The 141642-nt window shown below is 42.9% G+C and overlaps 4 protein-coding genes across 8 annotated transcripts; 2 read left to right on the top strand and 2 right to left on the bottom strand.

Annotated features, from left to right (window-relative positions):
* The first annotated feature begins 16265 nt into the window (after window positions 1-16265).
* On the top strand, window positions 16266-32551 carry ANGEL2 (angel homolog 2). 3 transcript variants are annotated; one of them, XM_061185590.1, is made up of 9 exons: window positions 16266-16517; window positions 18696-19021; window positions 23555-23811; window positions 25018-25087; window positions 26292-26713; window positions 27610-27736; window positions 28150-28207; window positions 30313-30476; window positions 32214-32551. In XM_061185590.1, the coding sequence occupies exons 1-9, from the start codon at window positions 16459-16461 to the stop codon at window positions 32363-32365; spliced, it is 1635 nt and encodes a 544-aa protein (XP_061041573.1). In that variant the 5' UTR covers window positions 16266-16458; the 3' UTR covers window positions 32366-32551. The 3 variants fall into 3 exon arrangements, with proteins under 3 accessions (XP_061041573.1, XP_061041574.1, XP_061041575.1); XM_061185591.1 differs by lacking the exon at window positions 16266-16517 and adding an exon at window positions 16631-16790; XM_061185592.1 differs by lacking the exon at window positions 16266-16517 and adding an exon at window positions 16633-16683.
* A 4178-nt stretch (window positions 32552-36729) lies between these two features.
* VASH2 (vasohibin 2) lies at window positions 36730-72622 on the bottom strand. 3 transcript variants are annotated; one of them, XM_061185589.1, is made up of 9 exons: window positions 72463-72622; window positions 72015-72057; window positions 71392-71821; window positions 63747-63835; window positions 59785-59841; window positions 59197-59271; window positions 52419-52800; window positions 51081-51196; window positions 36730-38282 (listed from the first exon to the last, which is right to left on the bottom strand). In XM_061185589.1, exons 3-9 carry the CDS (start codon window positions 71665-71667, stop codon window positions 38210-38212), a joined length of 1068 nt encoding a protein of 355 aa, XP_061041572.1. In that variant the 5' UTR covers window positions 71668-71821; window positions 72015-72057; window positions 72463-72622; the 3' UTR covers window positions 36730-38209. The 3 variants fall into 3 exon arrangements, with proteins under 3 accessions (XP_061041572.1, XP_061041570.1, XP_061041571.1); XM_061185587.1 differs by lacking the exon at window positions 36730-38282 and adding an exon at window positions 46967-47101; XM_061185588.1 differs by lacking the exons at window positions 36730-38282; window positions 72015-72057 and adding an exon at window positions 46967-47101.
* A 24825-nt stretch (window positions 72623-97447) lies between these two features.
* Window positions 97448-97819, top strand: LOC133086980 (zinc finger protein 552-like). Its single transcript, XM_061183750.1, has one exon. It carries the CDS (start codon window positions 97448-97450, stop codon window positions 97817-97819), a length of 372 nt encoding a protein of 123 aa, XP_061039733.1.
* Window positions 97820-105731: 7912 nt separating this feature from the next.
* On the bottom strand, window positions 105732-140105 carry FLVCR1 (FLVCR choline and heme transporter 1). The gene is made up of 11 exons (XM_061185586.1): window positions 139312-140105; window positions 134074-134218; window positions 127666-127806; window positions 115024-115091; window positions 113781-113884; window positions 112073-112183; window positions 111371-111476; window positions 111038-111149; window positions 106446-106513; window positions 106204-106279; window positions 105732-105780 (listed from the first exon to the last, which is right to left on the bottom strand). The coding sequence occupies exons 1-10, from the start codon at window positions 140047-140049 to the stop codon at window positions 106205-106207; spliced, it is 1668 nt and encodes a 555-aa protein (XP_061041569.1). The 5' UTR covers window positions 140050-140105; the 3' UTR covers window positions 105732-105780; window position 106204.
* Window positions 140106-141642: the final 1537 nt, after the last annotated feature.

Below are 141642 nucleotides of genomic sequence, written 5' to 3'. Positions count from 1 at the left end.
AACAATGATCCCAAGACCATTCAATGGCTGAGAAGGGTGGAGGAGGGTGGGGAGGGGTAGTAGATAGTCTTTTCAACAAGTGGTGCAGGAAAAACTAGATATCCACATGCAAGAGAATGAATTTGGATCCCTACCTTACACCATATACTAAAGATTTTTAAAAATTAACTCCTGCTACATGCATCAAAAAGGATAAATCTGGGAATTCCCCGGTGGTCCAGTGGTTAAGACTCCATGTTCCTAATGCAGGGGGCCCAGGTTCGATCCCTGGCCAAGGAGCTAGATCCCACATACCACAATTAAGAGCCCGCATGCCACAGCTAAAGATCACACATGCTGCAACTAAAAAGATCCTGCGTGCCACAACGAAGATCTCACACACAGCAGTGAAGATCCCGCATGCCACAGCTAAGACACTGCACAGCCAAATAAATAAATAAATAAATTTTTTTAAGAGTTATTCTCTTAAAAAAAAAAAGGATGAGTCTTATGCACATAATGTTCAGCATAGAAGCCAGACATAAGATAATGTACATACTCTATGATTCCATTGATATAAAGTTCAAAAACAGTTAAAGCTAATCTATAGTGATAGAAGTCAGAATAGTGGCTATCCAAAGACGATGGGGATGGGAGGTGCAAGGTACAATGGGTATTGCCTGAGAACCACGTGAGAAACTCTTCTGGGATGCTGGAAAGGGCCATGATCTGGTGGTTAGTAGCTATATAAGTGTATACATATGAAAACACCAAACTAAACATTTACAATTTATTCACTTTACTGTATGTATGTTGTACCCTAATCAATAAGTTAAAAAAAAATTTACGGAAGTAAAAGTCCCCTGGTCGCCCTAGTCCCTTCCAATCCACCTTTCATATTCCCATTAAAATCATCCATTTTAAAAGCTATGGCATTATGTCACTTCTCTGTAAAATTCTTCAGTGGGTCTTACTGTCATAATTTCTCTGTCATAGATTTTTAGGATCCATCATGTCTGGTCCCTGCTCACCTGTCAGTTTCATTTCTCTGGGTTTCAACCAAATCCTTTGCAATTTTACACCTCCAGATCTTCAAACCATTTGTTTCTCTTGAAATCCCCACCACTCCCAACCAGCCTTCAGGAATCAGCTCACTCAAGGACTAATGACTTTCTGAGGCCCTCTTTCACAGTAACTATCTTCCCTTTCAAGGAATAGTAGGTGCTCCTTCTTCTTTGCTACCACATCTCTATTCTTCATCTGTACTACACACCTATTGCAGGGTAGAGATATGTTGTGTGGGTTAATTTAGGGCTGACATGTTTTTATCCCACTACACTGTGAACTCCTTAAAGGCAGTCTTCTTTACATTTCCTATTACTGACTGACTTCTAGCTTTAAGGAACAATCTCTATATTCTTGATCCTTGCAGGGTTCTTTATGTAGGAGTAGAATTAGAATCATGCGGAGTACCATTGCTAAATTTTGAGTAGCATAAGAGCTGTTTCATGTTCTTAAATCTCCTTTATACTTTTTTTTTTTCAATTCTCTGGGATCTGTCAGGCTTGGATAACCTTATGGCCAGCTACAAACTTGCTAACGGATTTCCTAGTTAAACTCTGTGTTGCTTATTAATTTTCATCTAGAATAAGAACTTCTGTTCAGGATTGGAAAATTCTCTTGTAGAATTCCATTGAGTCTTTAGTTAAAGGAGACACAGATATGAAAGAACCATTAGCAGTGTTTTTTGGTTGTTTCATCATGCTAAGTTTATAAAATTCTCATAATGTAATATAGATTTCTCAACAATATTAAATGAACGGTAATTCTTGCCTGTATTCTTTCCATGAATATAGAAAGAAAAAGGTATGCTTTTATTTTTAAAAGACAGTGTTGCCTTATGACTTTATGTTGTTTATATTGAGACATAATTTATATACAGCAAAATTCACCAATTTTAAGTGTATAGTTTGTTTAGTTTTGACAAATGTCTATAATTGTGTAACCACCACCACAGACATCACTGCAGGAGTTCCCTCATGCTCCTTAAAGGCAGGGGCTGTTCCTCCTTTGTATTGTATTTGTACCCGGGTATTTGTTGCAGTGGCTAGAAGATAAGAGCTTCAGAGTTAAGCTAGAAGATAAGAGCTTCTGAGTGCTTTAACTCCCGGGCTCTAAAGACTTTTTCCTGCCAATCCAATTAAATATATTAAGTTATAATTACTTATCTTCTTGCCAAAATCATCGACTTATACTGATCTGAGCATCTGACCAGAATGTAATAAGAAATGTACCCGGGCTTCCCTGGTGGCGCAGTGGTTGAGAATCTGCCTGCTAATGCAGGGGACACGGGTTCGAGCCCTAGTCTGGGAGGATCCCACATGCCGCGGAGCAACTAAGCCCGTGAGCCACGACTACTGAGCCTGCGCGTCTGGAGCCTGTGCTCCCAACAAGAGAGGCCGCGATAATGAGAGGCCCGCGCACCGCGATGAAGAGTGGCCCCCGCTTGCCACAACTAGAGAAAGCCCTCGCACAGAAATGAAGACCCAACACAGCCAAAAATAAATAAATAAAAATAAATTTAAAAAATAAAAAAACACAGTTCAAGTACTTTCTTTAAAAAAAAAAAAAAGTTAAATCATCAGTGATCTGGATAATACATTGTTTAAACGTTAAAAAAAAAAAAAAAAAAAAGAAATGTACCCATAGGAGCAACTCAATACATAAGGCAAATGCTAACAGCCGTGAAAGGAGAAATCGAAAGTAACACAATAATAGTAGGGGACTTTAACACCCCACTTACACCAATGAACAGATCATCCAAACAGAAAATAAATAAGGAAACACAAGCTTTAAATGACACAATAGACCAGATAGATTTAATTGAGATTTATAGAACATTCCACCCAAAAGTGGCAGAATACACTTTCTTCTCAAGTGCACACGGAACATTCTCTAGGATAGATCACATCTTGGGTCACAAATCAAGCCTCGGAAAATTTAAGAAAATTGAAATCATATCAAGCATCTTTTCTGACCAGAACGCTATGAGATTGGAAATCAATTACAGGAAAAAAAACTGTAAAAAACGCAAATACATGGAGGCTAAACAGTGCACTACTAAATAACCAAGAGATCACTGAAGAAATCAAAGAAATAAAAAATTACATAGAAACAAATGACTATGAGAACACAATGACCCAAAACCTATGGTACGCAGCAAAAGGAGTTCTAAGAGGGAGGTTTATAGCAATTCAATCTCACCTCAAGAAACAAGAAAAATCTCAAATAAACAATCTAACCCTACACTTAAAACAACCAGAGAGGGCTTCCCTGGTGGCACAGTGGTTAAGAATCTTCCTGCCAATGCAGGGGACATGGGTTCAAGCCCTGGTCCAGGAAGATCCCACACGCCACAGAGCAACTAAGCCCGTGTGCCACAACTACTGAGCCTGCGCTCTAGAGCCCACATGCCACAACTACTGAACCTTGCGTGCCTAGAGCCCGTGTTCCACAACAAGAGAAGCCACCGCAATGAGAAGCCGGCACACTGCAAGGAAGAGTAGCCCCCGCTCACCAAAACTAGAGAAAGCCCGCATGCAGCAACGAATACCCAATGCAGCCAAAAATAAATAAATTAAATAAATAAATTTTTTAAAAAAGAAAAAACAACTAGAGAAAGAAGAACAAAGAAAACCCGAAGTCAGTAGAAGGAAAGAACTCATAAAGATCAGAGCAGAAATAAATGAAATAGAAACAAAGAAAACAGTAGCAAAGACCAATAAAACTAAAAGCTGGTTCTTTGAGAAGATAAACAAATTGATAAATCATTAGCCAGACTCATCAAGAAAAAAAGGGAGAGGATGCAAAACAATAAAATTAGAAATGAAAAAGCAGAAATCACAACTGACACTGCAGAAATACAAAGGATTATAAGAGACTACTATGAAAAACTATATGCTAATAAAATGGACAACCACGAAGAAATGGACAAATTCTTGGAAAGGTACAATTTTCCAAGCATGAACCAGGAAGAAGTAGAAAATATAAACAGACCAATCACAAGCAATGAAGTTGAAACTGTGATTAAAAATCTTCCAACAAACAAAAGCCCAGGACCAGATGGCTTCACAGGCGAATTCTGTCAAACATTTAGAGAAGAGCTAACACTTATCCTTCTCAAACTCTTCCAAAAAATTGCAGAGGGAGAAACACTCCCAAATTCGTTCTACGAAGCCACCATCACCCTGATACCAAAACCAGAAATGGATATCACAAAAAAAGAAAATGACAGACCAATATCACTGATGAACATAGACGCAAAAACCCTGAACAAAATACTAGCAAACAGAATCCAACAGCACATTAAAAGGCTCATACACCATGATCAAGTGGGATTCATACCAGGGATGCAAGGATTCCTCAATATATGCAAATCAATCAATGTGAGACACCACATAAACAAATTAAGGAATAAAAACCATATGATCATCTCAATAGATGCAGAAAAAGCTTTTGACAAAATTCAACACCCATTTTTGATAAAAACTCTCCACAAAGCGGTCATAGAGGGAAACTACCTCAACATAATAAAGGCCATATATGACAAACCCACAGCAAGCATCATACTCAATGGTGAAAAACTGAAAGCATTTCCACTAAGATCAGGAAAAACACAAGGATGTCCACTCTTGCCACTCTTATTCAACATAGTTTTGGAAGTCCTAGCCATGGTAATCAGAGAAGAAAAAGAAATAAAAGGAATACAAATTGGAAAAGAAGAAGTCAAACTGTCACTGTTTGCAGATGACATGATACTATACATAGAAAATCCTAAAGATGCCACCAGAAAACTACTAGAACTAATCAATGAATTTGGTAAGTTTGCAGGATACAAAATTAATGCACAGAAATCTCTGGCATTCTTATACACCAACAACGAAAAATCAGAAAGAGAAATTAAGGAAACACTCTCATTTACCACTGCAACAAAAAGAATAAAATACCTAGGAATAAACCTACCTAAGGAGACAAAAGACCTGTATGCAGAAAACTATAAGACACTGATGAAAGAAATTAAAGATGATACCAACAGATGAAGAGACATACCATGTTCTTGGATTGAAAGAATCAACATTGTGAAAATGAGTATACTACCCAAAGCAATCTACAGATTCAGTGCAATCCCTATCAAATTACCAATGGCATTTTTCACAGAACTAGAACAAAAAAATTTACAATTTGTATGGAAACACAAAAGACCCCGAATAACCAAAGAAATCTTCAGAAAGAAAAACGGAGTTAGAGGAATCAGTCTCCCCGACTTCAAACTATACCACAAAGCTACAGTAATCAAGGCAGTATGGTACTGGCACAAAAACAGAAATATAGCTCAATGGTACCGGATAGAATGCCCAGAGATAAATCCACACATTTATGGGCACCTAATTTACGACAAAGGAGGTAAGAACATACAATGGAGAAAAGACAGCCTCTTCTATAAGTGGTGCTGGGAAAACTGGACAGCTACACGTAAAGGAATGAAATTAGAACACTCCCTAACACCATACACAAAAATAAACTCAAAATGGACTAAAGACTTAAATGTAAGACCAGACACTATAAAACTCTTAGAGGAAAACATAGGAGAAACACTCTTTGACATAAACCACAGCAAGATCTTTTTTGACCCACCTCCTAGAGTAACAGAAATAAAAACAAAAACAAATGGGACCTAATGAAATTTAAAAGATTTTGCACAGCAAAGGAAACCACAAACAAGACAAAAAGACAACCCTCAGAATCGGAGAAAATATTTGCAAATGAAACAACAAACAAAGGATTAATCTCCAAAATATACAAACAGCTCATGGAGCTCAATATTAAAAAAAAAAAAAATCCAGTTAAAAAATGGGCAGAAGACCTAAATAAACATTTCACCAAGGAAGACATACAGATGGCCAAGAGGTACATGGAAAGATGCTCAACATCACTAATTATTAGAGAAATGCAAATCAAAACTACAATGAGGTATCACCTCACGCCAGTCAGAATGGCCATTATCAAAAAATCTAGAAGCAATAAATGCTGGAAAGGGTGTAGTGAAAAGGGAACCCTCCTGCACTGTTGGTGGAAATGTAAATTGATACAACCACTATGGAAAACAGTATGGAGGTTCCTTAAAAAACTAAAAATAGAACTACCATATGACCCAGGAATCCCACTACTGGGCTTATACTCTGAGAAAACCATAATTCAAAAAGAGACATGTACCACAATGTTCATTGCAGCACTATTTACAATAACCAGGACATGGAACCAACCTAAATGGCCATTGACAGATGAATGGATAAAGAAGATGTGGCACATATATACAATGGAATATTACTCAGCCATAAAAAGAAACGAAACTGAGTTATTTGTAGTGAGGTGGATGGACCTAGAGTCTGTCATACAGAGTGAAGTAAGTCAGAAAGAGAAAAACAAATACCATATGCTAACGCATATATATGGAATCTAAAAAAAAAAAAAAATGGTACTGATGAACCTAGTTGCAGGGCAGGAATAAAGACGTAGACAGAGAGAATGGACTTGAGGACACGGCGGGGGAGGGAGAAGCTGGGGCGAAGTGAGAGTAGCATCGACATATATACTCTACCGAATGTAAAAAAGATAGCTAGTGGGAAGCAACAGCATAGCACAGGGAGATCACCCCGGTGCTTTGCGATGACATAGAGGGGTGGGATAGGGAGGATTGGAGGGAGGCTCAAGAGGGAGGGGATATGGGGACTTGTGTATGCATATGGCTGATTCAGTTTTTTGTACAGCAGAAACTAACACTAACACTAAAAGAAACTTGACATTTTGTCAAAGCTTTGCTACCTTGTTGTAGACTTTTCTTCAGTTTCTATTAGATTTTTCAAAATATTGTAATAATTCAAAGATTCTCTTAAATATTTTTGACCTCTAGGATCCCAAACCTCCCAAGTTTAGATAACTATTTATGAACTAAAGATTAATTAAAGAGAATAATGTGAAACAACTTACACCTTGACATTAGCCTTCATTAAAGGCACATACTGCTTTCAGCTAAATATCTAGTTTCGGCATGGCAGAGTCAAAATACTTGGCAAAATACCATAAAATATCCATGTATTTACTCATTATTTAGACAAACAAAAGACACGGTTTCTGTCCTCAAATGGGTATCAGACAACCACAAAGAGCATTTTTGCTTTTTCTTACATGTAGCTTCCTCATGCTCTCCTCTGCTGTTCCATTTCTCAGCCTCTTCCTTCTTCTCTGTGTCCAAGGAACCCCTGCTGAGATCCATCCTTGCTCTTTCATAGTTTCCCAGAGAGATAGCTGTAGGAGCCTAAAAACAGACCAAGCCAGGCAGCAAGGTCATCTGTCAGAGCTGAGTTCAGTTCCATAACATACACAAGTATCTGCACTACAGGGACTCACACACCTGCAAAGGCCTCATTCTGGGACTGAGGGATCAGAATAGGAAAGGGTTTGGGGGTCGAGGGAGAAGATGAGCTAACATGAGTTTTATATCCTGACTACCAAATTTCTATCATTGTACCTCTGTTTTGAAAGCCTGAACATCAAGAGTTCTTAATTTAATCCTCCCATTTACAGGTTAGGAAAGAAATGAGAAGTTCTAGCAAGGGCTGAATGCTGTAAAGTTTTCATCAAGGACCACTGCAGAACATATCGTTACGGAGAATTCCATCAGCTTTCCAGTCCAACTTACTGGATATTGTGAGACCATTTGTGAAATCTGGCCTGCTCCAAATTAAATCTTTAATAAGCCACCACTCTGGCAGGTCAGATATAACTTAGGCTGGAAAAAATTAGAAACAGCATGAAAAAAAAGAAAGGTAAGATTTCATAACCATAAAGAGTTAGGAAGCCACTGTACCAGACAACCAGGTTCTGCAGGGGAGAGAATTATGTCACCATGACAACACGAGATATTTTTATTAAGAGAGTTGGTAGGCTATACTGAAACATGTTCCAGAATTTGGAGGTTGAGAGTGAAGTATAAGAACATGTGTGGGAGTTGAAAGACAAATTTCAACTTTATTTGGATTTTCATCTTTATTTTTTAGCTTTTCCTTGCAATCCACATATTGCCAAATCTTGTTTTTTAAGCGCAAAAGGGCAAAAATAATTTTTATACCCCATATTAATATATAAATGTTATGTACATGTATATATGACTATGTAACTTCACGAATTGGGAGGGGTTTTTTTTAACAAAGGATACAAGGTTTATTGAAGAATTGGACACATTTATATCATCAGTAGTTCAAAATAGGTTATTATAAAAAAATTTTTATAATTAATTTTTTTTATTATTTATTTATTTATTTTTGGCTGTGTTGGGTCTTCATTGCTGTGCGCGGGCTTTCTCTAGTTGTGGAGAGTAGGGGCTACCCTTCGTTGTGGTGCGAGGGCTTCTCGTTGCAGTGGCTTCTCTTGTTGCAGAGCTCGGGCTCTAGGTGCGCGGGCTTCAGTAGTTGTGGCATGCTGGCTCAGTAGTTGTGGCACGTGGGCTCAGTAGTTGTGGCTCACAGGCTCTAGAGCCCTGGCTCAGTAGTTGTGGTGCACGGGCTTGGTTGCTCCATGGCATGTGGGATCTTCCCGGACCAGGGGTCGAACCCGTGTCCCCTGCATTGGCAGGCGGATTCTTAACCACTGGACCACCAGGGAAGTCCCAAAATAGGTTATTATACATTAGTATACCCATCCTTGTCTTAAAAAACCTGAGCGTATCAGGTGGATACCTTATGTATTGAATTTATACTATATTACTTTTCATTTGATTTTATAACATTTTAATTCTTCTGTGTTTAATTTCCTCTGTACTGTTTCCCAAACTGTCTGCATAAAGCTCTGTTATATGTGTATTATCTACTCTGTATATGTAGTTTATTTAACCAAGTTTATGTTCCAGTTTGTTTTGCATACAAAGTTGATGCAAAATAAACATTTCTGCCTGTGTCTTACAACACATACTTCATAGCTATCATTTTATTTAATCCTCACAGTATTTCATAAGTATTATTATCCCCTTTTAGAGATGAGCTAACTGTAATCAAAGAGGTGATATATTTGCCCCACGCCACATCTGGAAGTGTCAGGTCTGTTAAATCCCAGGTTTATTTGACACTTACAAGTCTTTCCATTTCCTGTGCTACACTGATTACCAATGTCCTCATGATTCTGGAGGCATATACTTTGAGCTTATAAAGAAATTGTTTCTGATATTACATAAAACAATATGTTTGTACTTCCAGCTAAGATATAAGTTCTTGCATTGAAATGTCCTCTGCTCCAACACATAGCAATGAGAGATAAAATATAAAAACAGAAATTAACAAACAAAACAAAGCCAAGAAACAAACAAACAAACTACCATGCTTGGAACCAACATAAACCTCTCTGAGGCCCAGAAACACCAGAGTTGAGGCCTGCAGCGTTCTCCATCTAAGAATTTTGCTCCTGCTTGTTAACATGGACCCAAAGTCCTCCCATGAAAGACAAGAGATGGATGCAGTCTCACTGCTGAAACTAGGGGCTTCTGCACCTATGAGAAAAACATTGAAAAGCGCTGCAATGACTGCTTCCAGAGCCGTGACAGTGCCTAGGAGGTAGGCAGGAGAAAGGTGACTGTTTCATATCCCAGACCTGGTCAAGTGGTCCACTAGCTCAAAACCTGGATCTGCAGTGTTTCTTAATAGCATAGCTAGATAAGCTTAAACCACCAATATAAGACCTGATTCTGGTCTGGGATTACTTGGGGGGAAATGGAGGCAAATAAAACACAGTTTGGTAACTAAGTGTCACTCACAGAGAAACCAAAATTGAAGATATTATCAGTGACACAAAAACAAAAAGATTTTATCACCCACAGACATTTGCTAAAAAGAGAAACAATGTTTAAAAAAAGACACAACGGGCCCAAAATGGATTGGCTTGTGTTAAGCCCCACATCAGCAAATCAAGACTTAATACCTAACCTAATTGCAGTTTCAGCCTCTCCCAGGAATGTAAACTTTAACCAGTCAATCTGAAATTACCTGGTCAGCACTAGCAAGGTAGTCTGCTCAATAGAACCCTTCTGTCCCCCAAAGGCAGGTGACCTTGCCTGAAACAACCCACTTTTTGCCAGAAACTTCCTTTTCTCATCCCTTTCTGCCTCCAAAAGGCTTCCATTTCGTACAGCTCCTCAGAGCTCCTTTCTGTCTGTTCGATGGGATGCTGTCTGATTCATGAATCCTCGAATAAAGCCAGTTAGATCTTCAAATTTCCTCAGTTGAATTTTGATTTTGAACAATAACAAAGAGGCAAAGAAGTTTTTATAAATATGTTGGTGTTACTATTAAAAAACTAGTGTTGAGGGAACAAAAAAAAAATCAAGAAATATGGGCAGCAATGTTTAATGAAAAAGTCTGCTAAAGTTCTTGTCTTAATCGTGAAAAGGATAGAGATAACAAAATTCTTACTAGAAATTTTGTTAGGAATACAAATGAAATTAGTATTTGGAGCAATAGAAATTTTTATACATGCCAAGTGAAAGTACAACCACTTTGGAGAGCAATTTGTCAATATGTAGTGAAGATGAGGATGTATTTCCTACCATCAGCACAATTCCACCCCGGGAACATGTAAAGAAACATCACAGATGTGAACAGGGAGACATATAAGAACATTTATTAGTAATTATAGCATTAGTAATAATAGCAAAAACAGTAAACAACATAAATGTATATCAACAGAATAAAAGATTAATAAATTGTGACTTGTAGTTGGAATAATGTACAGTATTGAAAAATGAATGAACCAGAATTAGAGGGATAAACATGGGTAAATCTTAAAATATAATGTTGAGTTTTAAAAGCAAGTTGCAGAAAGATACAGAGTGTGCCATTTAAATATAGTTTTAAAATATGTTACATAAAATGTTATATAATGTTTGGAATACTTATTATACAGAAAAATATAACAGCATATATGGGAATGGAAATCAGGACAGTAGTTATATCTGGGGAGATGAAGGACTTGTGGGTGAAGTGCCAAGAGGCTTCAACCACATTTTTAATGCTTTATTTCTTAAGCTGGGTGTTGGGATAAATGAAAAAACGAAAGAGTGAATGAACTTTAACTGCAAATGTCATTGGAGTCCACCTGGTATAGGGATATAACAATAATAATATCTGGAAAGATTATTTAAATTGGAACTTAAACTACAAGTGCTACACTCTTGTTATGGCATGAACTTGAGGTATGATTGACAAATAAAAATTGTACATATTAAGGTGTGCAACATGTTTTGATATATATAAACATTTTGAAACGATTATCACAAGTTAATTAACATATCCTATCCATCTCCTCACTTAGTTACCATTTTGTGTGTGTGTAGGGTGAGAATACTTATCTTAGCAAATTTCAGGTATACCTTTTTATTAACTATAGTCACTCTGCTATACTTTAGGCCTCAGAATTTATTCATCTTATAACCGAAAGTTTGTGCCTTTTGACCAATATGGTATAAATTTCTGATTCCTCCTGTCCTCTAGAAACTAGTGAAGGTCTTCTCCAGATGTGTAATGTTTCTCTTTCAGTCTGTTCTGGATTTTTCTTCTCTCATAATCCTGGCTCTGCCTTGTTTGCTGATCCAGTCTGGACATCCCAGACTAGACAGCTGAAATGGTCAAGCCCCTGCTCAGGGATTTGAAAACAATTTTCAGATAATTCTAAGTCTCTTTGCTATTGTTCAAAACTCATATTTTTTAAAACATTTTTATTAGCATATAGTTGATTTATAATGTGTTAGTTTCTGTACAGCAAAGTGAATCAGTTATATATATATCTCCACTCTTTTTCAGATTCTTTTCCCATACAGGTCATTACAGAGTATTGAATAGAGTTCCCTGTGCTATACAATAGGGCCTTATTGGTTATCAATTTTATATATAGTAGTGTGTATATATCAATCCCAATCTCCCAATTTATCCCCTCGCCCCTGGTAACCATAAGATTGTTTTCTACAGCTGTGACTCTGTTTCTGTTTTGTAAATAAGTTCATTTGTACCATTTTTTTAGATTCCACATATAAGTGATATCATATGATATTTGTCTTTGCCTGACTTACTTCACTTAGTATGACAATCTCTAGGTCCATCCATATTGCTGCAAATGGCATTATAAAATTCATATTTTTGAGTATTTTATCTTCTGCCACATTTCCATAGCTCTAGTCATCTCTATGTCTAGTTGTAGAGCCCTTAATTCCTTAATGAGGTTCTCTGTACCTCTGTCACACTCTGAAAAGTGCCTCCACTAGTGACTTATTCCTTGAGAGGAGAGACAGTCTCTGACTTCATGCCACTGCACCTCTCCATCCTCCTCTCTGCTCCATAATCAGCCCTGGCAGTTCTGTGGAAGGGAGAGGGAGTCTTACCTACTTTAGTTTTTGGCAGCAAGAACAACTTCCATGGTTCAAGAGTAAACACAGAAACACAGAAACTCACCCGTCCAGTTATTAAAGAGCTGTTCTTCCGAGTGGGCAATGAATTCTTGAGAGTCCTCATATCATAGAATGTGGACTCTGAAGCACTTCCCTTTTCTTTCAAACATCAGAGCCTCTGGGAGAGGTTTAACTCACACTTATTGCCGTATTATCTACTCACACCTCCGCCCGACTGATTCAAGTTCCTAAGCTTTTAAGCAGTCCCCTTAGCAGCAGATGAATCTCTGTATGCTTGCCTGAAATATTCGGTTTCCCTTTAGTAGAGACCTTGAACGCTGAGGCATTCCTGACCATTCTTCTTCACTGCCTCAGCCCCTGGCTATCTATGCAATTATGATGGAATGGTATTTTGAGATATCAATCAGTGTCTCACCCCACCCATTTCTTATTACCATTAAACTATTTCAAAAAAGAAATCACCTGTTCACTAGAGATTGACCTTAATTATTTGAACTTGGATTCTTAAAACATTTCTGTGTTAGTTTCTGTAAGACTAATATATTTTTCTTTTAAGCATATCACATTAAAGTATTTCTATGTCTTTGTTTTCAGATAATTTTAGAAGTTAAATTTATGTGTTTATTTACCTTTATAAACCAATCAGAACAGAGCTCCTTTAATAAACTTTATAATTTATTAGTACCATCCAGATGTAAGACATCTCATACTCACAAAATAAGAGGTAAAGTCCTTTGGAAATAACAGACACATAGACACACAGGCATATGGAGAGTTTATGGCTTTGATTTTACAATTTCAGCCATGGGTCAAGAGTAAACATAGAAACGTAAAACATAAAAATTCACTAGTCTAGATATCAAAGAGTTATTCTTCCCAGTAGACACAGAGTTCTTGAACTGAAAATGGACAAATAGAAAAACAAACAAAACCAACAAACCAGATTCTCTGTTGTCTCTCACTCAACAGAAAATAGATCTCTATAAATCATTAATTCTTTTACAGAGCCCACCAATGGTCAGACCATACAACCAAATTCCTGATCCTTGCTGCCATGAAGGGGAAATAATTTATTGGCCACATATAAGCCCCCAAAAATCAGTGGAGGAGAAAATTTACGTGAGGAAAACAGAGACCTAAAGAATTCTATTGTGCTTCAGATTCACCTCTGGGAGCAAGAAAAGAAAAGAAGTACCTGGATTTAGCAATCCATGAGGTGTACTTCTCTGGTGGTGAAGTTCAACTGTTTGTCAGATGAATACATTGAGCATCTCAGTGGGAACTACAAAACTGTTATAGGATAATTCTCAAAAAAAAAATAAAATCATACTGTTACCCACCAGGGTTCTTGGCCTCCCTAATCAATAGAAATTGATGAGGCCAGACAAGAAATTCAAGGCAAGGCTTTATTGGGGCTCCTGCTGCAGCACGAGGGAAAAACAAGCAAAACAAGCAAAAACAAGTAACAGGTTCCCTTGCTTGTTCCCTGAGTAGGGGGGCAAGCTGGTTCCTTATACAGGGTAAGGGTAGGGGTGGGTCCAGGGCTCGGGCCGGAGGGGTGGCTTAGGTGGTCTGTCCACCCCCTTAGTGGTGGACAATCATTTGTCCACCATCAATATTTGCAGTGCTTTTGCAGTCATTCATGGACATGTGCAGAGTGGCAAAAAATTTGGTTGCCTAACGTGCATGTTCCCAGGAGAGGTCTAGGGAAGCAAAGTGCTGCCTTCTTGTTTCAGCTCTCACATCATAAACAAGTGTCCTCTTCACGGTCTATTTAGTGCCACACTTTTAACATTTTTGTGCCTTTTTTCTTAGTGATTTTCTTGTTTAAAATGGCCCCCAGGTAATTCCCTGGCGGTACAGTAGTTAGGACTCCACATTTTCACTGCCAGGGCCTGGGTTCAATCCCTGGTTCAGGAACTAAGATCCCACAGCTGTGGGGTGCAGCCAAGAAAATGAAATGAAATGAAATAAAATAAAATATTTTTAAAATGGCCCCCAAAGGTAGTGCTGAAATGCTGTCTATTGTTCCTAGAGTCCTTGATGTGCCTTATGGAGAAAATACATGCATTATATATACTTCACTCAGGTATGAATTAGTGCTATTGGTCATGAATTCAATGTTACTGAATCAAAAATATATAGTAAATAAAGTGCCTTTAAACAAACACATATAAAACAAGGTTATGTATTGATTCAGTGACTAAAATGTGACCAGTGGCTTGAGGGAACCTAACTGTATTTACCTTAGGAGCAATGGTTCAGTAGTTATTAATTCAGTGTTGGCAGTAACTTTGAGACAGGCTGGGACCTGGGACACTTTGCTGCCGTGCTTGCACCTGGACAAACATCTCCTTGAGCAACAAAATACAAAGAAACTCTAAAGGACTACTAATAACTGCGTGCGTGCTTGAGCAGTTGGGGCAAATTATGGACATGATACAAAAAGACCGAAAAAACCCAACTACCACTTCTGAAGAACGGGGAGCAAAAAAGGTGTACTGCACATGCATGCTGCACTCAACACCACCAAAGGGGTGGGCAAACAACCTAAGCCCCTCCAGCCCGACCACTGCACAGACTCCTACCCTCACCCCACAAAAGGAACCAGGTCACCACGGACCTTGGGGAACAAACAAGGGAAACTGTTACTTGTTTTCGCTGCCCCCTACTGCAGCAGGGGCCCCAATAAAGCCTTGCCTGAATTCCTTATCTGGCCTCTTATCAATTTCTATTGATTGGGGGAAGGCCAAGAACCCTGGCTGGTATCAACCTTATAGAACATAAGTACCACAAATAACGGAAATCAACTATATGTATACTGAGGGGAAAAGTGTTTTTCAAATGCATCTGATTTTCTTATTAACACAAGTGGGGAAAAAAAAAAAAGCCTTCCCAAGAAATCGCTCCACTACTCTCCCAAACAGCCTGTAAAAGCTGTCATCAGGGGCTTCCCTGGTGGCGCAGTGGTTGAGAATCTGCCTGCCAATGCAGGGGACACGGGTTCGAGCCCTGGTCTGGGAAGATCCCACATGCCGCGGAGCAACTGGGCCTGTGAGCCACAACTACTGAGCCTGTGTGTCTGGAGCCCGTGCTCCGCAACAAGAGAGGCCGTGACAGTGAGAGGCCCGCGCACCGCGATGAAGAGTGGCCCCCGCTTGCCGCAACTAGAGAAAGCCCTCGCACGGAAACGAAGACCCAACACAGCCAAAAATAAATAAATAAATAAAAACCCAGGTGTCATCTGTAATATTAAAAAAAAAAAAAAAAAATCTGTCATCAGGCTTTCCACTATTCCTTTCCCCCCTCCACTTTATTCTTCCTCAGTTCTCTCTCTCTGTGTGTCTCTTGAAGGGGCTCTCCACTTAAGTAATGTTTTCCAAGAATCTAGAGTCCTATACTAAATTTGATAGCGATGGACACAGACGACGCACACGTACGTTCAAAAGTGAGCTCTGCGGCCGTGTTCCCACAAAATTAATAGAAAAAAACCCGTGGTACCACAGTTCTATCAGAACTCAGAGAAGGGCATTTCCCCACTTTGGGCATCCACCTTTGGAAATTCCCAAGGACATTATATAAATACACTAAATTTTTTTTTTCTTTTTAACAGTAACTGCAGTGAACCCTCCCACAAGCCCTTATAAAGCTGCTCTGCTCTTAGTTTATTTCCTCTGTTTCTTTAAGACGTAAGTCGGGTGTTTTGCCCTGTTCAGAAATGGCTGCCCCTGCTTCACACGCTCTGCGCATGCTTCTTGCACAGAATTTGGTGTAGAGGCAACTCAGTGACTTACGCGGCGCAAGATGGGGACTTGGCGGCGGGGAAGACTGAACCTCCCAGCATGCTTTGCAGCCCGGCCGAGAGGCCCGACGTCTAGTGATGGGGAACCTTTGGTGCTCTACGCCGCCAAATCGGCTGTAGCTGTTGAGGTTGAGCCCGGGGCCTGGGAATTGGACGCTCGCAGAGGGGGAAAATGGAAGCGTGGCGCTGTGTGAGGAGGGGCTACGGCCGCTGTGCGGTGGGGAGAGGCAGGTCAGTAGGGCTGGGTGGCGGGAGGGAGGAGGGAGGGGCGGGCGGCCTGGGGGCGGGCGGCCAGGGTTAACCGGGGCGGGGCGGGGTGGGGAGTGGGGGTTGGACGAGGAAGAGGGTCCGGGACGCGGTACCGTCAGGACGGACCTCTGGAGACCCTGAGGGATAGGTAAACCCGGCGCGCAGCCGGAGGGCGCTCGGCCCACGGGGTCCGGGGTCCGGGGCCCGGGCGCGGAGCGCGTCGGCCATGGGCCGGGTTCGTGCTTTCCGGACCAGGTTGGCCTCAGAGTCCCCGCCCTTTTCCCCCAACCCAAACCTCCGAGCCAGCCTGAGCCTCCGGGTCCCCGGCCTCCTTCCCAAACCCTGCAGCCCCTTCCGGGAGCTGCCGGTCTGCAGGAAGGGGTTGGTTTGTTGCTGTGTTGGTGCCTCTCGAACTTTAGTCACTGGGATCCCAACCTTTACGATTATTACCAAATTCTCGTCCCACATCTGTATTACTTACTGGATATTTTTCTTGAAATTGACTCACTTTTTAAAAAAGCACTCCAATCGGTGCTGCACACGTTACCGTCTCCCTAAGCAGTATCCGTGAGATCTTGGGTTTGGTATACTGATTTTTTTTCCTAATACATTTTGAAATGGATACTTAGATATAAAATTTTTTTTAAGTTTAAATGTGTACCACGCGAAACCGACTGGTGTACCACACGTGGGAAACACAGCACTCTGTTAGTTTTTACATAAGTTGTGGGGATCTGGTTTTAACTCCTGTAGTCTTGGGACTTGACAGTTCAGTTCAACAGTGTTTCCTGAGTACCAGCTGTGTGTCAGGCACTGTGCTAGGCACTTGGGAAGAGACCCAGATTAAAATGAATAAGAAGGCTCTGGCCGTGAAGGAGCTCATCATTTTAAAAGAAAACAAAAGTCTGTATAAGTAACTACAGATACAGAGAATGTTTTGTAGTACAAGTATTATATTTCAATACGGTAGCTTATTGGGATAGAAAATGTACGGGCAAGCCCCAAATCTCTATGACTTTCAGAGTTGTCACAAAGCAGGATACACTACCCTTGTCATGCCTTTAAAGATTTACAATTACATTGAGTTTAGAGAACAGTTTGAAAATGTGTAAACTGCTCGATAAATTTATGTAACAGTTAAGAATTTAAATGCTGTTAAAATGAAACAAATGTAACATATAAAAGTCAAATAACAGTTAAATACAATTTAAGCAAAATTCTTTTGGTGATAAAAGTGGACATTATTGACACTATCTTGGAAATGTACCTTTAATGAATTCTGGAGGAAACGATAGAAGTTTTTCTCAGAATCTTAGCATTTTGCCAGAATAGTGTAGTAGAAAGAAGGTGGTGCTTGAGTTGCATTGTTTCTTAAGAGAGCCTGAGAGCGATATATCTATTCAAAATAATAATAACACTACTTTGGAGACATTTTTCATGGTATAACCTATCATATAATTGGTATCAGATAATTGATGCTGTTGGGTTTGGAGTGTTGCTGAATTTCTAGTAAGTAATTCTCTTTCATTTCCCTCAAGGAGAAGCATGCTTTAAATTAAAAGAAAAAAAAAAAGGGAGTAGCATGGAACAATAAATTATCTACCTACTGATTAGCAAGAGAGGTACTTTTATGAGGTAGTGATAGGCTTTTGTTTTGTTAGCTATAAAGATGTTTGGAAAATATAACCTTGGTATAAAAAACATGTTCAAAAACATGTTTTTACTCCAAACCCAGGTTGGAGAGATTCACTTTAATTGTAGTCACCTTATGTGTTCTATATTTGATTTAAGTATTATGTTTGCTGTGGACTTTATTTGTCCATTGAGTTTTATTAGTTGCTAGAAAGCTACTCTGAATACAGTTTGGTGATTGATTCAACACAGTTGAATTGTGTGGACTTTTAGAAGTGCATCTGGTGTTTCGGGAGGTAGGTGGATTCTATGTTAAGTGTTTAGAATACCATTCATAGTTGTTTAGGGAGAGTATTGAGATATTGCCACTAGTAGTTAAGTAATGGCTGCTTTTTCCCCCATCCTTCACAGATTTAGAAGTCAGATTTTAAATATTAGACATTACCTTCCCTTGAGGAAACATTTAGATTTTGTGTGCTACAGCTGAACAAAAAGTGGTGCCTGAAGGAGTTTATTTATTTCTTTTAGATACCCCATGTTACCCCATCACCAGAAGAGTCTGGGCAGAGACTGGACTGCACCGTGGGAGAATCTGCAAAGGTGTTGCTGGAACAGACATATTTCTAGTTGTATGAGGTGGCCTGGACATTATTCTCGTGCTCCTTACCCATACTTCAGTAGTAGGCATTTTTCACTAAATTGGAGACCACCTTGTTTGTTTGAGTCTAGAACTCAGTTTCAGTACTGGAACTGGAGACCTGACAACCTGAGCCAGACATCTTTGATTCATCTCTCTAGTTACATCATGAACTCTGAGGGAGATGAGCCTTCATCAAAACGAAGAAAACACCAAGGTAAAGGTGACATTTATCTTGGTGCAGAAATAGACATAAGCCACAGAGTAATTGAAACTTTCATATTTAATCCTTAAGAAAACCTGCAGGTTTTAGAGGTGTTGATGTTTATTTTTAGCCAGTAGTTTTCTGTTACGAAAAAGGAAATTCTTTTTTAAAATTAAGACTTTTAAAAAGAAATCTTCAATTAATTGTGTATTTCTGGCAGTAAAAATAGAAGTGACTCTACATATAGACTAAAGTTGGAAAACAATGGAGGACTAGATTAAAACATTAAGTTTAATTTAAGAATAATTTTTAAATTCAGTGTTTTTGAAACAAAGGTCCTTAGACTTCTTAGAAATTGGTGGATGTATGCTTGGGAGTCCACAGAGCTATTAAAAAAAACCATGTTTTCATTTTAATGTTAGCTTTATTATATAAGACAAAATAATTTCCCTAAATAGAAACAATCATAAATGAAAGCTATTTTCTTACAGAATCAGATTTTAGCTTATTAAATTTATATTTCTCATACTGGGATCTGTAGACATCTCGAGAGTCTGTGGGAAGTTTTATCTTTTAACCACATCTTATTCAACTTTGAGACAATTTTTTCTAGATATCTTGATTATTTCTATTTTTCTCATATTCTTTTTACTCTAAACAATTCACTAGGCTCTCTGTGCTGCCAGCCCAGCCCTACCTCCAAAGTATACATGAGTTGTCTAAGTAAATTTGGAATTGTCTTTCTTACTGAGCTGTGGTTTTCAGTGCAGATCATTCCTCTGAAGATATGAAAATAGGCTGTGTGAGTGTTACTGTGTAGGAAGCTGACCTAAGTTTGTCAAAGGATGGCATTCACAGTGTCTCACCTGGAAGTCAGAGCTAGATTAGTTAGTGCTCTTTCAAGTCGAACTTCTACTACACATTTAAGTAGAAATTCTAAGCACTCAAAAGTGAAAATCTATTTGTATAGCACTTAACCACCACATGTGTTTATAAACAAAGCTTTGTTTGAATGATTAAAAAGTGTATTTAGAGACATTAAAATTAGGTTCCTAAGGACAACGCATACTTTATAAATCTAGGGCTGTATGATGACATGAGATAGCTTCTCATTCACGCATTCATTGTTCATCAGGACGGCACACTCCTCTTCTGTTTAGCCTTTTGTGATACATCAGGTGTGCTCTCAGATGGAGCGGTGGTGTAGTGACACAAGCATGGGCTTAGGAGCCGCTCCCTGCTCTCATTCTGCGCCACCACTAGTTGTGTGGGTTTGGACAGGTCACTGAACCTCTCTGCTCCTTGGTTTCCTAGTGTAAAATAATGCCTACTTTGAAAGCCTGTGGAGGCATGAAGTGAGATATGTCAAAGTGCCTAACACACTGTTGGCTTCATAGTAGGTACTCAGAAAATCCTGGTTGTTGTTGTTTTCCCTTTAATGGATGGGGAATTACATTTACAGACTGATAAACTTTGATTGCAACCTGACTCTCTATATGTCCGTTCTTCCTAGGTATTGTGACTAAGGAAAATGCTCTTCGTTAAGCCATATTTGTGACTTCTGATATTTCACTAATACTACTTTTCAATCAAGAGAACAGCATTGCTAACTTGCCTATCACTTTAAAGTGGTATTTGAAGGATTTGTGTGACACAATTATGACCTTTTAATTAGGCACCCTAAAAACCCGATCGGGCCTATTGCTTACTTTCTTTGATTCATCTGTCTTCTCTGCTGTGATCACCTTGTTGCTCCTGACATGGAAGGTATATAAGCTTTTGTAGTGTGAATTTATGTTGTGAAGTATGTGAAGGCCAAAGACTATCCACTCTCTCAGTAGTTTTCAGATTGTCTTCCAGGGTGCCCTAGCATTCAAACACATTTCTGTATGTTTATTAAAAGCAAATGTGGTCAGGATAAAATGTGTTTACCCCATCATCCCAGCTCCTGTCCCAACGTAGCAGGGACTGATGGTCATGACATGAAAAGTAATGCCAAAGGGTTATACAAGCTGTAGAAGTCTGAAAGCCACTGTATTAATTTGATAATCTGATGGTCTCAGTTATTTAAAAAATGGAATTGCAAAAAGACTTGGTTACAAACTCTTAATTGCCAGGACTATACAAATCTTAATGCTTTTATATGCCTTTATATATACATATTCTACAAGAAAGTACGAATGATTTTTTTAGACTTTCATCTTTCATATTTTAATGCAGTGGTGCCATCAGGGTAGTGCTGTAAGTTTGTGATGGTAGCTTACATTTTGTTTGTATGACTAGAGCCCTTTCCATCTCGTATACATATAAAGACTTAATGATTTGTGGCTAAAACCATAGACAGTCCCAAGTTGATAAATGAATTGTGTTCTAGATAATCAGTTCTTAAGAATCAGTTCTGTTTTCCTCATAGAAGCTATGTTATAAATCTCAGAGTAGTTGTGTGGAGTCAGTGTAATTTGCTCTGTTTCTGGCCTTTAGGGGTAGGATTCTCCATTTTCAGTGAAGGATAAGGAAGGGGATAGTTTCCTTCTCTTTCCTGGGCATAGGACAAGCTCTAGGCTAAATTATGTAATAGTTGAACGCTTTTGTTTAGTTTGGTTTTCTTTCCTTCCACCATTTTTTCTTAAGCTTTCTCCTCAGGCTCCTAGTACCTTCATGGTATCATAATTCCAACTCCCCTGTTCCACCCAGACCTCGCTATTCATAAAAATTACCTTCCTCTTCTGTCCTCTGGTCAAAATTCCTATTCCCTCAGTGCAGCAGATATCAGCATTTAGATTTTGAGGGAAGAAACCTGATTAAAGTCAATTTACCAGAGTATATTTTAAAATTTTTACTTCATTGGCATTTTTATAGAGTGTACTGACACTTTTTTCTTCCAGTTTTATTGAGATATAATTGACATACCAGCCCTGTATAAGCTTAAGGTGTATAGCATAATGATTTGACTTACATACATCATGAAGTGATTATCACAATAAGTTTTGTGAACATCCGTCATTCCACAGAGACACAAAAGTAAAGAAATATTCTTCCCTGTGATGAGGACGCTTAGGATTTACTCTCTTAACAGTTTTCCTATAGAACACACTGCAGTGCTCATACATTGATCATGTTGTACATCACATCCCTAGTATTTATTCATCTTATAACTGGAGGCTTGTACCTTTTGACTGCCCTCAACCAGTTCCCCCTCCCCACTAGAGTGTGTTGATATTCTGACTGTAAATATACCGTCATTGTAGAAGATTTGGAAGAATCTACCACAGTCCTTCCTCTCAGAGACAATTACTCTTAAAAACAGTGGTATGTTTCCCTTTAGTCTTTTTTCCCCCATATATAAAATATTTTTCTTCAATTTAATTTTTAATTGGTGAAATTTTAGGGATTGTCATCCAGTGAAGTGAAAACCTTTTTGCAGGAAAAGGGAGATATTCTAGGGCTCAGATTTTTTTCATATCATCCAATCATGCTCAAAAGTCCATCTTCAAATCTTTTTGTTTCCCAAGTTCATCCCATTTCTTGTTTTCCCCTTCTTTTGAGCTTATAGATTCTCTAAAATGTTCCACTTTTTTTTTTTCATGGCTTCCATGGCAGTAAGAGTATCCTCTTTAATGGTGGGGTGAGGAAGACAAGATCAAAGGGGGTGTGTGTGTGTCTGTGTATATATACATATATATAAACATATATACTTAGTGGTGTGTGTCTGTATCTATAGTGATACACATATATATAAATTTATTTTTAGTCGTCATTTCTAAGTCAAAGACTGCCTATAATTGCAAAATCTCATGCTATTTGATCCTCTTCTCATCACTTTATCAGGGTACATGGTGTCTTTGCAGAATATAAACTATCACACATTCGTGGTTGCTGCATGCTAGGTTTGTCAGTCAGGCATTATCATTTACTAGCATTCTGTAGCTGTGTTACATTTAACTTTTGCTTTGGTGTGCATTAAAAATATTTCTTTTGCTTATTTTGTTTGCATTCTTCCAGTAATACTGCTTCCATTTATTGTCATTATATACCCTTCATTCATGTCTAAACCAGATTTCTCAGGTGAATTGTTTCTGGAACTTAGTTAAGCATTTGATGATCTTATCATACTAATAGGTGATAAAATACAATGTGAAATCACCTTATTGAAAGGCCAGCTGTGACATATAAATATATTATCATGGTTATGAAGTTGCTGAGCATGTCTGTGGCAGAGCCACTTCGTAACCATGGGGAAGTGAGAAACCGTGACCCCAATATAGTCAGTTTTATTAACACACACTCTCAGCCTCCAAAATGACTTGCTAGACCCTTTTAAACTGTTTTGTACCTCTTGGTCAGTCAATGTATCATTTTACTGCCTTTGTAATCAATTTGATGACAACTTCTAGTTATTAAGTACTACACTGCCATTGCCTAGGGAAAAACATTCTGTTCATTGCCTATAGGAATGTTTAAAAGGCAAGAAAATACTTATATACAGGAAAAATATGATCCCGTTTTTTATTAATTCTTTGTATTTTATCTAATATATTTTAACAGGCACAATAAAACGGCATTGGGAAGATGTATGTAACCATAACAAAGAAGAAACGAAGATCCTAGGAGACAAAAATGATGACCCCATATGTGAAGACAGTGAGAACAAGTTTGACTTTTCAGTGATGTCCTATAATATACTTTCTCAAGATTTATTGGAAGACAATTCACACCTTTATAAACACTGCCGGCGGCCAGTATTACACTGGAGTTTTAGGTTTCCCAATATTCTGAAAGAAATTAAACACTTTGATGCAGACGTAAGTACAAAATATCATCAAAATTCTTCACATAAGGAAGAGTTGGATTCATTTCTGAACTAAATGGTTTTATCCCTTTTGTTTGTAGGGTAAGAAGGGAAGACATTAAATATAGTGATGAGGGAATTCCCTGGCGGTCCAGTGGTTAGGACTCTGCACTTTCACTGCCGAGCGCCTGGTCGGGGAACTAAGATCCCACAAGCCACAGCGTGGCCCAAAAATAAATAAATAATAAATAAATAAATATAGTGATGGAACAGTTTTTAACAAGGTATCATAACTTTGGAGGAATAACTTGCTAATGATTGTTGATCTAAATAATTATATAATGTTTCAAATAAGATCCAAAAAGTTTTAAGTGTCGATCAGTTTTGAGACAGGGACTGGCACCATATTAAGTATTCAGTAAATATTTCCTTTGATTCAAAATTTAAATAATTCGTGCAAAAATTTATTTAGATGATAGCATTCGAAAAATTATCTCCTAAGAAAGTCCTAGGGGCTTCCCTGGTGGCGAATCTGCCTGCCAGTGGATTAAGAATCCGCCTGCCAATGCAGGAGACACGGGTTCAAGCCCTGGCCTGGGAAGATCCCACATGCCGCGGAACAACTAAGCCCGTGGCCACAACTACTGAGCCTGCACTCTAGAGCCCGCGAGCCACAACTACTGAGCCCACATGCCACAACTACTGAGCCCATTTGCCACAACTACTGAAGCCTGCGCACCTAGAGCCCATGCTCCACAACAAAAGAAGCCACAGCAATAAGCCCGTGCACCACAACGAAGAGTAGCCCCTGCTCGCCGCAATTAGAGAAAAGCCTGCGTGCAGCAATGAAGACCCAGTGCAGCCAAAAATAAATTAAATAAAATAAATTTAAAAAAAAAAAGGACTAGAAGGATTTAGTACTAATGAACATGTAAATTCAGGAAAAATATTCCAACATATAAATATAAATATTTCCTTTGGTAAATACCAGTTTTGGATAATAAGAGGGCTTCATGTGATTAAAGGTCAGGGTTTTGGGGACTGATCAAATTTGGAGACATTAATTTGATAGATCTATACATTACAAGAAAAAAATTTTTTTATTTCAGCTTTCATCAGGTTTTTAGAATTTTAGAAACCTATTTTTAAAGACAAAAGCACCAGAAAATTCATATTTGCATTTTTTTGTTTTAATTCAAGCCATGTTTTTTCTTTTAAGGTACTTTGTTTGCAAGAAGTGCAAGAAGATCATTATGGAACAGAGATCAGGCCAAGTTTGGAATCATTGGGTACAGTGTAACTTTTACTTTAGCCAGATTTACTTAATAGGTTGTTAAAGTATAACTTGCTAATAACAAAGATGTGTGGTGTATTTGGACCAAAAATCTTAATTTTGAAGAAACTTAATATGCATTTCAAAAGGTCAGGAAAAGATTGAGGTATATCAAATGGGACCTTTTGTGTTAATACATAATTTTAATTCGGATGGAAAGGTATGCAAGAATCTCTTAATAGCTTCCTTTCCAGGAGTTGCTTTGCCTACTCCCAGAGCCCTAAGATTCTGAGTTCCGTGAGATCAGGGACCATCGTGTCTAGTTCATCATCATATAATACCAGTGTCCACCGTGTGTAATGGATAGAAGCTGAAAATCTGTTTGGTGAGTGAATACCTCTAGAAACAGGTTGTCAGTTTGAGAAATGCTGCCTACTTTGCATTCATTCATGCAGCAAATATTGATATTTTTTGAGTGCCTACTATACACCATGCACTGTTCTAGGCAGTGGGGATACAGCAGTGAGCAAAACAGGCAACAGTGTCTGCCCTTGGGGAGCATACATTCTAGTGGAGAAAGGCCAAGAATAAACTAAACAAACAAGTAAATAGTGCCTTAGGTAATGGTAGTTTTCTGGAGAAAAGCAAATGGGTCAGGTTTCAGTTTTAAACAAAATGATCAGAGAAGGTAACATTTGAGTAAAGATGAAGGAGGTGAAGTAACAAGCCATGGCTAGAGCTTTCCAGGTAGTGGAGATAGCAAAGGAAAGGCGCTGAGGTTGGAGTGCCTTAAGGCAAGTGAAGCTGCTGTGTGTGGAGTGGAGCAAGCGGGGAAGAATTAGAGGCAAAAAGGTGAGAGATATGGGGTTGGGGGGTGAGGGGGCAGATTACTATAAGGCCTCACTGTCTTTGTCATGACTCTGACTTTTGTTAGGATGGAAATGAGAATGTGATAATGTACACGTATGTCACCCTGAAGTCTGCCAGTAAAAAAATCTATTTGACCCAGTCTCAGACTTTTTTGATTCTAACACTTATTAACATCCTACATTACTAATGTTTTGCAGAATACACTTTGGTAAACATTGTTCAAAAAATTAGGAGAACTGTGTTTTGCCATACAGATAATTTTTTGTGTGTGTGGCAAAACACAGTTCTTCTAATACTTATATATATAAAAAACCAGCCATCTTCGTTTAAAATTTTTTTCTTTCCTCTAGGTTATCACTGTGAATACAAGATGCGGACAGGAAGGAAACCTGATGGCTGTGCCATTTGCTTCAAACATTCCAAATTTTCCCTCTTATCAGTGAACCCAGTGGAATTCTACCGCCGTGATGTTCCTCTATTGGACAGAGACAATGTTGGATTAGTGTTACTCTTGCAGCCCAAAATCCCAAGTGCTGCCTCCCCTGCGATCTGTGTGGCTAACACACATCTGTTGTATAACCCAAGGCGAGGTGATATTAAACTGACCCAATTGGCAATGCTTCTGGCAGAGATTTCCAGTGTTGCCCATCAGAAAGATGGCAGCTTCTGCCCCATTGTTATGTGTGGTGACTTTAATTCTGTTCCTGGTTCTCCACTCTATAGTTTTATAAAGGAAGGGAAATTGAATTATGAAGGACTTGCCATAGGAAAGGTACGTGCTCGCTTCCTCATTATTAGGAGGTGGACTTAGTCTCTCTCTTCATTGTAAAGTGAGGATAGTCATCATAGGGCTGTTTGAAAACCTTGATGAGTCAGTACCCTCACTTTACCAACCTGTGATGATGATTTACAGCTACTGATAAGTAATTATATTTACTTGATTGAATTTCACCTTTTCCATCTATTTGTGGCAACATTCTGCTTGGAGGAATTGACAGGCAGTAAAAAATTCAGAATAGGGGAGGAGAAGAAAAATAAAAGCATTGACAGACATGAGTACTGCGTAAATAAGGAACTACTTACAAGGTGGCAGAATAGAATTTTGAATGCTGGATGTGGGCAATATAGTTGGCAAAACAGTAATTTAGTATTTATTTATTATATAAGTTTCCCTTTACACAATGATAAATATTTTAATTCTTTAGCTGAGTGTAATTTAGCCTATGTTTTTATTTTCATTGTACTTTCTTTTGCTTACTTTAGATCATTTCATCTTCGGTATATTTAACCAAAATAAACTCTCCACCACTGAGTTTTGAATGATAGTTTAAAATTTTATAAGAGTTGATCTCTCTTAGTATTTTATGTAACAGGAAATATATTGCAGGTAGTAAAAAAGGAGGAGCAGTATTAGTCCAAAACTATAGATCGTTTAGATTTCCAAATTAGACAAAAACATGCATAGGAAAAGATTGCCATTTACATGTAAATAATAAGTGCTTTCTGAACTGTATTTGAACAAGATTTTATAAGCACAGATAATCAATGTAATGAATAAAGGGTAATATTTACCATTCTTGGATTCCCTTTTATCTAAGAAATAAACTTTTCAGTACACAAACTATTTAAAATCTATTCACCTAAGATACCTGTTGAAATTTTGTTTAGGTATCTGGCCAGGAACAGTCTTCACGGGGACAAAGAATTTTATCTATTCCAATTTGGCCCCCAAACCTAGGTATCTCACAGAACTGTGTGTATGAGGTACAGCAGGTACCAAAAGTAGAAAAGACAGGTAAGTGTTTGCAATACATTTTGGCAGTCTTGATAATAGTGTTCCATTTGAAGACATAAAACTAAATTTTTAAAGGGATAACATCTCAGGGATGAATATTCATATATAAAAGCATATAGTTGTTTGCTTATTCCTTTTTTTTTAAGAGCTCTAAATTTACCTTTTTAAAATTCAGCTTCCAAAATTATCTTTGCATGAATTACTTGCATGTTGCTTTGGAAATGTTTGTGTTTTATTTTTGCTAATTCTGGAGATTATCAAAACATAGATACCAGAATGAACCATTTAACTAGGCATCTATCTAAATTAGATATGTCTTAAATATTGTTCCTAGAGTAAAAGGACTATACTAAGGCAAGCTAGAACAAAACAATACATTGATAGTATTAATATATTTCTCTTTGTTCTTACAGACAGTGATCTGACACAAACACAGCTGGACAAAACAGAGGTCCTAGTAACAGCTGAAAAGTGAGTTTTGGAAAGCAACAATAGACAGTTGCTGACTTTAGTTGAGTAAAGAAATCATGTCTCAAAAATCACTTGGATGAAAAATGAAGTTGATGATATTTTATGCTGGTGAAGAATGCTGGCTCTTAAGTCAAATAGACCTGAGTTCCAGCCTTGACTTTGCTACTTTTTAGCTGTGTGATTTTTGAGCAAGAAATTTAACATCTCTAAGGTTCAGTTTCTTTATCTATAATTTGGGTTGTTGTGAAGATTAGATGAGACAAAGCATGTAAAACTCAGTGTTTGACATATAGTAAGTGCTTAAGCAGTGCTGTTTATAGAAGCAGCTTGTCCATGGACCTGAACAGGCTAGTAAATTTATTATCTTTGAAATTTATTGCTATTATATATTTAAACAAAGGTCAAGATCACAGAAAAATATCTTTCAGATTTCAAGAGGACCTTTAGCCTCCTTTGACTTACTGGATCTTGAAACAAATCTATAGGAGAATTGATCCAAAAAAAGAATATGTCTGTAGAAAAGACAATTATTTATACGTAACTCTTAAACTACAGGAAAAGGTCATCAAAGGTAGCTGGGTGAAGATGCCTGGATTTCTTTTTATTAAAGAATCATGAATGTTTAGGGCTGTGGTTGAGAAACAGATGTATATTAATACAACAGGATGGAGACTTAACTCTTGTCTCTTGGGAGATTCTTGAAATGTCTTGATTGTTTCATATTGTGGCTCTTTTATAGCTTTGACTTTTGTTTAACATTTAAATTTAGGGACCACCTCTCATTCTTTTTATCTGCTTTCTCCTCAGTCTTATTTTATTTTGTATATCTTGTTTTGGGAAAATATCTCATATGTAAGAATTAGTAAGAAACAAAGCAATTTATTTGAATTTTTGAAACAGAATATATAAAAATCTGTGATTAAAACTTTCAAAGTAAAAACTTCCCTGAGTAAGATTAATAAAAAGGCTACTCTTACTAACAAATACTTAGTTTTGAGTAATTCTAAAATCTTTTTATAACAAAATGGGGTATAAGAAAAGATACTTTTAAGTATATAAATACAGTGTGTTTATACGCATAGCTTATATCTGTAAACTGAAATGTTGGTAGTAAGATAACAGTTTGCAGGAGACCTATTTTACATTTAAAAATATTGTAAATATAAGTCCTTAGACATAAAAAGTTGCTAAAACTTGGAAGTAGAGCATCTTGAAGCAATTACCTTTGCTTATTGACATATGAGCTCTTTAAAAGCAGAGCAACATCTTTATTTGTGTATTCTCAGCACATAAGATGAGATAGTGCCTGGGACTTAGTACATGCTTGGTAAATGTTTGTTGGGTGAATAAAAAAAAAGGTTTTTTTAAATTTTGTTTTCTTTTGTGACATAAAAGATCCTTAAAATTCATGATGTGTTAATAGGAAATGATTTTTAAACCTTTTACCCATAACATTATGTGTATTTGTAGTGTGGGGTAAATGTAAACCATTATAGAAGCTGTTTTAAGATACAGTATGAGGAAATTCCCTGGCGGTCCAATGGTTAGGACTCCACGCTCTCAGAGGGCCCAGGTTCAATCCCTGGTCAGGGAACTAAGATCCCGCAAGCCGTGCAGTGCAGCCAAAAAAAAAAAAAAAAGATGCAGTACAAAATTATCTCATATACCATACCAAGAACAGTCATGGTAAAATATAACCCCTCTGACATCAGAAGTCTGTTAGTTCTAAATAGCATTCCTAAAGGCCACTTTAATTTTCCTTCTTAAAAACAACAAAAAAACTTATAAATTGTTTAAGAATATGTGTTCATTCGCAAGTGAAGGCTCTCAAATATGTTATAATTAATTTTAAAAGTCACATTAGTCGGTTAAGTATTGAGCTCCCCACTCCCACCCCACCCCATGTATCACAGCTCTGTTAATGGGTTTTGGATATCACTACATGAATAAAGGAATGCAAAATTGTGATATGGTCTATTTAAATAAAGGTTGTCCTATTGTCTGGTTTTGTCTGGAAATTAAGTGAAAAAGTGGTTTAAATAGGAGGAATTATAAAAATCATGAAGAACTTGATGGATGCGAAATACTTTTTCTTTTCAATTTAGATTATCTTCAAAGTTACAGCACCATTTCAGCTTGTCATCTGTTTATTCACATTATTTTCCTGACACTGGAATTCCAGAAGTGACCACCTGTCATTCCCGAAGTGCCATAACTGTGGATTATATTTTCTATTCTGCTGAAAAGGAAGGTGTTGCTGGGCAGCCAGGTAAAGAATGCACGTAATCTTAAATTCTGCTTGAGAACACAGTAACTAAAACTTCAGGGCTAAAGTTGAGAAAGCTAGCTAAACATCTAGATGTTTAGATTTAGAAATTAAAAATATTTTTTTTTAAAACATGGGAATTCTTATTAATTTTTTTAAAGTATTTGTTTATTTATTTATTTATGGCTGTGTCGGGTCTTCGTTTCTGTGCGAGGGCTTTCTCCAGTTGTGGCAAGCGGGGGCCACTCTTCATCGCGGTGCGCGGGCCTCTCACTATCGCGGCCTCTCTTGCTGCGGAGCACAGGCTCCAGACGCGCAGGCTCAGTAATTGTGGCTCACGGGCCCAGCTGCTCCGCGGCATGTGGGATCTTCCCAGACCAGGGCTCGAACCCATGTCCCCTGCATTGGCAGGCAGATTCTCAACCACTGCGCCACCAGGGAAGCCCTAAAAATATTTTTAAATTGGTAATATATTTGGCAGATTGGTGATATATTTGAGTAAATCAGTTTATCACCTGCAGAAGTTGGAGGCAGTGGAACACCTCAAAGCAAATTGCTACCCAAGAATTACATCCTCAGCTCTACGCTCCAGTCCCAGTCAGCTTCTGAGGTAGAGCACAGATCTTTCATAGTGCCCTTTGGTTTTACTCTCCATACATTTATGTTTTTCTTGTGACAGCAACATCATACAGTTTTGTACTTAAATTTTACTGAAGTATGCTGCCTTCATTTTAGGGCCTTGCTTGTACTGCCAACAATTGACAGTTGTGTCATGTTGAGCCTGGAATATTGGTTCTTCCTGGAAAGAGAAGTCTATAATACATGTGTTTTCAAAAAGCAAAGGTGATAACACACTCTTCCTTGTATGATTCAATGAAAACAAGATTTTAAATACTAATCAAAGGACTTAACATGGAGAAGAAAGTGCCATTTAAAGTAACTGGAAGTCAAAAATATATTCAGAAAACTGAAAATCCTAAATGTGGGCAGCTATTTTGTTTTTCCTGATTTTCCCCTTTTTTCTTTTCCTTTTTCTTTTTTCAGTGCTACTTTTCTTTTCCCATCTGTTTGTTTGTTTGTTTTCTCCTTCACAAGGATAACCTTACTAGTAACATTCAGGAGGTGGTTTACTCCTCTCTGCTAGATCAACTCTGCAAAATAAGCTTGCTTTGAATTTGTAGTGTTCTGGTAGTTGTCATACTGAAGAACACTCACTAGGTGGCGGAAGTGTGCCATGGACCAGCATCGCTAATGTTAGCATTAAGAGCGCATCCTCTTTTACTCTACTTCCATGGGTACTGAGTCTCTGGGACCAAACTATACTAATTTATTCTGCAGTCACCTCATAAACGTCCTATTCAGATGTGGCTTGGTCTGTCTGATTTTATACAACTACAGAAAGGTTGATGGGTGAATTTCTTAGGTAGTTGTCAATCTCAAATTATTCTTAACATCTTATGTGTTGCATTGATATTTTCTTCTAAAGATTATTTGCAGAAGTTGAAATAGAAAAAAAAATCTGAAATAGAAAAAAACAAGGATCTGAAACTTGTTTGTTAGAGAATTATAATTAGGTTATATCACAATAAAAATTTAACCATATTCTAAAAACTGTTTCATATTAGACTTCCAGAAGGGTGTCAAGCTATATATCATTGTTGTTTTAAAAGAAAAAAAAGATTTGTATGATTTACAGTAACCTGTTGTTTCACTAAATATGTATATGTTTCTTTAATGTAGGAGCCGAAGTTGCTTTGGTTGGTGGCTTGAAACTTCTAGCTAGACTGTCACTTCTTACAGAACAAGACTTATGGACTGTTAATGGACTTCCAAATGAAAATAACTCTTCGGATCATCTGCCTTTATTGGCTAAATTCAGACTTGAGCTCTGACTCTTCTTTGATTACATATATACTGTGCTTATGTTCTTATATTTATGTTCTTTTTCAAAGAATATAAAGTTGTACTTAAGAGTTTGCATGTTACTTATTTTTACGCTATGGAATTTCTGAAGAGGTTATGTTAAATGCTTGAAACAGGTAGCAGAAGAAACAAGTTTACAACAATTTTCTTTTTTTGATAATGAAAAAATATTTTCCTGACAAGTGAGATCTAAACGCTCTTTATTGTAAAAGAGTTGTAAATATTTATTCTAAATTCCAGTAAAACTGACAGTGATTTTTAAATATAGTGCAGTTTCTTTAGTCCTCTTAGTAAAGAATTTCATGTTTTTGGCAAGCTTTACAGTGGATCCAAAATATCTTTGAGTTCTTACAAACCACAACTCATTTCCCTTGCAGAGGCCCGATTTCATCATGAGGATCATGTTTGTTGAGTCCTAAGTAGTTCATCTCAGAAATCATTGGGTTCACAAGTGTCCAACCAACAACCCTTGTAGTTTGTTTTTGAGGGGGCTCAGAAAGGCTTTTTAAAATTGTACAAATTGCTTAATCCATCTTATTACTATCCTGAGCCATGTAATATGCCTGCATTTTATTGGGGAAATATAGGGCACCATAACTAGTAGGATGAAGTGCTTTACACAAGCCCACTTTCCATCCTGTCATAGACCATTGCAGGATACCTAGGAGAGGCAGAGATTGGGGTTATGCCTTGTGTTTCCCTAGTAATTTTTTTTTTTTCTATTCAGTTTCAAGAAAAGATCCCTGGATTGGGAAAGATATTTTATTTTACTTAACTAATCCTGTAGAAATTTATTTTATTAGGAAACTTATATTTGGAACAAAGTGGCAGCTATAAGGTTATTTTTATTTTGCCTTAGAAATAAGAGGAAGCCAGCAAAACTCTAGAGAGATATCAACTTGGAGACCTAATGCTCGTAAGTAGTAACTTGAACTGTTTTGTTTTGTTGTGGTTTAACTGTTGGGGTTTTGTTTCTAAAATGTTTTATCATGATGCAGCAGTGTGAGATGATGCTGATTTTTTTTATAAAGTGGTGAAGAGCAGGCCTAAAAAATCCTGTAGTTGGCTCTGTGTGTTTGAATCAAAAATTTTTAAACGTAAGTGAAAATTTCCTCTTTTTTAGACATTGGGATCAAAGAATTATGTACATTTTTACTAAGTAGTAGTTTTATATTGAATTATACTGAATTATACAAGTTTTTACAGTGGGTTTTCTTAATAGAATACTTCATCTTAAATTAGAAAGCAGCAGCTACTTTATAGTCTTGGACTTTAAAAGTTTTTCTACCAAAGTATTTACTACAATTTTAAAAAAATAAACCAGATAAATACCCCCAAAAGGCATGTGGGTTACAAGGATTTGCCTAGTAAAAATTATAGCGATAAGCAAGTACTTTTAACTGTTTAATGTCTCACTTTCTCTTACAGTATTAACTATAGTTCTAGGATTTTTCATTTCGTAGTAACAGTTTTCAGAAAATTGTATGTTCTAATTAGCAGATATTGTCATCATTAAATAATAACAGCACATAGTATATTTATCCCCTTTTAGTATTGGGGAAAGAAAAATGAAGATTCATTGATTACTACATTGTGTTGTGTGAATTTATTAACTAACTTTATATATAGGTATTGTTGATAAACATCCCTGAAAACCTCTATGAAAACTTAATTTGTTGTATCCTGATTAATATATTGTGATTTTAGGCCCTTTTCATGCACTTCACTTCAATAGAGTTAATCCATAAAATTGCTTTCTACTTTTGCTTATAGAATGAAGTATTATTTTGTGTACAGGAGGCCAAAGGGTCCATGTAACATCATAGCTTTTTAAAGCTCCACTAGGGGCTTCTCTGGTAGTGCAGTGGTTAAGAATCCACCTGCTCAATGCAGAGGACATGGGTTCAGTCCCTGGTCCGGGAAGATCCCACATGCCGCGGAGCACCTAAGCCCGTGTGCCACAACTACTGAGCGTGCAAGCCACAACTACTGAAGCCTGTGCGCCTAGAGCCCGTGCTCCACAACAAGAGAAGCCACTGCAATGAGAAGCCTGCACACTGCAACGAAGAGTAGCCCCCACTTGCTGCAACTAGAGAAAGCCTGTGCACAGCAACGAAGACCCAGTGCAGCCAAAAATAAATTAAATTTATAAATTAAAAAAAAAAAAGCTCCACTAAAATTAACGTCCATTTGTCTTTACTTTTTTTGGTCAGAAGAGTTAATAACTCTGTTGGATCCTTGTATTTATCTGCCAAAATTAAATTAATTTAAATTTGGTTAACTGCTGAAACCAAATCTCCCAGTCTCAAGCGCTATGCTGTCCAAGTGTGTGTGTGTGTGTGTGTGTGTGTGTGTGTGTGTGTGGCTTTTTGTTTTTGTTTTTTTTAGTTCCCTGACCAGGGATTGAACCCTGACCAGGGATTGAACCTGGGCCATGGCAGTGAAAGCACTGAGGAGTCCTAATCCCTGGACCTCCAGGGAATTCCCTATGCTACTTAAGTTTTAAATAGAAAGGGATATTTTGTGGAGTAATGAAATTTTGGCTTTACTGTAGCTTTTGCTATCAGTATGTGTGTTTGAAATCATCTTTTTTGGAATTTAGCAGCTGTCTGCTTTTAACCCTTTGCTTTCATAAAAAAACTAAGATCCAGAGAGTTCAAGGGGTTGGAGAAACATTCACGTCAAGTCATTTGCACTTTTTCCCTGCAAGTTACCTAATAAATTATTGTACTAGTACATCTGTGCCTGAAGATTTTGTGGTAGATGTACTAAGCTGTGTACTGACTTGTTGCCTCTTCTAAGCTGTTTCATTACCCTTTTCAGCCTTTATTACTTAGGGTGATACCAAAATATAAGTGAATTAAGATACACCAAAATAGAGTGATGTTTAACACAAGAGTCTGAAAATTGTGGACGACAACAAGGGTGAGAGAGTGATAAATTAGTTTACTAGGACAAGTATGTAATAAGAGGAATAAGAAAAAAAGATCACACCATTTATATTTTTAGAAGGAAAACAATCCTTGAGTTTCCAGGATGGTTTTATTAAAGTCCCATGCTGTGTATAAACATACAAGTGATGAGAAAAACATTAACTTGAAACATGCACTTATCTGGCATTCTCTAAAATACCATTATACAAGTTTTCATTTACTTAGAAAAATACCCACTAAAACAATCACAGTTTTTCTTAAAAGATTTAAAAAAAATGTGTGGGCCAGAACAAAGTCCAAAGAATAAACAAGATTCTGAATTGCATGTCAAAAAATCTGTACAAGGTTGTACATAAAACTATAGCTTACAAAAGCCTCGGGTATAGTAAGAATACTGAATTAAGATTTCCAAAGTTCTATTTACCAATATCTATTAATAAAATCCTTGTGAAATAATTGACTTAGAAAAAGTGAAATGCTCATGATTTCAGAGTGTATAGAAAATACTAAATATCACTTTCTGAAATAAAGTGTACTCAAAACAGCACAACATGTAGTCTAGAATCAAAATTTCTGTCATTCATTTAAACTTTGCATGTATTGCCATAATGGCTTAAGCATAAAATTTCTCTTGCATTAATAACTTTAAAAACTAGATTTCAGATCACTTCATAGTTTTGTTTTTTATCTTTTGAATTATAGCCAGTTTTAAAATCAGTTCTAGGGGGTAAATCATGTCTTTTTTTTTTTCTTGCCTTATCAATTAAATTACTTCACTAGAATGTAGGAGTTTGGTGCCTTTCTCATATCTTTTAGAAATTAACATACTCTATAGGCAATAAAAATAGAATAACAACCAAGAACATTTTAATTTTCATGTTTCTGTGACTAACTCTTGCTTTGGGGAAATGAATCTTAAAATCAAAAAATGAGTGTGGAATAAATCAGGTTACTAATTGAATCATCAAGCCAGTTGGCAGTTTTAAGGCTTATACATCAGCATATTAGAAACAGGTTGTATTCCTATTCCTTTCCCCTTTTCTGTGGGGAACAAGAGGCTATGCAACTACTGGCATTCCATATTTTAGATTGGACAGTACTTAATACTTGGAAAATCCTATTCCAAGCTCTTAGAATGATTGCAATGTTGTAAGTAGTCTACTTATTGGATATAATATTTTCAGATTGATAAACAGATGATGGTATTTCATCTAGAGAGCGAGCTAGGTCAGTATTGTTTTAGAATGAGAATGAATGATTCACTGGCGACTGCAAACATCTAAATACATGTGGCCATGAGGCTGCAAATGGGTTCATCTTGTGAAGATTAAAGATAACTCATTTTAAACTCTGCTAACTGATAGTACTATTCTTGAGGAAAGTGGTTATGTTCCGAATTTTTAACTTATGCTGTATTTTAATCTAATTGAGATGTACACTTCAGTCAAAGAAAACCAGAGGGGGAAGCACTGAGACTGAAATAACACTTTTGTTGACTAGCAGACTTCACTTAAATATGCCTTTTGGTTTCATGAGTTGGCATGGTTGCTAAGATCAAACAAATGAAACGGAAGCTGTACTCTTGATAACATAGAGACTTGGTATGCTGTTAGAGTTATTCTGTGTGGTCTGCAGCCAGAAGTTACACTGTAACTACCATATGCAGGCTGGATATTCATACTGTGCTCTGTGGACTAAATCACACTGTAAGGTGTAACACTGTACCTGAAGACTTTTCCATTAAAAAAAGGTTCTGCTTCTCTAATTCATTGTATTGTCCAATACCAGTTCCTAAGCATCATGAAGTGGTACCTAAAAGCAACGTACTGGAAAATAATCACATCGTGTTGTATTTGGTCTTAATATAAGACATCAGAACACATCTCTAACAACAGTGAGTCCTTCAGAATCGAGGCCTGACTTAGAGTTTCGAAATCAGGTGAAATGGGATCAGCAAGGTTAGCTGGTTCTCAAGACCTACTGATCTACTCCTGGCCTGTGCCTTTCTGAGTGTGTTACTGTCAGAGGTAATTGCAATACTGCTAAATTTGTGTAACAGTTCATGACCCTGTGTGCTTTTTGCTGGACTCTGCAAAGTTTAAATGTTAGTGACAGAACATAGACTAGCTTCTGAACGTGCTTTTCTTGTTTTGTTTTGAAAGAACAAAAACTGCTGTCAGTGAATGCTTTAAGAAAGATTTAAGAAAGAAGTAACTCCAAGGTCCTGAAAGTGGTTTCCCGTATTGCCAGAAGAATTTCAGTGCTTTTTTAGTAAAACACTTGCATATAATACCTTAAATTTCATCGCATGTGTGCACCAGGAAAAAAATTCCAAACCTTGTGGAGATCCCCATGGAAAATATTGGGGAAACAATACAAATAGAATATAAAAAAACAAAACACCATTAAATTTGCATATCTGATGTCAAGATGCTGAGGTAATATTGACTGCTTAAAAAAAAACTCCACCAATCTTTGCCGCTGTTATTGCTGAAAAAGATACTAATACTGATTGAGTTACCTTACTATATCAAAAGTGGGAGGGAGGGTTTCATGAACATTTACTACTGCTGTTTAAAACAAGTAAAAGAATGTAGGTAAATGGAAAAATATAAAACTACAGTTATGGTCTTATCCTTTCTATCTGGAGTGAGGGAGACAGTCTGACCCCAGTGGGGTTTATTACTTAGCCTTTTCATGGTTGTCCCTTCGTGAATTTTTTTAAAGTTTTGTTACCACCCACTCAGAGTCTATTCCAAGTGAACCCTTACAAATAAAATTCACAAGTTCTTAATAAATAGTTGCAGTTCCTCCTGAAGATGCTGGGTAAAGTGCAGACAGAAGCACCATAGAAGCCCTGTTGCCGGCTGTATGGCTGGCCTAAATTCGGATTTGATAGCCCACTTCATTCAGAGTGCTGAGATCAGCCACCTTCTTTTCAGGCAGTGCAGGCCTAAGGGTAAAAGAAAGACGGTAGGCGAGAGGGGAAGGGATACAGAAAGATCATTTAGTATTGTCAGGGACCTCTACCCTTTTGGTATTTGCGCCCCCCCCATACACACACACCAGCCTTAGCTCCCAACTCCACCTCTTGTTTCTGAAGTCCACCTTTATAGGTTTTAAGGAACCTTTTAATAGGCTTTCAATGTAGAGTTCAAAAAAAATTTACAGGTTGCTGAATGAGTTTGTTCAACTTTAAGCCTGAATTTGGTCACACTGTAACTTCTGAAACCTAGTTTCTGTAAACCCTGCAAGGGTCTAAAAAAGTTTGACTACAGTAGAACTGAACATCTGAACCCAATTCTCCTAGAAACCTTGGCCGCCTCGTGTCGGTGCCCTGGGGAAGCCCAGCACCTACAAGATGTCTCAGGTGACTCAGCTTCTGGTGGAGATTCTCAGTCACTATTCCAGGCTTGAGGGTATAAAATCAGGATGAATCTTTTAGAATTCATCTGTAAAAGCAGGTCAATGTGGAAAATCATTCAGTGGCAAATCACCTCTCTTCCCTAAATACATTTTCTCAAGCACTTTCCAATATGACAGTACACCCAAGCATTTATAGGAAGTCGTAAGAAAGTACTTCAAGGTGGGGAAAGAAATCATTCAGTAGCACATAATCTGTCTTCATTAAAGATACTTCCTAGGTGACTTCCCAGTATAAAATCATACCTAAGTGTTCTCATGATTTATCTCACAATTTTTTCCATTTTTAAAATGAGCCTCCTCCTCACCTTCTCTGGTAAGACATAACCCAGATTGTCAACCAGTATGTCTGAGTTCTAATTGAAAAGTTTCACGTTTTTACAAGAAGATCAAAGACATTTTTAGGTTACACTTGAACCTTGTCTTAAGTGTTAAAAAAAGAAGAGAGAGACCAAAATGAAAATATAATTGTTTAAAAGTTTCTTGGTTTATACCTTTGAAAGATTTCCTAGCAGTAAATTTCTTTTTCCCCTGGCATGAATGTGGTCCAACTCATTCAGTGTTGCTAGAACGAGATATCAACAGCTAGCTTCTACATAGGGTGCTGCTCGATAAAGGACACCAGGCTTAGTTTCAGCAGCAAATTCTACCACCCCTCACATTCTCATTCTCATTCTCTCTCTCCTTGGCCCTCCTTCTCCCCTCTTCCTCCCTCTCTCCCTTCCTTTCTTGTTTTCAGAGATGTCCCATTTCTGAATAGTCATTAACAGTCTATGATCATCCCCTCTGAAACTAGATTATCCAAAGTGGTCCAGAAACCTTCCCTGACCTGCTACTTGGCACTACTAAAATAACTTGTAACCTTTCTTGTCTCCGTTGCACGGGGCTTACTTCTCAGCTGGACCACGTGCCCTGCTTTATTGGTCAGGAATCATGCCTCTCATTCCTTTGTGTATCTTCTCATGGTGCCCAGGATACACAGATGATGCTGATAAATATGGTCGACTGTGGGTAGAAATCCCAATACTTCCTTGCCTACACCCCTCATTGTATCAAAGAGCCTAAAGCTTCTGACCTTCAGGGCAATGGTGTCCTCCAGCGCATACATGCCCTAGAGATTAGCCATTCCCTATAAACAGAGCCACTGCCTCAGGCCTGGTAGAGGACCTGGTAGAGGACCCAGGGACCACTGCAAGAGCCATTCTTGAGTTGACGGCTAAAGGGAGCACGCTTTTGCTTGAGGATTCAAACTTAAATTTACATTTCTGCCCTAGTCCTTGGCCAACTAATGTGGGGAGAACTAGGGTTTTTGCAGACAAGCCAGGTTCACAGTCCATATGTATCAATATCTTGTTCATTTTGTCATAAAGCCTGAAAGAAGTTTGTTTTGTCTCCTTGCCTGGCGTGGTGCTGTCTTTACAAATAGCTAATATGGGACTTTCTCCCTCAAGTGGACTCCCCTTAAGTTAGCATCAGCCTAAGGTAAATGTGGTTAGAAAGGTAAATTACTCCCCCCTCCGCAGTGTGCCCCACTTTTAGAAAATTCAGTAGTCAGAAATCCACTGGCCGGGCTTCCCTGGTGGCGCAGTGGTTAAGAATCCGCCTGCGAATGCGGGGGACCATGGGTTCGAGCCCTGGTCCGGGAAGATCCCATATGCTGCGGAGCAGCTAAGCCCATGCGCCACAACTGCTGAGCCTGCGCTCTAGAGCCCACGAGCCACAACTACTGAGCCCACGTGCTGCAACTACTGAAGCCCGCACACCTAGAGCCCGTGCTCTGCAACAAGAGAAGCCAGTGCAGTGAGAAGCCTGCGCACTGCAATGAAGAGTAGCCCCCGCTCGCCGCAGCTAAAGCCCACGCGCAGCAACAAAGACCCAATGCAGCCAAAAATAAATAAATTTATTAAAAAAAAAAATCCAGGGCTTCCCTGGTGGCGCAGTGGTTGAGAGTCTGCCTGCCAGTGCAGGGGACGCGGGTTCGAGCCCTGGTCTGGGAGGATTCCGCGTGCCGCGGAGCGGCTCGGCCCGTGAGCCACAATTACTGAGCCTGCGCGTCTGGAGCCTGTGCTCGGCAACGAGAGGCCGCGATAGTGAGAGGCCCGCGCACGGCGATGAGGAGTGGCCCCCGCTTGCCACAACTAGAGAAAGCCCTTGCACAGAAACGAAGACCCAACACAGCCATACATACATACATTAAAAAAAAAAGAATGTAAGCAGACAAGAATAGCATTAAAAAAAAAAAAAAAAATTAAAAAAAAAAAAAATCCACTAGCCAAAGGATAAGCTTGAAGTACCCATGTGCATTCCTTGCTTTAGAAAAGGATTCAATAGGGATCATTTCCTATAGCAATTGAAATAATTTTCCACCATGGCAGCTCTTTAGACCTCCCATTGCCTCTGAAAGTTTAGCAGTCCCTTGTGCTTAACAAGAGAATCCCTTGCTCCATGGTCCTTGTAGCACCTACCAATTAGCTCACCCCAGTTTCTGAACCTTTCTCGCACATGCTTTCTTCCTGGCCTGGCATCTTCCTCAACACTAAGTCACACCTCTCCTCCTTCTGAGACTCTAAAGGTGCTGCCCTTCATATATGAGAATGATGCTAGTAAGACCCTAGCTTCATATCATTTCTCAGGTGTTGGGATAAATCTGCACTGACCTATTTTCTCTCCCTCGGTCCTCTGACCAACAGCATCTGCTGGAAAGTCAGTGGCAGGACAGGCGACAGGGTAGGTCAAGGAGAGAACAAACCCTACCCACTCAGCCCTGTAACGAGGGCTTCCCTGGGGTCACTTCAGCGACAGGCCACAGGCACAAACCACACGCTTGCCACCTCCTCAGAAGCCACTTTTTGGCCACTCTCCTGGCTTCCTCGTTTTGGAGCCCCTCAGCCCTGAGGAACAGAATTTTCATATTTTTTGAACTTTCTGTGCCCTGAAAATCTCTCCCTTTACCTTTCCCATGTTCTGCTCTCAGCACCCTTGAAAACAGATGCACTTTAATGAGGGGCTCTTATGGGAATTCCCTGGCATCCCAGGGGTTAGGACTCAGTGCTCTCACTGCCAGGGGCCCGGGTTTGATCCCTGGTCAGGGAACTAAGATCCCATGAGCCGTGCGGTGTAACCAAAAATAAATAAATAAATAAATAATTTGGGGCTCTTTGGCCTCCTTTTTCTAAACCTTTCCTTATCACTTCCACCAGTTCCCCACGCCTTCCAGGTGCCGAGAAATCACCATTATAAATAGCTTTTAGTTATTAGGCACTTACTCTGTGCCAGGCATTGTTCTAAGCAGTTTACATGGGTGAATTCATTCTCACCATAATGTTATGGCGCTGATAGTGTTACTACCTATTTTACAGAGAAAGAAAGGGAGGCACTAAAAGTTAGGAAGCTTGCTCAAAGCAAAGTTGTGTGGTTAGCAAGTTGTGGAAACCAGAGTTCTTCCCCAGAATCTAGAGCCCATGTGCTTGACCAAGATGCAAACTGACCCCCATCCTCCTGCTCTCCACGCAAAGTACCCTCCCAAGCATCTGAAGATGACATCAGGCCACTCCTGCCTCTGCAGCTTGGCTTTTGGAATGCCTCCCACATGTCTTCTTGTCATCCTTTCAAGAACCAACCCAGATGCCACTTCTCCCCTGCAGTATTTTCTGACTTCCTCTCCCCACAGCACACTGCTCCTTGCTCTGTATGCGCTGGCGTTTCCTTTTGTACATCTGCTAAAGAATCTCGAAGGTTCATAATCCTTGTGCCTGCCTCAGAGACTGCAAACAACTTCAGAGCAGGGATCAAGTAAATTCATCTGTGAATCCCCACTGTTGCACCTGTCCCTCTCGATAAATTTTGGTCTAGTTCTGACTAACGTGTAAACGGCTGATAGGACTTCATTCTGGTACGTTTGTCATGGGATATTTTTATTTTAACAAAGTCCTAAGCCAGGAATTCAAGCCACCATGACACCATTCGAAGAATTAACAAGTAGGAAGAATTTTTTTTTTCTGTGTAAGACAGGCTTTACCTTATCTCCGAAAGCTATTTGGGGAACCTGCCTACTTGTACAGCTGAACGTGGTTCTGCAACGACAGACAGCTTGGGGGCTTCCAATGGAAAGGGACTAAGCTGTCTCCTTCCTCTGTATCTCCACCCCTCCCACCTCCCCCCAAGAGCCCAGAACCCCGAAGAGGAAAAAAAAAAGGTTAACACTGGCAGAAAATGAGTTAAACTGAGATTCCTGGTGACTTATCTGTAAGGTGAAACCCTTTTCTTTCTCAGCAACACTGGCTACAATTTCCTGGCCTGGCGAAGGGCAGAAGCGGGTTATCACAGCATGCCACCTGCCCATGGACCTAGCCAGAAATACTGTTCAGTCCTTGCCAGCTCGTCTCAGGGCCAGAGCTGGGGGAGCTATTGTGTATGGAGAGGCCTCTTCCAAGTGCTCCCCTGGCTATAATTAGAATATTGCAAGGGGGTTTATTTTTAAGAAACACAAGCACCAGGATGATGATTCAGCTGGGTCTGCGCTTGCCCAGAACATCGCATCAGATCCAGGGTTATTATTTTAGAACAATATATTTCTCCAAACCCCTCCCCAGTCCAAACAAGGAAAAGAAATCAAAGATTCTCCTTTGGAAAGCTCTCGGGCACCTTCTATTTTAGGGGAAGCGGGGTAGGGACTTCAGGTTTCCTTTGATGCACTTTGTGGATGGAAAAGGGGGCGCTCCTCTCCGAGCACAAATGGAAAATCCCAGCCTCAACTGTATCCAGGGTGAACCAGGGTGACGGCTTGATGGCCTGGTCCCAGGTCCACCCTCAGCCCCACCCTCAGGCCTGCATCCCAGGAGTCAGCCGCAGCGGAGCTGTGCAGAGGGGGAGGTGGGCGGCGGAGGACAGGGCAACTGTTCCACAGAGAAGGTATTCTGTGAGACGTGCCACTGCTATTCACCACACCCCCTAGTGTTCGCTAACTACACTTTGACAGTTCGGGGAGACTGAACCATCTCCAGGTGGCACATCGTGTCTTTTACAAACCCTGAGGCAGCCTCAGGGCCGAGGAAGAGCTCGGCTAGATTGGATGTTGGTGTTGAAGCCGCAAGAAGCATCAGAACCAGAAAGTGATGGCAGCATGCTGGGGACAGAAGCGGGGACAACATCATATCCTGGGGCTGAACAACGAGTTGGCGTGTGGTCTGTGTGACACTGGCTCTCGGGAAAGAGGCAGTAAGTGGAGGAAAAGCCTACAGGGTTTTCCCTAAAACCACGCAGTCCCCTTTCTGTCCCTCTGACTAAGGGCTGTGTCTGGGGCTTCTCCTCTCCTCGCGTCTCAACTCCCCAGTCCCCAAGCCGTCACTGGGCAGGATGGGTCAGAGGGCCTGAGTGGCAGCCAGACAGCAGGGCTCCTGAAACTTGCTTGCTACTTACTCATTCACAAGAATTTATTAAGCAGCACTTTGTGCCAAGCACCTTGCAAGTCTCGGGGTTACCAAGACAAACGGCAGCTCAGTGGAGCCAGAATCCATTCCCCTTTCTTCCAGTGGAAATTTACCTCTTGCTTCTCCCCTACAAGTGTGAGATACTGATTCAGGGACAGGGCCCAGCTCTGTCCAGTTCAGGGCCGCCTGATGGGGACGCACAGACCACCAGTCAGGCTGCTCACGCTTCTTGCTCCTGTTTCCCCTGAGGTCACAACCCCTCAGGGTGCGGGGTGCACGTGCCCGTGTTCACACGCACCGTCCCCACACACCACACGCTCGCAAGGACCAGTTTAGCTGTGATCCTTGTGGTCTCTGCATTCGAGAAAGGGATATATGGTAAAGGAGCAATGTTAATCTCTCGGTCCTCAGTGCTAAGGGTGTGGAACGGACTAAATCAGGGATGGTGTTGGCCCAGCGTTCACAAGTTCAGGGAGACCCCAGGCCCTCCTCTCTGGTCTAGTCTGGCAGCAGTCAGGTCAGGCCAGGCCCTGATTTAGGACTCACGGCCTATGTGGGTACGCCTCAGGGACGAACACTGGGATGGCGGGGTGGTTCCCTCCCACCTGTCACCTTCATTCAAAGGCAGTCCTGCGCCTCGCTCACATTCCTTACTTCCCAGGACCGCAGGCACCACTGCTGGCAGCTGACAGGGCAGACAGCTGAGGCTGCTATGTGAACAGACAGGCTTGAGCCAAGAGAGATGTGGCTCTGAAGAGATCCTCCAGCCCTTTGCCCTTTCTTTCAAGCCCTCCCCAGGCAGGAGCTCTGGCCAGAGACCAAGAGCCATGGGCCACTGAGATTCCAGGGCACAGCTTCCAGGCTCTGATCTCACCTCCCCTTTCCATGGCAGAGAACCCCTGTAGGAACCCCAACCCGGCATGACTGTTTCAATCGTCAGCTCTGGAGGCTCTTGGCTCACTCTTCCAGAGGCAGTCTTTCCTGATGAGGCCCATCACTCCATCTTGGTTTCTTCAAGCATCCCCGGGGACCCTGGACCATATGAAATCCCCTGGGGAATGAAGCAAGGCGGGCCGCTGAGTTGGAGACTACCTTCTCTGGGCTCCTGGAAAGAAACCCCACATCATCGTGGAGGTTTTACTTCTCCCTCCATAACCTTCCTAGCTTTCTCTCCCTCTTTGTGCCCCTGCTACGTTCCATGTGAAGGCAATTTTCCCCTTTCCCCCCTTGGGGAGATTTTCTCATTTGGGGTCTATAGAGAATGACTTCTTGGGCCCCATTCAAAATATGTTCGATGTGATTAGATCATGGAACCAAACTGCTTCTCCTATGACTACATTACGACTTCATTTAGAAATGACTTGAGGGCCTCGCTCAACCAGTTGCCTGGAGGCATCTTCATGAGCCTGGTGATAGAACGGAGCAGGAATTCCCTCATCCAGCTGTGGCCCAGCAGTGAAAGGAGACCTCTCACTGGGCTGAGTAACCTCTGCGACCCTGAGGGTCTCCAGCAGGGTGAGTAAAGCCCACTGGAGGCACGAAGTGCCCTCGAGATAGATGACAAAGAAGGGAAATCAAAGAGAAGGAAAAAAAAAAATCGTGAACAGCAAAGAAGAGAGCAGAGACGGAGGGGAAAAAAGGAGCCAGACAGGGAAAGAAGACAAAGATGGTCTCGTGGGTCCTGAGGGACTCTCGCCCCAGTTCAGAAGAATGCTCCTCGGGGTCACTCCAGTTGGTAGGAGCTGCTTTCATGTGAACAGAGGCAGCCCAGCCAGAAAACCACTGTCCATTCACCCCCACTCCCCCGGGTTCAGGCTACAGTCAGCAGGCCAAGAGCTGTGGACTGTCAGAGACGGAAAGGACCCCAGGGAGCATCTGGGGTTCTCAGTGGAAGCATTTTAGGTGGAATGGTTCTTTACGGGGGAGGATGGTCGTCCATAGCTTTGCAGGGCATTTACCATCTTGGCTCCCAGGCCCTAATGGGGAGCGTTACCACTGTGATACACAAAACCCTCCCCTCCCACTGCACTTCTAACCCTTCTCCCCCAGGGGGCGCCCTGGCTCCTGTTGAGAACCCCTGTGAACACCCTGCAGTGAAGAGCTAAGCAGGGACTGAGGCCCAGAGTTGTAGAGAAATTGGTTCAAGTTCGCAACAGGGCTTTTACACCTAGATCTCAACCTCCATCTCCCTGACTCTGTAAGAACTTCAGGAAACAGCCTGACTGTTCTGTGTGGACGGTTCTCTAAACACTCCCAGAGGAGCAGCGAGTACGAGAAAGGACTCGTGGGTGGAGGGGTGGAGGAGTCCCTGTTTCTCTCTTGAAACTTTGTCTCAGCTGACACTAACGTAGTCACTGCTACTTGCCCTCCTCCCACTCAGCTGACTCTCCATCAACCCAGTGACACCGATCCTTCTTCCTAGAAGGATTATTCAGACATGTGCAAAAATGGAGAGGAATGCAGGGCTGGAAGTAGCTCCAGCTGCAGGGAGGTGGTGGCTGGGGATATAAAGCCACTAAAATTATCCACACACAGACAGGGGCTGGGGCCCCACAGCTGATGGGCCTCTTGCCTGTTATGGTAATTTTCCACCCTTCGGGCCACTCCCCGGCTTCCCTGTGGCACCCAACACATTTAGAAATGACTTGATGGCCTTAGGTAATGCTGAAATAATAACACAGTGAGAATCACCAAACCCTTCCTAGTCCTGACCATGCTACAGTAGGATGCCCAGAGTTTGATGGAGTTATTGGGTCATAGTCAAATCTGTCACTTTCCTAGCCAAAAGCAAGATTACCTGGAGAAAAGCCTGCTTGGTGAAGGCCATGGGTAGAAGCTGAGAAGCTGCTTTTCTCCAGACACACCTCTAGGAACCAGGCTGTCCTGGATTCTAGTCTGTTGCAATGGCGGAGGCTGGGAGCTGGAGAGGGATGGAGGGGCTTGGTGCTCAGTTCTTCCCGTGGTCCCCACCTCTCACAGCCTTCCTTTTACTCTCACCTCCTTCATCTCTCTTCCCTCTCTTCCTACATGGTGGCCCCTGCCATCCCTCACCCAGCCCTGCAACCCAGAAGTCAGGGTTTAGGAGGAACCGGGGAGAGACTCTTCCCTCCTTGTAACTCCTCCATCCACTGTGAAACTTCAGCCAAGTTATTTGCCCTCTAGATTCCTCCCCTGACCTCCAGACACTAGGAGAAAAGAAGCGGCAGGGGCTTCCACCACCAAGAATAACCGTGGTCTTACTGGATTTGCTCATATCAAATTGTCCATAAGAACCCACAAGCCACCTGGGTTCCCTTGATGGGCAAACAACCAAGGCCACCTGGCCCTAATTGTGAAAAAACAAATCCCCATATTCTGACCCTTGGGAGGAGTTTATGAAGGAAGACTCCTGGGAACCAGTGCTCTGCCCAGAAGACAGGGCTGCGGAGAAGGGTCATGAGTCCAAGGGATTCAGAGGCTGGCTGCAGCCACTCTTCACCATTTCGGAAAAGTTTACATTTTCACGGAACCATGAGCCGCCACCTGTGTGCTCCTGGGGCCTGCTTGGCTACAGCTGGGACCAATTCAGGGCACAAAGGAGGCTGATGGAATTGAATCTCGTCTCCCTGCACGTCTTCCTTCCTGACCCCTCGGGGACTACCGTCCTCTCCCTCATCTTTCTCCCCCTTCCCAGGCCCACTCCCACGCCTCAGGAGGGTGGGCCCTGACACTAGAGGGTGGCTTTGCACTCACATCCTAGGCAGTCTAACAGCCGTCCTCTGCAGGCACCGGTGTTCTTGCGTGCCTTGGCTGCACGACAAAGTAGCTGCAGATTAGAGCAGGGGCATGGCCTGGGGGATGACTGAGAACAGGACTTCTCTATCTGGCCCACAGGAGAAAGACCAGTTGGGTTCCTCCCAGAGTGACTTCAGTGGGGCCCAACCACGGGGCCAGGCCCTGGCCACACCCTCTAACCTCACCCCAGCAACCTCATTATCCAGAGGCCCAGGCAGGACCAGGCAGGGCTGAGCCCCTGAACCACACTCAATGGCCTCATCCGCCCCTCTCAGCAGACGTAGGACCTTCATCTTGACGTTCCGTTTTTTTTTTAAAGTCACGCCCCAAATCAGTTCTCCCACATTGACTGATCAAACGGTGGCTCTCCAGGTGTGGTCCCTGGGCCGGCAGCATCACCAGGGAACCTGCGAGAAGGGCATCTTCTCAGGCCCCACCCAGATCTGCTGAATCAGGAAGGCTGGGGGCAGGGCCCGGAAACCTGTTTGAACAAGCCCTCCGGGGGGTTCTAGGTTTGCTCAAGCTTGAGAACAGGGTTATAGGATCCTTCTGTCTCTCCTCAGATGGGCCCTGTGTGCAGCCCTTTTTTTCACCCTGTACTGATAACCCACCTCCTCACTCCCACCAGATGACCAGGCCTCCTTCCCCAGCAGGATCAAAGCCGTCTGATGTACGGTCGTCAACTTCTACCTCCTCATCCCCCTTAAACCCTCCCTCTTCCCCACTGTTTTCCGCGGGCACAGGCGTACGCCTCCACACTCCTGATCCTTTCTCTCGCCCTCTATCTCTTCCACATCTACTACGCTGGGTCTTCTTCCTCTGGCCCACTCAGGACCTTGACATCACTTCTTTTTTCTCTTTTCTCTCCCTTCTTTCCTTGCAAATTTATCCAGCTGTTGTTTCAACTGTCACTTCTGAGGAGATGGCTCTAAAAGCATGATCTCTATTTCCCAACATCCTCCAACTCCAGATCTGCATTTTCAGCAACTTCTACAACAAACACCCCGCTCCCTGGGTGCCTAAGAAGCACCTCAAAGTCCACAGTCCAAACTCAAATTCACCTTCTTACCCCACTCAAACCACCACCAATACCACCACCATCACCAGCAGCTTGTCATCCTGACTTTTGTCTCTACAACCAGTTTCTAAGATCTTATTGGCTTTACCATCCCTGGGCAATCACAGTAACTTTTTCTGGTTAAAAACTTAGTATATTTTGGACTGCAAAGTTCCTGTGGATCCAAGTAAAATGACTCGGACAGGAATCGCCTTAAAAACCAACGGCTGCCATTCTGTGCATAAATCCGTCAGGTAGAATGCCTAGGGTTTCATGTACCCTGGACGCCAGAGTCTCAAGGGGAGAGAAAGACTTTATGGACTGCTCAATGTTTGCTGAAGAGTGGGAGCCCCTCAGGAAAGGACTCAGGCCTCCACGGGCAGAAAGGATAATCAATCAGATTAAAGGGCCCACTCCCCTGCTTCAGGAGCCACCAGATTCCCATTTCTGGGTCACTCACTCTATGCCAAATGACCCTCTGGGAAGGGCTTACATGTCCATAGTCCTGTGAGACAACTGCTACTTTGTTCAGGGACAGCAATGAATGGATGTTAGAATCAGAGAGGAGGAGAGACAGGGTTAGGGTCAGGGTCAAGGGTGCTCGTCAGCATCAGGGGTAGGAACAGGGTCAGAGGCCATGTATGAAAGGCTTGAAGCCATCCTGCTCCCTAGAAGGACACACCTATGTTGAAACCACCCTGACTGACCTTCAGCTACAGGAGCACCTGACCCTCCTGCTTCGTCATTCCTCCCCTTTCAAACCCTGGGTTCCAGTCATTTTGCCCAAGGCCTTCCTGGCTGTAGATGCTGAAGCCTGGGATTGGCAGTGGGAGGTGGAGGGGAGATGAACAGGAAACCTTCCTCAGAACTGACAATACTTGGTCCTGTCCTATTCTTCCAAAAACAAAACCAATGCTCCCCTCCCCCGCCACCTTCCCAGAGTCAAGAGACCTGGGTTCTAGCCCCAGTGCCATCACTGGCCAGCTACACGACACAGCAAAAGATGACAAACCTTTTTTGTGCTCTGGTTTCTTCATCTAAAAAGGAAAACCGTACAACTCTCCCTTCTCCCTCTACAGAACTGATGTGACAATGATATGCTTGCGTACAGCAGTTCACCATTAACGAATCACTCTCATTACGTCTAACCTGATCCTCACAGTACCCTGTGATATAGGCAAGGAAAGCATTTTTATCCTCTTTGACGGATGAGGAAACTCAGGCTCCCGAAGGATTTGCCCAGGCTGCAAGGTTAATAGGCAGCAGAGCCGGGGCCCAAGCTTGATCTCTGTGCCCTGTACCACTCGGTCCCCTGCACAGTGAGAACCCATGTGACAGACACAGCATGCTGCTGGTATTAATCAAAGTAGTAGTTTTTCCCAGTGTAATTATGACCCACATATTCGCCAGTGGATTATCACTGGTTACTTTGGGTAGCCTCAGCATCTCCAATCCATCATTTCTTAAGTGGGTCATTTTGAACTAAGATGCAGGTGTGAAATCACTAGCTTCAGGGCTAAAACAGGGGAGGATACAGTCAACCAGGGAAGAGGATGAGCCTAGTGGTACTTCTGATGCCACCATCCATGGAGGGCGACTGCACTTTCTGCTGGGCACAGAAGGCTAAGGTTTTAGGCAAGTTCATCATTTCTAACAATCTCATTTTTGGGGTGAGAGAACTTGAGCCCAGAAAGGTTGCATGACATGCCTCAGACCCCATAGATCCTTAAGCAGCTTAGCTGGCTCCAGACATGGGTTTCCTAACTCTAAGGCCAATGCTCCTTCCATGATGTCAGGATTTCGCACTGTTCTCCATCTCACACCATCTGGGGCTTATCCCTCCAACTGTGTCTACATCTGACAGTCAGGAGGGTAAGAGCACTGGGGGTGATGTGCATGGTGGATCCTTTTGCATAAGATATGTCCACCGAATGAGGGGCAGATATCTTGGAGATCACCATTTGGTTCAAATGCCGAGCCCAGGACACAACTTCGTCCCCAAGGGCCAGGACAACCTCACAAACGTGTGTGCTAGGCCTTAATTTGGGGAAGAGGAAATACTACTCACGACTTGTCTCGCCTGCCGAGCCGTCTTGGGGGGCTTGCCTGCCTCCTTCGGGGGGACAGTGATTTTCCCCGGCTTCTCACTTGGGTTGGAGAGTGGGCACTTGCAGGTTTCAGGATCTGGAGGAGATACGAGGAGTTACCACACTGGTTCCTAACAGACCCGCCCTCGTGCCTTCCTACAGCCCAGCATCTCAACCCCTGCCCATTCATGATCCCGGGGTTTAGAAGGCCCTGAGCTGGAGGCCTCCTCCTGATACACAGATGTGCTTCTCTCATGCTGCACTGACAAGAAGCAGAGGTACCACTTCCCAGAGGATGACAGGATTACACTGTGCCCCTTTCCCTACGGCAGAGAGAGGAGCGGAGCCCAATGTCTCAGCCTCCTGGGGCTGTTTGGTTGCTCAGAAAACTCCCCTCTCGTGAAGGCCAAGTCCCATCCACGTTGCCCCAGAAGCCAACTTGTTCCTTTTCTGACCCGCCCACCCCACACGCATGCGCAGAGTGGGTCCAGCTGATCCAGAATCTCCATTACAGGTGCTGCCGAGTGAAGTCCCCAGGTGCTAAACACAACCAAGCCTGAATTCGGCATAATCCCCTGCCCCTGCGGGTCTCAGCATACACACAGGCTTTCTCTCTCAGTGACTCCACGAGCTCTGGAGGAGCAGGGACAAACAGGCATCCTGTCACCTTGGAAGTGACATGGTAGAAGGAAGAAGGGCTATGAGTGTAGTTTATATAAAGCCAGCAGAGCGCATGCTCCTTCGTTTGCTTTTGTGACTCCAGGTCAGAATTTTATGCCTAAGGGCTTTGCAACTTACAAAGCAAAGCAGAGATAAAACACGACTCTGAAATATATTATAACAGCAGGGTGACCCACTCATGCTGGCTTGCCTGAGACTTTCTTGGCTTTAAGTACTGAAAATCTCATGTCCTCAGAAACCCCTCAGTTTCAGGAAAACTGAGATGACTGGCCACTCTTATTATAAAGACAAAACAGAATAAAACAAAACTAGAGCCTTAGTATAAAATGACTAACATTTTAGATTGACTCATAGAAGGAACTGCAGGCCAAGACTCTGCTGCAGCTACAACGCCTAAATTGAGCTTAGCTCTAGTTTTTAAAGTAGTAAATGCAAAGAGACTTAAATTGTCCATGTCAAAAATTGAATGATATTTTTTTAACAGGGTGTCAACTAAGCAAGATAACCTCAAGAAACTTTTGACCATCTCAGAAACACAGGGCACGTGGCAATAGAGAAAGAGAGAGAGAGGGAGGGAGAGAGAGAGAGAACGAGGAAAGAACTCTCTTGCATTGCTCATTTGCCTCCCCTGCACCTACCTTCATTCTCATGTCCCTGGCATATTTCTCCAGCTCCTTCCTTATGTCAGCCCTCAACATCTTCGAGACATTGAGGACCAGCTGCTTCCACTCGATGGGCTGGAAGCTATGAGGCTCATGGGGGACATACAACCCAATCTTGACCTTCTTGACTGTGTGCAGATATTTCTTGTAGGAGTCTTCAAAGTCAAAGATGAGGTCACTCAGAGTCCGAAAGGTCAATGGCTTGTCCATCAGCTCAGCCCTTCGGCTCATGCCCAGTGAGCCATAGCGGCCATTGCAGTAAATCCCCAGCACAACATGGTGAAAGTAGTTTCCTGAGAAGTAGGTTTTAAAGCTGATGGGGAATCGCTCGATGGAAGGCTGTCCATTGGTTAAGTATCTTAGAGAATCTGAGTCAAGGAAGAGAAAGGAGGCCTTGAAGATACCAGAACTTGGACTCCCAGGAAAGGAAGGTAGGCCATACGGTCAGTGGGTCCACCCCTCTGCCTCTGAGCAGGCCCAGACCTAACCTTTCCAGACAGATCCTCTTATAAAGGATTCACTGGATATCTTTGAGTACCTGCTACATGGTGCATACCAAACCAAATTAATATGGGACGAAGATGGAAGATTTGCCATCTTCTTTAGTAAATAAATAAATGCAAACAAAACCGTAACAACGTACTTTATCCTCCCTCGGTGCTCTACAGGGGATGATAAGCTATTAAAAGTTGGTTTCTGCCATTGGAATGATGTTCTCAGTCGTTAATTCTGGCTGGAGTATGTGGGACAGACCAGGAATTAAGGGCCTCTGCAATGGTGCTGGGAGAAATGACAACCAGAACCAAGGCAAGGCAGTGGAGATGTAAAAGACACAGACCAACTGACAGGATGGGAAGGGACAGAATGGTGTCAGAACGGGTCATATCTGCGCCTTGTCTGCTCCTCTCACTGGCCCCAGCATACCCATGCCAGTAGCCTTGGGTACCACAGAGAGCTGCCTGCAGCATCCGAACCTCAGGCTCCCTTCAGTCCCCAACCCAGCTGGTGTCACAGCTCAGCTCTCTCCACGTGTTGGCCCGTCTGGATTGAGCCACCCAGCCTCTTACCATTAACTCGGTTTGAGCCCAGCAACCCCACATGGTGCAGCTTCAAGTAACTACGCCCACTGACTCCACACGCAGCAACGACGGACAAGAGGCACCACATCCTCAAGTCCACCTCAAAGTCTCTGGACAGCCCTGGCATGGCCGTGGAGACTCAAAGACCCAACTCTTCTGGAGAGGGATACTGGAAATTCAAATACACTCTGCTGAAGACCGTTGGTGTCTCCAGACCTTTTCTAAGGGAAATAACAATCCAGGCTCTTAACATGGTGGCTTGTGCACGGTGAGTGCTCAGTAAGTGGGTACCATTCTCCACTCTCTGAGAACTTGTCTTCACCATTTCTTGCCCCTGCTCCAATTTACCTTCCACACAGTGGCCAGAATGATCTATTGAAGCCAAAATTTGGTACATGTCACTCTTCTGCTTAAGTTTTCAGTGCCTCTCATCTTCTCCAGGACTTGGTCCAAATCCCTCAGCAAAGTCCTGCCATGATTCAGCCCCTGCTCATCATCCCTTGTACTGTCTCATCTCCCCCGCACTCTGGGCTCACACACTGACCTACAGTTGACCCGTGACTTTTTTTTTTTTTGCCTGCAGTGCAGCTTGCAGGATCTTAGTTCCCCAACCAGGAATTGAACCCGCACCCTCAGCAGTGAAAGCGCGGAGTCCTAACCACTAGACCTCCAGGGAACTCCCTACCTGTGACATTTTTGAAGGAAACACCCTGAGACCACAAAGAACCCAAAGATCTGTGCCCATTGCCCTCAGCACATACTCCCCCAGAATATGCAGTCAAATATAACTGAAAATTTTAAATGACCTTTACATTACAAGGCCATGAGACCAAAGTGACCTATGAAACTTTCAAAAATAAGCTACTAAACCCACTGTACATGACCTCATGTCTCCATCGTAGTATAACTTCTTTTATGGCTTCACTCACACATCAGTCTTATATTGTGGGGGATTTAAACCTGGCAGAGATCCTTTGGGTCTCCTAAGAATCAAGAGTGATAACGATGTTATTGGGGGTTTCCCTGGTGGTGCAGTGGTTAAGAATCCGCCTGCCAATGCAGGGGACACGGGTTCAAGCCCTGGTCCGGGAAGATCCCACATGCCGCAGAGCAACTAAACCCGTGCGTAACAACTACTGAGCCTGTGTGTCACAACTACTGAAGCCCGCGCGCCTAGAGCCTGTGCTCCGCAACAAAAGAAGCCACCACAATGAGAAGCCCGCGCACCGTAACGAAGAGTAGCCCCCGCTTGCTGCAACTAGAGAAAGCCCGCGCACAGCAACGAAGACCCAACACAGCCAAAAATAAATAAATTTATTTTTAAAAAATGATGTTATTGGGCTTTCTCTCTTTACACAGGCTGCACCCTGACTGGAACAGCCTCACTTCCTGGGTGTGATACCTTCCCTGACCTTCTTCAGTGTGGGTTAAGTCTCCCATACCCCCTGCAAGAACTCCCACAGCACTTGGAGCTTATTCATCCTGCTTTGTGTGTGTGTGTATGCGTGCGCACGTGTGTGCGTTTGTATCTTGTAATGGCAGGAATTGTGCTTTGCATCCTGGTATCCCCAGGCATCGCACAGGCCTGGCACACAGAAATACCTGGTTAGTGCTTGCTGAAAGGATGAATCTTAGATTGTGAGGAAACATTTCCTTACGCTTAAAAAGACTGTACTCGACAGAGAAAGACAAACACTGTATGATATCACTTACATGTAGAATCTAAAAAAATACAACAAACTAGTGAATATAACAAAAAAGAAGCAGACTCACAGATATAGAGAAGAAACTAGTGGTTACGAGTGGGGGGGAGGGGCAACAGGGATGGGGGTGGGAGGTACAAACTGTTGGGTGTAAGATAGGCTCAAGGATGTACTGTACAACACGGGGAATATAGCCAATATTTTGTAATAACTGTAAATGGAAAGTAACTTTAAAAATTATATTAAAATTTCTTTTAAGTAAAAATAAATTTTTTTAAAAAAGGTCTGCACTGGGTGTGGGGCTAATCCAGTACCCTTAAAAGAAAGAAGCCTTGTCCTCTACCCTCAATTAAATCACAGATGGCTCCTCTCTATAAAAATGGTTACCTGCTTTCTCTTCACTTTATCATGTGAGATAAACTGGCAGTAAGGGAGTGAAATCACATCCTTCTGAGTCCTCTTACATAAATTCTTACTTGCTTTCTGGGGCGAGTTCTCTGGGGCTGGAACAAGGGCATTCCTCAGTTAATTCAGTGTAACAAACACTGGGTGAGTGTTTCCTGTGCCAGACAGACTGCTAGGTAGGGCTGCAGCGCCAAAGATGAAGACTCCCTGGAAGTCTGATAGGGAGACAGACTCAAAGTGGACACAATACCATCAGTATGGAGGTTCCTCAAGCAAACTAAACATAGAATTACCATATGACCCAGCAATTGTACTTCAGGCACTTCAGGTATATACCCAAGAGAACTGAAAGCAAAGACTCAAACAGATACTTGCACACCAATGTTCACAGCAGCATTATTCACAATTGCCAAAAGGTGGAAATAACCAAAGCGTCCATCAAGGGATGAATGGATAAACAATGTGTGGTATATACATACAATGGAATATTATTCAGTCTTAAAAAGGAAGGAAATTCTGCAATATGCTACAACATGAATAAATCTTGAGGATATTACGCTAAGTGAAATGAGCCAGTCACAAAAGGACAAATACTGTTATGATTCAACTTTATGAGGTACCTGTAGTGGTTGAATTCATAGAAACAGAAAGTAGAATGGTGGTTGCCAGGGACTGGGGACCCTGTGTTTAATGGGCTTAGCATTTCAGTTGGGGAAGAGGAAGTTTAGAGATGAATGGTGGTGATGGTTGCACAACTGCGTGAATGTCCTCAATGCCACTCAATCGTACACTTAAAAATAGTTAAAATGGTATATTTGTGTTATGAATATTTTACTACAATTCTTAGAAACCCCGCATTCGCAATATATGTGTCATTATGCTGTACACCTTAAACTTACATGGTGCCCTAAGTCAATTTTATCTCAAACTGAAAAAAACCCACCCCAACGTGACGTGTGTTGTGAGAGAGGCATCCCTGCCACCTCAGGAAGAGCAGAGAAGAGCCCTCGGGACCAGAATGAGTCCCACAGGACAGGTGGAGTCAGCCAAGGGGAGAAGCGTGAGTGGGGAGGGGAGTGGAGGGACCTCCAGTCGATCCTGTGACAAGTCACCAATCACTCGGATTTGCTCCATCACTACAGCAATCAGTAAAGCCTTGGGACCTGGAGCCTCTGTGAATGGAGAGGGAGGGGACTAAGAGGTATGGATGAGGGCTGGGAAGTAGCCTTGAGCTTTTCTAGGGAAAAGGAAGCAGCAGTGCCCAAGCTTGGGGAAGATCTGCCCAGTACCCAGCCTGCTGGGGCTATGCCTCCCCTGCCTCTAATTACACACCTGTTATTGAATAAACCATAGCACTTCAGCACCATGATTAAGCCCCACCAGGGCCAGTGAGGCCCCCTAAAGAGCTGCCATGATTCAGAAAATAACTGGGAACCAAAAGTCTATCTCTCCAGCATGATCAAAAAAGCAAGATCAAAAGAAGTGGCCCTTCGCGAATGAATCCTGAACTCGGAGCTCATGTTAAACAAGAGAAAACAAGGACAAGCCCATGGACACAGGCTTCCAAGCAGCAGCCAAGCCGACTTGTTTCAGAGTTGTCAACACACTGCTTGTCCCCTAGGACCTGTGGAAGGGCCCATGGGAGGCCGACCGATGACCCAAGTCCGTCCTTCACTGTGTCTGGGAGCAAAGCAGGCCACAGGGCTGCTGACACAGAGCAAAGTCAAAGAGGCCGTAACTTTTAGAATTCAGCTGTGTTTCTTGTCTGTGCAAGAGTCACATTTCCCTGAGTTCAGCTGTATTTCTCCACCCTCCCTCCACTTTTCTGAAATGACACACCGGTTAGAACAAAGGAGAACCCAGAGGACGCTACCCTCTGGTTCGGACAGGCCCAGAGGCTGGCCACAGGTCCATCCCCCCAACCCCAGAGGTTTTATAGGTAACTCCGGTAACCTAAGCTAATCTCGGCTTGGATTGATATAATTGCTCGGGGACAAGACAACTGTGTACGGGACTGCCGTGTGAAGCAAGATGACCTCCATCCAGGGGCCCGGCGACCTCTTGTCAGCACAGGGTCTGAAGGCAGCTGGTGCCCGTGGTGATGGGCTCCCTCACCCATCACCAGCAAATCCCCGACAATTGTTCCCCCCATTAAACTTGCAGGAGGCTCTGCCCAACAGCTGTGCTGACTCCTGCCTCCAAAGGGTGGGGCCCGGAGCCATCTGCTGCCCCCCCCCACCGCCCCCATCCTGCCCTCCTGCTGGGCTCCCAGACGCGGTCCATCTCCTTGGTGGGGAACAGGGAGGAGGTATGATTGGAGGGCTGGGCAAAGGCCTCCACAAAGCTCAAGTTTCCATTTTTCAGACGTCAGCCTGGGCACCTGCGGACAGTCCTGTTTCAGATCCGGCCAGCCAGCGCTCTGCAGACTAGAGGGGCAGAAATTCCCCTCCCCACGAAGATGTCCAGGGGGCTGGGAGAACAGACCAGACCCAGCCTACTGTCCCCAGTCCAATTCTGAGTCACCAGTCCTCCCCCTGACTGTATCTGCTCTCTCTCCTGGTTTTCCTTCTACCTCTCTGGCCTCCAAGTCCTGTAAATTCTATCTCCTCGGGATCTCTTGAAACGGTCCCCTCAAATCCATTCCCATTGCCAAAACCATGGTTCAAGCATCACTGTTGCCCTCATGTAGCAGCTCCTAACTGGCCTTGCAGATGCAGCCCCACCTTCTCTGGTTGCCCTTCAATTGGCCCCAAGAACAACGTCTCTAAAGTGCACACCTCATCATGTCCTGAGACATGAGAGACTTCGGCTGGGCTGCCCATTGCCTTTGGAAGAAGTTACCCTTCTCAGAATGGCATTCAAGGACCTACCTGTCCTAACCTGGGATCACCTCTCGAGCTCATGTCTTACTGTGTTCCCTTGGCCGGTTCACCCCAGCCGTCCGCCCCAGGACTGGGAGTTTCTTTGCTTTTCTACCAGATCATATTCTACTGCTACCACCACTAATAAGTCAGTGCCATTACAGTTATTCTGGACCATATTCCCCCTCAGGCTGAGGATCCAGGAGTCTGGTGGAAAACGGAGCAGGAAGTGTGGAGAGATCAGACCCTTGTTTCAGCTTTATGTCCTGTAGGGTCAGGACACTACGCCATTGGTGGTCTCTGCAATCCACTCATAGAACTTTCCCTGGAGATGGCTTTGGATAATCCCATTTTCCTTGGAGTGTCTTTACTGTTGCAATGCCAGATTAATGCAAAAAATAATGATACACACTCTCTCGCTAGTCCCTTGAAGCTAGAATTCTCCTCGTGACTAATGCGTCTGGCCTGGGAGCTGGCCTTGATGCAGGCTTCAGCTCACAGGTTACACTGATGATGGTCCAAGCTCTGATTTGGTTCAACTCCAGATGGTGAAAGTTCAAGAGAAGCACCAGGAGGGCTTGACACTTTCCTCCAAGGAGACAACAGGCATCACCTCTGTGGATCTAGGATGTTAAAGGCACAAGCAGCCCCACAGTGAAGCCATCATCTATGGAATAAATTTAAGCTTACATCACTTAAAGGATACATGCCCAGGATGACAGCTTCAAGGCATTTGATAGGCAAGGACTCCCGAGTCATTTCTTTCGCTGTTTCCATTAACCTGTAGGGTAGAGCACAGCAAAGGATCTCAGACTTATTTAATTACGCAGTCGGTCTGTGTGCCAATCCACCAGCATGCCCATCGCCACACTAGGCACCATGCAGGAGTACAGAGAGAAAGGGCAGAACTTGCCTCGCAGGAGGCTCGCAAAGCACATCCACACCTGGTGGAACTGAATTCCTAAATTCTCCACTCCTCTCTGCAAGACGTAGTTCCGGGAGATTAGTGCTTGTACTAACCACAGCACCCTCCCACTAACCCAGGACATGGGTGTTACAATGGAGCAAGTGAAAAAGGCCACATAAAACAAATTTCACAGGTCTGCCCCGCCCCTGAGTTAGTCTCCACCACTGAGCTTAGCTCAGCCCCACCTCCAACCTGGCCCGGGGCACCCCTACCCCTTACAGACCAGAATATTTGAGCACTGAGATGAAGGAGAGAGAGTGGGAGAGAAAGATGGCAGCTCTCAGATAGGAGCATGGTCACCTGGCCCACAGATCATGCACCACTTACCCACTCAGAGGTCTCATTTTCCTAATTTCAAAGAACTGGGTCCCTGTATGATTGTATCTGTGTGAAGTATGTAAAGGGAAAGTGACAGAAAACTCCAAAGGTCCCAGTAATCCAGCAGAGGGATTTCTCAAAGGGATGAGGAAGTGGGGGTTTTCCAGAAGGTGGCCTGTAGCCAGAAGATCGCCCACAGTATCTTCCTCCTCTCTGTCCTGCCCTAGAAATCTGCTTTCCAACTTAGGCCCCAAAGTACCTTGGATCTATACAATAGCTATTTTCAATCTGCTCTGTATTTTGTTTAGTTGACTACATGTCTTAATTCACCTACTAGACTACAAGCCCTTTGAGAGTTGGGACCATTTATCATCTTTGTGTCACCCATAAAGCCTGGCACAAGCCCAACATATTCCATTTAGCAAATATTATTAAATAAATGAGGAATAAGTGAATGGATGGGTGGATGGAAGGAAGGAAGGATGGAATTGATAGAAGAGTGGATGGATGGATTAATGGACAGATAGAAAGGTAGGTTGATGGATGGGTGAAAGGAAGGATGGAAGGGTTACGGATGGCAGGTGGATAGATGGTAGTAGGGTTTCTCAGGAGCGCAGACTCTGCAGCAGAGCTTATTGTGGCGATAGCACTTTCATTTCATGCCTGGACTGATATTTGACATTGATCACTAGATCTGAGAAGATGACAGCATTATCCACAAACTGGGATTTAGCTGGTTGCCCACAAGGTCTCAGGGATTGGCAAGCCTGCACCAGCTCATTCTGAAGGAGACTGGAGATTCTCAGACACCAGGCTCTCTGAGACTGGATCTTGATTTTTTTCTGAGCCTGAAGAAAAGTTGTTTCACATGTTTCTCTTTCCTGCCTCAAACAAAATCCTATAGAAAAAGTGCATATTGGGAAGGTGCTAACGAAGCATGAACCTGTAGCCCAGGCAGGAAGTATGAGGTTCGATGTGTGCCCCTACAGTGGTATGGGCGGCTGCAGAAAGTGGCAATGATCACCTCAAGGCACTGCACACCCTCCCGACAAGGGTTGGGATTCCTCTCCAGGCAAAGACGTGCTTGGCCGCTAAGACACAAACATATGTAACGATCACCTGGAGAGTTTGTTATAAGCAGACTCTGGGCTCCATCCTTAGAGATTCTGATTTCAGGCCATGGTCTTAGCCCCTGATGTCAGAGTCGCCCCACCTGGGACTGTCGAATTGGAAGTTCTAGGGTGAGGGCCAGGGGATGATTTTAACAAGCTCACCGTTTGGAAATTACCAGCATGAGCCATAAGAATAACCAATAACAATACAGGCTTGCCCAGATTTTTAAAAATACAATATACAAAACCCTAGAGATAAGAGAGAAAAATGAAGGGCTACGTAGCCTCATTGTGAAATGATTTTTCACTTTACCAAAGATTTCATTCAAATAGTGAGATCCCTTGTATATTTAAAGTAGCAAGCAATTGGCAAAAGTTCTATTTATATGCCCAATTTTCCCTCTGTTCATACATCTAGTTTATACATCTAGTGCATGGAGTGAGACAAACCTCTAATAAAATAATAAAAAACTACCTGACCATTCTTTCTCCGTTCCTTACAGTTATGGGCCCCTGAAAGTGAGCTGGGGAGGAGAGCCTCCTGTAAATGCTGCCTGAAGAGAGAGACTTCACCCTCTGCTCGCTACACAGCAGAGCTCTGGGGTGGGGACTTCTCCTTCCAGAGCCCGGTGCAAGGTCAGCACTCCTGCTGGCCAACGCTGTGAGGCTGTCAGAAGGGAAGGCAGGATTTGTCCTTTCCCGTCCCCAGCTGAGGACATCTGTGGTCAGGGCTGGCCCCAGTCGGTCCCCATACGCTAGCATCAGTCACTGTATCCAGGACAAAGCAGTAGGAAGGCCCAAGGAACTAAATAAAAGGCTGGTCAGGAGGTAGAACAAAGAGGTTACTCCAATGGCCAGGTGACCTGGAGCCTGATCCCAGCAGCATGGTGGTGCTTTCCCTTCTCCAGCCCTCTCTGCAGTCAGTGAACCAGCTCAGTGACCATCACAATGGGTCAGTGAAGGGAAAAATGAAAAAGCAGATCCTTCAGGACTGAGAATGGGCTGCAGCCTTTACGGGAGAATGAGCCAATGATATGTAAAGCACATGCAAATTTGCCCCATCAGTGCATTCCCAGCGGCCAGGCTTGTCCTCTTTAATCTCCAGCCAGATGATCCTTGTGAAGACCATGTCCTAAATAGAAGGGGGGAGCCATGCTAATTTCTGTCACCTTCTGGAACGTTCTGTGAGGAGTCGATCACATCCAGGAAGGCTCAGCTTTTGGGGTCCAGGTCGACTCTGGCACGAGTTTATGCTTCTGGGCCACATGGAACTCCCCACGTGGGGTCCCAGTTCAGCGATCAGCACCGACATCAGCCTTCCGTGGGCTAGAACTGTCCGCCTGACCCCTGGAGGCTGGTGTTATCTTCTCTAATATCGCTTCAGGATTCTACGAGGAAGATGCCATGCAGGGGAGTTCACAGTCCGTGAAGTGGGAACTGAGAGGCTAATCAAGTAATCTGCCCACCCAAACGAGCGGCAGTTCTCATCTGGTAGGACCCTTCCCTTCAGGGAAAACACAAAAGTCCACAGGAAAGCTTCTTGCCTATAGCACAGAGGGGGGAGGCCTCTTCCCAGGCATGTGGGACATGTGTGCAGCGCCCCGTGAAATCCTTTCTGCTAAGTTCTATGCCTTTAGGGAGGAAGGACAGAGGTCAGCAGACCTCCTGAACAATGTGCTGGGGGCTAGGATGGCGGCAGCTGCCTCGGCAGGGGGTCCAATGCTGGCTTAGCTGAGATGCTCACTGACTCGCTTGGGCAAACGGCCTGTCCCACTCACATACACCTCCTCTGTTGGCCCGGCTCCCGTCTGACTCCCATCCCTGATAAAGCACCAGCCGTGGTGAGGGGACCATCTGACCCTGCCCCTTGGTTCTTACAACATAGCTCATATGGGCGCTCAGAACAGACGTAATCCTGACTGCGAACACTGGAGGAGAAAAGGGGCCACAGGCTGGCTGGTCTGCACCCAGCCTGGACCCACAGGACTTCTCAGCTCTTGTTCAAACTCACATGAGGGGAGAGGGCCCCCAGCCCAGGGCCCCATTCACTCATGCAGAGTGGACCAAGGGCACCAGGCGCCAAAGGCAACGCCAGGTGGGCCTCTTGTACATGATGAGCGGTCAGGATCAGGCCAAAAAGTGAAAGGCAAGAAAAGGAACAGAAGACTAGGAGGGGGGCTTCCCTGGCGGTCCAGTGGTTGAGAATCCGCCTTCCAGCACAGGGAACTCGGGTTCGAGCCCTGGTCTGGGAACTAAGATCCCACGTGCCGCGGAGCAACTAAGCCTGCGCGCCACAACTACTGAGCCCATGCGCCCTGGAGCCCGTGCACAACTAGAGAGGGAAAACCTGCGCGCCACAACAAAGAGCACATGCTGCAACGAAAGATCCCGCACGCCTCAACGAAGACCCCGTGTGCCGCAACTAAGACCCGACGCAGCCATAAATAAATAAACAAACAGATATACTAAAAAAAAAAAAAAAAAAAAGACTAGGAAGGAAGAGGGAGAAAGAAAGCTGGTACAGGAAGAGAGATGGAGGGAGCCAAGGATAACCAAGGAGGAGGAGGTGGAGAAAGAGGAGTAGATGGAAGGAAGAGGGGCGTGTGCTGCCCACCGCCGCTTCGCTGCCCTTTGCCGTCCCGGCCCACACCCTGCTTAAACGGAGAGGGTCTGATCATTGCGATGACGTCCTCCAGTGTCACTTCTTCTAGACTCTCACATCGAGGCATCCCTCCGTGCCCGGCCTCGCCAACCTCAGACAGCATTTGCTGACCAGATGGGGACAGAGCCGCCACCAGGCGTGCGATCATCACGCCTGTCCCCGGGCTGGGTCTGCTCAGACCCTGGTCGGAAGGATACTGTAGTGTCTTCATGTAGTTCTGGATTGCCTGGAGCCAGTCTGGGATCGTCATCGACAGCCTGTAGTTGGGAACCTGGGGTACTGAAGGCTGCAGGGAAGTAGAGAGAGATCATTTTATCAAGGAGATGCAGAGCTACTCCTGAGGGCAGATGGCCATACTGGCCTGGGCACTCGTTCAACTGGTGCCTCCTGGACAAGGTCTCCCAAGACCGGCCAGTCCTCTCTCTGCGTTCCCTTGGCACACACTCCGCCCTGGGTCGCAGCGGCTCTCTATGGCCCTTTGTGTGTTGCGGTATGAACACCGCCTGCCTCCCCATGGGAGCCTCAGCCCTTCTTGAGGCCAAGGACCATGTCCTATAGTGTCCCCCCCTCCCCAGGCCCGGTCCAGGAGGGTTCAGAGGTGCTCCATTAACCCTCACACTTCTACTGCACGACTACACTTTTGCTGCATGTCTGGTGTCACCATTGTATGTGTCCACTCCAGGGCACCACTGAACACAAGATGTATGGCGCCCCGAAGGAATGCAACATGGTGCCACACATGCCATTTCTCTTCAACACCACCCCTTGCAATGCCCATCACATCCATTCCCTGAGTCCAGCCCCAAGTGCATTAGGAAAGATTCCCTTCTTGCCTCGAATCTTCCCAGGTAAGTGCAGCTCCTCTCACTCGTGAGCCATCTTACCCTCTGACCCCACCCGGCTGCCCAGTCTGCCTGGGCATCTCCTAGGCTGCCTCTTGGTCAACATTCACCAGCGGAGGGTATGAAGTTCTAACCCCCGCTGGGAAGGGAAGGGAGCAACGGCGGGCCAGGACTGAAAAGGGGGAGGTAGGTCCCTCTTCTCGGGAATTTAGAGCTGAGGCACCACCCAGCTCTGAGCAACCCTGCCGACCAGGCCAAGAGCGAGAACAAGCAGGGGCTTCCAATCAAGTCACTCCTGGGAAGCAAGGCGGCAGTTTCTGCTTTATTTCTTCTCTATGTTACCCAGTCCCTTAACCTCAGCCTCTCCGATGGGTGGGGGGAGGGGCGCTGGTGACAGAGACACTCAGCCCATGTGGGTCTGTAGCTCCGGCAGGAAGGAGAGGAGGACTAAGCCGCTTAGGGAGGGGCACAAGGGGCCGCAGGACAGATTAGTTCCACCCTCTAAGAAAACAGGGAAAGGGAGGCCCTGGGGATTTAGTACTTAGCTGATGGAAGGTGAAGCCACTGGTGAACAGACTTAGGGACAGCACTGGGCAGTCTGGCTGGGCACCAGCGCCAGACGCTGCCCACGGATGGTCCCCAGTTCTGTCCCCAGCTCTGCAAGCTCAGGCCCCACAGCCAAGCTGGAGGGCGAGGGGGTCCCCCGAGCCTGAAACAGGAGGCTCTTCATACTTCTGCATCTTCCACTGCTTTTACTTAAAATAGAAGGGAACTAGTCACACACCCTATTTCACAGCCAAGGTGCAGAGTGTGTGTGTGTGTGCATGACTGCATGTGTGAAAGACAGAGAGAGAATGTGAGACTGTGTGCACACACTCACAGCTGTTCTGCAAACATTTTGTTTACAACATATCAACTCAAATCACATTCCTGTCTTGGAGTGTCATTTTTGGGAGCAAAACGTTCCCATCTGAACATCTGCTTATAGGGCCATTCCCACAACACCCCCGCCCAGCCCAGAGTCAAAATACGACGTGCGTCCTGGTGTTTCCGACCTAGCAAACATGAGGACGCTTGTCCCTGCTTTTGGCAGTAACATCCACTGATCTACCCACACCTGGAATTCTGCATAAGAATGTGCCAGAGCTTTCACAGAGAAGTGAGGAAGCAGGGGAGACGAGAACAACCATTTCTTTCGCACCTCCAGTGGCCCAAGCTCTAGGCCAGGTACAAGAGGGAGGTGGCAAACGACACAGTTTATGAAGGCAGGAGCATACCTCTACCCAGGCAAGCACGGGACAACGCCGCGGAGAATCACCAGCCACCCGAGGGATCCCCAGAGGGATGTACCTTGGCCAAAGCCCTGAGGAAGCCGGAGCGACCTGGCTCTGAGTTGGCTTTGGGGGCCAACCACCAAGTTATTTCAACTCCCCCAAGCCCAGCGGAGCCCACAAGAGCCAGATGTTGGGGGGAGTCAGGCAGCAGCCGGTCCTCAGAATAGCAGCCCAGTGGCGCCCAAGGGCTTTTAAAAACAGCTGTCTGGTTACCTCAGCCCCAGCTAAGAGTGAGTGCAGGAGCTGCAGTCACGTTCCCCAGACCCCAGCTGGGGAGCCGGGCTGTGGTGGGAGAGAAGCCGAGACTGCTGAGGGGATGATGTCATCTGGCTACAGCCCACCCTGCCGTCTGGGACAGCTGGAGGGGGCTCAGGCTGGGGCTCAGGCTGGGGCAGCTCCCAAGCAGCACTTTGGGCTGCCAAGGCCCCACAGGATGATGGACTATAAACCAGGCAGGCTCCTTGGGGTGTAATTATGAGTCCTTGCTTTGTCACCTACTGCTGTGGACCCTGTGCAAGCTGCACGGCCTCTCTAAGCCTCTGGTTCCTTCCTGATAAAATAGGAGAGGATATCACCTACTTCAAACCTTCTGAGCTGGTTGTGAGGATTATATGACCTAATGTATAAAGCAGACAACTTGGGGCTTGGCACTCGGTGTTTTAAGTGTTAGCTGTGTTATCATTATTCATCAACAGTGTGCTTTCAGAGGTCTACATGGGGGAGCCTGCATGGTCTCCACTTTTCAGTAACTGGAAAACAGAATCAGCAGGGCCTGAGCCCCCCGACACTCAACTCAGGAGCATCACCAAGATGCCTTCTCAGCCTGATGGAAGAGGATGAAAACACCCACTTCCCCTGTGGACACGTGGTGACCATGAGTTAATATCCTTAATTCATGAAGAGTTCATACAAAGTGATAAAAAAAACTCTCTAGGCCTCAATGAAAAGAAAATGGCCCCAGAAGGTGGAAGCAACCCAAGTGTCCATCAACAGATAAATGGATAAACAAAATGTAGCATATATGCAATGGGATATTATTCAGCCTTAAAAAGGAGGGACATTCTGACACATGCTATACATGCCAGAACGTTGAAGACCTTATGCTAAGTGAAATAATCCAGTCACAAAAGGACAAATATTGGATGATTTCTCTTATGTGAGATTCCTATAGTAGTCAAATTCATAGACACAGAAAGTAGAAGGGTGGTTGCCAGGGGCTGAGGGGAGGGAGAAATGGGAACTCAGTGTTTAATGGGTACAAAGTTTTAGTCAGGGAAGAAGAAAAATTTCTGGAGATGGAAGGTGGTGATGGTTGCACAACAGTGTGAATATATTTAATTCACAGAACTGTACACTTCAAATGGTTAAAATGGTAAATTATACGTTACCACAATTTTTTAAATGGCCATGAAAAGACAATTCACAAAAGAAGAAATGCAAATAGTGAATAAATATTTTTTAAAAACGTTCCAGCACACTAACAATTTAAGAACTGCAAATTAAAGCCACTGCAAAATGTCATTTTTTGCCTCTCCAATTAGCAGAGATATTCTGAAATGTGGATACTCAGTGCTGGTGAGGATGCTCTCATACGGCATGATGGGAAAATTAATTGGTACAAACTTTTATGAAAAGACCAGGGCACACTCCTTTTTTTTCTCCTCCTCCCTGACTGGGGTCCTGAGAGTCTCTCCTGTTATTTTCCTGCCCCGTTTCAGCTGAGACTCCAACCTAGAATTCCCCTGGCGCTGTCCCTCTAGATTCCCTCCTGCCACCTGCATCCAGCCATCTCAAGCCACAGCCCAGCTGATGAAGGCAGAATCCAGAGGGCACAGATCAAAACCACCCTCTCCACACAGGCACTGTGCCTACAGTTAGGGGGTGGGGTCCCTGAGGGTAGGGAATAGGGGGAAGGAGGGGAGTGGACAGGAATATGGTTGTTCAAGAAGAAAAATGAAACAAACCACAGGCAAGCTTTTGTGGACAGGCTCTCTTTCACTCCATTCTTGCCAAATGCAATGCCCTGTCAGAAGAATGCAAGAAGGGATGTGGAAGGACACGAGTGTGTATCATCACCATGCATCACCATGTGGAAAGAAGGGAGAAGCCAGGAAAGGAGCCAGGGAGGCATCGAGAGCCCCAGGCACCAAGAGTCTTTAACAAGAAAGTACAAGGAGAAAGTGAAGCCTTTTGCCGTCCCTGCTCTGAATATGTATTATATACACTGTGCAGGTGCCAGGCAGAAGAATTTTCTCTGGCAACCTTGGGCGGCGGGTGGGGGGGAGCATGGAACATCACTCTTGGGCCAAGGATGGGCCCCAGGCCCCTGCATCAGGAGCAGCCAGGAATCTGTTGATGGTGACCTGGTCCAGCGGTCACAACCGTGGGCTGAGCAGGAAGGTAGGACGGATGGATGGTTTTGAACGCAGGACAGGGGAGAAAGTGCACTGCCTGTGTGAGCCAGCAGAGGGCAGGAGTGGAGCCCTGACCACAGCAAAGTCTGGCCCCAAAGCCCTCACACTTCTTCACTGACGCAAAGCTGAGTCCTCTAAATGTGAATTATTTCCCAATTTGGGATCAGCGTGAGAATGAGGCACAAAAACATGGTGTCTGCAAGAAACGGCTTGGTGTTTCCTGCTGAATCCATCTGGCTGTCTGCCCCAGGACAGTCGGGCTCCAGCCAGTCGAGAAGCAGGAGGTGCTGTTTCCTAGTCAGCCCAGCTGTTTTTTCTGGGCCAGCCATCCTCCCTGCCCCTCCCTTCCCAACCTCTACTATCCTCCAACTGACCCGTGCTGCTTTCTTGCACTATCCCTGAAAAACCCTGGCTTTCACCTAGTCAATTGTTAACTTCAGACCCAGTAACCACCAGGGGAGAGGCCTGCAGTCACAAATTTCGGATTGCAGAGCAGGTGACACCTGTCCCCCTTTCCCCAGTGGGGGCACCTGGATCTTTGGGCAGAAATTACCACGGCTGCTAACAAAATGTCCTGTGGTCAAAGAAAGTGTCATTCAGTCCTCCTCTTAGGCCTTTGACACCTTCCCCATGCCACTTCTTTTGCTTCTCAGTCCACAATTCAATCGCCAAAAAGAGGTTCACCTCCCTGAAACTCTCCAACCCTTCCACCACCACTCCACCACCACCCCCCTTCTGTACAAATTCCTCAGCAAGACACTGATCTGATTAAAGGAGAAAAGGACTTGGCCCCAGAGGAAAAAGTCTGCTGAGCTGAGTGCAGGAACAGCCCTCAAATCAGAGAGGAGTGGCTCCTGGAAACAGGAACTTTCAAAGCTGTTCCCATCCCAGGGCCTGCATAGGGGTCAGGGTTTGGGGAATGCCAGGAGCAGGGAGAGAGGGGATGCTGTGAGGATGGAGAACCAAGCATTATGATGCAGTGTAAGAGACAGAAGTGTGAAGCTCTTTATTTAGGTTCAAAAAGCTGATGCCCATGTTCAGCCTGGGGTTGCCCTGGCTTGGCAGTTCTCATGTGACCTTCCAGTTATTATGAAAGTACAATATGATATGGCCGCTATATTATAAAAAAAAAAAAGAAAGAAAGAAAGCTCATTTTTTAAGAACCCAGAATTCAGCCAGAATAACGGAAGTATCAAATACAGGTCTCAGGAAGTAGTAATTCATGTTCTAAGCTGCTCAGACAACATTTAGAATATTGCGTTTCATACTGTGCTCATGTTTTCGGGGACTGACTGATGACAAACTAGCAATTGTCCTAGAAAGAGGAGGAGGAAAGTGAGCTGATCTGAGAACTATGACACATAAGAAAAGGTGAAAGGAACTACCTGTGGACAAAGACGATTAAAGGAAGATGCAGAATAATCCAGTGCACCTCTAGTGTCACACAGATGACTAGAAACCTGAAGACTAATGGGTCATAACACCATGGGATTTGAGAGTTGGAAAGAACTTTACATGAAATCTGATCTACTCACATTTTATAGGTCAGAAAACTAAGGCCGGAGATTTTAAGTGAGTAACCTAGGCCACAAAGCTAGAGGTAGCACAACCAGATCCAGAATTCAATCCCTTGATTTTTTCGCTCCAAGTCCTTTCCTTACTCCAAGAGAACCATCTCGTAACATTCGAGGGAGCTATGAGTAGCACAGGAACTCGACGTGTGCCGCCCTTTGGTTCTTGAGCACAAGAATCAGTGGTGACATGTGACCGAGAAGGGGAGGAGGAGGAGCTCTGTTCAGTGTCAGAGAAGAGTTTCCCAGTGACCAAATCTGGCCAGGCCTGGGAGCTGCCCTGTGAGGCGACAAGCCCCCCATTCCCAGGAGGCCTTCAGAAAGAGGAAGGGATTCTGCTGAGAGGTACAGGATTGGTCTCTACCAACACTGACATTGTCTGATTCCCACCGAGAAAGGGGGTCCCCACCCACAATGTTGGGAGAAAGATGAAGCCACAATCAGAAGCCACAATCAGGTGCTAAGGGTGCTAAATGAGAAAGGCTCACTTAAGGGAGGACAGACTCCGAAGTCAGAACTGCACTCCAGTATCAGGGTTGTTCTCAGGCTCTCAGGGTAATTATAGCTGACACAAAAGCAGGCAAGATTCTCGCTGGGCATAATGAAGATCTCATTGACCAGCAGGGTAATAAAACACCATAACCAACTACAGCAGGAAGCTTACAAGCTCTGTTACTTTTCCCAAGGGCACACACAGCTTTCTGGCCTGCAGGCTCAGATGCTCAGGTCACCAGATGCTCCAGGTTGGGGGCTCGACCAGATGGCCTTCCAGGTCTCAGGTCTGGCATTCCTAGACCTGTCCAGGAATCTTCTTGGCCATACCAGTGTCCCCAGGATGGATGGGAAACCATCTGCCATGCTACAACCCCCAGGCTCTGCAGCATTTCTCCTCCAGTTTGCATTTTCGTGCTTCATACAGCGACTACTGCACATCTTCCTCCATCTTACTAACATTATCTTTGGCCACCAAACCCAATTGGCTCACTGGCTTCTCTCCAAGGTAGAAAGAGTTACACTCCTGACCCTCTTTCTCTATCCAGTGAGATTCATTCATCATGTGTACTGGAAAGTCCCTTTTAAGCCATAGTTAAAACTCTTATTTCTCAGAGCCCAGATAAGCTAGGAAAAGAGAGAGCTGACTGCTTTGCAAGTTTCAGAGGTGAAAGTCACTGTCATAAAAAAAAAAATTTGGCAAAAAGTCTAGGAATGATTCACGCTGAGAAGTCTGACTGGTTGATTGTAAAATCATTCATAGCCTAATAAATCATTTACCAGGAGGGGATAGAGGAGGACCAAGAAACTCCAAAGAGGATAAGCGGGGTGGGATCCCCAGGGGGCCTATGCATTCTTGGCATCACTGGTGCTACTTGGTGGCTACAGTCTTCGTTGAAGCAGGATGTACACGGAGCTAAGTAAATGATAGAGTTTGGCTCCAAATTCAAAGAAACCTTGGCACAAGCCGACCACACAGTCCCAGGACAGCAAGCCCCCTTTCTCTCCCTCCCCCATTTCTAAGACGTCCAAGACAAACATCTCAATTAAGCAAAGGGGGTGGAGGCTGTTGGGAAAAATGAGGAGGGGAAGGGAGTTTGCAGCAGGACCAGGAAAATGGAAATTGCTACGTACAGGTAAAATGGTCCCATCACTGCCCACACCACCCCCTTCCTTCGGAGCCACTAACCTTTGCTAAGAAGGTGGCGTTCCTGATGGCGCCCACCATTTCTCCCCCCTTGGGGTGCACTTTGGCCACGTGCATCCACATGCGCTCCCAGGTGTGGCTGTCGATGGGGAAGCCGCTCTTGTTAACGTGAAACAGCACCCCGCCGTCTTTGTCCTCCTCCTCCGAGCCCCCGCTAGTAGCGAGGCTCACGGGCCGCGCGTGGCTGCTCCGGGACCGGGTGCCTTTGGCGCCTTTGGGGTGGGGGCAGCGGTGAGTGTCCGCCGCCGAGCCGGTCATGGTGGGGCAGGGGCGGGGAGGGCGGCGGGGGGCGTGTGAGCGCGGGCGCGGCGCGGGGATCAGCGCCCCGCGGAGGCGGCCTTCTCCATGCTTCTGGCTGCAGCAGGACGCGCGAAAGGGGAGCGGCGGCTGGAACTCCGCTTACGGGCCGTGCCTGAAATCAGTGAGACCCAGCACATACCAAGGGTAAGTGGACACCCGGAGGAACCAAGGAGGGGGCCGTGGCCAAGACGTGGGGGGGGGGCCTTCGAAGTGTCCCCACTTCCCTATCCGCTCCCCCCGCGCGCGGACAGGACGCCCACCCACCCACCAGGGAATTGCACACGAGCTTCCAGCCCTGCAATTACCTAGAAAGGCGACTTGAATTTTGCCACAAAGCTTCACACCCACCTAAACCGCGGGAGGGAAAGACAAGGAGCGTGAAGGCTGCGGAGTGGACGGGGTAGGGAGAAGAAAGACAGCTCGTGCAGCGGGATGGAACAGGAGGTCCCCGCAAGGCTCCACACGTCCCTTGGTCGCCAGATGTGGCCGAGCGCCGAGCCGAGCCAGAACGTGCCGGCACGTGAGCGCCCGGGGCTGCCGCGAGAGCCCAGCGACAGCCTCGGCTTGCAAAAGCGGCCGCGTTTCTTACAAGAAGCCCTCCCGAGGCTGGGCGGACGAGCGGCGGCCCCGGCCCCCAGGCTCCTGTGGCAGTGGCTCCACCCGCCCCCTTCCCTGAGTTCCAGCGCCAGGCACCCCGGGGAAATGGCTGCAGGCGGGGCGCGGGAAGGGCGCACCGCAGCTCCCGGACCCTACCTCTGGACGGTCGGCCTCATGGCTGCACGGCTTCTCCGGGCGGCGGGGGTGGCGGGAGCTGCTGGGGCTGCTGTGGCCGTCGCCTCATTCCATGTCCCATCCTCTAATGTTATTCTGTGACATATAACCGAGTCACCCGGGCAGCCGCCGATGTTCCGACTGCGTCCATTGGCCACCGCAACAAAGAGGGGCGGGTCCCGGGCGCGGGACTCTACAACCCGGAGCTCCGCGACGCTCTGATTGGCTCCCGGGGTTCCCCGGCGGGAGGGGTGAGGAGTAGGGGAAGCTGGGCCGCCGCGCGAAATCCGATCGCTGTCGTGTCCTGCGAGCCCCGCGGGGCTGGAGCGTTTGTCCCTGGGACTTAAGACAGAGTTTCCCCAGGGGTCGTGGCACTGCGGGGGAAGCAACTATGGGAAGCAGAGGAGAATTAAAGCCACCCAAGAAGTGACCCTGAGGTAGAGGAGGGCTTGTCATAGGACAGCATTCCCTGAAGAAGGCTGGGCACACAGTCACCTGCCGCTACCGGGCAGTGATGGATGGTTCAGGCAGGCATGTAAACATGACGGCACAATATTAAATCTTTTTTTTTTTTAATCCTACATTACAAATTCCCCAAAACTAACAAGGGGACACAGCCATATACCCTCTGACATTAGTCATGATTAATAAAGTCCCTTTAAACCCAAACTGATATGCGACACTAAAACCGGGGACGTCAGCCAGGTCCCCACTGTTCTGTCACAGCTACTGAGTTAGGAGGGGGTGGAGAGATGCTTCAGAGCCACGGTGAAGTGGAGACCCTCCCACACTCTCCAGGGAAACACCTTTTCCTTAAAGGCATCTTCTTCTTCTTCTTTTTTTTATTTCTTAAAAGAAGAGCAAGGTGAGGAGGAGCCCCAGACTACTGACCTGAGGTCTGGCCCTAAGTCCAGGTTTATCACTTGGCAAAGCTGTGTGATCCAGGACAAGCCATTTGCCTGTTCTGGGCCTTAGCCTCTTTATGAAAAGAGGAGAGCAGACCCTTCACTCTCCAAGGCCTGTTCTGGCTCTAAGATTCTGTGATCCTCTGACTTCCTCTTTTGTGGACATTTGGGAACCTGGTCATAATATGCTTTCCCTTTAAACTCCAGGCCAGCCTGCCAGCTTTGAGGGGAGTGAAGCAGCTGTGACAGCAATGCTAAGTTAACCTCGAATTAAGAATGCAGTCATCAAAGACCACTGACGACAGATCTCTATCTGGATGCTTAACCCTGGAACTTCTTTTTCAGAGGAGGGCGTGGTGAGGGGCGGGTGCTGGAGGGTAGCTGAGAGCCAGGTGTTGGTTGAGGAGACCTGGATTCTGGACCAGTCCTGCACAGCTGCAGACAGAGCCCATGCCCAGGACTTTATAGATTCCATAAGGAGACAAACTTAGGTCTGGATAGACAGAGGAAATGGACCTAATAATAATATTCAGGAAATTATCTGAATAATTCAAGTGGAACAAGCACACTTGAAGAAAAAATTAGGGAATTGAAAGAGAATTATCCTCTCAATATATAATTGCCTCAGTTTTCATTTCCTGATTAGGAGAAAACATGCCTCAGAGAGTGAGCTGTTTTCTCATCTCGAACATTCTTCCTCCCTTCTTTTCTCACTCATCTCTCAAATCTGTCCCCTTCTCCTCCCTTCCCCAGGGGTTTCAAGTCCCAGGAGACTAGGATTTCAGGATGCAGATCTCTATGCAGAGGATGAGAATATGGCCTAACCACCCCTCAGGAGAAAACTGAGCTCTCAAATCTCAAGTGATCAGACCAGTTGGTGAACATCGAAGAATGTCTGGCATGTGTCACTGTCCTTGGCATCGATTCCCAGTGTCCCGACTCAGGCCAAATCCAAACAACTACAATGTCCCTCTCAAACCAGGGCCTGGTTCCTGCTTTACCTGAATCAAAATCCTAGGGACCGGAGAGGATTATTGGTTCATCTTCCCGCCCCAGGCACCTCAGGACTCCCTGACAGTTGAGGGAAACGCTTTTGTTTTTCATCTCCAGTATTCCAACTATCTGTTCTCTTTTCCCCAGGAGATGGGGTGCAGTGGGGAGGCAAGTGAAATGGTCTATGAAGAGAGCTGTGAGATTTGGCTAATTTTCCAAAGAGGTGGTAAGAAGGCTTCTGAAGTGAGCTGCAGTGTCCCATTGAAAAGGACTGGAAAGCAGAAGGGCCCTTTTGTTCAGAATTCTTTTGCATTTGAGAATTGTGCTAATTGTGTGGGCCAGCCAACTCTGTTCTTCATTTCTTTGTGTATTTTGTGTTATGTGACACTCAAGTGAACACAGGCCAGACAGATTATGGGTTTTGAGGTTTTGCTGTTGTTGTTTTCTGCTTGTTTTTAATTTTTTTAATTGAACTATAGTTGATTTACAATGTTGTGTTAGTTTCAGGTGTACAGCAAAGTGATTCAGTTATATATATATACATATATATTCTTTTATGTATACAAATATATATATATATACTTTTTCAGATTCTTTTCCCTTATAGATCATTACAAAATATTGAGTATAGGTCCTTCTTGGTTACCTATTTTATATATAGTGGTGTATATATGTTAAACCCAAACTCCTAATTTATCCCCCCACCCTTTCCCTTTGGTAACCATAGCTCAGATGGTTAGTAAGAATGACATAGCACACAGTGGGGCAGGGCCTACTTGCAACTTGAACAGGGACACATGATGACTAGCTGCCCAACCTCTGAGGGCATGGTCACGTCCATTCAATGGCATAACAACTGGTATAGCAGAGACATGTAGTGGGAAGGTTTGGAACAAGAAAAACTGGGTTCAGATGGTATCTTATTATTCAAGTGCCAGTCGCTGGGGTCTCAAAGACAAATAACACAAAATCCTAACCTGATGATCATATTTCTAGCTCTACCACCTGTTGATGTTAATAGCCTGTTGATGGATGTATCAGACGCACCTTATGAGCCTAATCGCACCGGCTAGACCTTGCCTTTCTCCTGCCTCCACAGCTCCCTGCACAGCCAACCAAATCTGTGTAGTTCAGCCACCTAGGACTGATAGTCACTTGCCCAGTCAGGTCCCTCTAGGCTGCTGCTGCACAGCCAAGCTGGCTGACCACATGTCCGGAGACTGTGACTCTTCCACTACTTCTGGATCAGAAGAAATGCCACACTGCAGGATGTGGCTTCTAAGCAGCCATCAGAGGGGAATCCGAGGGAATTAATTCCCTCTGGGGAACATTTTGACCAATGAGAAACAAGAGATGAGAGGGAGCTGGGCAAATAAACTCTCTTTCCTTCCTGCCTCCTGTGGACTGTTCCGAGTCATGATTTTCTAACACAGCCTGTCTGGAGATGTCCTGCATGGCTGAGCAGACATACCTCCTGAGTAACCTGCCGGGGCTCTTTGCGGTGGGTGGTGAAGCAGTTACCTGCGTGATAACACACCGTTTTGCACTGCTTCTCATCCTAGCCCACCTCATTCCCCTTTTCGCTCACTCTTACTGCCTTCTCAGTTAGATTTAGTCTTTGCTTCAGATCCGTTTTCTAGAGAAACAGAGCTAAGACAGTTGGTTCCACAAGTGGTTCAAGAAAGCAAGTCCTCAGGATGGATTCTGGGGTTGTATCTCCTAGCTGTCTGAAATCAATAGAGTCCTTTGCTGGTGATAAGAGAGATGGCAATAGCTTTGATATGCGATCGCACCCAAGCTTTCACTTGGTTAACTGGGGTGAACTGGGTGGAGAGCGAGACACTGGGAGAGCAAGTGGCTGTGGTAGTCAATTTGGAAACAGTGCTAATGACAGGTACCAGAGATCTTGGAAACAGAAAATGACAGGCTCAGAGCAGTTAATTACCAGCTCATGGAATGCTCTGAAAGCCAGAGAGCCGCTATGGCTTTAAGGGAAAGTCTTATTTCCTGAAACTGTGGGAGAGACTCATAAAATCAAGCCCAAGATCTGATCACAGGGTGGCAGAACTGCAAAAAAAAAAAGATGAAATGCATGGCCTTGATAGGCATCCATGTCAAAGCAGAGCCCTGATAGGGAAAGACTGGAACCCTGAGACCTGGGGTGGGCATATCTCGGTGGATGAGCATCTTGACCCTTCAGATCACCTGAATGTTCCTGCCCAAACCAGGTCCCCTTCTCCATGGCTGCTTCTTCTCAAGACCTGGACCCACCGCTTACTGCCTCTGCCAAAACCCAGAGTCAAGTTGCAGCACAGCCCACACTGGCAGGAAAAAGTCCTCTTCCAGGGAGAAAAAGCATACCTGCCAAAGATCTTGCGGGACTTGGCTAACATGTACTGGCAGGAACTGTAGAAATATGTGTGGGAGTGGATCTTGAAGATGCTATATTTGGGGGTGAAACAGGAAGCTCAATTGGGAGGATCCACTAATTCGGGGATACTCACACAGAACGCGAGATTTAATGTGTTCGCAAGGATGCTTGGAGTTTGTCCCGATAGTCTGCTGGGATGGCTCTTTGAAGCCTGGTCTCAACGATGGCCTATAGTAAGCGAAGTGGAGAAGCCAGACTTCCTTGTGTCGTGTCGCGGAAGGGGTCAGAAGACTCAGGAAGGAAGGAATATTAGAAGCATTTATTATACGTGGCTCAAGAACCCACCACCTGACTAGTTCCCTGGGCCAGCCCAGAGGACACTCCCTTCACTAAAGCAATAAAGAGTGTACTAGCAAGGAGGTTTTTTGTTTTTTTTTTAAAAACACTTTTATTATTTATTTATTTATTTATTTTTTAGCTGTGTTGGGTCTTCGTTTCTGTGCGAGGGCTTTCTCTAGTTGTGGCAAGCGGGGGCCACTCTTCATCGCCGTGCGTGGGCCTCTCACTATCGCGGCCTCTCTTGTTGCGGAGCACAGGCTCCAGTCGCTCAGGCTCAGTAGTTGTGGCTCACGGGCCTAGTTGCTCCGCGGCATGTGGGATCTTCCCAGACCAGGGCTCGAACCCGTGTCCCCTGCATTGGCAGGCAGACTCTCAACCACTGCGCCACCAGGGAAGCCCACAAGGAGGTTTTTTGAGCACCTGGTAGTGGCTATCCTTGTAGTCCAGGGTCGATGGGAGGGAGAAAGCGTCTGTGGAACTGAGCTCCATACTTTCAGTGGAGATGATAAAAATCACAGAATTGCAAAGCACTTAATCATAAAGGACAAGGTGGAATGCTTACCACAATGGACAGCAAGGAGGAGGGAAGATCAGGGTGACTAGATCTGCAGGGACTCCTGGTGTTTGGATAATAAGTCATGGTGTTCCTCGGGGGAGGGTATTCATAGAATTTGTTGTCTAAATTGAGCCACTTTTAAGAGTGAAAAGGATCCTCGTAATAATTACATGGGGAACATAGGTATACACCACAACCATCCCAGTCAAACTGATACCCATGGTCACCCTACCAGGGGTGAGATAGGTGAGCAGCCAATTCGAGTGTTGCATGATTTGTATCATCAGACAGAACACAGAGCTGTGAGCAGGAGGCCAACTTCAGTCACCATAGTGAAAACTCATAGACCCTTCCTCATTTCCAAATCTAAACCAGATCTGGCCCAAAGCGATTGCTGTTGCTGAGGAGCCCAACTGGCCAACAGAAAAGACTGATGCTGAGCCCTCAATATAGCAGCATTCCTCAGCGGAGCCATATAGCCACCTGGTGGCAGGTAAATTTATATTGGACCTTCCACCTTGGAAGCTGGCTTGAAGGGGCTCCCATTAGTCAAATCTGGGACAGTCTGAGCACAAAATAATTAACTACAATAATGAAATACAAACCACTGGAAAAATAGGAATCCATGAGTCTATATTGATTATAAATAGATAAATAAATAAGTGGGGAAGAAGGGAAGACTTGCTTAGAGAAGAATATAAATGTGAAAGGAGTACTAGAGTTAGAAAATCATCATTCTGCAATCATCACAGTAAAGATTATTTCAGGCGAGAGTCATAAATGCATGTTAGGGGGACATTTTGATGAGGAGCAGCATATCTGCATGGTCTTAGGTGTCTTACTCCAGATTGCTCATAAGTTTCAAGAGAAAGAATGGTAATTATCCGGTGGAGTAATTACACAGCACCTTGACCAGGGGATCAAAGTTAATATCACCAATTATGGGCAGATGGACATCATGGGTGTCCAGACGTGATATCCAGAGGACACAATATCCCCTTTACACTAATCTGGCTAGAATCCTTAACATGAATCTAATCATGAAGAAACATCTTACCAATCCAAAATAAGAAAAGTTCCATTCAAAAAACTATATTTTAAAAACTGTCAATGTAATAAAAGACAAAGAAAATCTGTGGAAATGTTCCAGATTAAGGAAGACTAAAAAAAATGATGATTGGGACTTCCCTGGTGGTCCAGTGGTTAAGTCTCCACGCTTCAACTGCAAGGGGCACAGGTTCGATCCCTGGTCGGGGAATTAACATCCTGCATGCTGCACGGCCAAAAAAAAGAAAAAAGAAAAAAAAATGATGACTAAATGTGATATCTGATTATAAACTAGATCTTAACCTATAGGGGAAAAATTGGTGTAAATGATATTATTGGGTCAATTGACAAAATTGGAATCTAGGTGTTCAATTAGGTAAAAGTATTGCGTCTATGTTAACTTTACGGAAGTTAATAACTGTACTATTGTGATGTGAGAGAATATCCTGATTCCTTTCCTTAGAAAATATACATTGAGGTATACAGGGCAAAGGGCCATTATATGTGTAACTTACTCTCAAGTTGTTCAGAAAAACACCCCACTGTGCGTGTGTGTGTGTGTGTGTGTGTGTATACAGAGAGAGAAAACGATAAAAGAAATAAGGTAAAATGTTAATGGTTGATAAATGTGGGTAAAGAGTATGTGGACATTTTTTGCACTATTCTTATTCTTGCCACTTTTCTGTGAGTTTGAAATTATTTCAAAGTAAAAGGTTAAAAAAGGGGGGAGGGCTTCCCTGGTGGCGCAGTGGTTGAGAGTCTGCCTGCTAGTGCAGGGGACACGGGTTCGAGCCCTGGTCTGGGAGGATCCCACATGCCCGCGGAGCAACTAGGCCCGTGAGCCACAACTACTGAGCCTGCGCGTCTGGAGCCTGTGCTCCGCAACAAGAGAGGCCGCGATAGTGAGAGGCCTGCGCACCGCGATGAAGAGTGGCCCCCGCTTGCCGCAACTAGAGAAAGCCCTCGCACAGAAACGAAAACCCAACACAGACAAAAATAAATAAATAAATAAATAAGGGGGGAGACTGAAAACATAATAACTGTCTATTACACTAGCCCTGTGAGGCATATATTATTATTTTCATTTTACAAAGGAAGTAACTGCGGTTTAATAGGTTAGGTAACTTGCATAAGATGATACAATTAGTGAGTGTCAGAACTAGAAATTAAGGACTTCCCTGGTGGTCCAGTGGTAAAGAATCCGACTTCTAATGCAGGGAACGCAGGTTCGATCCCTGGTCGGGGAACTAAGGTCCCACATGCTGCTGGGCAACTGAGCCTATGAACCACAACTAGAGAGCCTGGGTGCCACAAACAACAGAGCCCACGTGCTCTGGAGCCCGCGTCCTGGAGCCCACATGCCACAACTAGAGAGAGAAAACCCGCACGCCACAACTAGAGAGAAGCCCGCGTGCCACGACAAAAGATCCCGCGTGCACAACTAAGACCCGATGCAGCCAAAATAAATAAATAAATAAAAGAACTAGATTCTCTTAATCCAACTCTTTTCTTTTTTTTTTTTTTAATAGTAGGAAGAACATGGATGTAAATGCTCATCACAGATAAGTCCCAGGCGTCTTTATGATCACAAAGTTTTACTGTCCTGATGCTTCAAACTTTTGCCTCCTAGGGAAGTCCCTTGAATTTCAGGTTCATTAAGTTTTCTAACCTATCCTCTGGAGAGGGGACGCCAGAGAAGGGGGAGCACAGAGGAGCATTAGAAACAAAATTACTAAGACCAGGGGAGCCGCCAGGGAAAGAACCACACTGGAATGATCCACTGGCAGCAACGGGCCCTGGACAGTGGTCCTCCCTGCCAGGTTTAGAGTGCTAAGGTGCTTTGAGGACATTTGGCTAGAGGGAGCAGAAATTTAAGACTTTCTTGGATTACAGCTACTTTTTGCCCAGAGAGGAAGAGGATCATCTGCTGTAAATTTACAGTGGCAGCCTTCAGAGGAGAAACCTGTTGTCACTTCTGGACACTGCAGTCAGAGGCTCTGTGCTCGCCCCTTCACAAAAAGACCATAGACTGCATGACATAAACAACGAACACTAATTTCTCACAGTTCCAGAGGCTGGGAAGTCCAAGATCAAGGTGCTGGCAGATTCAAGGCTCTGGTGAGGACCCACTTCCTGTTTCATACACAGCCGGCTTCTCACTGTGTCCTCACTTGGTGGAAGGGACAAGGGAGCTCTCCAGGGCCTCTTTTACAAGGACACTAATCCCATTCATGAAGGCTCCATCCTTTTGACCTAATCACTGCCCAGAGGTCCCATCTCGTAATACCACTGCATTGGGGATTAGGATTTAACATATGAATTTTGGAGGGACACAAAAATTCAGTCTCTAATAGCAACCATCTTGCAAAAACTTGTATTTGGCCTTTGTGGGCTTCCTGAGATTCACGCAGAGCGGAGCCACTGCTCAGATGCCTTGGGACAGCTGGGGTTATGTGAGGAAGCTCCCCTTTTGGCTCTCTGGCACTTTAGGAAGACTAAAATATGAAGCAAGTTAACAAGATAGCATCTGTTTCCCAAAGGAAAATGGGAACACAGTGACCCAGACCTGCCCCATCTGATGAATGAGACCTAAGGCAGTTGCCATGGAGACACATGATTGGGGTCCATACAGGAGCTACAGTTGAGAGTTTCTGAAGGTGCAGGAACCCATGTGATATGAAGGGCACTCCATCTACCAATCTTAGCTCTGCCTGCAACATCCCAGCTGAGGCAGGTAGCCATCTCTAGGTATTTGGTGAATGCCACAGGATGTGTATTTGGAATATTCATGGAAATTGGAGTAGGACAGTCATCCCTGAGCAGGATGAGTGCGTGACCCATCACCCCTGCCACTGAGCAGTTTTTCTGGGTTCAGATCTCTCTACTGTCCCCTGAAAATCTATGTACAGATCAGGTTCCTCCTATATGAGTCAGGGGTCAAGCACAAAACAGGTGGGACTCTCAAAAAAGGTTTAAGTGAAAGATATTTTTTGAAGGCCTTGTTGACAGAGGCATAGGCGGGATGAAGGGGACCACCAGGGATGGTGCGGAACCCAGAAGCTGTTACCTGCCTGAGGCCTGAGCAGGTGAGGGCAGGAGACGGGAGCCCAGGCCACCGAGGGTGGCCCCCTGCACAGAGAGCAGAGCAGAAAGTGGGCTGGGGGGCAAACAAAGATGACTAGTATACCTTGATCTTCAGGGCATGGGCGCAGGCCCAGTGCCTTCCGGGGACTCTCACACACCTGGAGATGAAAGGGAAAGACAGATAAGATGGAACGAGGACTTAACACAGGAGGGAAAACAAGGCATTCGTGTATCCGGACCACGAGCTAAGCACATTCAGAGGCTGACTGTCTTCCGGGGTATACTGAATAGGGAATGTGAGCCCAAGTTACATAGGGAGGTGTTCAACCTTCCCTGAGAGAGGACCAAGGGGCCTCTTGTTGACATAGTCTCCCTGGATGCTCCCTGAATGTCCAATTTGAGGAAAGAGTCAGCATTAGAAATGTGCCAACATGTCTTCCTTTTTAAATTTTAACATTTTCCTCGACCTTATCAAAAACAACAGCTGTTTGGGGAGCAGGTGGGTGCCCATGACAAACATCTCTTTCGGTAGAGGAAGTGCTACTGAAAGCTAAAGAGGAAGTCCACACCCTGAATGCTATCATCACATGTTACTGCTAACATTTACTGAGAACATACGATGTGCCAGACACTGAGTGCTCTTCCTGCATGGACTCAGTCCAACCTCACACAACAACCCTAGGAAATGGGCGCCATTATGGACTGAATTGTGTCCCCCTGCCCCGATTTGTATGTTGAAGCCCTAACCCCACAGTGTGGCTGTATTTGGAGATGGGGACCCTAAGGAAAGAATTCAGGTTAAATGAGGTCATAGGGTAAGGGCCCTGACCCCATAGGGTTAGTGTCCTTATAAGAAGAGACACCAGATAGCTTGCCCTTCCCCCGAGCACATGCAGTGAGGAAAGGCCACATGAGGACATAGCAAGAAGGTGGCCGTCTACAAGCCAGGAAGAGAGCTCTCACCAGAAACCAAATTTACCGGCGCCTTGATCATGGACTTTCCAGACTCCAGATCTGTAAGCAAATAAATGTCTGTTGTTTAAGCTATCCAGTCTGTGGTATTTTGTTACATCAGCCCGAGCCAAGACAAGCACTATCAATATTTCCATCTTACAGATGAGGAAACTGCATCATAGGGAAGGTGAGTGGTTTTCTCAGGTCACCCCGTTTGCCTGTGACTTTGATCTTGTCACCTTGCAGGGTCCTGCATTTCTTATAGGAAGGGGGTAGGAGGAAATAAGTCAGGGGCCATAAACTCAATTGTCAACAGAGGTCATGCAGGTAACAGAAACAGGTGAAGCTGGCTGAGTGGGGACCCTGGCACACTGGAGACCACTGCCCTCTCTAAAGAGGAGGGAAGCCCTAGTCTGCTTCCACCAATGGTTGGCCAAGTGGTTACAGTTTTTCAAGACAAACTTAGAAGTCTGGATCTTTTGGGGAAATGTTCTGGTTTTTCAAATATTGGCAACAAATTACATCATAAAAGAGTGTGCAGGCCAATGAAAACATGTCTGCAGGCCATGTCTGGTGTACAATGTCCCCTCTGGACTCGGTGATTTTTTTTACCCTCCCTTCTCTTCCTTCCTCTCCACTTGGCCATGATTCTCTGCCTTCTGAGATATTCCTGTGGTGTCTCTAAGTCCCTTGTCTTCAGGAAAATGATCACCATCATGATCCAGAAGTGTTTCCAAGCAGAGTCCATGCAAAGAATGATGTGCAGACTTGGCTGAGCCATGTAGCCCTGAGCCCATTTCCTCTTCTGAAAACTGGTCCAATGACACCCACCTTGCAGGAGTTGTGGAAGGATTAAATAAGACTGTGCAGGAGGAAGCAACTGGCAGCTGATGAGTTAGCTGTGTGTGGAGCCCCTGCTGGGTTCAGAGGCGCTGTGCTCAGCCTTCCCATACATCATCAGGCGTCTCAGTGTTAGGTGCGTGAGCTCCTTACCCACAGGGTACTGTTGGCTGTAACATGCTTGAAAGAGAAATGATCCGCCAAGTTCTACAACTCAGCAGAGGGTGATCTGGAGAGCCCAGGGGCCTGGCTAGGAGGTGGAGAAATTGTCAGGAATGAGAGAGCAGTGATTTCACCCGCGGAAGACATGAACCAAGCAGCCTCCTCTGCTCCGGAGGGCTTGGGAGAATTAGTAACAGTGTTTGCAATAATGCACTGAAAGTTCTACTTGTGCTTAATAGCTGCCTGTAAAAATTCCAGTGGGTCCATTTTGAGTTGGGGCTAATGAGGGTTAAAAATCTCCAGGCTGCTCAAAATAGTCTCAGAAAGGCTCCCGGAGGAAGGGAGTATTTACTGAGCTGCTGATTAAGGAACAGTTTATCTACGTTGTATCATCTTTCAGCAAAGCCTTTGTCAGTGTGTGTTTTTGGCTGCTGGTGGGGGGTTTTTTGTTTGTTTGTTTTATTTTTTGGTTTTTTTTTTTTTAACAAATGAGAGCCATTATGTGTGTTCCAAGGCCATGACTCAAGTTAGCTGTTTGCCAGCCGGGAGGGAGACAAGAGTTGGTTTTCTGGGGCCAGCTCACCCTTTGCAGAGCCAGAGGGGAGTCACCAAGGAGGAGAAATGCAAAAGAAGGAGGCAAAACTCACTTTCTGCCAGGTCTTGCTGGGGACAGCTTGGGACTGGGGGTGGGGGGAATGCTCTGGTGGGGACTTTGACCTGGAGAAGAATGAGTGGGTTAAAGGCAGGTGAGGTGGAGGAAAGAAGGCCAGAAAGGAGCTGGGCAGCGGAGGCTGTGGAGCAGACGCTCCCGGAGAGGCATGCAGGGAGACCTCCCCCAGAAATGGAAGAACCTGCAAGTGGTCGTAAAGGGAGGACCTCACAGAGCAGGAAGGAGGACCTAGGTGAAGCTGCATTGGGGGCTGCATTGAAACTCTGGATTAAAGCTAAATCCACTCTGGGCAGATCAAGGAAAGGCTTAAAGTTCCTCACCTTGGGAAGATCTTTTGGCCACAAAAGCCAGGAGATCGAAAAATGCATTTTCAGAAGAGATGATAGGGAGGCCTTTGAAGTAGAGAAGAGAGCACACTGGATTTGGGGCTCATCCCTGCCACGAACTGGCTGAGTAATCCTGGGCACCACCCCTCCCCTCTCTGACGCTTGGTCTATAAAAAGAAGGGATTGGATTAGATCCCTAGTTCTAAACCTCAGCTGCACATTAGAAGTACCCAGGGAAGTACTAAAAATTCTGATACCTGGCGACAGCCCAGACCAACTAAATCAGAATCTTTCCAAGAGCAGGTCCAGGCATCAGTATCCCATAAACTAGAATACCATACGGACCCAAGTTTGAGATCCACAGGGCTACGTGGTCTCTAAAGGTCTCAATCAGCCCTGCTGCTATATATTAAGTCTTTAAGGAAAGGAGAGAGGGGATGATTGGCAGGCAGTCCTCAGTGGAAGCAAGGCATGGACCAGATGGCCTCTTGAGAGTTCCACTGCCATAACATTCAATGTTTTGAGGCTCCAAGTGGACAGGCTCTTGCTGCCAAGTCCCAGCCAGCTGTTTCTCCTCATCAATTCATTCCACAAATACTTATTGAGCACCTACTGTATGCCTAGCACCATTCTAGGGGCTGGAACGAGACAGACCCTCTTCTGTGTTCAACTCTTGGGACAGACCTGAAATCACAAAGCTAAACAGGAGGGTATGGGATGGTGCAGAGAGTGGGAAGGGAATTTTGGGAATGTGTTGATTCACACAGAGTTCCCAAACTTACACATTATTTCATCAAACTCCTAAGGTTATCAGGGGTCTGTCCCTGTTGTATTAATCCCATCTTCCTTTACTCCCTACCTCCTCCTTCAACTGTGGGATCATCATATCTGCAGTTAGCAAGCAATCTTAGGGCCAGAAAAATTCTTTTCCGTGAGCCCAAATCCATACTCCCAAGTACACACCATGTCTTCCCAACTCAGCTTAAGCCCCTCACAGCCGAGGACCGGGGCTTGAGTCTTTGGGGAGCACTTGGTGTAGTTTGGAGTGTGTGGGCTACAGACAGGCAGTCTAGATTCAGATCTTGCCTCTGCCCTCCTACCAGGGGTTATCACTACATGACCTTGGGCACATACTTAGCATCCCAACCACCCACCTCAGATCTGCATCTGCAGAATGGGTGTTATCATAGCACTGCCTTTCGCATTGTTACGAGGAACAAATGAATTCATGAAGGGAAAGCAGTGTCTGGCCCACGAGCACACTCACTAGGTGGTGACTGTTATTATCCTAGAGCAGGAGATGTTAAATGTGCTTGTTCCGATCAGACTGATGGCGCGACCAGCAAGGTTGTAGGTTGTATGTGGTGGCATCTGCTGTCTTTCTCCCTTCCCATGTCTGACACATTGGTTGGGGAATGCTACATCCTGTTGCAGGTAGAGCCTGAGATCTCAGCAGCTTAATTCCGTGGGAGTTCATTCTTCTCTCATAACGTCTAATGGTTGTGGGGAAGGGGGTGCTGTGCTCCGTGTAGTCATTAAGGATGTCAGAGGCTCCATCATCCTCCAGCTGTGGGCCCCAAGGCAGCCCAGGGCTTTGACAACCACATGGCACACAAGCTGAGAGAGAGAGAGAAAGACTTGGGAGCCTTTGTGGGCCACGTGGGAATGACATCACTTCCACGGGCATTCCACTGGCCAGAACCCAGTCACACGCCACAGGGAGCCTGGGAAAGGTGCTGTGAAAAAGGGCCGGAGGGAGCCAATAGGATTGTCTCCCATTTCAAGCCCTAGCACTGGTTATCCCGTCTGGGGCGGCACTGGGACCACTGCGCATGTGCGGTGCGCGTCTTCTGTCTCTTCTCTCTCTGACCTTCTCCAGTTACTTTCCTCCAATTCCTGTTCTCTCTCCAATGGCGCCTACCCTCTGTTGGGGTTCTGTGGTTGCAGAAAGGTTGACTGTTTGGCCACTGAGGGCTTCAGTGGAGACATGCTCTAGGGACAATGATAAAGGATGTTGGGAGGGGGATAGGGCGAGAAATGCCGGCACAGGAGCCTTACAGGAAGGACAGCCGTGGCCACCTCCACCCACCTCCTGTGAAATCAGAGAGTTTGATCCCACGGGGATCAAAGGCGCTGGGCTCCCAAGGGCCTGCAAGGGGCTCTTAGCCCCTGACACTGTCCCCTGACCAGCAGCCGCCGTATCACCTGGGAACTTGGTAGAAATGCAAATTCTCAGCCCCACCTCCGACCTGCTGAATCAGAAAGATTAGTAACCTGCCAAAGTCACACAGCTAGTTAGAGGCAGGACAAAAGCAATTGAACAAGCCCTTGGGTGATTCTGGTGCACACAAGTCTGAGAATCCCTGCTGTAGTGATGGAGCCCCAGGTGGAGGGCGCCGACAGGACAGTGCTTCACTCTGCCACCCAGTGGCCGCAGCGTGAACAACAACCCAGCTTCCAGCGCAGGGCAAACTTGGGGCTGAGGAGGCAGCACCGCTAATACACAGATTAAGAAGCAAGTTCTGGAAAGCACTGGGGAATCCACAGGCCCCGCAAGGGATTCACCCAAGGCTGCCTCGCAGACACTTTTTAAGACTTAGAGTCCAGCCCAGAGACAAACCCAAAGTCTGTTTCTAGAAGGGCAAACCCACCTGGGGCTTTCATGGGGACCGGGCACAGCTGGCTGGAAGAGGCCTTTATGTTCAGACTGATGACCCCATTAGGGGTCAGGGTCCAAAAGTTGCTGTCAAGTTCAGGGGGTGCCAGGAGAAGCAGAGCCCCTTCTTCCCTGGGAGAGCACACAACTTCAGCCGGATCCTGTGAATTAGGCCCCCAAGATCCCAGGGCTCACCTGGTTTGGCCCTCCCTGGGTCTCTGCCAGGAGCCTGGGGGGAAGAGAACGAGAGATGATCCCTCAGGCCGCAGCCCCCTCCAGCCTCTGTGACCAGCACTGCAGAGACGGGGTTCGCCACCTGAGCTCAACCAGGAGGAAATGTCCAGAGACAAAGGCCTCTTGCTGTTTCCCTTGCCCCCTGACCTCAGACTCAGCAGGGCAGGAGGCTTAGTGCTTGGGGGACTGGCTCTGACTTTGCATTTTTATGGAAGGAGCTGGCAGCTGTGGGGTTCTGGGGGGAGGTGCCCAGCTTGCTGAGTAGGCTGTTCATTTGGTCCTGACACATCTGGCTTGTCCTGACTGTGCTCTGGAGACTCTGAGGGAGGGGGAAGGGCACGAGAACCAGTGTCTGTAGGGCATCCTGTGCTGTGTAGGGAACCCGTGATCTCCGTCTCATTTAACCCACTCACACCGAATTCCCAGCAAGACTCAGCTCAGAGAGGTTAGTAACCTGCCCAAAGTCACACAGCTAGTAAGCCCCCAGCTAGTAAGCTAGTAAGATCGAACACCAAAGCCTTTGTATTCTCTGTCCATCTCTCCCTGCTGCCCACTTCCCCACCGCAGAACCCTTCTGGGCTGGCTATCATGCCAGGCAGTCCTCACACCCAGAAACCTGTGGGATCCAACAGCAAGAGAGCATCCTTGCTTAGCTGCCCTGCCCTCGGCTCCCAGGGCCCTCTTTGGTGGCTCAACAGCAACTCTGACAAGGGAAGATGCTCCAGCCAACTCAGAAACCAGGAACACTGGCCTGTGTTCCCAGGTCAGAGGGAAAGCCTTCTCACCAGGGCAAAGCTACATGCAGAGGGTGCCCGTCTCCACCCTCAGGACTCCCAGTGGGGGGTGCAGAGCAGAGCCCAAGTTGGGGAGGGTGGAGAAGGAGGAAAAGCAATAGCTCAGCTCTTCCAGAGGAGGGACAGATGGGGCCTATGGTGCAGCACGGAGCAGCCTGGCCACCATGAGCCCCAGGTGCAGGTGCCCAGCCAAGCTGAGCTGAGCCTGGGATGGTGATGTGATGCCCAGATGCTCCACTGTTCTCCTGGGTCCATCAGGTGGGCCACAGCCACCTCATGCTACAGGTCACTTGAAACCAAGGTAGCTTTTTAAGATACATTTTCTGCTGCAGACTCCAAACTACATAACCATCACTAAAATAAACACATGAAAAAACACAGGAAAAGCATGAATGGATTTATACTTTAAGCTTTATTCAACATATGGATGTCATCAAAGAGCCTAACATCAAAGAGCCTAACATATATGAACTTCCTGCTCCCTCAGGGTGTCTGACTCAGGAGCAGGTGGGTGTGGCTTGTTGGACTTTTTGCCAAAAGATCCCCAGGATCCCCAAGGGAATCACCAGTGTGGCTTACAATCACTGACATAATTCGCAGCCCAGAGTGTCCACTGCCATATGCCTGACTTCGAGGCCCAGAGGATGGAGTGGGTGTAGAAAGGGGACTGCCTTGAGGGCGCCAGCAGTGGCTGCCCCAGACAGGTCGGGTGTGGGAGACCTTTCTAGAGAGTCTGCACGGGACCGATGCCGGGGAGCAATCCAGGCAGCTGTCCTGTGGGTGTTGGAAGGCAGAAGTGCCAACAGCAGATTCGTTCCAGGGCTAAGAAAGCCAGCCCCTGATGCCCCTCAAGGCTCCTCTGGGTCACCGGGGTGAGCTGGTGCCTGCCTGAGGCTGGGGCAGCTGCCAGCATCTCCCAGCTTGAGTTTTCTGACCCTTCTTTTCCCAAGGAGGCAGCATGGAGCAAGGGAAAGGCCTGCCTTGCAAAGCTTTCCTAGTCCCAGCTCCATTCTTTTCTAGCCCTGCAACTTTTGGCAAGGCTGAGTCTGAGTTTACTCTTCTGCAAAATGGTTGTAATCAGTGAGGCTCCAGAGTTTTTTATAGGAGGCACTTAGGGGCCCTAAGGAAGGAGGTGCTGGGAAATTGTCCACAAGCACATATACAACATTTTGCTTAGCTTACAGGCTTGTTGGGAGTGGGTTGGGGAACAGGGAGCCAGGGCGATGCTGAAGCCTCTTCCAGCCATCTTTTAGTGCTGCCATGGTTACAGGAATCAAAACCTGCCTCCCACACGTGGTGATTGTGATGGTCAAATGAGATCATGCAGTGAAGGCCTCTGGGAATTGTAATGCTCTCAACAGATGGAGCATGTTAGTGTCTCCTCCTAAAGAAGGACCTCAGCCCTTCAGCCAGGAGCCTGGCCAGCATTGCTCGCTAATGGGTCAGTGATGTTCCTGTGGACCCTTCTGCAGCGAGGCCTCCAATGAGCACTTTTCCCGGCCGTGGACGATGCCCCAAGTGGTTATCTGCCTCCTTCTTACGCCAGGGACTTGGTTGGATCCTCCCAACCCCCCCAAAGCATTGTTTTCTGGAGGAATCTCCCTACTCATCAGCAGCCCAAGTAGTCCTCCAAATAGGTGGTAAGAACCTTCAGAGGCAAAGGTGGCCAATCGCTTCCGGAACCGGTGGGATGCTTGTGAAAAATTCCACAGCCGCACCCTCGGTCTAAGGAATTAATTTCTGGGAGTGGGCTGGAACAATCTGTGAGGTTTTTTTGTTTGGTTTTGTTTTGTTTTTCATCACAAGCATCCCTGATTATTGTTGTACAAACTGAATTTGAGTTTTGGAAAGGGTTTTGCATGGGATCTGGTGCCCTGCCCAGACAGAGTTCCTGCAAACCGTTCAAATTCGGGAGAATCTTTCCCAATTTTAAAGTACTCGCTTAGTCCCTGGGAGGTGATGAAGTGACAGGAACACACCACATATACCAGCCACGTATTCCTTTTGGAAAAGTCAGTTGAAATAGTGCAGAAGGAAACTCGAGAATAAAAACAGAACTGGGGAGAATGGGTTTTAAATGCATTAGGAACTTTTGCTAAGGGCAGAAGCTCCTGTCTGGAAAAGACAGAAAACGAGGGGAGGTCTCACAGGGGGCTAGGGGATGCTCCTGGCAGACTCAGCTTGAACAGCAGCTCTACCTCGAAGCCTTCCCTCCCCAACTCCCTGCCCACCGCACCGGCACCTCCACCCACAGAGTTCATCCTTGCTAATGTGCTTTGGCACGCGGCACAGATCCCCTCCTTAGCACTTTCTCACCATTAAAATTCTCCATATGTCTGTCCTCACCAGACTATGAGAACTGGCATCAGGTCTTGCTTGGCTCTGCAGCCCATCCACTGGCCCAAAGTACTGCTTAATGTTTGTTGAACGAATAAACAAACAAATCCCGTAATTAACCTGTGAGACAGAAACCCGGAGAAGATCTTGAATTTTAAGAGAGAATTTAAAGAAGAGGAAAAAAATGGAAGTCCTAATCATACAATTCATTATCCTTATAAATACTAGAGGGAAAACATAAACAGGCAGAGGAAGGGTTAGGCAAACCCATACTTGAGAGTTCTAGAAGTGAATATGTAATTCAGGGAAGTGGTTGTCTTGTGTGGGTCGGACCCAGTGTGGCCATGCCGGATCACTAGGTGACTCCTGGGCATTAAAAATCAAGACCACGGGCTTCCCTGGTGGCGCAGTGGTTGGGAGTCTGCCTGCCAATGCAGGGGACACGGGTTCGAGCCCTGGTTTGGGAAGATCCCACATGCCGCGGAGCAACTAGGCCCGTGAGCCACAATTACTGAGCCTGCGCGCCTGGAGCCTGTGCTCCGCAAAGGGAGAGGCCGCGATAGTGAGAGGCCCGCGCACCGCGATGAAGAGTGGCCCCCACTTGCCACAACTAGAGAAAGCCCTCGCACAGACACGAAGACCCAACACAGCCATAAATAAATAAATAAATAAATAAAATGCAGTAATTAAAAAAAAAAAAAATCAAGACCACAAGCATTGCTTTCCCTCCTCTACTCCCTCGGAAAGAGGCCGTAGCATCAAGCCTAGGAGGTTGCCCTGTTGAGAGTGGTGGATTTTGCGCCCGGTTTCTGGGGCAGAGCCTCTTCTCTCCTTTGCTACCTTTTCTCCAAACCAGGTAAGGGTGTTTCTTTTCTTTTTTTAAATTTATTTATATTTGGCTGCGCCAGGTCTTCGTTGCGGCATTTGGGATCTTTAGTTGCGGCATGCAGACTTCTTGGTTGCGGCATGCGTGCGGATCTAGTTCCCCGACCAGGGATCGAACCCAGGCCCCCTGCATTGGGAGCGCGGAGTCTTACCCACTTGACCACCAGGGAAGTCCCGGTAAGGGTGTTTCTTGCCTTCCTCTCTTCGTGGCTGCGGGAACAGGGTGTGTGTTAGTGCTGTCTTCACCAGGGAGAAAGCAGCTTTCCTGGAAGCTGGTTTTTCCAACCCTCCTTTCCTTGAAGCAGTGTCCTTTGCTCCCATCTCAAATCCACCCTGTTCTCTGAACTGGTCCAAAAGCAAGGGGAGGGGAGGAAGATAAACGTCTGATTGGGAAGAGCGCCAGCCGACACTCTCCAGGGACCAGCCTGGCCCTCCCCGTGTCTCCCGTGGGTGCTCGGCTTGTTTCTGCACAGAAGCAGGTGCCTGGTGGTGGCGTGTGTCCCGGGCAGGCTGGAGATGGGCCCCCTGCGCCATCTGCGTGCCTTCCCTCCGCAGCCACAGATGCACCCGCCCGGCTCGGAACTGTCCAGGTGGCTAAGAAACCCAGTCTCTACCTTGTTCCTCTTCACCGGGGGAAAGACAAAAGCCTCCCATCCAGATCATGTTTCCGGTGAGGCTGGAGGAAGCATTTCTGGGGCAGCCAGGGGGCGCATGCGTGGGGAGGGAGTACTGAGCCCAGGGAGACCCCCCTGAAGAGGCCGCGTGTGCTCAGCCCACCCAGGGACGCGAGGCCAGAGGCAGCTACTGTAGGGTGGGAGGTCTCAAAGAGTGGTCCCCAGTCCTGGAACCAGCATCTGCATAACCTGGAGCTTGTTAGGAACACCAGTTCTTGGGCCCCACCACAGACGGGCAGAGTCACAACCTCTGCGGTGGGGCGCAGCACGCTGTGATTTAACAAGCCTTCCAGGGGATTCTGAGGCAGGGCCTCTGGGTAAGGTCTGCCAGGATAGGGAGCCCTGAGCCCTGGTGAGGGAGGCAGGGCCCAGGGGCGGGGGGTCCCCCCAGGGGGCCTCCGGTCAGAGCAGCCTCATCCATCTGCCCCAGTGTGTTGTACAAAGAGTATCCTTGGAGCTTCCCTGGTGGCGCAGTGGTTAAGAATCCGCCTGCCAATGCAGGGGACATGGGTTCGAGCCCCGGTCCGGGAAGATCCCACATGCCTACTGCGGAGCAACTAAGCCTGTGCACAACTACTGAGCCTGTGCTCTAGAGCCCACGAACCACAACTACTGAGCATATGCGCCACAACTACTGAAGCCCGTGCGCCTAGAGCCCGTGCTCCACAACAAGAGAAGCCACCACAATGAGAAGCCCGCACACCCCAACGAAGAGTAGCCCCTGCTCTCTGCAACTAGAGAAAGCCTGCGCACAGCAACGAAGACCCAGCACAGCCAAAAATAAATAAATAAATTCATTAATTAAATTAAAAAAAAAAAAAGAGTATCCCTTTTCTAGGTGTGCTGGCAGGTGAAAAGCGTTTGAGAGCCAGCTGAGAAGCACATGACAGGGAGAAACGCTGAGGAAAGTCACCTACTGAAGGATGCCTTCCCTCTTGCAGGTGCAGATGACCGTTTATCCCAACTTGGAGAATGTGTTTCCGCAGATTCCCTGGTAACCTGGCTTGGAGACTAACATTGTGTGCAGATCCTTTTGCCCAACATAAAACTGTCGTGTTTCATTCAACACAGGCCCGCTACTTCTTGATATTTGGTCAGCAGGTGTGGAGAAGGGAGAAAGGCCATGGCCAAGCTGAGGGGTGTCAGTGGAAGGAAGCCCGCCATTGGGCTACCGGGCTGGGTCTGGAGCAGTGTGGCCAGAGGTACGCCCAGGGCCACAGGAGCAGCCTCCAGTGAGAAAACACTGTGGTCTTCCCAGTCTTACAGAAATTGTGCAGGACAGTTAAGAGAAGTCAGCACGTTCACCAACCATCCCATTATTTGGCTTGGGAGCGTCACTAGAAGTATGAGAGATTGTTGTTGCCCCGTGATGTGATGTGTGTGTGTGTGTGTGTGTGTGTGTGTGTGTTTGGGTTAAGTGACTCCTGCTGGCCTGGATATGGTTGAAATGAACCAGCACATCCTATCCCCCACTCCCCAAACAGTGAGATTTCTGCCTTGTCTGAAACGGTTTGTGAGACCACCCAGTAGAGGGCGCGCTCGCCCCAGTTTGGGGCGGAACCGGCTGTCGGGGCCCTGAGCCCGCTATGGGTCTAGCAGGCAGGCTTTCAGCGCTAAGGAAAACCCAGATTGACTCAGAGGTCAAAGAGGCACCAGCCTAACGCAGAGTGACTTCAGGGACACAGGGAGGTACAAAAGCTCGCAAAGTCTGTCTTCCCAGACAATTGAGAGTGTCTGAGGTTTATCCATTTAAAATGCAAATATAATCCAGGATTACACTTCAGGCCTTCCTGTCTCCTTGAGATGGAGGGAGCTGAGAGGGTTTTGACAAACTAGAAGGTGAGGGTGAGTGAGTGCTGGGGTGGGCGGAGAGGCATTCGGGGCATAAAAAAATGAGATTGGGGCCTCGCAAGTATCGCAATCCTCCTCTGTTCCAGAGAAAAGAAAAGCCTTGTGTGATTCCCAGGGTGAGAGCTGAGTCTGCCCGAGTGTCTGTGTCCCTCAGGAGGGACGCTGCATCCTTGGGGGTCTGTTATTATTTGCACGTGGACAGTCTCTGATCAAGTGCTGTGGACCCTGATGTTTTATTTTCTTGCCTTTGAGCATTCTGAGAGCGGGACACTGCTTTGTATTTCTAGCTCCTGCCATAAACCCTGACACAATTGTAAGTGTTCAATAAAAGTTGACTAAATGAACAAATGAATGGCCACGAGTAGGGAACCATTAAGTAAATTATGGTGTTATCAGCCTAACTGGAATATTATGCAGTGATTTAAAATAATGGTTATTTCAGGGACTTCCCTGGTGGTCCAGCAGTTAAGACTACGCGCTCCCAATGCAGGGGGCCAGAGTTCGATCCCTGGTCAGGGAACTAGATCCCCCATGCCGCAACTACAGAGCCCACATGCCTCAACTAAAAGACCCTGCATGCTGCAACTAAGACAGGTGCAGACAAATAAATAAATAAATATTTAAATAAATAAATAAAATAATGGTTATTTGAGAATTGCTAAAAGAGTAGCTCTTATAAGAAAAAAAAATTGTAACCATGTGAAATGATGGCTATTAACCAAACTTACTGTGGTGATCACGTCACTATATATATAAATCAAATCATTATGTTGTACACCTTAAACTAATACAGTGATATATGTCAATTATATCTCAATAAAACTGGAAAAAGATAAAAATAAAATAAAATATTGGTTACAAAGGCCATGTAGCAACATGGGAAATGCTTATGATATTATGTTGAGTATACAAATTGCTTTATATCTACGGAAGATTACACATTCATGTGAACAAAAAGGGAACAAGGAGAAATGAAGAGTTGTGGCAGGGCAGTGGACTTGTGGGTAGCTTCCTTCCTAGCTTGTGATTTAACCTCCTTTGTTGTGGGTTGTGCAATAAACATAAAAACCTTTTTTTCCTGCTCACAAGAGCGTCTCAGTTTTGTTCTTTGGTGCCAAAGTACCTTGACTCCCATCCTGTTTGCTCAGATCTCTGTCTCTTCAGAATTCATTTGTTCCGTGTGCTGGTCACAATGCCCGGGGCTGCACCCACATGCACACAGAAGTATCTAAATCCTTTGGATATTAATGATTTTATGGCAGCTGCTGTGAATAACATCAAGTTCAAACACTTAAACTGAAGTTCTCCCAAATCAGTCAACTGCTTCTCAAGTGTTATCTGTAGCAAGTCCCTATATGTACCGTTTCTCAATGAGAATAATAATGGATCTGATTTTTTCAGAAGCTACTGTGTGACTTCTACGTAAATTTAATCCTCACCACAAACCTGCAAGCAAGGAAATATTATCCCATTTCGTAAAGGAAGAAACAGAAATTCAGAGGGTTTCAATTACTTCCCCAAGACCATAGGCAGTTGGGTTTCATACCTCAGACTAGGCTCCCAAAGGCCGTGCATGTTTTTACCCGCCATACCGTGACGGATGCTTTCAAAGGGCTCACAATGCAGCAGAGGCAATAAAATAACGCACATGAATAATACAGCCTAACTATACAAGAAAACTGTCATGAATAATAGTACCGAGCACTGCATAGGTTTGGAGACAATGAGTCTATGCCTATGTGTAATGTCTCCAGGGACCCCTTCTCTAATACTGAGCTGCTGATTGTGTGACGGGAAGCTCCGTCCACCCATAAATCGCACCCTAGCTGATTATCTGGAGCTTACCTCTCTTGGTTTTGGGTCAAAATATGTTTTGAAGGATTAGGCTTTTCACTGAAAAAGAAATCACTGTCACTCTTTATTTATTTATTTATTTATTTTTGGCTGCGTTGGGTCTTCGCTGCTGCCTGCGGGCTTCCTCTAGTGGTGGCGAGCAGGGGCTACTCTCTTCATTGCGGTGCACGGGCTTCTCATTGTGGTGGCTTCTCTTGTTGCGGAGCACGGGCTCTAGGCGCACGGGCTTCAGTAGTTGTGGCACTCGGGCTCAGTAGTTGTGGCTCGCGGGCTCTAGAGCACAGGCTCAGTAGTTGTGGTGGACAGGCTTAGTTGCTCTGTGGCATGTGGGATCTTCCTGGACCAGGACTTGAACCCATGTCCCCCGCATTGGCAGGCGGATTCTTAACCACTGCACCACCAGGGAAGTGCCCACTGTTACTCTTATTTCAGCGTCACTCTTTTGCATTCTGAAGCTTTATGAAAATTTATTCTATCCATTAATCTCAGGGGGTTAGGGGCCATTTCAATCCCTGGAGGAATCAGATGTTTCCCTGAGAAAGGTGTACTCAAGCAGCATGTGTCAACCAAAACCTGGAGGCTGCAACCAGAAATCAAGGGTCTACTGGTTTCTGACACTTCTCTTTAGAGTGACCATTTCACCATGGGCTTAAAATGATAGGAATGAAGGGAAAAGTGCAAATGAATACATGGAACAGGAGTAGGCGGAAGCCTGATCTGTCGTTTGTCTAAATAGGAAATGAAGCTCATATACATTACCTTAGGAGTCGTTTTTCCCTCTCTCCTGAATCCCATTCTCCTCTTTTCTCAAGACTTTAGGGCCTCCAGACCCATGTCCTCCTTCCTCCAATTCAAACCTGCTCACAGGACATCTATAGATCTTAGTACAGATTTAAGATAAGGTATTCTTCCTTGATGGTCAGTGCACTTTGAAACCTTATCTCTCTTTAGGAACCCAAAGGTATTTTATCTCCTGTGAGATATTAAGAATCTGCCTTCCAATGCAGGGGATGCGGGTTTGATCCCTGGTCGGGGAACTAAGATCCCACATGCTGCAGGGCATTTAAGCCCGTATGCCGCAACTACTGAGCCACAACTAGAGAGAGGCCCGTGCACCGCAACGAAAGATCCCGCATGCCGCAACTAAGACCCGACGCAGCCAAAAATAAATACATAAATAAAAATTTTTAATTCTAAAAAAATATTAATTTTTAATTGGCCTTGGCCTGTTTCAGCTCCGCAACGCTGGGTAGGGACGGAGGTGACAGGACAGAAGAGGTGCGAGAGGAGGGACTGTCCCTGCGGCATAGAGGCAGGCCTGAGGTTCGGCGACGCAGCTCGGGGTGCCCCGCGCCAGGCCCGGGAGAGCGACCGCCGTGTCCGCGTCCCGCCTCCTCTCCCGCTGCTACCGGCCCCGCTCCGCCCACAGAGTCCGATGGCGGCGGCGGCGCTGAGGGACCCGCCTGAGGGCAGTGTGACTTTTGATGATGTGGCCGTGAACTTTTCCTTGGAGGAATGCGGTCTCCTTGACGAGGCTCCGAGATGCCTGTACCATGATGTGATGCTGGAGAACTTGGCACTTACAACTTCCCTGGGTTGTTGGCATGCAGAAGAGGATGAGGAGGCACTTTCTGGGCAGAGTATCTCTGATCAAGGAAGCTCACAGATCAGAATTGTTAAGGCAGGTCTGTCTCCCCAGAAGGCCAACCTCTATGAGATGTGTGGCCCGATCTTGAGTGACATTTTTCACTTGGCTGAGTACCAGGCAGCACGCTGTGGGCAGAAACTACACGCGTGGGGTGTGTGAGAAACCACTCTATTTCAGAGCAAACCTCCATCACCTAAAGCAGCACACTGGAGACAAACCATTGAGAAGTGATGTGAGGCGAGCATTGTTTGTGAACAGCTGCAAATTCTATGTATCAAGGAAGCCCTTTGCCTTTGGGGATGTCGGGAAGGACTTCCTGGGCAACTCAGGATTTCTTCACCAACAGGCCACATGCACCTGGGAGAAGTCAAATAGTGGAACTGAGCGCGAGGCTCCCTTTCCAAGGGGAAAAAAATCATTATAAATGGGGAGACTGCCCAGAAACTTTCAGTGGCAAACACACTTGTTCAGCACCAGAGAGTCCTCACTAGAGGAAGATGTTACACGTGCAGCGCATGTGGGAAATCATTTAGCAAAAGCTTCCATCTCATTAGACATGAGAGAGTTCACACTGGAGAAAGGACTTATGAGTGCAGTGAATGTGGGAAATCCTTTAGCCAGAGCTCTAACCTCATCACACGTCGGAGAGTTCACACCGAGAAAAGGCCTTTCAGTTTGGGGAATATGCTTAATTCTTTACCTACAGCTCCAGTCTCTTCAAACACTAGACTGTTTACACAGGATCAAGGCCTTGTTAATGCAATGAATACGATAAGGCCATTAGCCCAAGGTTTTGACTCTGGAACCACAGATTTCAGAAGGAAAAAAACATCTTACATGTGCAGGGATGTACATGTAAGATGTTCCTTTTTCAGTATGTCAACACTTGAGATCCCTCCTCGTGGTACCATCTGAATTGAACCTCATACATCCAAACATCTGCAAACATCCCAGGCATGTGGGAGCTGCATTGTACTTTTTAACCTGCCCAGGTCCCTTGCCAGATTTCTGTCATTGACAGTTTCTGTGGCCAAAGCCATTTCACCTCTCCCACCTGGCAGGTACTCACAGTGTACAGCATTCACCCACCACAGTGTGTTCAGGGAAAGAAATCTTGGTTTTTCCCATTCACAGGAGGGATTGTGAGAAGCCTGAGCACTCACTCCTTTCTCATTTCTTTGATGAGCTAAGTCACTGACCTGACCCATTTTTGGCCCAAAGGACTCCGCTTGTGACTTGCAAAAATGGACGACCTTATTCAGGGATATTGTTGGCCTCACATAACTCCTATGATAGGATTTTCTAGCCATCAAGTCACCAACCCAGGAGTAGCTTCCCTCCCATTGCTCTGGTTTGTGCAATTATAAAGGTCTCACTGTTTAAACCACATTAAATCTTGAGGTTCCATTCATTGTATGGGATGATTTGAAAACAGTTGGGTTCTGCTAACATAAAGGAGTGATCAGCTTTTGTTGGGAATCCCACGCTTTGTGTGCCTTAAGGGCACAGTATGATAGCAGATATACCTCTCTCCATTTTGGCCTTGTTTGCATTATTGCCCAAGGCTTCCAAGGAAAGACTACAGAGCTTTCTGGTCCTAATTTGTGGCCTGAGTGCCATATTTTCTTGGTTCAGAGGTCAGCCTGGGGAAGGAGCAATTGTTGTGACAACCTTGCTTGCTTCTGAGAGTAACATGAAATTGTTGTCTTGTTCACAAGGGATATTGCCTTGAGCTCAGCATTAGTGAGGAAAATATTCTCCCAGGTCCTGCAGTAGAGCCATGTGCCCTTATGTGCAGAATTCTGTAGCGAAGCATCACTGGTTGTAAGATTATAGGGGGAATGATAATTGTTACAGAAAACATTGGATTAATAGTGGGAGGAGGACACTATTACAAGCTGGCTGGAATGTGCCTCATTTAAAGGGGCACCACAATGACAATGTTCCAGTCATTGTGGCTATGAAGGATGAGAATGTACAGAAATTCTCAGATCTCCTGAATTGTGAAGCTTGTATAGCAGAGGGCATTACAATAGAAAATAATCTGAAGGTTTGGTGGATTTCTGCAGCCTCTGTGGGCTATCCTCCTCAAGGCCATTTCTGTGCAGACAGAAAAATGAGAATAGAGAGAAGGGATATCTTTTCATCGAGTCACGGACTTTGTGACCCAGACAATATTCCTGTTGAATCAGGTGGGAACAGCCTTCATTGCTTACTTATATTTTTGACCACTGAGGCAAGGTGACCCTCCCAAGGCGTGAGGCAGAAAGTGGTGAAGTCGATATAGGGGATTTTACAAAAACAGTAAGAAATCCAGATTTTTATTTTGGATAATATTTTTAAGTTTTAATAAGGTATAAATACATGCAATAAAATGCACATGGTTAAAATTTAAAAAGATATTAAAAAAGAAAAAAAAAGAAATGTGCTACTTACCTATATATCTTTGCCTGCTGTGGAAAATGAGAATGGTACTTTTTTTCTGAAAGGGAGTCTTTTTTTCCACTGAAAATCTAAATGTAATTTTAGCGCTTTTCAGTAAGATCTAAGAAAGGGCTTAGATTTTGAAGTCCCTGTTTATTATAGGATAACTAATAAAACTACCCAGTTCTGCCTTTCTTTCTCACAGACTCTTCTGTCTCCAATGATTCTCCTTTCTTCTGTCTCCTTATTAGACACCTTTGATCCTTGACCTCCTCTTACTCTCCACTCTTCCTTTTTTCTCACACTGTCAATCGTTGATTGAAAGCCAATCTCTTTTCTAGAACAGTGGTTCTCAAAGTGTGGTTGGCAGAACCTTGGGAGTCCCCAAGACCCTTTACAGGGAATCCATGTAAAAATTCTTGTAATAATAATAATACAAAGAAGTTACTTGCATTTTTTACTGGGGGACATTTGCAAAAAGCAGTGACTGGTAAAACTGCTGGCATCTTAGCCCGAATAGGGCTGTGGCACCAAACTATACTACTGGTGGTCACTGGATTCTTCACCACCACGCATTTGCAGTTTAAAAAAAGTCAGTTTCACCTAAGAATATCCTCAGTGAAGGAGTAAGAGCTATTGAATCCCGATCCTTGGTTATATGACTTTTTAATATTTTGTGATGACATGGGAGGTATGCATAACACACCCTGCCACACACCAAAGTATGAGGGTTGTTTAGAAGAAAAGCACTTGTACAATTATTTGAGTTGCAAGCTGAACTAGAGCCTTATTTTCACAGAAAATCATTTTCACTTGAAAGAACGACTGACGTAAGTTACGGTTACCTAGACTTGGGCATTTAGTAGGTATTTTCTCAAGAGACAATGAAGTGAGTCACTTCAAGAAACAATGAAGTGAGTCACTTCAAGAAACAACAGACAGAATTTTTTTTCCAATGATAAGAATCAAGTTTTCAAACTAAAATTAGCGTTTTGGAAATCCTGCATCTGCCAAAACAAGATTAAGAATACTTGTATGAGCTTGACTGCTTCCCAATACTTAAAAGACTTTCTGATGAGATCAGAGGTGATTTGTCTGGCATCATATAATGAAATATATCAATATTTGGAAGAGCTGCATAATTCAGTGAAATCCTATTTTCCAAATGCCAATGCATAATATTACAAAATCATGCATGGTTACAGATCTATTTAAACAAGAAGACAGACCATTAGTTTTTTTTTTTTTTAATTATCATTTATTTATTTATTCTTGGCTGTGCTGGGCCTTTGTTTCTGTGCGAGGGCTTTTCTCTAGTTGCGGCAAGCGGGGGCCACTCTTCATCGCGGTGCGCGGGCCTCTCACCATTGCGGCCTTTCTTGTTGCGGAGCACAGGCTCCAGACGCGCAGGCTCAGTAGTTGTGGTTCACGGGCCTAGTTGCTCCGCGGCATGTGGGATCCTCCCAGACCAGGGCTCCAACCCGTGTCCCCTGCATTGGCAGGCAGATTCTCAACCACTGCGCCACCAGGGAAGCCCCACCATTAGATTTTAATGTAACAAAGTTTCAGATTCCACATAGCAACTAACTTTTAAGACACTACCAGTTCGAATTTTGGTATAGTATTAAAGAATATCCACAATTACCTGAAAAGACTAGTACAATACGTTTCCCTTTCCAGCTCCATATACCTGCAAAGCTTTCCTTCAAACATGTCAAAATAGCGTATCTTTACAGATTGAACACAGAATCTAAGAATCCAGCTGTCTTCTATAAAGCCAGACATTAAAGAGTTTTGCATTCTTTAAACATTAAAAAGAGTCACTCTTCTCACTACCTTTGTTTTATTTTGGGAAATAGTTATTTTCATAAAGATGTAATTTATGTTAAGATATAATGAAGTTATTTTTAAATGAATCAAGTAGTTTTGTTTTAGTTTCTAATATGATACATATTGATTTTTAAGTGTAAAAGAATTTTGAGATCAAAACCTTTGGGAGTCACTGCCCTAGACCAATCTTTCATCTGGCCTCCAGTCTCTATTACAGTTTCCTTAATAGACACTAACCCATTTATTAGTACACAAGACTAGCTTCGGGAGGATTTGGAGTGGGCAGCCCCCTGCCCGGTTTGATTTGAATAGTGCAGGCCACCACTTCCCTTCTCCCCAAATATCTTCTCTGTTGACCCTCCACAGGACTTCAGATTTTCCTCATTGGTATTCTTTTTGATATAAGTCACTTGAACGTCTCTCTTCAAATTTAAATACATGTAAGTGGTAGTCGTTGCTAGTTACCAGTCATTAATGTATTAAAATAATGCCCTTTTTTTTTAAATCTTCTGGCTGCACTGCATGGCATGTGGGATCTTATTCCCCGACCAGGGATCAAAACCGCACCCCCTGCATTGGAAGTGTGGAGTCTTAACCACTGGACTGCCAGGGAGGTCTGAATACCCAACTTTTGAGTGTTGACTATGTCAAGCTCAATTCTAAACACTTTTCATGTATTATCTCATTTAATCTTATGAAGAATGAACATTTATCCTACCCTATTTTCAATGAAGAAACTTGTAGATTGATATTATTACATTAATCAGCAAGCCCTTGAGGAACAGTGACACATACTCGAGGATATAAGGTCCCATACAGGCACATGCTACCAGGAGAAAAAGGCAGAGAACAGTCTGGAGCTTAGATGTAGTGTCCATGATGGCTCATGGCGGGCCGCCCATCTGGCCAATGAGAGGCAGGCACCAAAGTAAGGGGAAGAGATTGAGCCCTGGCTACTTTCCTGGTTCAGCCCTGACCCTGATCTGGACCCTGACCCTGGTGGGCTTTGTTACCTTGTACAGTAAGTCCCCTACATACGAACCTTCAAGTTGCGAACTTTCAAAGATGCGAACGTGTATTTGCATGTCCAATCACGTGCTTTTGTGTACCTTACTGTACAGTACTATATAGAGTACAGTAGTATAGCATATTTATTTCAAGCCTAGTATGTCTGGAAGCAAGCGTGAAAGCAGCAGGGATGCAGCTGGTACTACTGCTAAGAAATGCCAAGCAATAACAATGGAAACAAAAGTGAAAATAACTTTGTTGGACTTACAAACAAATTGGACTTAGGGATGCGCTCTTGGAACAGAACTCATTCATATGTAGGGGACTTACTGTATTCCACAAACCACCTCTCTCCCTTGGCCCATTCTGAAATGTTATAATCCCTTTCCATTCCCCATGTGTACTAAAACATCAGAACTTAAAAAAAAAAAAAAGCCACACAAAATTAACCTTAAAAAAATAAATTTATCTCAAGTCTGAAATAACTGAAGAACAAGCATACAGCTAAATAGTACAAAAAGCAAAAATTAGAACATGAAAAATGACTTAAGACAGACAGGCATTCTTCTGGCAATACTCTATGTTTACACGTATTTTTAAAACACATTTTTAAAGACATTTCTCCAACATTCACAAAAGGCAAAAGCTATATTTGCAACATTTATAAATACAAGAGCTTTTGAAAGCATCCAGTTTCTTTCTAAAATCACTTGATTAAAATTTACACAAGTGATAGTTACCAACTCCATATTCCAAAGATACGACATAGAATTACATGACATTCTTGTTTGATATATTACAGACAAATTTAATTCAAAATACAGAAAAATTATCAATTCATTTTGTGTTTTGTCACATCATATTTCATTCTTTTTCTAATCAACAAGGAAAAATACACATGACATATATGTATATATGCTTTTCAGAAATAAAATATTCCAACTTTTATCTGTAATTTGTTCAAACCTCAGGAACTTGACAAGTACATGATTATTTGAAATAACATTGACAGTTTAAAAGTAAAAACAATTATTTAGAGGAGGGACCTTAAAATATATTTTTGGCCATAAAATCTGTGATGTAAATATCTAAGGAAGTTAATGATTCAGCATATTCTGCCTGAGCTATCACCAACTGAACAAAAAGCATAAAAGCAGATTTGATTTTATTTTTTAAAAATTTTGTCATGCATATTTTTTTAATTAATTTATTTTTGGCTGCGTTAGGTCTTCGTTGCTGCGTGAGGGCTTTCTCTAGTTGTGGTGAGCGGGGGCTACTCTTCATTGTGGTGCACAGGCTTCTCATTGTGGTGGCTTCTCTTGTTGCAGACACAGGCTCTAGGTGCATGGGTTTCAGTAGTTGTGGCTCGCAGGCTCAGTAGTTGCAGCTTGCGGGCTCTAGAGCAGAGGCTCAGTAGTTGTGGCGCACGGGCTTAGATGTTCTGCAGGATGTGGGATCTTCCCGGACCAGGGCTTGAACCCGTGTCCCCTGCCTTGGCAGGCAGATTCTTAAACACTGCGCCACCAGGGGTGTTCTAAAAACAGATTTCAAGCTCCCTGTATCTACAAGGTAACATCCACAGTTGTTTATTCAACTGTCCAGGTAATTTTTCTCCAGCTAGATTTAAGTTCCTGTGGTACAATGATTTGGTCTATCCCCCGATGAGTGCATTTAAAATTCAAAAAAGATCTCTGAGATCAAATTTTACACATTCATTATACGGATGAGGAAAGTGCTGCCTGATTTACAGGGGAGCTAGAAACAGAACCAGGACATAGACCTGAAGTTCCTGATTCCCAGCTAAGTTCTTCCGGTAACACGTTCTCCGGGGTAAGATTCCACATAATTTACTGTCGTTTGGTTACAGACAATGTTATAATTTCAGTATAAAGCGATGCATATAGTACACCCAAATCAGCATTGCTAATTCACTTCAAGGATATTCAAGGGAATACCTGATTGGCTTTTTGTGTTTATGTGGACATAATATAAACATTACGGCTGTTTAAATGCCATTACTCTAAAGATATTCCCTATCCGCTTAGAGAGCCAGGACATGAACAACACTGAGATTCTCACTGTAAACAAAACACAGTGGTAGGCACTGTGGAAATGCATTTGGTCCTATTCTCCTTACCCTGAGCGTGTAAAAGAGCAGACTGTCCCGGCAGTTCGGAGCCTATGCACATTCTGTGGTGAAGCAAAGAGCCCACTCCCCCAACACGCTGAGGGGGCGCAGACCTGGGCAAAGGACTCCTCAAAGAATGATACAGACTCCATAAAGAATGATTTGCTGAATTAGAACAGACAGCATCTCAAGAGGTCTCCACTAAATGGGAATACCTAGGCTACCTGAAGTTATTACAGATTTCCTTATCTCAGGAATCTTCAAGGCAAAAGTATAAGGTGTGATACAAAAAATCATGAAAAAGCCAGTAACACATAGGATGACATTTTCTTACTAGAAAGTTATATATTGAAGAAAAAAAAAAGTAAAAAAAGATAGTGGATACAAAACTACTCTATATCAAGTTGGAGTGAAAAATACAGTGTTAGCATTCTTACGATGAATGGGAAGGCAGCACAAAGAAGAACTCAAGGTCATGAGTCTGTGTCTGGGCTACTTCGCTTAATGAGAACATATGCCTAAGACCAAAGTTATGGGTTCCGTCTGCACACCGAAAAGTTTTTATGGCCACTGACAGTACCTGTTATAAAGCATTTTCTAACAAGAATGTAAGAAATGGGAAAAATCTTAAGAGGTCATCTGGAAGTCTCATCCCAATAGTGTCATTTGGTGGGTTAGAAGTGTCATATTCGTAGACTGTATTCACACTGAGGGGGCTTGGACAGCTGGTCTGAACAATGGAAAGGGAGATAATTAGGAATACATTGTACACTTGGTTCCACTGGATAGTTTTATATAAACAAATTGCATGTACTCCTATGTGACTTGAAGGGATTGGACCTCCATATTATCATTTTAGAAAGCCTTCTAAGCTTCCATTTTCTACAAAAAGAACATTTACTTTTGAAAACCAAATGTCAAGAAGCTTACTTTTAGGTCAATAATATAAGATGGGACACTCATTAGATAAATGGTAGTGTTAAAATGATGTAAACAAAAGTATTTTAAGCAAAATATTGCTTAAATTAACAAGTAAGAACAGTACCTGCATACAGGAGTCATACAATAATTTTCAAGTAAGTGTCCATTACCCACAACCTATAAACTAAGCTTTATTACTCAATTAGCACATGATATTAACTTTTCCTTTCACCTCAAATTGCTGATTCTGATTGCTTGGACATCAGAATAGTTTTTGATTCTTCATCTGTGGGACTATCAGCTGGTACCTGTAGAAAGAATAAGAGGATAAAAAATTTACAGTACGTATCTGGCATATGCCATTATGACAGATCCACAGGAATAAAAAAAAACAGCTGATGGGGTAGATGGGTTTATACTCACTCTATGCACACATATCTCAATAGTATAATCATAAAAATATTCACTACTTACAGCTTTAATATCGCCATTTGTAATTCCTTTATTTATATTGTGTCTTTTCAGATCGGACTTGATTAATGCTGCAAACAGAGAAGCATCAATGGAGTTACCGTAGAGTATGTATAAATATACTTTTTTCTAAGCAGTACAAAATCTTTTTTGATGTTGTCAAATTTAGCACTCTACAGTACCATAATATTCCATAACATTCTTGTAGCCTGAAAAAATAATAGTATCTCTCTAAGCCATTAACTTAATTAGCAAGTCATTCATTAGTGAACAAATACAGGATGCTAAGAACCAAGACACAAAGATGAAAAGCACCATGCTTTCCCTAAAGGACACTCCAGTCTAGAGAAACACTGACATGCAAACAATTATAACACTGTATAACAACTCCAATAATGCAGGCATGTACAGGGTGTAGCGGAAGTGTGGGGAAAAAAATGCCTATGTCAGAAGGAAATCAGGAAAGGCTTACCAGAGGAGATATGTTTGAATTGAAACTTGAAAAATGAGTTGGAACTTGCAAGCAGATAAGAGGAGAGGGGAAGGCATTCTAGGCAGGCGGAAACCAGTACATGCCAAGAGACCAGGACAGGAAGAGTACAGTCTATTCTTGGCACTAGAGGTAGTTTGGAATCATTGGAACATCAAGTACAAGAGGCAGGTGGCAAGATGGGAGGCTGGGTTGGCAGGATGACATTGCGTCTGAGTAGGGGAGGACATGGTCAGGTCTGTGCGTTAGGGAGCTCAGTCTGGCAGCTGTGTGGGGGATGTCATCAGCAACAAGGCTAGAGGCAGGAAGGCCAGTCAAGAGGCTTTCATCCTGCTGAGAGGTGGTAAGGCCTGCATGTGTGAGAAATGGTGATATAGGGACAGGTTTCAGAGCTATTTTAGAATCAAACCAATAAGACTCAGTGGTTTGAGGGACTTCCCTGGTGGTCCAGTGGTAAAGAATCCGCCTTCCAATGCAGGGGACGCTGGTTCGATCCCTGGTCGGGGAACTAAGATCTCACATGCCACGGGGCAACTAAGCCCACGTGCCAGAACTACTAAGCTCGTGCTCGTCAACTAGAGAGCCCGCGTGCCGCAAACTACAGAACCCACATGCTCTGGAGCCTGTGCGCCACAACTAGAGAAGAGAAAACCCGCACGCCACAACTAGAGAGAAGCCCAGCGCCGCAACGAAGAGCCCGCACGCCTCAGCGAAAGCCCCGCGTGCGTCAACTAAGACCCAACGCAGCCAAAAAATAAATAAATAAATAATATTTTAAAAAAAAGACTCAGTGGTTTGATAGGATATGAAAAATGGGGATTAGGGAGGGGGAAGTGGGTGACTTGCTTGGGCAATTGAATGGATGGAGGTCCTAGTTATTGAAACTGAAAATACAAGACGAATTGGCGTGATTGGGAAGGTGGTGAGTTCAGTTCTGGATAGGTTGAGTATAAAATCCCATGGGACATCCAGGTCCAGAGATAAATAGATGATTAGACATATTGGTCTGAAATGTAAAAGCGATCAGGGTCTGGAGGTACAGATTAATGTGGTAGTTAAGGCCATAGACTGCACAAAGAGAGTGTAAAACAAGAAAAGATAAAAGTTTGTGGGTAGTTAAGTAATCTAATCAGTCATAAAGCAAAGTTTGAAAGGTGAAAGTAAAATCAGTCTTAAAAATTAGACTAATGCTTCTTTAGAAATCCACACTGCCCCTTATAATTCTGTTCCATTACTGATACCAATATTTTAGAAATTCAGGTATTTACGCTGAACTAATTGGATATATGTAAAATGGCCTTTCTGAATGCACTTAAATGATTTTAAAGTGATGTTGTGTAACAAGCTCATATTTACAAGCAGCTTGACATTAAAACGTCATGCTTTAAATTGCAGCAATGACCGATATCGGCTGATCCGCTCGACATTGTTGTACAATCCACCAAATCAAAGAGGCTACTCATTTTTTATAGGGGGAAACTGTGGCTTTCTTTACCATTAATATTAATCATAGAATTTAGAAACACTGTGAAGTGTTTAGAAACACTTTTTTCAATGGACATAAATGGGCTAAGGAGCATATATAATAGACTTCACAGAGAGCTGTCAATACTGGAAAAGCAGAATGCACTGCATTTAAATGGTAATTCCCCTGTCAAAACAAGACCTGCTGACAATTCTCAAAAAATGTAAAAAGAAAAGGTACCACCTTCACCGCACCTCAGGAATTTCCCAGCCTTCTTTCCTCTGTCTAAACAAATAACTACTGAATATAAATCCATCACCTCTCTCCAGTAAAATATTCAACATATGAGAGAATTAATTAGCATTTTTAGGTGGCAAAAGTATCAATGTAAAACTAATTTTAAAGATCTTCTTTTCACTTCTTAATTAATTTTCTGTACTTCACCTGTTTGAATTAACATTTATGAATCTTACTATAAGATAATGTGAAAAGAGAACACAAAACTGTTCCCTTTTTTGGTGCAACAGAAACACTCTATTTGATAGCTAGGTGTTTTACTTCCCTGGAAATTAAGAACAAATATGGAATTATTTATGACAGATCAGTAGTTAAGACAGTTAATGTATTAAATTACATACATTCAGTTACAAAACATTCAGTTTTGTACACTTTGTTTTACTAATTGAAGAGAATAAGAGGAAAACACTTCCGTGGTAGGATGTTTTTCTTTGAGGAAATGGTACATTTAGTCCCTTTGAGTGTAATGAATGAATGATAGTGACCTTAGGTGGTTGTGTATTTCCAAAATAAGTGCTTACCACTGGTAAGCACTTATCATATTGGGGGTTTCAAAAAGAACGATCAGGTATTCAACAAATATAAAAAGAAGCCTTGATTCATATCTTTCTGTTAGATTCTATCCTTGAATCAAGTTATAGCAGATCAAAAAAATAATCCCTCTTCAAGTCTCCATGGCTTCTGTCTCTCATGTTGACAAGGGGACTCAGAAAGAAATTAACAAAGTGAAATAACAGTTGAGGCCAACATGGGCCTGGACGCACTACTGGATATAAATCTTGCTTTTTTTTTTTTTTTTTTTGGCCATGCCCCGCAGCTTGTGGGATCTGCGTTCCCTAACCAGAGATCGAACCCGGGCCCCGGCAGTGAAAGCTCAGAGTCCTAACCACTGGACTGCCAGGGAATTCCCTATAAATCTTGCTTCGAAATTCATCCTTACACCGTGTGCCTGGACAATCTATGGATAAAAGTTCTTTTACATGCTCTTTTTCTGGAGATTGGGCACTATTCTCTTTCCTGCCCATGTCTATTCTGACTAGACCTAAGAAGAACTGGTAAATAATTCCACACGTTACTTCCACCACCACCATTTGACTTCTTCCCATGGTTACCACATTATAATAACAGCCTGGGACTTCCCTGGTGGTCCAGTGGTTAAGACTTCGCCTTCCAATGCAAGGGGTGCAGGTTCGATCCCTGGTTGGGGAGCTAAGATCCCACATGCCTCACAGCCAAAAAAACAAAACATAAAACAGAAGCAAAAATTCAATAAAGACTTTAAAAATGGTCCACATCAAAAAAATCTTAAGGGGACTTCCCTGGAAGTCCAGTGGTTGAGAATCTGCCTTCCAATGCAGGGGACATGAGTTTGATCCCTGGTCAGGGAACTAAGATCCCACATGCCACAGGGCAACTAAGTCCATGTGCCGCAACTACTGAGCACACAAGCCACAGGCCACAACTAGAGAGAAGCCCGTGTGCTGCAACAAAGAGACTGCACGCCACAGTGGAGGATCCCGCATGCCGCAACTAAGACCCGACGCAGCCAAAAAAAAAAAAATCTTAAAAAAAAAAAAAGCAGCCTATGTGATACATGATCAGGCATGTCCTAGGTGCCAGACACTATACTAGGAGCTTTTCATCAACCATCTCAGTTAATCCTCACAGCAACCCCCTAAGGCAGGCTTTTGTTGTTGTTGTTGTTGTTTATTTTTTATTCGTTGCTCTAGGGATTACACTGTGCATCTTTAATTTATCACAATCTTCTTAGACTTTATATAGAATTACTTCAAGAAAGATGTAGAAATCTTGCAATAGTATAGTTGCATTTCCCCCTTTCTTTTTGCTATTTTTACCATATTTATATTACATCTATATACATTTTTTTGAGATACAATTCACATATCATAACATTTACCCCTTTAATGTATACAATTCAGTGTTTTTAAAATTATATTCAAAAAATTGTATAACCATCATAAAGCAGGCTTTTAATACCCTATTATATAAATGAGAAAGGGAGGATGTGAGAGGTTGAGTAACTTTTCAAAGTCACACAGCTACTGTGCAGCAGAATCAGAACTTGAGGCCAGGTCTGTCCATTCCAGGCCTTTACTGACACTTGTTACAATGGTTTCGTTTTCTATGCATAGCAATTGCATTGAATTTGAAACCTGAAAAATGAATTCATAGATTCATATCCTTCAAGGGAAACAATAATATCCTGCTTTTTATCTCATTTTTTTCTTGAGTTCTGTCAAGCCTTGAGAAGCAATATAAATGAAAATTAAATATAAAGACGACGTGACACGAATACTTTGGCAGGCAAATTCCCTAATTTACCTGTTAAAATGATGCCTACAAACATCCAAACACAGAGGAAAACGTTCCCTGTCCTAGGACCATAGTCTGATGTGAGCTTTCCTTGCGCCAATGTGAATAAAATTCCAAATATCTAAAATAAAGTAAGAGAAATATTTTTACTGTTTGCTTCTTTAAAACAAATATAATGTTTTCCCCAGAACTTTTCTTAACTATTTTATTCATATGATTTGGCTTCTAGAAACATGCATTGAAAGGTGGAATTTTTAAAACAAAAACTATGGTCAAACTCATTATCCACTAGACTATTTGGTAAACTAACGGTCTCAGATTTAAGAGAAATCAGAGGTTTACCTGTGCAGCAGCATTAAGAAGACCAGATGAAGTACCTTCAGACTCAGGGTAAGTGATTTCAACAGCAAATTCAAAACCCAAGGGGAGGTAACCAGTCATGAAGAAACTAAGAAAATAAATCCAAAATCACAGACAGAATCATTAAAAGGACAATATCACATATTGATGCAACTGCTTAACTTCTCAGACCTGTTCTAATTATCAAGTAAGTGAATGTTTTGAGGTTGGTATGTGAAAGGAAGGCACTATTATGATTCACCAATTAACCCAAGGACATGAGAACTGAGAGGCAAAACCATGAACTAGGAAGCAAAACAATTTCTAATTTTTTTTCCTGAGAAAAATTTACCCCTAGTTTTCTAAGTCAGTTGTCTTTCTAGCCAAGTAAAGTTACTTGGATTAAGTAAGGCTTATCCATTTTTCACCTATAGTATAGCAAAAAATAATTTTAAGCTAATTTTTTATAGTTGTAAAGAATTACACATTGACGTGCACGAGACAGATCTTTTAAAGTTTAAAATATTAAAGAACTTTTGAGCAATTATACTGCAATAAAGACGTTAAAAAAATAAAAATAAAAAAATAAAAAATAAAATATTAAAGAACTTTTGGATGAACTTAAAAAAATTAAAAACCACAGTAGTAATACTTCAGAATTATAACAGCATGCTATCATTCCTCCTAAACACATGTGATGCTTACCCAAGCAACCCTCCAGTGACAAACACGATGATAATGTGTCCAAGGTTTAGTGTGAAAGTAAATATAACCATTCCAACAAAAGACAAAATGTAAACTGTCAAAGTAGTATGTCTAAAACAAAAACAACAAAATTGTTAGTATTTTGTCTGATTTTCTTAGGCACATAAAAATCATGTCTGGCTATGCTCTGTCCATACAGTAATAAATTCTTCAGATTTCAAGATTAACCCCTTCTTATCTATGGAAAATGTTTCCACCAAGGCATGGACTTGAAAGATTAAATTTAAGTTTTAACAGCAACAGACAACAAAACTCACATCATTTCCAATGCTCAGACAAGAAGGAAAACTCATAAGGATAAAATCATTTTTGTGCCACCAAATGGGATAGTTTCTTATCCGTATTTCAAGATACAGATCAAATTCCGCCTCTTCCAAAATGCTTTTCCTAACCACTGCAGCTTACAAGATTCTCCTTTCTTCCAAACTCCCTAATCATTTTCTATCTACATAATTGGCACTTGACATCTATTTTAGTCTGTTATATTACTATTTAACTTTACATATGTGAACACCTTATTTTTCCCAATTAGACTGCAAAGGTCCTAAGGACAGGGATCAAATATTACTTCCCACGATTCCTAGCTAAGAGTGATGCACATAACAGGAACTTGGTGAATGAATGGCAGTTATCCTGAGAAGAAAGCCAGGGCAACAAAGAACATTTCTATGCCAATCCAGTTTCCTAATTATAAAATGGACCAAAGACTATTAATAAATATAAATCCTTTACATATGCTCCCTTCATCTACAAATTTAATGGGTTTTACTCTAAGCTACCATTACGTAATAATGAAGCCACAGTAAGTGCTGTCTTAAGTTACCCGAGAACTATCTTGGAGAATTTCAAGATCAGCAGTACTTTGAAAGGGTCTAGATAATGGTATCAAATATATCTTAGGCCTTGAAAGGCACAGAGGACATAGTTCCATTACTTCATTCATTCATAGTTCCATTCATTCATTTCTCCCAAACAGATGGGAAGTTTCTGTCTGTTAAGAAATGTAGCTATTCTTCTTCTTCTTCTTTTTTTTTTGAAATATAGCTATTCTTTTAAGGCCCAGTGCAAAAGATTCTGCCTCCGAAACCCCTTTCTCAGTCTTGGTATTACTCACTTTTTCTTTTGTATTAGCATTTTTCTGGTTCCGTATAGATGTACAATTAATATAGCATCTTCATATTATGTATTACAGTATTATAGTTAAGTGGAACTACAGTTTGGGGGCATTTTAGCCAAAAACTTTTTACCAAAAAGCCTTTTGATAGGAAAGAACAACTTTTTATTTGTTTGCTTTTAAGTTCATAACATGAGAAAAGGGCAATATAAAGTCTCTGTCAGAAGTCAAATGTTTCTCAGAAAGGGCCCCTTTTAGAATAGAAATGATCCATTCTGAAGAGGTATATATGAGTATTATTAGAGGGGAGGAGAGTTCATAACGTATCCAAGTTCTCAAAGTTGAAATAAACATGACCGATAAGATAATACAGAGACTACTGTATTCAGAAGTTAAGGGAACCTAAGAGTGTCTAGAATCCAAGTCTTTTAGCAATAATAACACTTTGTAAATTTCTTAAAATAAAAAGTAAAGGTTCCTTTAAAACCAAAATACCTTAGGTTGTACACCATACATTTGCCTACTTTCACTTACTTGTATGTTTTGGTATAATCCAGCCATAAACCACAAAGAATAGAGCCCACCATTCCAGCTAATACTAGTGTTAGCCCAATCCTTCCAGCATTCACTTCTTCTCCCTTAAAATTTTTTTCAAAAGAAGTTGATCAGATACTTCTAATTCAAACAGATCCTTCACATTCCAATACCTTCTCAAAGTCAATGGAAATAGCAGATAAAATTAAGCATACAAAATAACATGAAGAATTCAGTACATGTGTTAAGGTGAATGCGGTAGAGGCAGGTAAAGCACATATTAAAGGACATCATTCTACATTAAAACAGAAAAAAACCCCTGATATATGGGAGAAATCACAAAGGGAATTTTTGGGGCTTCCCTGATGGCGCAGTGGTTGAGAATCTGCCTGCTAATGCAGGGGACACGGGTTCGAGCCCTGGTCTGGGAAGATCCCACATGCCGTGGAGCAACTGGGTCCGTGAGCCACAACTACTGAGCCTGCGCGTCTGGAGCTTGTGCTCCGCAACAAGAGAGGCCGCGATAGTGAGAGGCCCGCGCACCGCGATGAAGAGTGGCCCCCGCTTGCCGCAGCAAGAGAAAGCCCTCGCACAGAAATGAAGACCCAACACAGCCAAAAATAAAAATAAATAAATAAATAAATTAAAGAAAAAAAAAGATCCTAAGCTATAAAAATAACCTCAATAACATAATTAATAAATTAGAAAGCATTAGACTTCAGTTAACTAAAGTGTGTAGGGTCAATGATATGGATCCAGTTTAAAAAAAAAAAAAAAAAGGGACTTTTTCTTGATCCTCCATGGTTAGAAGTACAGTAATTTTTGTTAGAATTCTTAAGTAATTCACAGATGTCTGAAAAGGAAGTTAAGCTTATAGCTTTCACATACTACAACTGCGTTCTCCTTTCAAAAGCAAAGAGAGATCAGAGCTTGATATTTACGTCTTTATATTTGTGTTGGTTTTCTTTTAAAGTTTGTTCTTTGTCTTTTTTCATATAACCAGTCACACTATCTCTTTAAAAAAAAATTTTAAAAAGACTGAGGTATTGTCAAAGCAATAATGACTTCTGCTTTCCATGTTGTTTTATAAACTGGATTAAATGTATTCTCAGTGAAAACAAATATAAATCTTTTACAGCAACAAGGTCATAAATCTTTAGCCTTATGATCATGCTAACAGGAATTATATTGCTAAAGAAAAATTCTTGGCCAGGCATGCAACACAATATAGGCAGAAGCTTACCTCATAGTATGTCAGTATAATTTGATTTAATAATGTTGAGACTGAATAAAATGCTCCAGTCATGATACCTACAATAAATAAAGAGAAAACTATCAATGTACCATGTACTAGTTCATGAAGTAATATGTAACACTCTGTGACAGTTGTGAAAATATAATGTCTTCTTAGACAGTTGACAGAAAAAATTAAGACCTCTTGCTATTCCCTTTCAGGATGTGGACTGATCAACGTAACACCTAAACTTACTAGAGATTGTGATTGTAAAATTCTGTCATTACATCATTTACTATTATTTAGACTCAGACATATGGACCAGAAATCACAGTCCCATGCATAACACTGTATACAGCAATCTAGCAACGGATTGCTTCCTGAGCGCCTACACAAGCTGATGAATGTTAAAGCATTAAGACAGAATCCCTCTTTCAGAGATCTCACCCCTGCATCAAAGACTTATACAGCAATTAGTAAGACAATGTTAATTGAAGAATACTTAAAAAGGAAAAATAAAAACAGCTGGTTATCAGGAATCATATGACTAGGTTTGAATCGTGGAGTTTCTTCACATATGTTGTGTAACTTTAGGTCTAAGTCTTTTAACCTAGCTGAAATTTAAGTTTATTGTTTTTCTATTATTAAATATTTCAAGCATACAAAATAGTACAGAGACTAATTTAACAAATACCCTTACTCATCACCCTCTTGCTAAACATTAACATTTTGCCATTTTTGCTTTAGATTCATTTTTTTAGACCTTCCTTAATCCTATTCTTCCTCAGAGGTAATCCCCATCCTGATCTTGGTGTTTATTATCGTAGATATTATAACATATGTGTATCAATACACAATAGTTAGAATTATTCTGCACGTATTTAAATTTTATATAAATAATATGGTATTAGTATCCACCTGCAATTTGCTCATACCACTCAATATCATGGTTTTGAGATTTAACCATGTTGATACTTTTAGTTCTAGCTCATCAGTTTTCTCTGGTGTATAATAGTACATTGTGTGAATATACTTCCATTTAGTTATCTCTTGTCCTAAGTCAATAGACACGTTAAGGCTTTTTCCAGTTTTTTGCTATTTAAAACAATATTGCAATAAATACTATGTTTTTGTTCTTATGTATAAGGGTTTCTCTAAGTATGTACCTAGGAGTAAAACTTCTACTTTCTAGATATAGCCAAACTACTCTTCAAAATGGGTGTGCCAGTTTATATAGTAAGTCCCCTACATATGAACGAGTTCCGTTCCGAGAGCGGGTTTGTAAGTCCAACAAAGTTAGCCTAGGTACCCAAGTAACACAATCAGCTATATAGTACTGTACTGTAATGGGTTTATAATACTTTTCACACAAATAATACATAAAAAACAAACAAAAAATAAAGAGAACATTCTTAATCTTACAGTACAGTACCTTGAAAAGTACAGTAGTACAGTACAACAGCTGACATACAGGGGCTGGCATCAAGTGAACAGGTAAGAAGAGTTACTGACTGGAGGAGGGAGAGGAGGTGGGAGATAGTAGAGCTGAAGGATCATCAGCAATAGGAGACGGGGGGCAAGCTGCAACTTCACTCACGCCTGACGCTGATGGAATGCACGTTTGCATCTTTGAAAGTTCACAACTTGAAGGTTCATATGTAGGGGACTTGCTGTACTACCAACAGAGTTCCTTTACTCTACATCCTTGCCAAATTTGTTTGCATCAGATTAAAAAATTTTTTTCTTTTTTTTGCCAATTTGAATGTGTGGGATATTGTATCTTACTTTGGTTTTGATTTGCATTTCCTCAATTACTAGTTAGGTTGAGCATCATACATGAGCAATATACACACACACAAACATATAAATGCCTTCTGATTTCCCCGGACTGTTTGCTCTTTTCTTAGTGATTAGTAGGGGTCACTTTTATATTGTGGGTACGAAGCCTTTGTTGGTTATATGCATTGCAGGCATTTTCTCATAGCCTATGTCATGTCTTTTTAGAAAATATCATTATTTTAATGTATATATTTATCAATCTTTTTATTTAGGGTTTATGTTTTTTGCATTAGGAAATTCTTTTAAGAATACTAAAGATGGTTCCCTTCCCTTCCCTTTATTGCTTCTAAAACATTAAAGTTCTGGGGACTTCCCTGGAGGTCCAGTGGTTAAGACTCCACGCTTCCACTGCAGGAGGCACGGGTTCAATCCCTGCCCTGGTCAGGGAACTAAGATCCCGCATGCCGTGCCGCGTGGCCAAAAAAAAAAAAAAAAATTAAAGTTCTGATTTTTACCCTTTGATCTTTAATCCACAATTCATTTTCTAATTTCACCTTATTTTTCCTCTATGGCTAATTGATTGTCCCAGGACAATTTACTATGTAGATTCTCTTCTACAAATATCAAGTTTTCATATATGCATAATGTTCTAGTCATCACAGCTGTTTGCAAATATTCTAGTTTTTCTCTATCCAGGCACTTAGTGGCATGGCCATATGACTTTAAAGGTGAGTAGAAGTGATACTTCTCATTTCCTACCTGAGTAATCATGGAGACATGTGCCTGGATCCCCGAGTAATTTGCTGCCTACTCACAGTGAACAGGTAGCATTGGCAAGAAATAAACTTTTGATATGTTTGGCCACTAAGATTTTCTTTGGTAGGGTTTCATTGCTATAATACAACCTAGCCTATGCCAACTGATACACAGGGCTAGGTCCCTGGGCTCTCTATTCTGTTCCAGTGATCTAATTGTCTATCCCTTACTAATACATGACATCTTGATTACCACTGCTCTATAAATCTTGATATCTGAGAATTAGTTCCTTACCTTGTTCTTTATCAAAATTACCATTGTTGTTCTTGGCCCTTACCTATCTCACAGTAATTTCAGAATTAGCCAAGTTTTATTACAAACCCTGTTTAAGTTGGAGATTGCAAGATGAGGCCTAGGTCTAAAGATCTTATCAAAAACCCCTGGGTAACTAGTCTTTGTTACTCACTTCCCACTGAGTTCAGGAATGCATAGGGACCCAGCTAGGTTAGCCTGAGGAGGCCAAGGAAAATAAAGGAGGCCTGTGCTGAGGCTTCAGTGTACTCTACTGCACTGTACCCTACGGTGATCTCAAATCTATTCCAGACCTCAGTGAGGATAGCCAGAATCTGAAGAAAGAATTATAGAAGCAAAGAATACTGTTAGCTGAATCTAGAGTATGGTATTTGTCTGAGTTTCAGATAGCAAGTAGCTACAGATGGGGACAGTGAGGGATCATGCTTTCTCCAAATAGCCCTAACTCAAAAAAAAAAAAAGTTTCTTGGTTTATTTGGTTCCTGAGTTTTGGACACTAAAAAATCCTGAAAACCTGTCCTAGGAGTGTAGTGCCCATCCAGACTATCCCATGTACAAGTCTGCTCCAATCTTTTGTATATAATACTAGGCATGGAGGGGGACAGGTACAATTCCAAAAGGTGTGATATGACTCTCACTCATTCAGACATTATGATCCCTAACTATGCACCCCTTCGGTGACTAATATCAAGTCAAGAAACTTCTCCAACTGCCCTGGGGAATATTATTGAACTCTCCACAGGGTTTCCCAACTCCCTCTTTCTAATTCCTTCAACAAGTAAACTCTGTTCAGTTTCTGAAGCCTGTGTCTGTGTCTGGCCTTTCCATCAGTCCAAATCCATAATTGGCATTTGTTAATATAGTGGTCCTGTAAGGTTAACTGGCATTATTACAATCTTGAGTCTTCCAAAAACATGGTATATCCCTCCACTTAATTGAGATCTTCTCTTATGTCTTTCAATGTTTTATAATTTTATAATTTATAGTTATTTTTTAACATTTAAGTATAGCTGATTTACATTAAGTTCTTTTTGGTAGATTTATTCCTACGCATCTTATACTTTTGGTTGCTATTATAAAAGAATGCAATTGATATTTTCACATTGTTTGGTATCTCATAATCTTTCTGAACCCATCCTTATTAGTTCTAATAGAGTCTGTAGGTTCTCTTGAATTATTTTGTAGACCATGGGGTTAGCAGAAACATTTTCTGTAAAAGACCAGACAGTAAATATTTTAGCTTTGCAGGTTATATGGTCTCTGATGTGGCTACTCTGCTGCTCTTGTAGTTCAAAAGCAGCCATAGACAATATGTAAGCAAACAAAACTTTATAAAAACCGGCAATGGCCGGATTTGGCTCCTAAGACAGTTTGCTGACCTCTGGTATACATAATGATATTATCTGTGAATAATAGCATCTTTTTTCTTTCCAATTCATATACTTTTAATTTTTCCTGTATTAGTGGGCCAGCCAGGACTTTCAGTTGGATGTTGAATAGAAGTGGTGACAATAGGCATCCTTGTTTTAAGGGATACTTCTTATTGATTTTTAAGGGTAATGTTCCTAAGGTTCTGCCTTTGGAATGATGTTTGCTATAGGGTTTCTGTAGATAAACTTTATCAGGTTCAGAAAGTTCATTTTTCTCACAATTGGCTAAGAGTCTTTAACCAATGGGTATTGTATTCTATCAAATGCTTTTTCCTCAGCCATTGGGTAAATTTTCCTCTTTGATCTCTTACTGTGGTCAATTATATGCATACATTTCTAATACTAAATCATTTCTCACTCCTGAGATAAACCAAACTTTGTCAGGATGCACTATCATTTTTATAAATAGCTGGATTAGGTTTTCTAATATTTTATTTTGGATTTTTACATCTAGGTTCATAGGTAAAACTGGCCTATAATTTTTCTCTTACACTGTCCCTGTCTGATTTTGATATCAAGGTTATACTAGCCTCACAAATAAATTGCAGATGATAACAAATAAGTTGCAGGTAGTAACAGTGATTCCTTCCAGGGAGTGGATGACCTGGGGATAGAGATGGGAGAAGACTGACTTTTCATTGTATGTCCTTTGTACCTTTTAAGTTCTATACAAATAAAATTTAGAATTAAGAAATGAGAACTCAGGGGACTTCCCTGGTGGTCCAGTGGTTAAGACTCCGTGCTCCCAATGCAGGGGGCCCTGGTTCGATCCTTGGTCAGGGAACCAGATCCCGCATGCCACAACTAAGAGCCCGCATGCAGCAACTAAAAGATTCCCGCATGCCGCAACTAAAGATCCCTCATGCCGCAATGAAAATCCCGTACGCAGCAACAAAGATTCCACGTGCCACAACTAAGACCTGGCGCAGGGACTTCCTTGGCGTCACAGTGGTTAAGAATCCGCCTGCCAATGCAGGGGACATGGGTTCAATCCCTGGTCCGGGAAGATCCCACCTGCCACGGAACAACTAAGCTTGTGCGCTACAACAACTGAGTCTGCATGCTGCAACTACTGAAGCCTGCGCGCCTAGAGCCCATGCTCCGCAACGAGAGAAACCACCGCAATGAGAAGCCTGCACAGAGCAATGAAGACCCAATGCAGCCAAAAAAAAAAAAAAGACCTGGCACAGCCAAATAAATAAATATTTAAATATTTTTTTAAAAAAAAGAAAAAGAAATGAGAACTCGGGAGTCTTTATTTTTAAAATAGGTATAATAATCTTTCTATCTCAAAAAGTTAGCTGAAATAATATATATGGAAGTCCTTTACAAATTTCAAACAACTAAACAAAATTTTACCTAATTATTTATGCATAATCAGGTGCTAAATAATGTGCTATAAAACACATAAAAGCTCCACAGAAATCAGGATATTCAGAGATGGTGCCATCTAAGGCCCTTGCTCATGCCATTACCCTCTTCCCCCTTGTCTATCCAAATCTAACCTGTCCTTCAAGGCCAGCCTCAACCACCATCTTTGCTGTGATGCCCTCCCTGCCATCCACACCCCTTCCTTTCTTGTATCTTGTCCCAATTATGTATTCTGAAGGCCTTTAGCATGCACTTGCCATACAACTTCTCTTATGTTGTTATCTTTCTGATAAATAACTTTTACACTATTGTTTACTTTTCAGAGGTTTACATTATCTCGTCAATTGAATTATAATTATTTCAGGGTGGAAATCATGTATCATGCTTCTTTCTAATCCACACAGCATCTAGGGCACTATTATACATTTAGTAGATACTTGATAATTATTGGTAGGATAAATGAATAAATGAATGAATAATACAATGAACAATAAGCGAGGTAAACGTTAAGCTAGCTTTTATAGGACTGCTTAAGGAAAAAAAGGACACATTTCAGGTAAAAGAAATAATGGCACAAAATGTATTACATAGATGAGAATTAACAGTGTATATGCATGTGAAGGCATGTTTCTGTTTCTGTGTATGTGGCACAGGGTTGGTTATAAATTTGGCTAAAAGAGAATTTTGTATTGGGAAACAATGAGGTATAAAAGAAGGAAAGAAGCCACCTTAAATGATAGGCTAAAGAAATGAATTTGCTCTACTAGATAACAGTGAGCCACTATATTTTCTCTACTTCCTAGTTATGAATTTTAGGTTTAAGCTAAGCAGTGGAGGTAACCAAAATTAAGAAAAGGAACTGAAGTATTTAATTATGAGATGATATAACATCTGGTATTTGCTTTAAAATATTCCAGGGAATTCCCTGGCTGTCCAGTGGTTAGGACTCTGCGCTTTCACTGCCAAGGGTCCGGGTTCGATCCCTGGTTGGGGAACTAAGATCCCACAAGCTGCAGCGTGGCCAAAGCCAAAAAAAAAAAAATAATTATAAAGGTAAAATATTCCAGGAAAAAAGCAGAGGAAATAAAAGGAAGATTGGTGAACTGTTGGTAATTGTTGAAGCTGGGTGATGATGGGTACTTAGGAATTCATTAAATTAAATGTTCTACTTTTGTGTTTAATAATTTCCACTAAGAAAAGGGGTGGGAGGAAGTAATCCCAGTAAAAGGGTAAGAGTTTAGGTCACAGCATAATTTTTTACAACTTATAAAACAATTATGTACTCCTGTGTGCACTGCCCCCAAAAAATATAAAGAAAAGAATAGCAGTGAGTGACTTCTGAAGGCAAGTAAGACAGAAATAGGGGGTATTGGTTAATAAACAGTGTTAATATAAGGACGAAAGAATACTCTGCCAGAAAACTCTGAAGGGAACACATTGTGTTGGTGCCTGCAGTCAAAGCTACAGTGTTAGGAGGAATATCTGTCTGCTATGCTGAAAGACCTAGAAGGATGAGACTTTGATAGAGTAGTCAAAATAGATGACAGTTTGCACAGGGTCAAAGAAAGGAATTATTGATGACATTTTCCATATGCTTACAGTGGTCAGAACTATAATTTATAAAGGACCTAAAGCACCCTGGGAGAACTCACAAAAGAAGACAGTGCTGGCAGACAGCAGAAACAAGAACTACAATCCTGAAGCCTGTGGAACGAAAACCACATTCACAGAAAGATAGACAAAATGAAAAGGCAGAGTACTTTGTACCAGATGAAGGAACAAGATAAAACCCCAGAAAAACAATTAAATGAAGTGAAGGTAGGCAACCTTCCAGAAAAAGAATTCAGAATAATGATAGTGAAGATGATCCAGGACCTCGGAAAAAGAATGGAGACCAAGAAGATGCAAGAAATGTTTAACAAGGACCTAGAAGAGTTAAAGAACAAACACCTAGAAGAATTAAAGAACAAACAAACAGAGATGAACAATACAATAACTGAAATGAAAAATACACTAGAAGGAATCAATAGCAGAATATTTGAGGCAGAAGAACAGATAAGTGACCTGGAAGACAGAATGGTGGAATTCACTGCCATGGAACAGAATAAAGAAAAAAGAATGAAAACAAATGAAGACAGCCTAAGAGACCTCTGGGACAACATTAAATGCACCAACATTCGCATTATAGGGGTCCCAGAAGGAGAAGAGAGAGAGAAAGGACCTGAGAAAATATTTGAAGAGATTACAGTCGAAAACTTCCCTAACATGGGAAAGGAAATAGCCACCCAAGTCCAGGAAGAGCAGAGAGTCCCAGGCAGGATAAACCCAAAGAGAAACACGCCAAGACACATAGTAATCAAACTGACAAAAATTAAAGACAAAGAAAAATTATTAAAAGCAACAAGGGAAAAACGACAAATAACATACAAGGGAACTCCCATAAGGTTAACAATTGATTTCTCAGCAGAAACTCTACAAGCCAGAAGGGAGTGGCACGATATATTTAAAGTGATGAAAGGGAAGAACCTACAACCAAGATTACTCTACCCGGCAAGGATCTCATTCAGATTCAATGGAGAAATCAAAAGCTTTACAGACAAGGAAAAGCTCAGAGAATTCAGCACTACCAAACCAGCTCTACAACAAATGCTAAAGGAACTTCTCTAAGTGGGAAACACAAAAGACAGAAAGGACCTACAAAAACAAACCCAAAACAATTAAGAAAATGGTCATAGGAACATACATGTCGATAATTACCTTAAATGTGAATGGATTAAATGCTCCAACCAAAAGGCGCAGGCTCACTGAATGAATACAAAAACAAGACCCATATATATACTATCTACAAGAGACCCACTTCAGACCTAGGGACACATACAGACTGAAAGTGAGGGAATGGAAAAGATATTCCATGCAAATGGAAATCGAAAGAAAGCTGGAGTAGCAATACTCATATGAGATAAAATAGACTTTAAAATAACGAACGTTACAAGAGACAAGGAAGGACACTATATGATGATCAAGGGATCAATCCAAGAAGAAGACATAACAATTATAAATATATACGCACCCAAAGAGGAGCACCTCAGTACATAAGGCAAATGCTAACAGCTATAAAAGAGGAAATCGACAGGAACACAGTAAAAGTGCAGGACTTTAACACCTCACTTACACCAGTGGACACATCATCCAGACAGAAAATTAATAAGGAAATACAAGCTTTAAATTACACAATAGACCAGACAGATTTAATTGATATTTATAGGACATTCCATCCAAAAACAGCAAATTACACTTTCTTCTCAAGTGGGCACGGAACATTCTCCAGGATAGATCACATCTTGGGTCACAAATCAAGCCTCAGTAAATTTAAGAAAATTGAAATCATATCAAGCATCTTTTCCAACCACAATGCTATGAGATTAGAAATCAATTACAGGGGAAAAAACATAAAAAATACAAACACATGGAGGCTAAACAATACACTACTTAATAAGCAAGAGATCACTGAAGAAATCAAAGAGGAAATCAAAAGATACCTAGAAACAAATGACAATGAAAACACAATGACCCAAAACCTATGGGATGCAGCAAAAGCAGTTCTAAAAGGGAAGTTTATAGCAATACAAGCCTACCTGAAGAAGCAAGAAAAATCTCAAATAAACAATTTAACCTTACACCTAAAGCAACTAGAGAAAGAAGAACAAACAAAACCCAAAGTTAGTAGGAGGAAAGAAATCATAAAGATCAGAGCAGAAATAAATGAAATAAAAACAAAGAAAACAATAGCAAGGATCAATAAAACTAAAAGCTGGTTCTTTGAGAAGATAAATAAAATTGATAAACCTTTAGCCAGACTCATCAAGAAAAAGAGGGAGAGGACTCAAATCAATAAAATTAGACATGAAAAAGGAGAAGTTACAACAGACACCGCAGAAATACAAAGCATCATAAGAGACTACTACAAGCAACTCTATGCCAATAAAATGGAGAACCTGGAAGAAACGGACAAATTCTTAGAAAGGTATAACCTTCCAAGACTGAACCAGGAAGAAATACAAAATATGAACAGACAAATCACAAGTAATAAAATTGAAACTGTGATTAAAAATCTTCCAACAAACAAAAGCCCAGGACCAGATGGCTTCACAGGTGAATTCTATCAAACATTTAGAAAAGAGCTAACACTAATCCTTCTCAAACTCCTCCAAAAAATTGCAGAGGAAGGAACACTCCCAAACTCATTCTATGAGGCCACCATCACCCTGATACCAAAACCAGACAATGATACTACCAAAAAAGAAAATTGCAGACCAATATCACTGATGAATATAGATGCAAAAATCCTCAACAAAATACTAGGAAACAGAGTCCAACAACACATTAAAAGACTCATACACCATGATCAAGTGGGATTTATCCCAGGGATGCAAGGATTCTTCAGTATACGCAAATCAATCAATGTGATACACCATGTTAACAAACTGAAGAATAAAAACCATATGATCATCTCAATAGATGCAGAAAAAGTTTTTGACAAAATTCAACACCCATTTATGATAAAAACTCTCCAGAAAGTGGGCATAGAGGGAACCTACCTCAACATAATAAAGGCCATATATGACAAACCCACAGCAAACATCATTTTCAATGGTGTAAAACTGAAAGCATTTCCTCTAAGATCAGGAACAAGACAAGGATGTCCACTCTCACCACTATTATTCAACATAGTTTTGGAAGTCCTAGCCACGGCAATCAGAGAAGAAAAAGAAATAAAAGGAATACAAATTGGAAAAGAAGAAGGAAAACTGTCACTGTTTGCAGATGACATGATACTATACATAGAGAATCCTAAAGAATCCTAAAGATGCCACCAGAAAACTACAAGAGCTAATCAATGAATTTGGTAAAGTTGCAGGATACAAAATTGATGCACAGAAATCTCTTGCATTCCTATACACTAACAACAAAAGATCAGAAAAAGAAATTAAGGAAACAATCCCATTCACCACTGCAACAAAAAGAATAAAATACCTAGGAATAAACTTACCTCAGGAGGTAAAAGACCTGTACTCAGAAAACTATAAGACACTGATGAAAGAAATCAAAGATGACACAAACAGATGGAGAGATATACCATGTTCCTGGATTGGAAGAATCAATATTGTGAAAATGACTATACTACCGAAAGCAATCTACAGATTCAATGCAATCCTTATCAAATTACCAGTGAAATTTTTTACAGAACTAGAACAAAAATCTTAAAATGTGTATGGAGACACAAACGACCCCAAATAGCCAAAGCAGTCTTGAGGGAAAAAAACGGAGCTGGAGGAATCAGACTCCCCAACTTCAGACTATGCTACAAAGCTACAGTAATCAAGACAATATGGTACTGGGACAAAAACAGAAATATAGATCAATGGAACAGGATAGAAAGCCCAGAGGTAAACCTACGCACCTATGGTCAACTAATCCATGACAAAGGAGGCAAGGATATACAATGGAGAAAAGACAGTCTCTTCAATAAGTGGTGCTGGGAGAACTGGACAGCTACATGTAAAAGAATGAAATAGAACACTCCCTAACTCCATACACAAAAATAAACTCAATATGGATTAGAGACCTAAATGTAAGACTGGACACTATAAAACTCTTAGAGGAAAACGTAGGAAGAACACTCTCTGACATAAATAACAGCAAGATCTTTTTTGATCCACCTCCTAGAGAAATGGAAATAAAAACAAAAATAAGCAAATGGGACCTAATGAAACTTAAAAGCTTTTGCACAGCAAAGGAAACTATAAAAAAGACAAAAAGACAACTCTCAGAATGAGAGGAAATATTTGCAAATGAATCAATGGACAAAGGATTAATCTCCAAAATATATAAACAGCTCATGCAGCTCAATATTAAAAAAACAAACAACCCAATCAAAAAATGGGCAGAAGACCTAAATAGACATTTCTCCAAAGAAGAAATACAGATGGCCAAAAAGCACATGAAAAGCTGCTCAACTTCACTAATTATTAGAGAAATGCAAATCAAAACTACAATTAGGTATTACCTCACGCTGGTTAGAATGGGCATCATCAGAAAATCTACAAATGCTGGAGAGGGTGTGGAGAAAAGGGAACCCTCTTGCATTGCTGGTGGGAATGTAAATTGATACAGCCACTATGGAGAACAGTATGGAGGTTCCTTAAAAAATTAAAAATAGAATTACCATATGATCCAGCAATTCCACTACTGGGCATATACCCAGAGAAAACCAAAATTCAAAAAGACACATGCACCCCAATGTTCATTGCAGCACTATTTACAATAGCCAGGTCATGGAAGCAACCTAAATGCCCATCGACAGACGAATGGATAAAGAAGATGTAGTACATATATACAATGGAATATTACTCAGCCATTAAAAGGAATGAAACTGGGTCATTTGTAGAGATGTGGTTGGATCTAGAGACTGTCATACAGAGTGAAGTAAGTCAGATAGAGAAAAACAAATATCGTATATTAACGCATATATGTGGAACCTAGAAAAATGGTACAGATGAACCGGTTTCAGGGCAGACATAGAGACACAGATGTAGAGAACAAATGTATGGACACCAAGGGGGGAAAGTGGCGGGGGAGGATGGTGGTGTGATGAATTGAGAGATTGGGATTGACACATATACGGTAATATGTATAAAATGGATGACTAATAAGAACCTGCTGTATAAAAAAATTTTTTTTAATTAAATAAAATTTTTTAAAAAAAGACTGCGTCTCTCTTTAATATCCACAAATGTTTTTTGTTCTAAAAACATGTAAGGAAATCCATTCTGAAGTTTTTGCTTTTGGTTAAAAATTTAAGTTTATGACCATGCTATTATTATAGAGTTAATAAACCTATCTCATTATCTCATTAATTAAAGCTCAAACCACTAGATTATAAGAAAATAATCTGTAATGCTCAAAGGTTTACACAGACATCAACGAAAATAAAACCACTTACCATAAGTGATCAATAGAAGGACAAAAGGAATATTTTTAAATAGGTTCCTTATTGATTTCACATAAGAATACTCTCCAGGGGGACTGTCTTGGAGAACTGCTTGAGCCTGGCTTGGTGGATACTGAGGTTTTTCTTTGAATGCTGGAAACATACATGAAAAGATAATTCAATATACGAGTCTTCTTTAGTGAGCAGACTAAATTCAGTTTAAGTTTAAATAGGTAGTAAAATTCTTTTACAGTAAGGCTTTTCATTTTCACTAACTTCTAAGCAAAGAATAGTTTGATATTATCATCTCAACCCTCTGAGACGGACTAAAACTCAGAGATTTGGCCAATTCACAGAACTGAACTGTAAAACCATCAATACTATGTCACAACTTTGCCCGGTGATTATTCCATTTTTAGTTAAGCAAGATTAATTTTTATTATATTAAGTATTCAACAATTCTATTTCTAAATTTGGTTCAATCTGTAATTAGAGGTAATATCAGATATGAGCAAGCCAGTATCTTATTGAACTTTTAGAGGATTGTCTTGAGTTAGTACCTATTTTCTTCTGAAATTTGATATAAAGTTTATCATCTGATGCAATTACCCCTCTAGAACTGAAAAGGTCCATGTGGATTCATGGGAGCAGAGCTAGGTCCTGCTTGCTGACTCACTTCAGCTGCATATGGAAAATCTAGGGGTAGAGCTGAGAGACATAAAAGTGTGATACATAGTTTCTGATACTGTAAGTTCTAGCACTGCCCATTACTATGTAGTTAGAGAAAGATCGCACAGCCTTCTCAGCCAGACATTTAGAGATTGCCCTTTTGCTGGGCAGGGAAGGATCTACTAATTTCCTACAACAGATGGCTAGGCAGAGATTTCTGTAGGGTATGGCTAGCCAGGAGTCAAGACTTTTTGATAGAAGAGCTGACCTGCTAAGAGTGGTACATCAGAAATTAAAATCTAGTTTTAGTATTGACTCAAAATTTTAAACTAAAATACATACAGGAAAAATGCTGTATTTCACTGAATCTAAAATGGTCTGATGCTGGCACTTAATGATCTTGGCAGGCATCAACAGAAGGTTTTCACATAACCATGTCTCAATTGGCACCAATGTTACATGCCATTGATATTTTTTTATTGTGATAAGAATATTTAACTTGAAATCCACCCTCTTAACAAACTTTTAAGTGTACAATAAGTACTGTTAACTATAGGCATAATGTTATACAGCATACCTCTAGAACTTATTCATCTTAGACGCCATTGATTGATTACTAAAGGCACCTCAATTTCAGAGACGCCATGAAAAAATGTACACTTTAGAATCAATAAAGTAGGGTAAATTCAAAAGCCAAAAAGAAGGTAAATGGATTCAGAAGAAAGTAATATTTTCTAAAATATTAGAATTTCCTCCTTCTCTTTCTCTCTCTCTCTTTTTAAATAGTGGCTATTTCTTTCTTCCAACAAAGAAGCCTGCTTTGTAGTTTGAAAGTGGTCTAGATCTGATGGACCTGACTGTCAACTGTAATCATGTAGAAATTTTTTAAAAATACAGATTTTGGGATTCTAGAGAAGGCTCAGTGAATCAGAACCTCCAGAACAGAACCTTAAAACTGTATTACACAAAACTCAACACTCAGCCAGGTTTGAAAATCACTGCAAAAGAAAGAAATGATCCTTAAAACTTGCACACAATATTGTAATTCTCTAATTCTCCTGTTTGCTGCTAAAAATTTTAAAATTACAGCTCTTTGCTCACCAAAACATGGATTAATTATGATATAAATAAAACAACAAACTAGACTTCTATTTTTATAGGTCTTACAACTAATTGAAGAGGAGACATAACTCATAAATATTTATTTTTTAATATCCTTACATTGGAGGACTGGTAGACATAAAACGTTTTAAGTGGTTGCAATCCCTCCCCTTCCTTTCACCCTATCTGCTCCTTGCACTGTTGAGGACACCTGTTGTCCTCTCCTGAAAGTCTCTTTGCATCCTAGTTAAGATAGGCGATATCTCTTTTTATTAATATTGGTAAAACAGAACTCACATGGTTGTAAAACAAAGTTTCAGAATGTAAAAACTATGCTTACAACGTAGTCATGGGTGTTGAATGAGTCCTGTCTCTTACTCAGATTTTTATTTACTATAGTAAAATAAGTCTAAATGGCTCAGATCTGAACTCAAATGCAAAATAAAAACAAGTTCTGGTAGTCTTTCATTCCATTAGACTTGTTTTCTGAATACAAGTGTTATGTCTTAGTTTCAGGAAGTCAACTGCTCTCTTGGACAAAATCAAGACTTTATCTACCAGCTACACAATATAGTAAAGTCAGGCTTAAGTCTATGAAGCAAAAAAAAAAAAGAGGAACAAAAAAACCATTGGTCTATGACCCTGTTTACGCCTCATTGCTCCTTTCAAAGGACGAAATATGGCTTTTTCTTTCTCCTTTGAAACTGAAAAATAGACTTCTAACTTCTTCTCTTCTCCCTACCAAAAAGTTGTGCAACTAAAATAATTAATTAATAAAACAGTTATTCTCCACCCTTAGCAATAGGCATGGAAAGCAGCCAAAGGATGTTGGGCACCACATTCAAACTTTTTCTCCCATGATGAATAAATAACAAATCTATTGTGTTTAGGACCACTTCTATTTTTTGAAATCAGGTTATAATATTATCTTTTGATTTCATTATTTGTGCTTTTGTGATTCAAGCGGACATTACACATATTAATTTATTATAAGACAAACACAGGTTTGAATCCTGGCTCTGCCTCATCTCACTATATGACTCGAAGAAATCAATTCCTGCTTCTCAGCTATTGCTTTCTCATTCATAAAATGGAGATAATAACAACAAGCTGGTATGAGGACTATATGATATGTGTAAAAGAATTTTGTAATTATTGAGTACTACACAAAATACATTGTCTTTTTGAGGAATATTTATTTTTAAAAATCAGAGACGTTTCAGGGAATTCCCTGGCAGTCCAGTGGTTAGGAGTTGGCTTCCACCGCAGGGGGTACAGGTTGGATCCCTGGTCGGGGAACTAAGATCCCACATGCTGTGCAGTGCAGCCAAAAATAAATAAATAAATAAAGTTTAAAAAATAAAATAAAATCAGAGACTTTTCTCAGGGCTTGAAATTCTTATACACTAAGTAAAACGTACTTCTATTAACAATTTATAATAGGAGCCAATATATAAATATCCTGAATATAAGAATCAAAAGTAAAATTATGCATGCATGTTTTATACTCATGTATTTAAATACCTTAATATTAAATATTTTGACTGCCATTACTTTTGGTTTCTGTCATCCACTCATTTTAGTGAATCAGGATGATAAGGATTTTAACTGACATACTTAAGTGATATAGTTTACTGCTCTGCATAAGAAGAACAGCTTTCAAATACAACAGCATTACCACTTATACAAGAGGAATTGAAACAAAAAATCAGACTAAGTAAAAATTAAAATGATATATTTGTATATGTAACATTTTATTAATGGAGTTAGATTGCCTAGGCTCAAATTTCATCTTTAGCATTTATATACTAACTGTGACCATGGGTAAGTTAAATTTACTTAAATTCTGTGCCCCGTTTCCTCATTTATAAAATGGGAATGATAATAATAGTACCGCCCTTATAGGGCTTTGAGGATTAAATGAAATATAGCATGTAGTTGTGCTTTTAAACATGTTTGGTACATATCAATCAAATGTTAGAGACTGTAATAGTATTCTCCCAATAAGAATGGGGTATTAGTGTGAAATTCAGTGGAAGGTTGGGCTTAATTCCTAGAAATGTTAGATGGATTACACTTAGGGAGGGTAATAGGATTACATGACATGAACCCTCCTCAAGTTAGTATTTTAGGAAGACTTCTGAATACCAGTTTGGTATATGTCACATTGCTGAAAAGCATCAGCAAAACTAAATTATTTTATAAGATTTGATTGGGCTTCCAAAGTATGTATGGGTAGAATTTAGAAGGAAGTAGCATTGTCTCTTAGTAATTAAGGAACTTTAAGAAAGTTAGGATTTTTAAAATAATCCATATTTTCCTCAATAGCAAATATTTAGGTATAAGGAAAACAGGTAAATTTTTAATTTAAACGTCACAATTTTCAACCTAGACTTTCATATCACAACTGTATATTATCTTGCTTTTATACTATGCTTAGTATCATAAGATTAAGTTTATAGGTCACCAAGCAAAACTTGACAATGAGCTTTTTTTTTCTATTCTATTTCCATTCCATTCCCCCCCCATTTCCATTTCCACTGTCTACTCATAAGCCATGAGTACATAAATAATTATGTACATGAATAGACCTCTTTTAATTTCTTAAATAATACAGGGTGATATGCCAATGGTCATACCTATGTTTTTTGTCCCACTCCTTTGACAAATAAAAATCTTATATTTGTAGCATCTCATATATATATATGTATGTTTAAATACATGTGTCACATATATAATTTTGTATCTATAGATATCTTATATACAGTCTATTACTCTCACTTCTTCCAAAGAGATAAGCAATTGAAGACGATAAAAAAAGGAAAACCAGAATTTATGCAAAGGTACATAGCAATCAAAGGAAAGAGAATTTTATATATTAATAATCCCTATTGCTAATGGAAGATCCATTTATGCAAAATGTATATAAACTATATCTCATACTTCATCTAGCAAATCAAATATGGCTACCAGAAAAGTAGATATAGGAATTTGTTTTTTAAAAATATAGATTTCTTTTAAAACCTTGTTAAACTGCCAAAATAGTACAAGGGATAATTTATCCTTTTTCAGTAGTCAGCACACAGCAAATATGCCACTCCCTAACAGAAACATAAAAACCAATCATAGGTAGATTGGACATGTCAGAATACTTTAAATGCTACCAAGAGAATATTTTGTTCATTATCTTAAGGGAAATTAAAAATATGTGGGCTGAGTTTCCTATCCTTGGGTCCAGCAGTTCATCTCTAAAGGCATCTCTGGGTTTCCCTGGTGGTGCAGTGGTTAAGAATCCACCTGCCAATGCAGGGGACACGGGTTCGAGCCCTGATCCGGGAAGATCCCACATGCCACGGAGCAACTAAGCCCGTGCGCCACAACTACTGAGCCTGCGCTCTAGAGCCCGCAAGCCACAACTACTGAGCCCACGTGCCACAACTACTGAAGCCCGTGCGCCTAGAGCCTGTGCTCCGCAACAAGAGAAGACACTGTAATGAGAAGCCTGCGCACCGCAATGAAGAGTAGCCCCCTCTCGCTGCAACTAGAGAAAGCCCATGTACAGCAACGAAGACACAAATCAGCCAAAAATAAAATAAATTAATTAAATAAATAAAATTTAAAAAAATAAAGGCATCTCTATCAAAACACTCCATAGTCTTTAACATACATTTTCTTTGAAAACTGAGGATTTTATATCTGGTGATCATAAAAAAAACTTGCATTTTTCATTACTGTTATAACCATGGTAAAAATTAACATATAAAATTTAAAACTCCAGCTATAATGAAATTTAATTATAAATTTTAATGATTAAAAGATGGCCTTTCAACTTTAAAGTTCCTTTCTTCTTCAAATCAATTTAAGATATACTGAGCGCCCAAAAGGCAATATTATAGTTATGTTAGCAGCTCTATTACTTAAATAAGCCTCACCTATTCTTTTCCCTGAAATCAAAATTGTTTCCCATTAAAAATAAACTTTAAAAAGCAGACCTTCCCAAACCTTCTTCCAAACTGATGATGGCTGCTTGCAGCTGATTTTGACTGACTGCTTCAAGAGACAGGCCCGGACGAGAGGACTCGGGGACGAGTGGTGGCAGCAGTGCTCTGCTGGAGTGGCCTAACAAGCAGATAGTTGCCACAGTTTGAAATTCTGCTGAACAGCTTGCTGCTGCCCAGGATCATTCACTGGTCAACATTTTCAGATCCAGTTAATTGTTAAATTGGGGATCCCTGGAAGGATTTATCATTTAAAGGAAGGTTGTAGCCTATTCGCATCATTTCAAAGCACGACAAGAACTTGTTCCTGGCGAGGTTAGCGTAAGATATAGACATGTAGACGGATATGCAAAGAGGAGGCAGGTAATATGTTTGAAACCAACAGTTATCAGGAAAGAAAAGTTAGTAGGGAGATAAATGAGACGAATTAGTCTTCAAACCCTTTACAATATTAAAACGGATGTAGCGGACCATAACATTTCCCTAGGCGTGTAGCATTCATTACTTAAACAAGAAAGTGAACAGCAAGAATGAAACAAGCAAATAGCACTTGAGATATTACCAATACAAATTTTCGGGGTTGGTTATTTTTATTTTCATATGCTAGTCATGCACTTATCTATTTAAGCTTTAGGGAAAATAATTCACTTACCAATTACCGTTAAAATAAATAAAAGTGTGGCGACAGCTGAAGTTCCATAAAACATGGTACTGATATTACAAGCCAGCAGTTGTGTGTTATTCTGTGTGTTCGGCACTAAAACTGGTGGCAGCATAAAGCCAACTGCAGTTCCAAGCTGTAAAAGAAACAGTTCTGTTAATTCTTTCTTCTTATTATGAGAAAAAATAGTAATTAATCAACATAAAGGCAACCACTATTGCAAGGTCCTTTCATAAGCTCTAAAGCACCATATTCTAATGTCTTTTTACCATACCATTAAAGGAAAATTGCTGTCAAATATCTTCCCTATTCAATAAACATTTACTAAGCTCCAACCATCCAAATGATGCTGCTATAAAGTTGTGTAAGACACACTCCTTACCCTTTGGCTACTTACAATAAAAAAGGAGAATAAAAATACACACATACACACAAAAAATGCTGATAAAAGACAACCTACAGAATGGGAGAAAATATTTGCAAATCATATATTTGATAAGGATCTACCATCCAGAATATATAAAGAACTCTTACAACTCGACAACAAAAAGACAAACATCCCAATTCAAAAATGGGCAAAAGACCTGAACAGACATTGCTCCAAAGAAGATGTACAAATGTCCAACAAGTACATGAAAAAATGCTCAATATCATTAGTTATTGGGGAAATGCAAATCAAAACCACACCTGCTAGAATGGCTATAATTTAAAAAAAAAACAGAAAATAACAAATGTTGTCATGATGTGGAGAAATTGGAACCCTTGTACACTGCTAATAAGATTGTAAAACACTGCAGTCACCATGGAAAACAATTTGGCAGTTCCTTAAAAAGTTAAACATAGAATTACTGTATGACCTAGCAATTCCTCTCTTGGGTATATACCCCCAAACTGAAAACAGGTATTGAATATTGTACATGAATATCCATAGCAGCCCTATTTGCAATAGCCAAAAGGTGGAAACAAGCAAATTGTCTATCAATGAATGAATGGATAAACAAAATGTGGTATATCCCTTCAATGAAATATTATTTAGAAAGAATGAAATACTGATAGATGCTGTAACATGGATGACCTTTGAAAACTTGCTAAATGAAAGAAGCCAGACACAAAAGGTCACATATTGTATGATTCTATTTATATGAAATATCTAGACTAGGGAAATCCATAGCAAAAAAACAAATTAGTGGTTGCCAGGGGCTAGAGAGAGGGGAATGAGGAGTGACTGCTTAGTGGGAACTGGGTCTTCTTTGAGGGTAGATGAAAATGTTTTGGAACCAGATATAGGTGATGGCTGCACAACATCGTGAAGGTACTAAATGCCACTGAGCTGTACACTTTCAAATGATTAATTTTATGCTGTGTGAATTTCACCTCAGGAAAAAAAAAATTAGGCCGACTATGATAATCACAACAAGAGAAATAAAATCAAAGTATTAAAGGAGGCTCAGTGGAGGGAGATTTCAGATTCTTTGGGGGATGGAGGTGAGACAGAAGGGCCCAAGATAGGTTTCAAAAAGGAGGCTGAGGCAGAGATAGTAACATTTACCAAATATTTCATTTGCTCCCTATGAAAAGCTGGATAGAGACAGTTAAACAGGTAATTACAAGTGTAGTAAGAGCAGTACTGTGATGAGAGGTAGAGGGTGCCAAGATTGGGAAGATCGTGTAATTGATCATTCAAGCAAGAACACTAGTCAGAGTGAAAGGGACCCCATGAGCAGCTGTACTGGACAACAGATGTACACCTGGACTATTCTAGGCCAGCTGGAACATACGGTCACCTTAGCTAAGAGAGTACTTTGGAGGAGCACCTTGTATAGACTTGGGGTTCAGGAAAAATTTCTGAAGGAGCAAAGATCTGAATAAGAAATTAGAGTTAGCCAAGTGAAATGGAAATATTCCCAGTCAAGTAAGTCAGAAAGAGAAAAACAAATATCGTATATTGACGCATGTATGTGGAATCTAGAAAAATGGTACAGATGAACTGGTTTGCAGGGCAGAAATAGAGACACAGATGTAGAGAACAAACGTATGGACACCAAGGGGGGAAAGCGGGGGTGGGGGTGGTGGGATGAATTGGGCGATTGGGATTGACATGTATACACTGATGTGTATAAAATTGATGACTAATAAGAACCTGCTGTATAAAAAATAAATAAAATTCAAAAAAAAAAAATGTTCCCAGTCAAGGGGACATCATGTACAAAGGAAGGAGCATGACCTCGTGAGAAACTGTAAGTAGTGCACAAGTCCCCTCAGAGCAGAGAAAGAGTCTGTATATGAGGAATGGAGGCTGTGCAGAGAGGTGATGCTGAGGAATTGGCAGGAGGCAGAACTGGAAGGTCTCACTTGACACTTAAGAGAGTTTGAATTTTTTCCTAAGGGCAATGGAAGACACTGCAGGGGGTAAGGGAGTGTCCAGGACAGATTTGCACATTAGAAAGACCACAATGGACGAATGTGGAGAATAGAGGGAAGAGAGCAAGAGCTGCAGAGATAGGAAAATCAGTTAGCAAGCTCTAGGTGAGAGCTACGGGGGGCCAAGGCTAAGATGGTGGCAGTAGAAATGAAGAGCAATGAGCTGGGAGACAAGGTAAATTTTGATTGGTGGGGTCATATGGGATAGTCAAGTGGAAATATGCAGCTGACCAGTATCTACGTAAGTCCGAAGCTCATTCATTTATTGAATAAATTTTTATGGAGAATCTACAACGTGCCAGGCACTGTAATGAATGCTGTACATTCAGACCATGTGCCTATTTCATGAAACTTACAACCTAATGGTGGGGATGGGAGAAGAGAAATAATTAACAATTAATATATAAACATAAATATATCAGACAGTGATAAGCACTACATAGAGGATTAAAGTACAATGATGTAATAAGACAGCGACTGGGCAACTCTAAATGGGATCCTCAAGAAATGCCACTGAATGATACTTAAAATGAATTTAAACTGAGAGCTGAATGATAATACGGATATAACAATGTGATCCTAGGAGGAAGAACATTCCAGACAGAGAGAATGTTTTTGCAAAGGCCCTTATGAAAAATGCAAGCTTAGTGTTGTTTAAGGAACCAAAAACATATTAGTAAGGTTTTGTAATCCAGAGTAAGGAATTTAGATTTTATTTTAATTACTATGGGAAATCATTGGAGAGTTCAAAGCAGAGCTGTGACATGATCTGATCTATGTTTTAAAAGGTTCTCTCAGGAATTCCCTGGCAGTCCAGTGGTTAGGACTTGGTGCTTTCACTGCTGGGGCCTGGGTTCAATCCCTGGCTGGGGAAGTAAGATCCTGCAAGCCGTGCGGCATGGCTAAAAAATTTAAAAAAAAATTTTTTTTAGAAGGTTCCCTCAGGTTAGAGACTTGGCACAGTAGATGGGTAGTTAAAAGACAGGGTTCAGGAATCAGACAGACCTGAGTGTGAATTCTGCTGCTAATTAGCTGTGTGACTTGTGGAAAATAATTTTATCCCTTCAAGTCTCAGCTTCTGTATATATAAAATGAAGAGACTAATAGTTCCTACCTTATGTAATTAAATTAAATGAAACAATGTGTGTAAAGTACTTAGCATGGTGCCAGGTTTAGTGAATGCTCAATAATGTTGAATATTACTATGAATGATCACTCCATAATCTAGGCTAAAGATGCATACTTGGGGGTCGTGAGCAAGTGCAGAGCTACTAGAGCCAAGGAAGGATTCGAACACTTAGGGAGAATGTAGGAGGAAGGCCCAGAGGTGTGCTAAGTGTTAGAGGGAAATCTGCCTATGAGAAAACATTTCCATTTATTATCCATGAAATAGATAATCCATAGATATGGAGTTGATAATATTTCCATCATGCTCAATGAAGTATTAATCTTGCATATAATTTCATAAATGAAAAAATATTTTAAGGAAACAGTTCCTATCCAAACATGCAGAAGCAACCAACTAAAATATCAGTCACAAATTATTTTGGATATACAACTATATTTCAAGCTATCCCTTCTTCTGTACTTTTAAAGGAAATAAATATAAAGCAATAAGCCCACATGTAGAGTTAGTCTTTACATGGAATTTAAATAGATCTTACTGTGATCTTGAAACAAGTGTTAGACCAGAAGTAAAAGAGTAACATTCTTTTGTTACATAGCTACATGATTTATGTATAGAGAGAGGTAACATTTTTGTTATACAGGTCTTTTTTTTTTTTTTAAGCAATTTCTCTTAAAAGTCTTTATTGAATTTGTTACAATATTGCTTCTGTTTTATATTTTGTTTTTTTTGGCCCCAAGGCATGTGGGATCTTAGCTCCCTGACCAGGGATCGAACCCGCACCCCCTGCATTGGAAGGGGAAGTCTTAACCATGGGACCGGCAGGGAAGTCCCTTGTTATACAGGTTTTTAACTTGATTCTCCTCAAGCTGAATGAACACTCAATATAATTTACATAAAGTATCATAGGACTCCATATGCAAAATTTAAATTACAGTAAAAGGACCATTCTGCAATTAAAACACACACACACACACACACACACACACACACACAAATTCTACCTAATAATGCTACTGGAATGCTAATGAATTTGAACCTATGGTGTTGGCAAAGTCTAGGAAACAGTTTAATGGAGACTTGGCAAAATAAGCCACACTTTTGCAATGGATTCTATGATCTGTCTTGCATTTTCTTACCGTTAAAATTTGGTAATAGGACTCAGTAATGCTGTGAGGTCTTTATCACTAGATTTATTTAGCGATCATTTACAAATGTCTGTTATGTACCAGGCACTCTGCTGATTGCTAATATATAAAATTAAACAGAAGCTGTTTACATGGACCGCTCAAGAACAAACTTCCCAGAACCCAGCACCTTCCTTTTGCAAAGAATACACTGATGACAAAAATAATACCTACTTTAGACTCATTCATTATTGCACTGACAAGTTTTCTATGATGTTAGGCCTAGATATGGGCCTGTACCGGTAATTACTTTACAGGTAACTCTCAAAGATGACCAGGTAGTCATTTTAAACTGGTTTTGAAAGGTCTGTCTTCACAAATAAATCCAAACTCCTCTTTAATCCAAGACTGCTTCCTATTTTATGACTGCTCATCTCCTCTCCTTCATTTATAGAACGCCTCCTAAGGGTCCATCCATATACCTAGCTCACATGGCCTATGACGTTTTATCTGGTCCTTCAGGATCCGATTTTCATCTATTACCCTAGTCCTTACCTGATTACCTAGCACGGCGGTGGCGCAAGCTGTGGACACCTCCTTGGGCCCAAACCACACTGAAGCGATGTGGGAGGGCAAGCCGAGGATGAACACCTGGGCCACAGAGCACAGGCACTGGCCCAACATGGTGACCCAGAAGAGATGCTGCTGCACGCTGCCGCACTTGATCCAGGCGCCCAGGCAGTTGAGGCCGGAGCCCAGCAGGGCGGTGAGCCGCAGGCCTCTGGTATCCAGCAGCCAGGTGGCCGGGAAGATGAGGGGCACGTAGGCCAGCATGTACACCATGGACAGCCAGTCAATGTGCAGCGAGGAGACGTTGTAGAAGCCCTCGAAAACGTTGCTGATGATGCTGTATTGGATCCACTGAAACGCGTTCACCAGCGAGTACAGGCTGAAGATCAGTAGCACCAAAAAGCGCCGCGCGGAGAGCGCCGTCCGGGGCACCAGGGTGCCCTCGACCGCCGGCGTCTCCTCGCCGGGGTCCTTGGGCAGCAACCGGGCCTGGGTCTCCTCCTCCGGGGCCAGCGGAGTCTTCGGCCCGTCCAGGGCTCCCGAGGCGGCCTTGGGGCTGTCCCGAGAGACCCCATTCAGGGCCAGGCAGCCGGCTTTGGGGCCGTTCTGCGTCTCCGCGCTCACCTTTCCAGCGGGCGCGTCCCCCGGGACCGGGAGGTATCCATTCGCGGGCGGGTGCCCGTTCGCCACCGTTGTCCCCTCCTCATCGTCGGGCAGTGCCATGTCCCTGGGCTCTCCGGAGCCGCCTGGCGCCCCCGCCCTCCTCCCGGGCCTGCACCCCCAGCCCAAGACCCGAGGCCCTCCCTGCACCCCAACTCCTACCCCTCGGCCCACTGCTCCTGCGACCCTCTCCCCGGCCGAGTGAGCCTCGGTCTGAGCCGGGAGCCGCAACCCGCGCTGCGTGAGTCCCCAGGCGAAGTCCTAGTCCCCGTGCGCGGCCCGGCGGGCTGTCACTCAGGGCCGGGCCGGGCCGGGAGAGAGCAGTGTCACTGTGCGGTGAAGGCCCGCTGGCCAATCAGCGGCACCCTCGCCCGCCGGAGCCAATCGGGAGCTTCCGGAGGGGCGGGGCGGGAGTGAGCGCGCTGGGCGGTAGAGGAGGAAGGCCACGCTGGAGGTCTCGGCTCGGTGTTCTCCTCATGAATGGATCCCGTGGCCAGAAGTCCTCCGACCTGGGCGTGGGCGGGCGGGAGGCGACCTTTGCATTGGGCAACTCGGGACTGGGAACGAGGGGCTAGGAGAAACAGGGGGGAGGCGAAGAGGCAGACGTCAGTCTCTCCACCTAGAGGGGCTCCTCCAGGGACAGGTCTAACACTGGCAGAGGACGAACTTGGCCTCTCGGCCCAATGCAGCTGTCAACATCGGACGCTGCCTTTAGAGCAGACAGGAGCACGTTTCATAAATTCGTGCTGTCTCGGCAGAGGGAAAGCACCAGAAAGCATTTTGATCCAAATAAAGAGATTTCTTCAGAAATCTGCCCTTCTGAAGTTGGAATCTCTGGGATGTGCTGTGCCTGAGCAGGCCCTGTTGCTCAACATTCTCCCTCGCACCAATACTTGCAGTTAGTATTTACTGGACACACATTCAGTGGCTTCCAAGCACCAAACTTGCTTTGAAAGGTATGTGCCCCACACTGTCATGGACTCTGGGTAATAAAAAGTAAAAATGAGACATATTGCCTGCTCTCAAGAGCACACGTAGCCTTGTAAGTGTTCCTGGAGTACAGGAAAAGTCAGTCCTGCTACTTCTTGGGAAACTAAATTTGAAGGAAAAAAAAACAAGACTCCCAAGTATTCATTATTAAAGTGGAATTGAAACTAGGGGTATCTCACAATGGATTTAATCTTAAAAAGTAGGGCTTCCCTGGTGGTGCAGTGGTTAAGAATCTGCCTGCCAATGCAGGGAACACAGGTTTGAGCCCTGGTCCAGGAAAATCCCACATGCCGCGGAGCAAGTAAGCCCGTGAGCCACAAGTATTGAGCCTGTGCTCTAGAGGCGGGGCCCCGCAGCTACTGAAGCCCATGCGCCTAGAGCCGGTACGCCACAGCAAGAGAAGCCACTGTAATGAGATGCCCATGCACCTCGACGAAGAGTAGCCCCCACTCTCCACAACTAGAGAAAGCCTGCGCGCAGCAATGAAGACCCAATGCAGCCAAAAATAAATAAATAAATTTTTTTTTTAAAAAAAGTGTTGCTACCTAGAACCCTAAAACCCAGTACACTTTCTTTTTATTGCCTCTTAACATCATTATTTTGGTAGCATATAAAAATATATCAGATACGTCTCAGTGCAGGTGAAATACTACATAATCCTAAACC

The sequence above is a fragment of the Eubalaena glacialis genome, chromosome 3 (genome assembly GCF_028564815.1).
Source record: "Eubalaena glacialis isolate mEubGla1 chromosome 3, mEubGla1.1.hap2.+ XY, whole genome shotgun sequence".
Lineage (NCBI taxonomy): Eukaryota > Metazoa > Chordata > Mammalia > Artiodactyla > Balaenidae > Eubalaena > Eubalaena glacialis.
The sequence above is the reverse complement of the archived record's forward strand: the minus strand, read 5'-3'. Positions and strand labels throughout refer to the sequence as shown.

Coding starts and splice junctions, on each gene's coding strand:
- ANGEL2 (XM_061185590.1), top strand. CDS start 16,459: ATGGAAGCGTGGCGCTGTGTGAGGAGGGGCTACGGCCGCTGTGCGGTG. Junction 25,088..26,291: donor GCCAAGTTTGGAATCATTGG/GTACAGTGTAAC, acceptor TCTTTCCTCTAG/GTTATCACTGTGAATACAAG. Junction 28,208..30,312: donor GTCCTAGTAACAGCTGAAAA/GTGAGTTTTGGA, acceptor TTTTCAATTTAG/ATTATCTTCAAAGTTACAGC.
- VASH2 (XM_061185587.1), bottom strand. CDS start 71,667: ATGACCGGCTCGGCGGCGGACACTCACCGCTGCCCCCACCCCAAAGGC. Junction 51,197..52,418: donor CCAGGGACATGAGAATGAAG/GTAGGTGCAGGG, acceptor TATCTCCTCCAG/ATCCTGAAACCTGCAAGTGC. Junction 47,102..51,080: donor CTCGGCAGGCGAGACAAGTC/GTGAGTAGTATT, acceptor ATCCCTCTCCAG/CTCCCAGCCTCCGCCATTGC.
- LOC133086980 (XM_061183750.1), top strand. CDS start 97,448: ATGGCGGCGGCGGCGCTGAGGGACCCGCCTGAGGGCAGTGTGACTTTT.
- FLVCR1 (XM_061185586.1), bottom strand. CDS start 140,049: ATGGCACTGCCCGACGATGAGGAGGGGACAACGGTGGCGAACGGGCAC. Junction 134,219..139,311: donor CCGCCGTGCTAGGTAATCAG/GTAAGGACTAGG, acceptor TTTCTTTTACAG/CTTGGAACTGCAGTTGGCTT. Junction 115,092..127,665: donor CCTTCTATTGATCACTTATG/GTAAGTGGTTTT, acceptor TATTTATTGTAG/GTATCATGACTGGAGCATTT.